The following is a 142,512-nucleotide window of genomic DNA, read 5'->3' as shown; positions in this document are numbered from 1 at the left end:
ATTTTCACGTTCTGTCGCACGAAGCTCGAGCTGCGCACATTTCGCATCAAGTGCGTGCCCTACATGGGCTTGGACAAGAGCCGCGATCCGGAGAAGTACAACAGCTTCTGGACGAACGTGTACTGCTGCGAGGGCCAGTACGACAATGCGGATGATTATGTGGAGCTCACGGCTGCCATGGCGCGGCAGGAGGGCAGGCACGATATGCTGGTAGCCAATCGGATATTCTACCTGGCGCTGCCGCCCATTGTCTTCGACCAGGTGACGCTCAACATTGCGCGCAAGTGCCTCTCGAGCACCGGCTGGAATCGTGTGGTGGTGGAGAAGCCCTTCGGGCGCAGTGACGTTGCCTACAAGGTGTACCAGACGCAGCTGTGCCAGACCTTCAAGGAGTCGCAGATCTACATGATCGATCACTACCTGAGCCGGCAGGTCATCCACAACTTCTTCGTGCTGCGCTTCACCAATCTGATCTGGTCGGAGACCTGGAACAACAAGCACATCGCAGCGATCATGATCAGCGTAAAGTGCGAGAAGCCGGTGCAGGCACGCGCCGACTACTTCAATCAATACGGCATCATACGCGACATTATGACCAACCACATGATGCAGCTGCTGGCGATGCTCGCCCTGGAGCAGCCGTACAGCAACGAGGTGGAGGACCTGCGCGACGAGAGGCTGAAGGTGCTGAAGCAGGTGCTCACTGTTGACTTCAGTGACGTGCTGCTGGGTCAGTATGTCAACAATGGCCGGGAGCTGGACCCCGTCAAGGTGGGCTACACCCAGCACTCGTACATACCCAAGGACTCGATGACGCCCACCTATGCGATGGCAGTGCTGCGCATCAATAGCAAGCGCTGGACCAGCGTGCCCTTCATTCTGCGCGTGGGCAAGGCCCTCAACGAGACGAAGACCGAGGTGCGGGTGCAGTACAAGCCGACGCAGTGCAACCACAGCGGCAACTCTCTGAGCATACCCAATGAGCTGGTGCTGCGCCTGGCGCCGCGCGAACAGCTCTTCATGCGCATGATGCAGAAGCGGCCGGGCCCGCGCATGGCGCTCCGGGAGACGGAGCTGGATCTGATCCTGCGCGATCGGGCGGTGCCGGCCAACTATCAGGCTCTGCTGCTCGACATCTTTGCCGGCAACCAGATGATGTTCATGCGCACCGACGAGCAGTGCGAAATCTGGCGCATCTTCTCGCCCGTTCTGGCCGAGATCGACTACGAGCGCCCGAGGCCCTTCTACTACGAATTTGGCTCGTGCGGGCCCATGGCCGCCTACGAAATGGCCGCTCGGCACGGCTTTAAGTTTTACGAGTCCGACGAATGGCACGCCAGCCTGGGCAATCCAAGTGCCACTGCCGATGTCAGCAAGGCAACTCTCAGTCGAGCCCAGCAGGCGACGCCCACCTGGATGAATCCCCTGGCGTAGGTCAGCGAGCAGCTCAGGTTTTGTTTAAAGTCAGTTTTAGTTTTAGTACCCTTCGGGAAATATATATATATATATATGTATATGTATATAGCTGATGCATATATGTCATAAATTGGTCCAACGCAAATTTAATAAAATATACCAAGCAAAAGTTTTTTAATTAACCCAGTCCAGGAGTTGCAACAGTTGCAGCTGCACCTGCAGCAGCAGCAGTTGCACCTCAACTTTTCAACTTTTGACTTGGGAACTTGTGAACTTATCAACGCTGCTTCTTCATTCTTCATTCGCAAAAATAACACGCATGATTTGGCCATTGTCCTTTGGCCAGCTTATAAACTACATATATACAGTAGATGTAGTTCGTGTGCCAAAAGGGTTGGGCAGCAAATTTATGATGCTCTGGAAATTAAAAGTCTTTGAGATTGCGCCCAGATATGAAAACTTAAATTGGAATAATAAATTGTCAAGAGATAGCAAATTTATTGCTTTTGTCTTGCTTAAATTATACAATTTTATCAAACTGGACCTTGAATATAAATCAAAGTATTAAAACTACGTAGATCATGTATATAAAAAAAATAATTTAAATGGAGAACTAAAAAAATGATATGCAGAAAATGAAATGTATGTAGACCAATAATTAAAAAAAAAAAATAAATAAATAAAAATAATAATAATAATAATAATAATAATAATAATAATAATAATAAAAATAATAATAATAGATAAAAAATAAAAAACTAATAAATTTTATACAAATTAAAAATATAATTTAATATAACAGTTATATAAAAAGGCATATCCTTTTTTAAAGAAAAAAAATTATATAATCAAATTATAGTATATGTAAATAAAATAAACTAAATAAATTATAAAATAATAATAAATTATATTTAAAAAAAAAAAAAAAATTAAATTAAAAAATATACAAGCGAGCTGATTTACCTATTTAAATATAATATAAATATAATGCAAAATATTTAAAAATAATGTTAAATTAAAATGAAATGCAAACCTAAAATTTAAATTTAAATAATAACACAAAACATTTTTTATACAAATTAAAAGTGTTAGAAAATATTGTGGCATATAATGAAAAAATATATATGTAACAATAATATAATAATAAAGATTTATATTTAATATAATATTAGTAGATAACTAAATTAAATAATTGTTCTTTATTAATTATATGCAATTCATCAAATTTATGTTAATTTAACTTTGAATAACTGAATAAAAATGTCTTAATCTCAATCTTGCTCCAATTATAAATTTCGTAGAGCAAAGATTGAGCCTTACAAATTTCGCATATTAATCTCAACACTCGCACACAGACGTTGATAGTAAACAATCTAGTTTTATCTAAAGTCAACAATCTTGGAGTAGTGCAAGAGAAACTGTTCTTAGTTGGTTGGGCTACCCTCTGATTAAATTTATTGTTTTACAGAGTATTGAATATAAATTTATCCTGGTCAGGCAGCAAACTTGGCGCTAGTCCACTGGCACTGGCAAAAGTTTGCAATAAGTGAAAAGCAGTTGATGAAGCAAAAAGTACAAGCAGCGAGAGAGGGAGGGAGAGAAAGAGAGAAAGAGAGAGAGAGTGCGGCGTGTGGATAGCCAAGCCAAGAAAGTTACTTTGATTTCTTAACGCAACTTTGGCTGAACTCGTATAGCTCACACGCCACACTTTGGTTTGTTTTTTATCTTATATGTGTATGTGTGTGTGTGTGTGTGAGAGAGTGTTTGTGGTTTTTTGTTGGCTTTATTTACTCGTTAAGTTTTTGTGGCCATTTCGTGTTGATGATGCTCAGCTATCGAGCTCTCTGCATATAAATAAGCTGAATCTGGCTAATATATCCGCAGCTAATTAGCTTCTCGAATAATGCAAGCTGGAGAGATTCCATTTTTAGCTCGTTAGATTTTAGTTTTAGTTTAATTAGCAGATGCATTAAGATATCCCAAACGCTGTACTACAATGAGCTCTTAGCCTGATTATAAATTGCATTGTAAACTTGCCAGCCATTTAGTTTATAGGTCATTCGCAGCATTTGCCCAGTCTCAAGCGCTGCTTTCGCAGCTTCTCCGCTTTTCAGCTTTTCCTTTTAGCCGTCTGTGTGTCGCCCCGTCGTCTGCTGCATATCCTTTGCCTTTTCACATCCTTTGTTGTTATTTCGGCCGGCAATACGCACACGCATATGCTTTATAGTTTTGGCCATGCTGTTGCCTTTGGCTTTATTTGGCATACTTATTGTGATTGTGCGCAACAATATAAAAGGGAAAACCCATTTCATTGCCTTTTTCAGTCTGCCTTTGTTCTCTCTGTCCTCTCTCTCTCTCTCTCACTGTCTTTTAGTCTTTGTCTGTTTGATAAATTCCATGAGAAATCATTAAAAACAATATTGTCGCCCGCAATTGAGCTGGCGTCACGGATTGTTTATTTATTTTTATGCGTTCCTTCCCTCTTCTTTATCGACTTTTAAATTGGGTTGTCTTAAGTTAAAGTTAAAAAAAAGCTGCTATAATTTTATAAGGTATTTTTCTTATATAATATTCGAAAGCTGTTCTTTAAACGTCATGTAGTATAAGTTAATTATGGAATCATTAATTAGCTTTCACTTTTCCCAATTGCATTTTGAACTGGAGATCCTTACCACACTCTCCATCTCTATCTGTCTCTGACTGTTACAGTCTATCGTTGCACATCTCTGTCTGTTCCTGTCCGTTCAGGTCTGTCGCTGTCCGTTTCTGTCCATCTACATTCAGCTCTCTCCCTCTCTGTCTGACTCTCGTCGTTTCTGTTCGTCTCTGTTCGTCTCGATCAGTTTTTATCCGTCTATTTCCTCCTTCTGCCTCTGTCTGTCTGTCTGTCTCTGGCAGGGTCTGTCTCTCCATCTCTCTCTCTCTCTCTTTCTCTATCTCGTTCTATCTCATGCTATATTTCTCCATCTCTCTCTCTTTCTCTTTGTCTCTCTATCTCTCCCTCGCTCTCTCTCTCTCTCTCCATCTCGCTCTATCTCTCTTTGTCTCTCTATCTCTCCCTCGCTCTCTCTCTCTCTCCATCTCCCTCTATCTCTCTTTCTCTCTCCCTCTCTCTCTCTCTCTCTCTCACTCTCTGTCTCTTTCTTTGCCTCACTTTAAGTGTGTCTCTATTTAACTTCACATTTCAGTTTTAATAGCACAAACCGAAACGCAAACAACACTCATCCTCGAACAAATAGACAACGGCGATAAAATAGGAGACCTGGTTACACCTGGTTGGCCATACCCCTACCTCCTCCCTCCCACTCTCTCTCACACACTCTGTCTTGCGCTTGGCCATAGTCAAGTGAGTGTTTGTGTTGTGTAGTGGCAAAAGGATTTTGTGTTTGAAAACCGTAAAGTGAAATTAAAATGGCTCTGACTGCGGCAGCCTTGCGGACTGACCAACTGAAGCAAATGGCCGGCGCGCAGTACAGGTAATCAAGAAACAAGGTAGACAAAAAAGCGTGTATGCACACGTATATATGTGTATGTGGATGGGCAGGGCTCAGCTTAGGGGCCATCGACTTCAACATACCTCTTAGTTATCTGTGCAGCGCTCGCTGTCGTTATTGCTGTTGTTTCTCTTCGAGTTACAACCAGCTACAACAGCGATTAAAGCAGTGACACTCCCACACACACAGGTTGTGGGCGAACACTTTGTGGTTTCTCCTTCAAGTGGGAGGCGAGACAGCAAGTAGAGACAGAGACAGAAGGAGAGAGGGAGAGGTGTGAGTTTTTGGGTAACTGCGGCCAACATTTCAAATTGCTTAATTTACAAGCGAGTTGCAGAAGCAAAAGCCAACACGATTGCGGCGGCAAGCTGCAAACACAAAAAAAAAAAAAAAAAAATAGTTAGCAAAATGTTGACTCTCAGTAGTTGCTGTGCGGAGGCTGAGGCTGCGGCTGCGACTGAGGCTGAGGCTGAGTTGTCGCCGCCTTCGGGCTGGCGGTTCAACAAAAAGCTCGTAACGTAACCAACGAATTGGCCAGACTCTCAACGCCAGTTGCTATTAGACTTGGCCAATACGAGGGCGGCGTTAGAGCAAATTTCGAAATTGGAAGAGACTTCAGAGGAGGCTGTATAATGTATTTGGCATTTGTTTATTATAAATACATTATGTAGAGAAAAAACATCAAATGAAATTAAAAACTTGATTGTACCAACTAAGTTAAGGTGCATTTAATAAAAATTTGCTAAGAAGCAATGATATTGAATAAGGTTCATAACTACTAGACCGAACAAAATATTGCTGTCATTAGAATCCTTCGAAACGAACAGCTGTTATTATAATATTTATGCTCAGTTGATGGATGATTGATGAAGTTTATGAAGAGCTTGGAGTGCGTTGGGTATAGCAACAGATCTCTAGACTAACCAAAATTAGCAATAACACCCACTAGACCTTCCAAATCACTGTTATGGAACTCTAATGTCTCTCTAGTTATTAAATTTATAAATGTAAACATCAATGTCCCAACAAACCTTTAAGCAATATGAAAAAAATTGAGGGCAAAATTACCTTGCATGGTTTTAATTAACAGAGGGGATTTATTTTTTTTTTTTCAATCTGCTTACATTCGATTTATATTCAATGCTGTTCTATATAAACATGAGCTGAGCTTTATTAGACTCAATGAAAGCATTCAACAAATAATTTTCAATAGAAAAACTTTGTACATTTCTCCCATCAAACTATCTTTCATATCTCTAATTGAGCCAAACTGAATCTTTAATCAAAGACCTCTCCATCTCCTTGTGCGAACCTGAGTTGATTAATAATCGAATCAGTCTTGCAATTTGTACTGATTCATAGTTTGCGTATGTTATGCCAAACCTATGGGCTAACCTCGGGGTTTAGCTACGTTTTTTTTTCTTTCTTCCTCTTTATTTCTTTTTTACCCATCTATCGTGTGATGTTTCTCATGCATTTTGCAGCATTTCCTTTTCGGTTTACATTTGCTTTCCTGTTGCCGTTGGCCACAAAACTGACACTCGTTTCATTGATAACGTTTCATTTCTTTTTCTTTTTTTTATCAGCTTCTCCTTCTGTTTCTTTTACCCTCGTCAGTAGCTACGGCAGCTGCCCAGGTAATCAAGTTAGACGGGAAGGGGTTTGTTAATTTCCAAGATATTGCAAAATAATTGCTTGCTTGTTCCGGCCAGCCCAATTGACAGTTCTCTTGTAATCTGCCTGCATCTTTGAAATGATGTCGGAGCAGCTTTAAGGAAATTCAACTCACTGCCAATGGCACTGCACTCTTATTCTCAGTGACATGAACATGGCAGAGACACACACGCTGCACGTAAAACTGCGGCTTATGGTTCATATGCACTCGAGCCATATTCTCAACGACCCCCACACACACTCACACGCACACAGACACAGACATGGACACGGACTTGGACTCAGACTCCTTAACCGCTTGGCTGCACAAGCTACTTCCAGTTTATACACACTCTCTCTCTCTCTCTCCCTGTCTATCTTTCGACAATGCAGCTCCAATTTCAGCTCGCTGTTTGCATGCCCTCCCTCTCTCTCCCTCTTTCTCTCCGTGTGAAAGTGTTAAAACGTGTCATTTGATACGCTGAACTGGCGTAACATCAGCTAGCTGCTGGCTCCCCAGTGCCGCTTTTATGTACTCCAGCCCGATGTTGGCATTTTTCTATGCAAATAATGCGGCGGTCTGTATTCATTTATTTAGCATAAATATTTATATTTATATGCGCGCATTGCCATTTTTATAACAATCGCTATAAAGCATATACATATATGTACATTTATATATGTACATTTATATGTGTCCATAGGTATCTATGGAACTCATGAGATGAGCTGCGCAGCTATTTAACACAAATGTGAATTTCCGCACTATTAACATTTTTTACGGTTTATTTTCATAGACAGGTTTCATCTGCTCATATACAGTTTATAAAATATTAATATTTTTTATTTTTTTTTACTTTTAGATAAAATGGAATATAAACAAAACAGATTCTGCTCTGCCTTATAGAGCTTTCTAAATGTGTGAAATTGTATTAAAATATATTTTAAAATATATGTAAAGCTAATTAAAATTTTATTTTTATTTTTTTTTGTATTTTTTTTATTATTAAATTATTTATTTTATTATTATTATTATTATTACTATTTTTTATTTTTTGCTATTTATGATAAAAGAAAAAGAGATAAAAAATAAAAAATTATAGTATGAGTAGTGGCTGCTGACCATAAGATGCGTTATATTCAATATTATTTTACGGTTAGGCTACGTCTATGCCATTAGGTAAATAGAGAAGAGTTCATTCAATTCGCTACGTTTGACTTTTAGCTTGAGGCCCGCTTAGCTAAAAAGGCTTCAAAAGGAAGTTTCCAAAACAGTTGACTTGGTTCTCTTTATGCTAACATTTTTCTACGGCATCTTCAATTATGGCTACAGCGATTATTTTCTGTATAGCTTAAGAGCTTAAGGACAAGTGGGACTGCTTTAGTTTATACAAATTTGAATAAGTCATATTAGATATTTCGCTGTACATAATTTATTAATTTATTGTAATTTTATAAATTATTTATTTATTTTATTAATAGTATCACTATTGTCTGCTCAGCTTCTCCTTTGCACTTTAGCTTAAATTTTTTTTGGAAATCATCATCAAATTTAACTGCATAAACTTTTGCTTATCTTTGACTTTGCATTCTTCTTTTTTGAGCACATTAAAATTATATTTATGTATATATTGTTAGCAGTGAGTTTTTATGTGCTCTAAAAGCGTTTGATATTCAGCTTTTCCGCTGAGTGACTCGTTATCGCTTTGTGCATTTTATTGTGAGTTTTTAACGTCAATCTGGCTGAGCACGACGAAAGGGCGACATTCTGCACTGAAATGAATGACAATTGTTTGTCTGTTCGTGCAAACTTTTGGCCAAAAGTCAACTCGAAAATTTGCACATTTAACTTTTAAGCGTCAGCATCCTCATGACCCTACATACATACATACATACATGTGTACATATATACGTATATATCTTTCTGTCTAAGCTGAGTGGAGTAAATGCTTTAATTTTGTTTGTCGCTCTGGCTCGGCTTGTTGTGTCATCTGCGCCAATTTGCCATTGGCTCGTAAATATATTTATGCTCGCATTTTATTTGCGCACTCAAATCAAATTTATCGCCCCCATTTTGTTCATTCGAAAACAACAAGTTGAGAGATATTAAGTATTATGATGAAGTGTTTGCAGCGCCATCTGGACTAAATACATGTCGCATGATGTGCTAAAGGGTTCTAATGCTGCCCTGATTGGGTTTCTTTCGTCTCGGTCTATGAATATATGATTCAGATTTAAGGCGAATAATCCCAACAGCAGCAGCAGCAGCACGATTGTCTTGCTTATTATTCTTATCGGCTTCCCTTGGCTGCTGGCCTTGCTCTGTGCCATTTTTTATGTCCCACACTGCGTATACGTATTCGCACTCGCAGTCGCCACAGTTCGTCGCGCGTTTTACTTAAGAGCCGCGAATAATGGCAATTTTCGTTTGCAAATGTGCAACCGGGTGCCGCCCCTACCTCCCCCACCTCTACCGCTGCAGTTATGCAGTTATGCGTTGCTTATAAATTTCGAATGCAAATGCTAAACCAGCTCCAAGTTGCCGGTTCGCTGCTGGGCCAGCCACTGAGACATTTGTCAGCGTTATATGCGCACGTTGTGGTTACATATACACATACATACACACATATACATACACATATCTATACTATATGCACACGACAATCTCTGCGGCTTCTCCCTGAGACGCGGCTCAACCTGCTGCGACATTCGCGGCTGCATTACGCTAATAACCTGAGCTGTTTGAGTTATGTGCGACGGCCAGGAAATTTCACAAATTTCTGAATGGCTTCGCAGATAAAACGCAGCGCTTTAGGACAATTTGTGAGCATGTCTTACAAACTTGAGCTCAACTATTAATTAACCCAATAACGTCTAGCGGGAGCTCAGCTCAATTTCGAAAGTTTTTGGTGAGCTGGGAGTTGAGTGTGTGTGGAGTAATCTATACACATAAATGTGTGGATGGAGCTGGCTAAAGCATCAGAAAAGTCCACAAGGTAATTTTAGCTTGATGGAGATAGCGGCGGCTCACAAGGCTTCAAAGGCGAACAGTTTTCTTTGCAGCACATCGTGCCTGAATATTTGAATATGCAAAAGCCAAGTGGGTGCGGCCTGAGCTGCCAATCAGAATATTGACTTGATGAGAATCGCCTAAAAGGGCTGTTTCGATAGTATACATAAAGCTGCCTACAGTTGTCTTTGGCTTCTTTTTAGTTTTTTTTATATTGATTCTACGAAACATTAAAAGTCATTCAGACTTGCCGTCACATAAAACACTTTGCTACCTAAACTATCCATGCAGCGTGTGAACGGCGCCAATGCTTGACGGCCTCTAAGTGCAGCCTTTGTGCGTATTTCCGGCACAAACTCGGACCCCCCTCTGACTACACCTGTGTGCGTACACAAGCGGAAGTTGACCAGGCGCTGCTCCCAAAGCGTCGAGCCCCTAGATGGGTGCGTGTCTCCCCCTCTCTCTCTCCCCTCCCTCCCTCACTCTCTCTCTCTCTCTCTCTCTGTGTGTGTGTGAAAGGAACTTCCGTGGCGTGTCCCGGCGAACACTTCCGCCTGCCTGGCCCCTTTGACTTGTCATTGTCAGGTGCTAGCCGCATTGTAAGCACAACGCTCGTCCTTGGCATATTTGCATTTGAGTGCGCGCCTGCATATCAATGGCTGCTCCACAGTGGAGCCAATCTTCAGCAGCGATGCCACTCAATTTTCGTTACGTTCAGCGTTTCACCTTAGCCAGCCGCATAAAACTAACTCGCCAGCATTTTTTTTGCGCCACTCTGCAAAACTTTTCCCATCGCAGAGCAAAAAGTTGATAATTATCTCATACATTCTGCTGGCTTAATTAGCGGGCAGCTTGTGGCCCCTTTTTATAGAGTTTTTCGTAGCTTCGACACTGTAAATATTTCACAGCTGTGACAAGCAAAAGCTTTCTGCAATCATATATATTTTAATAAAAAATGGTGAGAGGGTGAAATGTATTTTACATACATTTTGCAGATTTTATAATTAAATTTGTAATAACTTTTTAATGTGCATCAAAATTAGTTTACAGTTTGAAATTAAATTTAACACTTTTTCATGGTTCTATTAGAAGTTTAGCAGGATTCTATCCATTATTGAATAATTTAATAAACTAATCCCTGAGCTATTCTAAAATATAGATATATATATAAAATGAATATTTTGCTAGTAAATTTAAGTATGAGTTTTTATGCTTGACTTCTTTCGCTCTCTCTCTCTCTCTTGCTCTATTTTACTGTTCATCTTGTTCCTAACTGTTTCTCCCTCAGGCTCTCTCTCTCTCTCTCTCTGTCTCTCTCTCTCGCACACTCATACACTTTTACTTTCTTTCTTTCTTTCTCTCTCCCTCACACACATTGATTTCGTTTCTATCTCTCTCTTTCTTTTTCTTTCACGCTCTCCTTCATACTCTACTTGTCTTGCCTCCATCGATTTCTTATTCTTACTCTCTATTTATCTCCTTCTCACTCTATGACTTTATCACTCCCGCTCTCTCTCTTTCGCATTCTCTTCCTCCCACTCTCTCTCTCCCACACTGTCTGTCTGTATCTCTCCTCTTCTAATACTCTTTCTCAACATAATTTCATTTTGAATGTAATTTTCGGTCATTGTCAAAATGATTTGTTTTGCGACTTATGGCTAGACAACATAATAGCATCAAAAAGTGCTCAGTCTTAATCTACGTCAAGCAACTCATAGAATATGACAGTTGCACGACAGATACTGCAGGGTATATGATGAGATGACTAAGATATTTCTAGCAGACTTTCTTTGGTTATTAAAGCTACATACATAAATATTTGCTACTCTTTGTGGGCATATGCTCATACGTAAGTAACTTTCAAGACTCTACTATTCCAAAATTTTCTCCTTCTCTCACAAATTTTAATACTCTCTGTAGCTGCTTAGTAATTCGGCCGCATTTCAAAGATCCGCCACGGCAGCCATAAGCAATTTAATGAATACATTTTTGATTTGAATATTTTAAGCCACAAAGTGCAACCACACGCTGGCAAAACTATTTTCATTTTTATAAGATTTTATCTTATTTAATTTAAGCATAGTTCTTGTGCCTCTTATCCCCGCCCCCAGCCGCCTACGCTTGCAGTCGACTGTCGTCGACATCTTTGCGCAATTTTGTCCTTTGCGCTGCGAACAATTTAAAGCGAAAGTTGCCAAAGTATTAAAACTTTTCTAGTTACTTGTTAGTTAAATAATAATGCGTAAAAGGAATCCCTACTCCTTGCCTTTGTCCTTTCACGCACTCTCTCTCTTTATCTACTACTCACACTCTCCCTCTCTGTCTCTCTCTTCCACTCTCTGTGAGTACAATAAAAATGCAGCTGCAAATTCAATTAAATTGTGACCACACCTGGAAAAAGCTTGTAAGAAGATTTATGTGACATCTGAAGCAGACATTCGCCAATATATATTGAGTTGTTGCCCCTCAACTCAGCCTCTGTATACATCGAACAACACATTCAAAGCATGCCCCAGTCCAATGTGTCAGCAGACACATATAAATGTGTATATATATGTCTCTGTGTGTGAGTTGGAATTAGTCAAGGTGCTGAGCTCGTTCCTCTTAAAGGCCTTGGATAAAAGGCAACTTGGCAATTACTTTAATTTCATTAATTTCTGCGACATTTTCGCAATGAAAAGCTGACCAGATGCTGAGCATATCAATTAGAGAGTCCTTTCAGCCGGATCTTTACCTAAGCCGGCTTAATGAATGGAGCTGGGATATGCGTGCTATCTACCTCAGTCATGAGTCTAAAAGGTATGAAAAGAATTTTAATTTCAATTAACATTTTCATTTAAAAGAATTTTAATTTAATAGCAGTTCAATCGGACTTAAATGTAGTCAGTTTTATATTAACTCTAACATCTATATAAATAAATGAATAAAATAAGCAGATGTCACATATATGTATATATAATTTTGAGATTTTATATATAATCTAGATATCTACCATATATATTTTTCCATCAATAATATATGCACGTAGATTTATAACAATTTTCTAGTCAACAATCAATATGCACAAAAGTATTCTACCTTCTTCACTTCCCTTATCTCATCTCTTGCCACACTCCCCCTTCTCTGTCATATGAAAACCCCATGTTTGTATAAGCCGAATTTTAATAATAATAAATGACAACAAATTGCAAATTTGCTTTTCTCCATATTTTTCTACGCTTCACATGTGGTTGATGAAAATAAATTTGCTGGGGCTGCTCAGCGCCGCCCATAAATGCAAAGTGAGCAAACCGAAAAAAAAGGAAAATAAATAAACACAGCTAAGTAAATTTATTTAAACAATTTTCAGCCGTTTTAGCCCATTTGCGCTGAGTTTTGTTAACGCTTAGCGCAAACGGGCCAATGTCCAGTGGCGACAAAACGGCGCCAGCCCTCGCCTCCTGCTGGCAAACAAAAGCCAAAGTCGAGAAGGCAACAGTCGTGGCTAGAGTGCGAGTGTGTGCGTGTGTGTGTGTGATTTCTATTTGCTCACCAACATATACATACATACATGTGTGTATGCCGACATATGTGAAACCTTTTGTCTGACTCTCTGTCTGGGCCTCTCTGGGGCTTTATTTGACTTGCCGTAAAAGCCTCGCGGCCACAGACTGACGCCAAGGCACGTGGCCCGATTATCTGTGCCAGTTGCTTCTTTTTCCTCCACCTCCACCTCCCCCTCCTCCACCTCCACCTCCTCTTCCTCTTCTTCGTCGGCTCCTACTGTTGCGCCCGTTGTTTCCTGCTTGTTGTCTAGTTTTGTTTTGCTTTCTTCTTGTTTCTTGTTTCCTTTTGTGTATCATCGTATTTGTACATCTTATTTAGTTTTCTATGCATGTTTTCTTCCTTAACATTTATGAGTGGCGGGCGCTTGTTAATATGCCAAGCAACATCTATTTGCTTGCCTTTAAAATGAGCGTGATTTATGCCCAGTCAAGCGTATGGGCCAAAACTCCGCTGCTGCTTAGCCAAACTTAATGCATATGTGGCTCACAGCATATGCTATAAATTATGTGATTTAAGTTTTTTATTGAAATGGAAATTGTTATCTCATCAGAATCAAAAGTTGTGTGTGTGTGGGTGTGTGTGTGTGTGTGTGTGTGTGGCCTCTATGCAGCATTTCCAATTAAATTACCGACTTATTCAATGGCTTTTAGACCTTTTATAGTTGAGCTTATCTGAAATGAATCCGTTTGCACAGCCAAAGAGCAATTAGAGGTAACACACACACACACACACACACACACACACACATAGTGGTAATTGTCGGCTGATTGCATTTCAATTAAAGTTGCATTACGCAGTATAAATTCAAACAAACGCCATCTAAAACAAATTGCCAGCCATTATAGCTGGGGGTGGAGTGAGAGAGAGGGGGGGAGCGTGGGGGAATTGAGGCTACGTAACAATGTCGTTATTTATGTGGCACAACACGGACTTACATAGTGGCCCAAATGCCAACAGAGAGAGAGAGAGAGAGAGAGAGAGAGAGAGAGAGAGGGGGGAGAGAGATGCCAGAGCCTGGATAAGCCGCAAACAATTTGCAATGCGAGCCGAGCTGAGGCGAGTCGAGCGAGTCGCGGGTAAATGTTCAAAACTAAATAGAAATGTGCAGGATATGTGACAATTTGCATTTTTATGCAAACTATTTTGAGCTCAATTATGGCGCCCACCTGGCAGTCTGGGCTGACAGGCACGTAAAAGCCTCTCGCTCTCTCTCTCTCTCTCTGGGGAGAATGGCGCCTAATGCAGTTGCAGTTGCTGCAGAGGTTGGGCAGGCATGCGAGAAACTCATTTTGTTTGTGCAATAAAACACGCGCGGCTGCTCATGCGATGATTTTTTCGAAATGCGCGTGGGCGTGGCCCAGGCAAATGCATAGGCGTAGCCATACAGACATATATAATATGCCCTGCGTATACACACACACACACACACATACACATATATTTATATTTTATGCCTAGGAATTTATGCATTAGTCGCAGGTAAACAGGCTGGGGCTGCCTGCCACGCCCACACAGCAGCGACCGCTGGTGAAGCTGCTTCGAGCCCATCAGACATGGAAATTAACATAAGCAGCATGAGCTGCACTTCAAGTGGCGCCGCCTGCAACGTCTTTTGAGCCCGAGACTCGCTTTGAAGGCTGCTCGAAGTGCGCTTATGCCTGCCAGGCTAAGCTGCCTCAAAATATGCAATGGTTTTTTCACTCACTCTCTCTCTATCTCTCTCTGTCTCTCTCTTTGAGTGTCTCCAGCTTTTTTGTGGAATAATTTAGATAATGTCTTCAAATTATGCTAAACTATGCGCATATGTTAAAGCTGGCGCTTGGCGACAGCCAAAGATTACAAATAGATTATGAGATAAAAGTTCTGCTCCACAGATTCTATGCATTCCGCTAGGCCATCCGAAATCCAAATTTTCAAAATCCACTTTAGTTTGCAATTTGCATACAATTGAGTTTGATCAATTTTAAATAGGGGAATAATAATGAATGTTTAAAATTATTGAGCATAGGCAACTCTTTTATCTCTATTTGTATTTTTGCATTTTTATTTTATTTTATTTTTATTTTTTTTTTTTTAATTTTTTTATATTTTACTATGCATTACTTATTATTTATTATAATTTTGTATAATTATTTTTGCATTTATTTTAGAATTTTGCTTATATTATTATGAATTTATGTATTATAATTATTATATTATTATTAAAATTTTTTTTTTTTTTAAATATGAAACAAATATTCAACTTTAGCCAGTTTTTCGTAATACTTTCTTTTGTTTCATCAAATCCGAAACTGAACCGTCGACAATTTTAATTGAATTTTCCATTCAGCTACTCGTTTGGCTCTTATTTCCGTAATTCTCGCCTTCAAATAATATCTCTCGCTTTAAGCTCCAGTTATCACTCTGTTAAGCCAATGCTTGCATAGCCGCACATTTGTTGTTGTTCACAGCAGCCGCAATGAAAAACTCTTACACCTTGTTTATACATTTTCAATGGACGAGAAAAACAAAAAAGTATGAGAGAAGTAGAGTATTAACCAGAGCGAGGACAGCAGCCTGTTAATTAATAGCCACTGCAGTGAAAGAGAAAGAGAAGGATAGAGCGAGAGGATGAGGGAGCGAGAAGAGCGAGCAAACTCTACAAAATCCCCAGTTTATGGCCGATGATAAGCGCTGTACACAAGCAAAAAATAAAAAACAACAGCAAAAAACTCAAAGTGTTACAAGTTAAGCTTGAAAAATAAGCAAAGATGATGTGCATAGGGCAAACACAGAAAAAAAATATATATAGTTCAGATCCGCTTTAAGCTTTAGCTTCAGGCTTTAAAGGACCTTGCTGCTGTTGCTGTTGCCGCTGCTGCTGTTGCTGCTGTTGTGCATGTTGCCGCAGCTTAAATATTTTTAATTGCATTTTGCGTAATCACCTACGCGCGCTGCCTGGGACAGAGCTGAACGGAGCCCGAACCGATGCCTGGCTACTGAAAGCAGTGCACATTTTTCCAATAGTTAATGGCAATTTGCTGTTTTGCTATTTACGCCAATTATCCTGCATTTACAGGCAACGGCAGCAGCAGCAGCAGCAGCAGCGCCAACATGAAAGCCAATGCAAGTCAAGGCACACCAACAATAGCCGCAACAACAACTTGGCCAACCAGCCATGGCAAAGTGCAAGTCGCGCACATTGCTGCGGCTGCACTGTATGGGTGTACGAGTGTGTGTGGCAGTGTGCCCTGTGCAAACACATCATAATTGAAGCCTTCAACAAGTTTCACATACAATTACGAACACCTGGCAGCCAGGTGCAAACGCACACAGCTCCCGGCTAAAGACCAGGCACAAGCACAAGCCGCAGCAACTTGAGAGACCCGGCCAAGCACGTGACACTTGGCCAACGAGTAGGCATTGTTGGAGACTTGCTCTAAGCAATCGAGTTAACTCAAAGCCAACATACAATGGCCGGGAAATGCCTAACAGGTAAAACTCGATTCTGTGTAGCTTATGGAAGCAAATTATTAAGGCGAGTTATTGCACGAGTGAAAGAAGGTTTTACTTCTTAATTTTGCTAGCTCTTAGCAAATTATAATTCAAATTTATTTTTAATAATTTTATTTCTGATTAATTTGATTAATATAAATATTTTTTCTTTAAATTATTAAGGTGAGTTCTTGCACGCGTAAAAGAATGTTTTACTCACTATTAGCAAATTTTAATTAAAATGTGTGCTTAATAATTTAATAGATTTTTTTATTAATTTTATTTTGGATTTATTTTATCTTTTTAAATTTCTAAAGTGAGCTATCGCACACGTGTAAGAATGTTCTATTCTTTAATGATTGCTGGCTCCTAGCATGTTTATTTTTATAAATTTAATTGCATTTTTTTATTGATTTTATTGATAATTATTCTTTATTATACTCGTTTATTAACTTGGCAAATTTTATTTCAGATTTGCTTTTAATATTTTAATATTATTTGTTATTTATTGTAAGCTTTTACCCAAATTTATTTATGTTGTTTTTTTAGTATTCTCTTTTTTTTATTTTATTTTTTTTTTTTTTTTTATTGGATTTATTTTATTATATTTTATTTTTTATGGACTTTTGGCTCTTTTCATACATTTTTAAATATTTTTACTTTACTTTTATATTGATTTTAAACTCTTTGCAAATTTTATTTGAGATTGAAATATTAAAATGTTTAGACTATTTACTGCATGCGTGAAAAACTGTTTTAGTTTTATTGTTAGTTTTTATTTTTAATAATTTTTTTACTTTTTTTTATTGACTTACCACATTATAGATATTTTCAATATTTTGATTTTATTTTTATTTATTTATTGATGGTTCTTATTTTATTTAATTTTATTACTGATTTGTATTATTTAATCATGATTTATATTTGTAGTTATTTTACATATCTTTACTTCATTATTTTATGTTTAAAAAATATACCTTAAAATAGTTATCTTTGAAACCTTTTTACTAAATTAAATACATTTTATGAATATTCTGAAATGAACATCAAAAGAGAGTCAATTCACTATTCGCTCAGTTTTTCCTTTTTTCTCTTTTCGCTAAGGAAAATACCTTTAAGCATTCCTATTTTTCAATTTGCTAGCATTTCTCTTTGAGCTAACGAATTGCATAAATTAAAGCAACGACATTTTACTCTTCAAGCTGAGTTTGTCCCAACCCCATCCCTATCCCCATGCCGGCCGTCTACACAATCCGCTTAGTTTGTGGGCAGCGCTTGAAGGCCATTACTCAATGGCGGTTTAAATAAGCGAAAGGTTGGTGTTGGTGTGTTTCATGCGTGCCAAGTGCCGTTCGGGCAGCTCGGACAGTTCGGTCTATATTACCATTGTATGCCATACATCAAGCATACGCACTGTGTGTGCGCAACTATTTGGCTTAGCTTTTGGCTTTTGTTTGCGAACGGCAGCAATAAAGCTGTGGCCCCATGACCAAAGACAAATTAACAACAAATGCCATAAATCGCATGGTTCCATATGCGTAGAGCCAATAATCTCTATCTCTAGCTACTCTCTCTCTCTCTTTCTCTCTCTGTCTCTCTGCACAGTGTCTGCTAATTGTCAATGACTATTTATGTCCATTGTCATGTTTGTGCATTTGCCGTGCTCATTTATCTCGCCGAGCTTTGGCAGACATTTGTCACGAGGGACTCACATTAAAGCGTGATGGAAAATCATGAATTAATTTTGAATGCATTCAAACGGCACAAAACATCAAAAACTGAAATTGTAAATAGTTTTTGCTAAATAGATGCTGCAGTCAAATATCCATAGATAATCGAAGCATATTTATTTTGGCTTTTAATGTGAAGTGACTTTCGGCGCTGCTGTTGTCCAGGCCAATGCATATTTCATGTAATTTATGTTTGCCAACAAACTGAAACAGCTCCAACTATTTAGTCAGGGCCCGCCACATGTAAAATCGATGCTTTAGCCGGACAGCAGTTGACATTTGCGGTTGAATAACTAAATGAAACTAATTAAATAACATAGAGCTGTCCGGCTGTATTCAATGCACCAGTTAAATGAGCTAATAAATAGCAGAAGAATATTCAATAATTCGAAATGACATAGGGATCGGTTTTGTTTTCGGTTTAAAGAGAAATTTAAATTATCGAGAATTTCGTTAATGCGGTTAGAATTTTTTCCATTTATCGATTTCGATTTTCGATTTTTTTATTATTACAGTTTGTATTAAAGTTTAGCTCTAGCAATTTTTCTATTCAATGACGTTTTCACAAAGCTGTCAATTGCAAACTACGCAATCAGTAAAATAAAAATTATTAAAAATCGGAATTCTTACATCAAGTAAATATAATTACTTACAACAACGACTACGATTCAAATTCATAAAATTAATGTATATTTAATAATAATATTTAATATTCCATCAGCCACAAACAAAAAGCATCTATGGATACTCCGAACTATATACGACTACGAAGTCGAGTTGTGCCACTAAGTCCGGCTAAGGAGACGCCTGCAAAATGGAAAATGCAGAAAAGCAAGAAGAGCAAAGCGTGCAAAGAATGTTTCAAAAAGAAGTTAGACGAAACAGTCTATGCGGATGTGGAAAGTGAAAATGACGAGGCTGTGATTTTTGTGTCCGACTCACGAGATCCATTAGAGTTTATCGACTTGACCGAACATGAGGACCAATATTAAAGTAAGTTACATTGCGCATTTCCTAAAGAAATAATTATTTAATTTAATTTTTTTTGTCCATTAAAGATTAAGATTAAGGTTATTTTGTTATTAAATTTTGTTGTTAATGGGAAATTACATTGTTTGTTGGAATTGTAATCTAATTATGTTTGATTACAAATTACTTGAGACTAATGAAGATTGAATTTAAGCTATCAGGATATTGGAGACGTCAGAGATGGAGTGAAACGCTTCAGTCGAACAATCTTATTAGCATTTGCATTGATTTGGGCAGAATGCTACGAAACTCAAGAGCCTCAAGATATAAGAACCTGTTAAGGTAAAGGCACCGAGTCACTAATCCAACTAGTCTAATTCAATAACCAGCAGGATTTTGTTATTGCAGCTTTTCATTATAGCAAACAAATGAAGTTTTATTCAAAAATCTAAAAGCAAATCGACTTGGGCTTTGAACCCAGAATTTTTTGCATAATAATATAACAAATTGTAATTTATATATTGTATAATTTTAACGAAATTTGTTATTAAAAATATAAGCTTTTTTTTATCTGACTATTCGTTTAGTATGTGGGCCTAGTTGGGCACACGATGGCGCCATCTGGCGGTTAGTGCTGCGTAAATTCCAATTGAATCTCGTTTAATTTGATAAAGCCAAATCAATTTCTGTCTGCTTAGCAGAAAAGCTAAAGCAATCCTCAGGTAATCCAATGCACGTAAGCCTCAATATTTTGTCATTTCAAATATGGCCAAATGAACTGTATTTTTTATTGGCCATTCCAGTTGCTTTGGCAGCAGCTCTAAGGCCCACAACTTTATAGCCTTGACTAGGGTGCGGCGAACCTTTGCCAATTTATCTGTGGCACGAGCTGCACAAATAGCTGTGACTAGTAAAAAGTGAAGATTCGTAAAGACTCTGATTTACTCAGGCTAATTGAGATGCTTCATATAACAGACGAGACTGCAATTCTTAAAATTTTCACTGCGTCTTGGCTATTTCTCCTGTTAGCAATTGAGATAATTGCAATGGGAGCCAGCACAGCGTAGAGGTCGATGCTAATGGAATTAATTGCTAATTCCAGCATTAGGGCCAAACAAGGTGAATCAACTGCGCAGCAAATTAGACAAAAGCTTGAATAATTTAATTAGATTCGCACTCGCTTTAATTGCGAGCAACCGCAAAAATCAACAAGAAGACGAAACAAAACACTCACAACGCTAAATTCAAAAAGCAACATTGGGGCTTATGCTGGGATTACGGTAAGCAAATGAGCTCGGACTGCGCTCGGTCATTGGGTATTAACGTGGCTAAAGAGCACATCATTGCTGCAAATCCCCTGCAAAGAGGGGGTATGAGGGCGTGAATGCCGAATGGAATTTACGCAGTTTAAATTGGCAATCATTAAAACAATATTAAAAAAAAAAACGATAAAAAATAAATTAACTTTAAACCTTTTTAATTCATGCTAAATATAAAAAAAAAAAAATACAGATTATTGATGAAAAGATTTTTTCTGACTTTTCTCTCTGTTTCCGCTGTGAGTTGCTTTCTATCATTCCCACTCTCTCTTGCTCCCACTCTACATGTGAGAACATGTATATCTCTCTGTCTCTTCTCTCTCTCTTTCTGTCTCTTTCCCTCTCTTTCTTCCAATTTATCTCTATAGTCAGCAATACTAATTTTTTTCTCCATCTCCCATGCCATCTGCCCATTTTATTGTTTCTCTCTCTTTCATTGAAACACTTTCCCTCTCCAAGCCTATATTATGATTAGGTTTTTGGTTTATGCTAACGAGCCCAAGTTTTTGCTTATACTATATGCACCTTAACTTTATTCGACCTGCTCTTACTTTCTATCATAAATCTAGCATGTTACTTTATGGGAATATTGCTTACAGATTCATGTTGCTCTGCCCAAAGTCAAGGCAATTTCATTCAATTGGCCATTTCGCTTTGACACAGCTGCTGCTCCACTGAATTTTATGCTTGACTGTATTGAGGTAGGCACTCGACTACTTCTCGAACAAAACTAACTTAACTGAAACGAAAGACGCGCCGTAATTGCATTGAACATTGATTTTCCAGGCAGCGCGCTCATCCGTTTACTGTGCGTGAGCAGCGCTCAAAGGGAGCCTGGAAATCGACTGGAAATTGATTTTCATCTGCAGCCAAAAGTCCTAAAGGCACAGCGCGAACGCTAACTGGCACTCGGAATTAGTTAGAGAAATTAAATAGTTTAAATGAATATTGCAATTAACGGACTGCAAAGGTAACGTGAAGTTTTCACTTGCGGCGCTCTAGACTTGCCACCTTTTCGCATTGTACGCTCGTTCGCTGTTGTTGCCTTATGTTTTTATACCCTGTACATGGCAAAGTAAGTTTTCAGAGAGGTTGTATGTGAATAGAGTTGAACGTATGTTTGTCTATCTCTTTTATTTCTTTTATTGATGTTTAGTTTTCGCTGTTTGCTACATTTATAATTCTTTTCGAATCCTCTTTCACTATTTAATTTTCTCTATTCTCTATTCATTTTCTTTATCCTTTTCATATACTTTCCTCATTCTTGTTTTTGCATTTTTTTTCAACCTCGTTCCTTTCCTTCCTTTTGTGTTATTAACTTTTCTTTTCTATAATCATTTTTCATATCTGTTCTTCACCTCTCTTTAGCATTATATGAGCTCTATAACTATTTTAAATATTTTTAAATATTTTTAAATTCGTACGTAAAGACCCCAATGCAGGGTATTACCCACGTCGACTACCTTGCATAAGTACGGTATGGTTTTTATTCCATATTGTTTTGCGCCATGTAAGTGTTGTTTGGCCTGTTGAAGGACTTAGCCTGAGTGGATGGCTGGCTGGCGCAGGATGTACAAAAATTGTGTGAGGAAAATGCTTTTCATGTTTATTGTTGGCATATGCAACAATTGCATTGTACGCAGCCGAGCAGCTGAGCAGTCGAGAAGAGCTAGAACAATACAGCACAAGTTTTTAACAAGACAAACATGTTGAACAACCCAGATGAGTTTTAATAGGCTAAATTATGTTGTTGCTCGAGAGTGATTATGGCTATTGTCTGGCATTGAAGTGTCTGTTCGTTATTATGAGAGTTATGTATAAATATTTGGGTGAACTCACCTGGCTCTGCTTGTAGTTGCCGTTGTTGTTGTTGTTGTTGTTGTTGTTATGTGTTGCATGTGCATTCATTTCCCTAACATTTCTACCCACATTTTTGCCATTTGCACGTCGTCGTTGGCTAAAGTTTAATATGTATGCCCTGGCTTGATATGTGGCTGCCGCATATGTATGTGTACGTACTCCCCTTGGCATTTCTGCTACGGCTACAGTCGGGCCACAGGAGATGCAACCTTTATTGGACACCTTAAATGGCAGCCACAACACAATTTCCATAGGAATTGCATGCGATTTCCCTGCTGCCCCACAAAAAGAAATGAAAAGATTTGCCTGCTGTCCTTGCTCAACCTATATTGATATACACTGGCAGTATATATATAGGTATATATATTTAAATCGAAAAGTGAATTGTGTGCTCTCTGGCACGCCCATATATCATACAGCTATGCAATTAAAACATTGTCAATTGCTGACTTTTATGGCGCTTGAGGCCCAAATAAATTGGCTGAGGCTGCCATTCGATTTGCAATATTTATAATATTTGTCTCTGCTCTGCTCCGAATTCCCCTTCAATTATCATATAAAAGAGCTCCACAATTTTCGATGTTTATTTTCGTGTTTTCATGTTTGTGTTTACCGTTGATCTTTAGCTCTAGATTTTATTCAAGCTGCGCTCATTTGTATGCTACGTTTTCTTTATTCTGCTGCAGCTGCCAAGCAGTTAAAGCACACAATGTGTCTGTGTGTGTGTTTGTATGTGTGTGTGTGCATGGCAAACAACACTGTGGCACATCGTGGCACAGCTACACATGTTGTTGTCAGTTGGCAAGAGTTCTGAAAGAATTTCCCATTCAGCTGCAGTTGGCAAAAACATTTTTCATAATTGCATGGAATATACTAACTCGACTCAGTGTGTGCTGCTTGGCTCTGAAACTAAAACTTTCAAAATATTTATTTCAAAGTCAAAAACAGCAAGAACTGAATGTGTTTATAGCACAAGTTTCTTAAGCTTAAGCCCTAAAGCCAAAGTCTGTTTGCTAGTTTATTGGTATTTGCATAAGAATTTATTTTCAGCAAATACATAAATGTGCTTAAGTCATAAAGTGTCTGAGCGAGCTGTGAACTGAAACTTGCAGTTAAATACTTTTTCAATTATTCTAGACTTATTGTCGAGCTGGTGCATTTAAGTGACTAGAAGATTGCACTTGTTTAAATGTGAATGCTTGTTTAATTTGGAAATGGCAAGCCACAGCATTCCTTGATAATCTCCCAACAGTTTCTTCAAGCCTGAACATTTGTCAATTGTAAAAATATGATATATGATTCAATATTAATTTTTAGCAATAAAGTTCTTTGAATGTTAATCAATAATGGCAAAGCAATGCAATTTTGTTTATTCGTAATCAAAAAAAAAAAAATAAATAAATAAATAAATCAAAAATAAAAATTAAAAATTTTAATGAAATAACAACTAATAAATTTAATGAATTAATTATTTATTTTAGTTGAAATATTTATTGTATTAAAAAATAAAATAAAATAAAATAAAAAAAAAACAAGGAAAACAAAAATTATAATGAAATAACAACTAATAAATTTAATGTATTGATTATTTATTTTAGTTGAAATATTTATTGTATTAATAAAATACTTTTAGTTTTACTTTTTTATTTATAATATGTCTTTCACTTGATGTTTATATGTATATGTTAAACTATGTATATTAAAATAAAAAAAAAAAAAAAAAAAAAACTAAATAAATAAATATTTTTGTTTTTATATATTGATATATTTTTTTATATGCAATTATATTTTTAGTTTTTACCTAATTTTGACTCACACTTTGTCAATACATCTTTAAATAAATAAATTTAAATAAATAAATATATAAATTTGTATTAAATTTAAAGAAATAAATTTATAAATTTATGTATTAAATTTAAATAAATATAAATTTAAAATATTTTTGCTTTCATGAGGGTTTCTATACCTCACAGTCTTATTATAGACATTCTCACAGAAACCAATACACCTTTATATATTTATCTTCAATCAATCCTTCATACTTCACCTCGACAGCTTGGCTTAAGCAGCTTCAATCATCTGACACTTAATTCTAGCTAAAATAATTATTCAATACAATATATTATAACATGTAGCCTCACAGCATCTCTATATTTATTTATTTATTTAGAGGTTAGAGATAATACGAAATTAAAACCAGCTTATAGAGCAAAGTCCTGGCTACAGAGCGCTTCGACTAGCTCTATAGAAAAACCGCAAATCACCCAGCCACATATTTAATTTAAATTTATTGAGTGTGCTTCACAAATATTAATTACGCCTTTGGGGCTATTTGCATTTCATTAACAAACAGCAAACACACACTAAATAAAAAATAAAAAATAAACATTTTTGGCATTGGTGACAATTTAATTAACGACTTTGGCTAATTAATGCCAAATAGCAAAAGTGCAACAATTGGCTATTTGTATTTTGTAAATAATAATGTAAATTAGACTGTAAGTGTAAGTAATTTAGTGCCGTATATGTATGTGTGTATTTGCCATTTGCTCTGAGCGCGTTTGCATGTTCATGTGAACTGTTTTAATGGAGAGCTCACAATAATTTACGAGCAGCCTGGCACAGGCTTCAGCACGCCAACAAATGCTTAAATAACATTTTGCTCGAATGGCAGGAAAAAAGAAAGTGAGTTTAGCAATGTTTGTGCAGCCGCAAAATGGAATCGTTGAAATACATATGAAAGCCTTGATGTGAGCTCAGCTGTGCGTGATTTCTGTGCAACTTTTCAGGCACACACCACATACAACACACAACATGCACAACCCATTGAAATTCCGGAAGTTTGATGGCAGAGCAAAAAAAAAAAAAAAAAAAAAAAAAAATAATAATTAAATAAATAAAAATAAAATAAAATAAAATAATAATATATGGGAAACCTCTCAAATATAGTGCTTAACAGTCGCTGGGGAGCAAAAGTTTTCACTCTTTTCCATTGTGTAGCTGTACGTGTTAATGAAGTGTTTTAATTGAGCTCGCATGTATGTGTGTGAGTGACTGTGTATGTGTGTGTGTTGGCATGGCAAACTATTTTACCACGCATTTATCAAGCCATTACATTTTATTGCATAGATAGCAGCTATATCGAGCCTACATCGTAATTGACATCAAATACATATATAAGCTATAATATATAGCTTTATGCATATAAAAATATTTAGTTAATGAAAAAATTTTGATATACGCGAGGGAATTTATTTTCTGTGTTGCCATAAAAAATATAGGCGGAATACAAACGAGAGATTGGAAGTACATACATTTTTTTGATAGTATATATTTTATGGAGAGGCTGAGTGGGAAGAGAGGGCGGGGGCAGGAGAGTGAAAGTGGGAGAGTGAGAGATAGAGAGAGGGAGATAGATAAAGGGAGAGTGAGAGGAAGGAATTATAATATTAATAATAATATATAATATAATATTAATGCGATTTAAAATTGAAAATCTAAATTAGGATTTTTTTGGAATATTCAGTTGAATAATTAAGTTCAATTTGTTTCATGCGACTCTATTCAGAAATATTATGGGGCATAAATCATGAGATGAAAAGAGATAATATTTATTTAATTATTTATTTATTTGTTAACTTAAACTAAAATTAAGTCAACGTTAAGCATTGGCTGTTAAGGGCTACGGCTTTTAGATAATATAATTTTATTGATAATATAATTTTATTTTATTATTTTTTATCACAAGCGGCGCTACGTCAGCAATTTTACTCAAGAGCGACAGCTAGCTTGATAGATTTAGTATGAGACTTATATACTGCAAAGAGATTGCGTTCCATTGTGATGTTTTACTCTCTATGCACATCGGCTCGATCGTATGAAGCCGACGCTCGTACTCCAACAGCTCGTGCGTCGGCAGCTCTGAGAGATATCCGAGATGAGTATAAATATAACAGCTACATATGTAAGGGCTGGTCTTAGTTGACGATGCATTGCCAGCGAGAGTAGACACGATGTAGTTCGGCTAAATAATTCAATAGAGAGTGAAAGTATAAAATGAGAGAAATGTCTGATAGACTGGCAGAGCTAAAGCGACTTCAGTTTGATAATTTAGTCTGTGAAATGTGATTGCACTTCATTAATAATTATCATCATCTGCATCATATGAATATATGCATTGCACAATTTAAATAATTTATAAACTTTGAGCTTTTAATTAAGTGCTTAAAATCCTATTCAATTTCCATATCTTGCCAAGTCAACCTTTCCCTTTCTCATTTCCATTCCCTTACCCATTCTCTCATAGAGAAAGCAAGGCTGAATTTCAACAATAGCTAGCAATTTGGGTTTGTTCACATTTAGTATTACGGATATCTATTCATCAGTGAACTCGGTCCCATGTATTATGAATATTAATTTAAAGCCCAGTGAAGCGTAAGAGAAATGTCATTTAAATGCCAACTAAATATAAAGACTGCAAAATGCAACTTTTTGACAGGAGTTTATTAAAACGGTATTGTCTGCTCGTTGGGATTCAGCTAGAGCTTCAGCTCCATGACAATCTAAATGAGAATGTTGTTTTATTTAAATATTTATTTTTATTTTGATATTGATTTTGTTGTGGCTGTGGCTGTGGCTGTCGCTGCCGCTGTTGTTATCCTTGTTATCCTTGATGTCTGCGAACAAGCAGCGCACGTCATTTGCAGTTGTTGTTTGTTGTTTGCTGTTCGCTGTTTGTTGTACCTTTTGTGTGTGTTCCGCCACGAACGAAGGACGTTTGCGGTCGAGCACTGGAAATGTAAATGGAGATGATTATGAATGTCGAGGTTACGAATAAGCAAGCACAGCACTTAATTGAATTGAGTTCATGTCTCGCGAATTTATATAAATTTAATTTCAGTTCCCTCTTTGCCGCTGCCAGACAGCACAAAAAGCGCAAAGATTATTAAAAAAGTTTGCTCCCCCCCAATAAGGAATCCGTCTGCGATTTTGATGTAATTTCACAATTATTTTTGCTTCATATTTTGCATTTGGATCTCAGATAAAAATGTATGTAGAAAATGTATTACAACAATGATTATATGACCTGATGTTATCTTTGAGTATTTATTAAACTGAATATGATGGATCGCTCTCTCTCTCTCTCTTCGTCTCTCCCTCTTTCTCTTTGAGTGATGTGCGTGTCAATGATTTGTCTAACTAAATGATTGATTTGCTTTAATAATTTAACAAATAACTTGTGAAATGTTTCATCTAATGTTTGCACAACAAAGAAATTTTCATCTATGGATTTGAATTGAGTGATTGATGGCGCTGCTAGAACTAGTGTACATCTTGCTCTAATGCAGGGAGACATCTAAATTACTCTCAACTAACTAGCTGGCATCGCTGGCCAGGCTAATTGCATGCAAAGAGGCTAAACAACGGCAACGGACTTCATCAACTTGTTAGTCAACACAAAAAATATATAGAGCTCGCAATTTAATGGCCGAAATGCTCGCAAATTAGTTGAATTCGCTGCGTCGTGGAAAAGCAAACACTGTCTGCAGGTTGCAGCTACAAGTTGCAAGTTGCAAGTTGCCAGGCAGCCAGCAGGAGGCAGCAGGCAGCAGCAGCCAGCAGGAGGCAGCAGGAGTCAGGAGTCTCAGTCCGGATGCCGGAAATGGGGCCGCGTCGAGTCGAGTCGACAATAAACGGCGCAAAGTTTTCACGACGCTGACATCCGTTGGCGGCGCATTTTATTGCGCATTTTGTTAGTTTGTGACTTTAATTTGACTGCACCGTGGCTCAGCACACCTGGGCAGCATTTAGTGCAACTGCCGTGTTAGTTAAACGTCGCGCCACGGCTTCCATTGCAATTAGCAGTCGCCGTTAGACGTGGCGTATGCGCAATGGCCGCATTAGCTGCCTCCATGGCCGAATGCGCTTCTTAAGCGTGAAATATGTATGTGACCAAGGCTGAGGCCAGGAAGTTGAGAGTGTATATAATGAAATTAGCTATATCTATATGAACGATTTGATTAGATGTTCCTGTTGAATAGACTGCAGTGATATACATACAATATATATACATACATATATGTAAGAAATATATATACAAAACAATAAAAAGAAATTGGTATATATATAATATAAATATAAGTAAAAAAAGAAGCAATATAGTAGTAAATGAAAATAAAGGCAATGGTATATATATAATATAAATATTAAGTAAAGAAAAAAAAAAACAATATCGTAGTAAATCATTACTAAAAATATTTACATATTTTTATTTTTATTTATTTATTTATTTTTATTTTTTCTAATTTAATTGTTAGCAATTAATGTTATTAACTTAGATTCCTTCTCCTGTCTTTTCTGTATTTTATTAAGTTTTGTATAGGAAAATAAAATGGCATAAAACATAATAAACTATGAAGCTTTTGACATTTTACATATATTACAAATTACAAAATAAAATTAAAATAAAAAAAAAAAATAAATAAATAAAATAAAATATTAAATTAATAAACTAAAAATTATAAATATATTATTAAAAAAATAAAAATAAAAATAAATAAATAAAAAAATAAAAATTTTTAATAATAATAATATACAAATTTCCTTCATTACGTTTCTGATTTTATGAACTCACGAAGCAAGAAAAGTATGTATTATTTATATGTGTGTGTGTTAACAATATTTACTCTTCTTTTAACTAATCAGCGGTGCTATAAAATATTAAATATGCATATATTATTTATAATTTAAAATTTACAGCTATTCATTAAGTTTGGCTGTTGGACAACAAAAAGCAAGCTCTCCTAATGATAGAAGCGAAAGTAGAGAGCTTCAGATTCCTTTACATATCTATGAATTATCCAATTCTCATAGCTTCAGCTATTTCATACAAGTCTCAGTTGCATTTCTGGTCTAAGTGACATATTAAATAAATTCATAATAGTAGCGCGAGTAACTTGAACATTTCTGGGAGTTTTTTCCCAGACTCCTTTAGATATCTATTTATTACCTTAAAGTTGGCATTGCCTGAGCAATTCCATCTGTCTCAGTTGCATTTCTAGTCTAAGTGACATATTAAATACAGTCAAATTCAATTTGTCATGTTGGTTTTGACATATTCTCGACGCTGCACTTCTGTCAGCCAAAAAAAAAAAAAAAAATCTGCTCGAGCGTATCCAATCAACACATCGCCCACGCCTGACAACAGCCCAGTCATGTGTGTATTATCATCATTACACACACGCACACACACCCACACACGCGCACGCACACTCTCACGCCTTCGCAATGCTGTTCCACCTCCGGCACCGCCTCCTCGCCTATGCGACCGCCTCATCATCACACTTTGTTTGCCTGCTTGTTGCCACACTCTCATTGAGCGCTGAGTTTGTTTTGTAATTGCTTTCTATTGTTAAACTGAAAATTGCAAAATGTTTCCGCCGGTGGGTTGGGCTCGAGCTTCATGCCAGGATACCCACACCCCGCCAGCCGAGGGAAGCCTGGCAACAGTGTGGGTGGAGCACAGCTGCCTTGACTAACGGCGCACATAATTGGAGACTTGGCAACACTAAACGGCAATTGTTGACAGCGCAGCGAAGCGTTCGGCGCGACTTTCAACTCCGGCAAGTACCGTTAATAAGGCACCTTGTGGCGCCCACGAAAATGTTTATTAATAAGGCAACCGCCGCGTTCGACAGCCACAAAGGGCAGCAGCAGCGGCAGCAGCAGCAGTCGCTAAAGTGGAGCACAAAAAACAGTTGCCAAATTATGGACAAAAGGTGCTTTATAATTAATTTCTATTCAAGCTCGAATCAGTCAATGACACTCGGAGTGGCCAAAGGCAAAAACTGCTTTTCACTCCTTTTTTGTCCCCCATTTCGCCTGTTCGCCCGGCTCAATAAACCGAATTCTGGGCAACTGTCGAACGCAGCGCTCAACTCTCGGTTCGCAGTTCTTTCTGTCCCATTGAGGTTCGTCGGCCTTATTTGTTTATGAGTGCTTAGCACCTTAATTAATTGTTTATTGTGCGGCTCATTGGGCAAGCACTCGTCGCCTTCGTCCTCGTCCTCGTCTCAGGGGCTATCGAGCGGGGGGACGCCTAATAAAGTTAATGACCCACGTAGCCACGAGTTAAAGGTCAGCTTTGTGTACTTGCCAAATATGATGAAAGTCCTTCGAACATTAAGCGAATCGCCGTCAAAGGACATTCTGATGGCAGCTAATGGCAAATTAATCTTTCATACGACACTAAAGCCCAATCTATTCAAATTAAGTTGACCAAAAGTTGTTAAATACGAATCATAATAACTTAATATAATTTGAATATGTTAACACGCAATCGCTTAATTTATATAATTACTATACGAATTGAAATTATTCCATATAATAAACCAATTGGAGAGCTTTAAGGCGCTCAACGTTTGCTCTGCCCACAAATTAAATACAATTTATGAATAAATTAACAATTATTTTATATTGTTTGTTTTCTCTCGACTTTCGCAAAAAAGCTCTGTGTATACAATAAATAATATTTGATAGTGAATTGTATGCCTTCTTAATTAACTTAGTTCATTAAAACTATTTATTCTTCCAGCTCAGTCTCACATCGAATGTTGGCAGTTGCAGCGAAATTTATTAATTGATTTACCTAAAGCCATTGAAAATGGTCCAAAAAGAGATTAAAGGCGAGGTCCGAATACCCTTAAATTATAAACAATTACACAATTAATTTTTAACTAATTATTAATTTTGTAAAACTTTATTGAATCTTTAAACAATTTTAGAGAATTGTTATATAAATATAGATTTTTATTTATTATTTTTTTTTTTTTATTTTCAAAGATAAGTCCAATATTTATTATTATCAAATATTTTCAATAAGTCAGCAAATGTTAAAAAAAAAAAAAAATTGAAATTAAAAATTCAGTTAAAGTCCGAACACATTTATTTTTATTTTATTATATTTATTATATATATTTCCATATATTTATAGCTTATTAGTTTTTATAAAACCAATAATAATTTTCAAATGAATTTAAATAAATAATTCTATTATTTATCACTTAAAAAAAAAATTTTATCCATATAATAATTTTTATAAATTTTTATACAAATTTGTATGTCATTTTCAATAAATTGTTCGCTCTTTCTCATAGTTAAATAAATACTAAATTTAATTAATAATAAATTCTGCTGCTTCATACAGTCTTTAATTCTTTCTATAATATGTATAAAAATGTTGAAGAGCTTTGCAAACGGCTTTCACATATGTTAATTTGCAGAATTTCCCTAGTCAAATAAACATTTTCATAGACTTAATCAACTTCTTCATAAGGTCGACGATGCTTTAAGTTTTCTGTCACTCTCCTAATTGCTGCCACACATGCAACCGCAACAACCTTGAGGAAGGGCGCCTTTGAATGTCTTTCAACAGAGCCCGAAGAATACAAAGAGGATTACACATACGTCACGTGGCACGAGCTCGAGGCAGTTCGACCAGCTCACACCTTAAGGAATGTTCATTAAAGCTGACACACCTCTGCGGACACGAGACACAGAGTGGAAGGCAGAAAGAGAGGAAGGGAAGGCGTGCTGGCAAGCCAAAGGCTGCTTACAGCTGAAATAATCAAAATAAATATTGAATTCAAAAGGCAAGAAAAACAGAAACCGTTTGGCGCTGAAAGCTAAATCATTTGGCAACCAGACAGGCACTTAAAGCATATATATGTAAATATATATATTGTATATATATGTGTATATGTGTATATGTATTTTTAGACAGCCACCACATCAAACCGAAACCGAAATCCAAGCCAAAAGCAAACCACCGCAGCACCACACCACCACTGACGCATACGTCTAACTGCATATGGAAATCATGGAACATCCATTCCGTTCAATCATAAATAAACAAATAACCGCGCGCGCGACAATGCGGCCACAGCAATAAAAATTAACACGCGATTCGCATAAATTACAAATACAGACAATGAAAGAGAGAGAGAGAGAGAGAGAGAGAGAGTGAGAGAGGGAGAGATAGATAGAGAGAGAGGGAGTGAGATATAGTCATACTCTTAAAATGCTCATAAATATTGCAGTTAACCAATTAGAAAGCAGATATCTATATACACACACACACACACACACACATAGATATGACTGTAAGTGTGCATTGGTCTGAGAATTGCATTGATAAAAACAATTATGAAAAGTGCAAATGGATTTTCAATTTTACAATATTTTTAATGTTTATTTAAGTGGAAGGAAAAACAAAACCCGAAGAGTCGTAAAAAACGAACAAACTATGCAAATAAAATGTGCCAACATATCAAAACATATTTCAAATAAATAAAAAGGTGAAACAGTTTAATAAAAAATAAACATGTAAAAATGCTAATACAAATGCGGATAGCAACTAAGGAATGTTCGACTATGAGATACCCCTTCCCACAGAATTAATTTCATTTGCCGACTCACACTTTCCGAATTAAATTGACAAATTAAATAGAAAATCTAAAATTTAATCAGAATTGTTATGCATGCGCATGTATGTATACATGAATGTACACATGTATTTTTGTATGTGTGTGTGTGCGTGGCATAGCTCGTTTCTCAACTCTTGCAAATAAATGCCGTTCCCTCCCAGATTGAATAAATTCTCATATAAATATTCATTATTCATTATTGTATGTATTCATTCAACTTCATCTACTACCCCTGCCTCTGCGTGTAACATATATTTTAACAAACCCAATAGGCACTCATTTTCCATTTTCAACATAGTTTAGTGTGTAAATGAATAACGGAAAGGAGATTGAAAAAAAAATAAAAATAAAATAAATAAATCAAAAATAAATGTCAGAGCTTGCAGTTTATGAGCTGAACTTTTCAACATATTTAAGCACTGGCAGCGCAGATAAAAATAAAATAAATCAAGAGCTGCTTAGACGCATGTAGAAATGGAAAACTATGAATAAAAGTCACGTTTACTCTGATGAGCTTCCATTCAGCTGGTTTTCGTATAATTGCTGAACGTGCCGCACCAAATTGTCCCGACTCGTGACGTATATGCAAATTGCAAGAGGAAGAAGGAAAAAAAAAAATTTAATACAAAAACCAAATACTTTCGAGTCTATAAATATATGAGAAATAAATAATAATAAATTCGAGGGAACGTGGCCAAAAATGATTACATATATGTAAATAAATATTTCTAAATATTTATGCAGCGCGCAAACAATTTAGACGCACTGTTTACAAATTGCTGCGGATTTGCTATTCGCATTGCCACTGTCATCCCTGACCAATACAAATGGGCGACGGCGGCGACGCTGGAGACGTCAGCGGCATGCCAACGAATGAAAGAGTCGAAAGATTGATTGTGCAGGCGATGAATTATGAGCCATTTACGAGTAAATATGGAAGACGCCTCGCCTATGGCTCGACTAGACGCGACTCGGCTCGGTTTGATGAAGCTGCTGCCACGTGCCGCAGAGCCACGTGTGCACAAGCTAATGAACTTTGTCGGCGACTGCCAGTGTCGTTTATTAATTGCCGCCAGAGCTGACGAGCTCAGCGCCAAAAAATGCTACAAATAGAGGTAAAGCAGGCAATGCACAACGTATCACACATACGCCCCATGGCACGGAAGCAGGTCGAACCTATCATCGACTCAGCTGGCTGGCTAACCGAACTCCCTATTGCCTTTTTATGATCGTAAGAGGAAAACGATAAACGAAAGCCTAGCAAATGTTTGCCAAACACATGCGTAAAAGCTGACGGCGTGCATTGCGCATACGCCCCGTGTGCGTGCGTGCTCAACGGCAGCTCTGCCTGCATAAGTCTGCGTGTGTTTATTGCAGAATTTATGAGCAGCTCAGTTCGCTCTGCTCTGCTTCCTATAAATAAGCCACACACAATTCGCAGCAACAAAAATGGCAACTGGAGGCCATAACTCAAGCAGCACGGTAATTCGAGCAACGTCCTCTTGACTCAACGGACTTGACTTGAGCGCCTGCTCGCTCGCACTGCTCAGCTGCAGTTGTCGTGTTCATTGTGGGCATCATCGTGGCAGGCTTTGCATATTCTCTTGTTTAAAACTTTAGCCAACTTGTCTTGTGGCTTAATTGGCTAGCCAATAAGCCGCAAGTAAGCTGCAACAAAAATTTAAACGCCAGCCGGCATTAAAGTTGGGCCTACGCGCTGGCAGTTTAAGGCCGCATTTATTTTATTTTCAGTGGGCAAATTTAATGCATGATTTATGCCTGTCTAACATTATTTTTGGCAACCGAAAATATTTTCATTAATTAAAAATAGCCAAGAGGGCAACCCTTTTTTATTTTCTGTTGCCCAAGCGCCAAAATATTTTTACCGAATTTATGCAAAACTTTAAGAGTGCCCGAAAAATTGTGAATTGTGCGAGGTGTAGAGCAAAATGAAAGAAAAAACGGAGAAAAAATGCCCCAGAGAATGGCAGGAAAGGGGCAAAAGGAGTGCAAAGGCAAATAGTAATAAGAGAGAATATTAGGTGGGCCAAAATTTGTGGCTTATTAATTGGCTGCTGTTAATAATCATTATTAAGCCCAAAAGGTGAAACTCAAATAACACTCAGAGGCGGATAACAATGAATTAATAGCGGGCGAAGGGTGCCCCGAATCAGTCTAACTCAGCCTAAGCTCAGCACAAATTCTATTTAATTAAAATGATGCTCTAAATATAGTTTATGCAGAGTCTGGGAGCTCTAATCATAGAGCATTAAATGGTTGCTTACACCACTTAAGCCCAACCTGACGATGCTGAAATGCAGCATAAGCCCGAGACTTATCAACAAAAGCAACTAAGTAGCTGGGCAATGAGGCGACGACTCTGAGGTCTGTCCTGCATTAAAGAAGGATTTGGCATGCGGCATATTGTTGCCTGCAAGCCGAATACAAATATAAATACACGAACACACACACACACACACAGATACACTCACATGAAACGTGACATACTGAGAGCAGGGCCAACATGGGACCCAATCAGTCCATCAAGGCAAAGTCCTTGAAACGGCGCGCAGCGTTGCTTGAGCGGACAGGCGAGCCATAATTTGTTGCTGCCAAAAGCAGGGGCTACAGAGCACTAACCCCAAGTAGTAGTAGCCGACACTATGGAGCTCACTCTCTTTCTCTCTCTGTCTCTGTCTCGCTCTCTTGGTCGCTGCTCGTTCGCAGCTTTGATTGATTAAGTGCCTGCATTTGACGCCCCAGTTGACGTGGCTTGTTTAGTGCGCTGGGACCTTGGCTCGGCCCTTAATCAAGTTGTAAAAAATCTGCACTTTACGCTGCGAGCCTGCCAGCCGATCCTACACGGCGCAGCAGCACATTGTAAACATTTGTTTATACGCGAGAGAGGGAGTGAGAGGTAGAGGGGGTGAGAGTCCACGTGCCAGGCCGTCTGCGACACTTTTATGCACATTACATTTATTACTAATACGCCACGTAAACACTTAAAGGCCGCAAACGTAAAAGCGCCGGCAAACAAGGGACTTCCGTTCCGTCGCTACGCAAGCAAACAAACAAACGAGTGACAAGCCACGCGGCGCAGGACTTCACGCAGCAAGAAGTCCTTCGGGCGACAATGATAACTTTCGCATGCCGTTCGCGGCGTCAAAGTGTGTTTTATGTTAAGCATAACACGAGATATTTGCGTGGGATGTTGACTTCTTTTTCCTTTTTTTTTTTTTTTTTTTTTTGTCGCTATGATTTTCTCAAATCAAACAATTATTAACAAGTTATTTTGAATACACTGTATGGCTTGAGCTGTGCAGTGTATCTGCGTCTTCATACGTAAATGCCAAGTCGTCTTTGTATTATATTTATCCGAAATTTATATGCCCAGCCGCTGCTCGCTCAATGTTATTTATTTATGCAAATAGCACGACGTGACAGTGCCAAATGTGTCAGGGCGTAAGCGGAAATGGAACGTAGTCTCATCTACTGAGACACACACACGCACACACACACATATACATATGCGCATGCCAGCCAGGCAGTTGAGCTATGAAAAACAGTTCATAAACCTGCTGTGCTCCCCCTGTTTTTTGTTTTTTTTTTTTTATTTTTATATGCAGCCAAAATAATAACAAGCCCCAGCTGTGTGTGGCAAAACTGACTGACAAATGGCAGCAGGTGGCATCTAAAAAGCGTAACGGAAATCCACGCTAAGCAACAACAACAAAGAATAACATGAAACGAGCTTAAAGCAAGCGCCGCCCAAAAGTAGGCAACAGCAAAAAGTTCGCAATCTGCCTAAACGAAGTTGCATACAGCCCGTTAGATGTTGTTGTTGCTGTTGCTGCTGTTGTCTGGGTTGTTCTTGTCGTTGTTGTTGTTGTTGTTGCTGGCGTTGTCTGTTGGTCCTTTAGTTGGTTTGTTGGTTTGTAGTCTGTCAGGCAGTCTGTCAGCCAGTCGCTGCTCTGCCGGCAGTACATCAGCCCGACCGCTGACAGTGAAGGCAACGCGTTGCTCGTAGGCTGCATTCGCCAACAGCCTCTAGTTTTTTCGTCCCATGCATTCCAATAAGCAAATCCTCTGCTATTTCGCTAAAGTGGCAGGCAGTCAATATAATTCAAGCTGTATTTGAATTAGTAAAAAATATTAATACAAATGTTTTAGGTTTTTGTAAGTATTTGTATAATATACATACAATTTGCAGCAGGAGACATAAAGTTAAATCTATGTATTAAAATTTAATAAAAAAAATTTTAAAAAATTGTAATTCATGAAAAGATACAAAATTTATAAATTTAAAATATAATTTTAATAATTATAATAAATTTTATAAATATGTTCACATTTTTTTTTTCAATTTATTTCACTTAATGATATATATAATATTTAACCATATTAATTTATTAATTTATTTATTATATATACATTTTTTTTTATTCGCCAGAGGAACACATTAAAATTGAATAAATTTATTAAAATTTTAATAATTAATTTTATATATATTAAAATTTTTTATTATAATATTTGAATATTTGAATAAATAAATATTAAATACAGATGAAAAAAAAAAAAGTTTTTATACATTGATTTTCTCTGAATAATATTATTTTATTATATCAATTAGTGAAATTTTAAAATAAAAATTAATAAAACTAACTTTTATAATTAATTATATAATATATTTTTATTAAATAAATAAACAGAAAAGAAAATAAAAAAAAATTTCTTAAGTTTATATATTTATAAAAATGAATAAAATATTTTAAAAGTAATAACATATATTTTTGATTTTTTTAAACTTTTTCAGTTCATACATATCTATTTTATTTTATAAATATTTTATTTTTATTCAAGCATAAATTTGTGAAAATTTACTTTCGGAACATTACCGTTTTGCTTTTCACTCATTTCTCGGCCATTTGCTGCATAGCTAAGGTTTTTCTGCTGCTCCTGCGTTGCTGTTGCTGCTGTCAGCTACTGGGCCTGTCTCGAATAACTGTGTGTTAATTTTACGCCTCTACCAGAGGAAGTGTAATGTGTTACTGACTGAGAGGCAGAGACTGCGAGAGAGGGAGAGTGAGAGTGAGAGGAACAGAGGCAGCCCCTAGAAGGGCAGTCCCTACATGTCCGTGCGTGTGTTTGGGCTGCGCACATGTTGAGGTTAAGTTTTTGCAATTTGAATTAAGTGCACGTCGTTTCATTGTGGGCATGGTTGGGGGCTGGCCGTCCGCTTGGTCCTCAGCCATGTGCCGGGCCATTGAGTGTTAGTTGATGCCGGCGCTCTGATGTTTTTATTACGACTAATTGCTCATTTACAGCTACAGCTACAGCTTCAGCTTCAGCTCCAGCTCCAACTCAAAATCCGACTGCCTGGCCACAGTCGGACCCTCGTTTGGGCTCTGTTTATTTTTCGAGTGAGTGCCGCCTCAAATCAGAGCAGCTTAAAGCCTCAGCTCCTAGCCCGTGCACTAATTATTGGCATCAGGAATTGCAAAATTTATGCTGCTCGGACGCTATCAAATGGCCACGCGTGAGCGCCTCTTTGAGTAGCAGCAACTAAATTTAATGCGTTTTTCATTTGCAGCTCCTTTTTATGGTTTTATGACTCGAAAGGCGCAAAAAAGGGGCCAAAATCGCTGACTCCGTGCTGCTGCTATAAAGCACTTAATGTTCAGGTCGCAACTATGTGGGGCAGAGCAGTGTAGCAAAAGGGATCGCAAAGTTAGTAGATGAGAGAGAAATTAACAGAATAAAATATGTTAGTACTAATGTTAATAACGTGAGCTATATTGCCAGAGAAGTTGTGCTTAATCTATGAAGCAGAAGAGATCTGCGTGGTATATAAATATATATATAGACCTATCTGACTGTAGATGAAATAGAATGTAAAACAAATTAAAACAACTCATTAACAGAATTGAAAATGTTAGTATCAATGTTAATAACTTAAGCAAATGTCTACAGAATCGTGAGATGAATCTATGATGCATAAAAGAGATCTCTATGCTATATATATTTAACATGTAAAAATATATATGCCATTGAGCATTTAATATTGCTTAAAAATCTTAATGATAAACTCAATATCATCAACTAAATTAATAATAATATTTCTTATTCTTTTAAAATTGTTTTCAATATATTAAATTTATCCCCCAGTCGCACTGCTATGTATTTTAGTGATCATAGCTGTATATTCATATATATATATGTATATGTATATGTATGCACATATATCGATCTGTTCAGTTGTTGCATCGTTTGCCTTTTTGCTCTATATTTGTCTTCATATATTTGCTGTCATATTTCATTTGTTTAATCTCCTTTTAATCAACGCCTCTGTTCTCGTCGCCCGCTGAGGACTGCCCTCGCGTTTCCTGCGCATTTTGTTGTACTTTTTTTTTTTTGGTCGCATAAAAGCGCTACAACAATAACAAGGACAACGTTTATGTAAAATAGGCGACATTTGTTTTATTGTCATGGGTTGCGGCATGGCTGTTGCTGTTGCTGTTGCTGCTGTTGTTGCTGCTGTTGTTTCACTTCTGCCCCGGACAATGTTGCTCTGCCGCTAGCTGCCCCTGTTACAGTCACAGATAGAGAGAGAAATGGAGAGAGAGAGAGAGAGAGAGAGAGAGAGAGAGAGAGAGAGAGAGAGCGAGAGAGCGAGAGAGAGAGAGAGAACAACACTGGAGGCACGCTTTCATTTTAATTGCACACATGCTTATCATTTCAACAACAGCCCCAACAGCAGACACACACACACACACACACACACACAGAGAGACGCACTCTTGAGCCTGCAGCCATTTGCCGCTCTTCAGCTCGTTAGCTGTGAGTAAAGCGGTTGGGGCCAGGCCAACATTGTTGCCTGGCTATTTTTGCTATCCAATTCACTTTTTGGCCTTGCCAACATGCGCTGAATTTGCAAACACTTATGAGGGCAGACAACAACTGTTGAATACGATTTTATGCGATCATATATATACGTTTATATTTATATATGTATGCCATGTATATATTATACAGTCGGAGCCATAAAAATCAGCTACTTAAAGGCAATTTAACTTTAATACAAGGGCGACTAAGCCAAGGCAAATAAACATCGTCCACGACCCAAAACAGATTTGCACTGGGCTCATTCGGCCCGCCCATGTCGAGCTGGAAAAAGATTTACCAGCTGAAATTTATGAGCTCTGCCTGTGGCTGGGCGGTCTAATGCTCAAGCTCTAAGTAAATTTCCGGACTGTGGCTGGCATTTCATTGTAAATCTCAATTAAATCTATTTTTCAAGTGGTTTCTATTGGCTCTGGAATCTGCCCTGGCTGGCATGCACACGATGTCCGAGACGGGACGGCACAGAGAGCTGAAATGTAAACGAGCCAAGACAAGTCCTCAACTGCTAATAAACAAAACATTTCGATATGCTTTGCATACATATTGAAAGTGTTGCACTTCACAAACAGTCAGTCAATAAATAACTAGCCCTTCTATTTACCATGTAGATAAAGTGAAATATTTAAATCATTTACTGGCAGAATATGCTGCTTGAATAGGAGTTGATAAAGGTATTTTTGAAATATTTCATATTTAATAAAAGGTTTCTACTTTTTCTTTTATTTGTTAGTAATTTGCTAGTCAATAACTGGATTGCTTGAATTAAATTATTTTTTTCGTCTGCTTTCCTATTATTTTTTAATTTTATATATATGTTTGTTACTCTATGAAAACAGATTAATTTAAAAATGTTTTATTCAATATTTTTTATTTGAAAGTACATTATTTATTCAATAGAATTTTCGAAATTATAATAGTGATTTTATTTATTTATTTCTTAAAGATAATGACTAAAACGGGAGTCAAAATAAAATAAAAAGGCCTAAACAAAGCACAGAAAATAATAATACAATTTTGATATAAATTAATTAATTTTTATTTAAAGTTTTAGTTTTTATTCCTTTATTATTATTATTTTTTTGGTAAAATTTTTATTTTTATTTAAAATTTTTATTTTTATAAAAAAAATTGTTTTTAATTTAAAATTAGTTTTTTTTTAATAATTAATTTAATTTGATTAATTTAATTTAATCACAATCAACAGAAGCCACACGAATCTCTCCTATTATTTTTATATTTAATGCGATTAATTCTTTTATTTATTATCTAAAAATTAGCTGAACAATTTACTATTTTAAGCACCCGAAGCATCTAGACATGAACAACTGCATAACTTCTTTGCAGCTCAACTCCTTTGTAAAATTGCCTTAAGAAGTGTTCTCTGAAAACAACTCCCGGCAGCAATTGTTGCAGCTCCTATTGCATTTCGAGCTCTGCGTTTGCTCAGCATTTCGTGCCAGTTTTTTGGCCTCGGGACTTGACTTGATTCAGCTGCAAATCGTTTTAATTTCTTACACGTTTTACACGCAACTCATTTTACAAAGGAAAAGAGAGAGAGAGAGGGACAGACAGAGAGAGAGCAGAAGAACAAACCAGTTGAGCAGCATTGCAGGAGCAAAGTTGAAGTGCTGCAGCAACCTTTAAAAATCCACACAGCAAAATCAGATAACATCGGAGCAACAACAACAACAACAACAACATCGGCTGTGCAGGAGCTGAGATTGTGTTGGCTCTTGGGCAGGCTGCTTAAATGAGGAAAGGGAGCAAAGTGCTTGGCACTTGGTGGGTGTGTCCGTATCCGTGTCCGTGTCCGTGTCAACGTAACTTTTATTTCCCCTGACGAGTGGCTAGAAGAAAAAATCCGAAGCCTCCTCCTCCTCCTCCTGCTGCTGCTGCTGCTGCTGTGGCTGATGCCATTGTTGTCGGATTTTTTATGACAAAAGGCAGGCTGAAAAAAAAAAAAAAAAAAAAAAAACAATAATAAAACCAAAATTCAAATAGAGAAAAGCACAACGCGAATCGAGAGCCATGAAAATGGTAACAACTCGAGAAGGTCCGCTCAACCCAATGGAATAAGCACGAAAAAATTGTTTACTAAAAACGGAACTAGCTATAGGTGCATATGTGTATGTGTGTGTGTGTGGGAGGTGAGATATGCGCGAGTTATATAGTATATATACCCACGAAACCAAATTTATGTCGTTATTTACATGGCATAAACTTTTGTTGTCTACCTCTGCCAGCCGCCAGCTGCAAATAGATTTTATGCTTTGTTTTACTTTCAACCGCACTGCAATTGCTCTGGTCCTGCACCTTTTTTTTATGTCCTTAACAGGGCAGCGATAGGGTATGCGAGTGGGTCTACTGGCAAAGCTGAGGGAGCTGAGAAGAGGTGTGGGCTTGCTTGGCTTGGCGCTAGGGAGCGATTAAACATTGATGAGCGAGACAGAGGCTTGGCGACTTTACACCTGCTCAGCGATTCTCTTCATTCATGACTTTTTATACGATTTTGTTTTGATTGTATACATCATAAAAGTTATACTTGAATAACGAAAGCATGATATATGCTTTTTATTTGCTAGCTCCTTCTCTTTAGTCTGCGATTTGATCTTTCGCAGGGCATTTGCTAGTCTCATATTTAGATGCTCCTGCTACCTCTTCGTTTTTTTGTATAACTTCTACGCTATTTTAATTGGATTTTATCTTGCTGCTGCCATTTTACAACGAGCTCGCTGCTTGGCGTTTGCTGCCCGCCTCCTGCTGCCTGCTGCCCGCAGCCTGTTGTTGTCATTTTCATGCAACGCTGATTTAAGCTGGGGGAAAATTGGTAAATGAAATGCTTTGAGTAAATAACTGACAGTCGCCAGTAGCCAAACCAACAGCCGCAACCAATAAAAGTAGTTAAGGCAGTTGGCCCGACTCCTGCCCTGCTCTGTGTGCGCCCCATTGCTTTGACATGTTGAGGCATGCCGCGGCCACAGTTGCCTCAAAGGGCGTGGGCTCCCAAGGCTATTGAATGGCTCTGGTGTTAAACCACAAACACGCACGAAGCACACACACACACACACACACAAAGACAGACAATGTGATAGGAAATGTGAAGCGCTGTCAAAGAGAAAGGCATTCGGGCCAAACATATTAACTTGAACGCAGCCAATACAAATTCAATTGGCCAAATTACGCCCAAAAAGTGAACACAAAACTTTTCTTGCCCCCAACAATTTGCAAGTTATGCTGCGCGTCCAACTTTTTGCGGCTGTCACATGGCTAAGCTAAGCTGTTATGGCCATGTTATGACAATTTCGTTAGCAAATTGCGTGTCACATTGTTATGTGTGTATATAAATAGTATATGTGAATGTATATTGTATATAATAAAATATATGTGAGCACACACGTTAGTCTCTTTAATGGGGAGTGAAGGACAGACAGCAACTTTAATTCTATCAAAGTGTTTAGTTGTCCATGTTGTTACCCATAAGTCTTGCAGAGTTAACAGCAATATGTCGCTTGAATTTGTGTATTATATTAAATATATATTAGTATGTTATGCACATATGTTCCTCTGGACTTGACTTAACTAAGCTTGATATAGACAACCCCCTGCTGACGCCGTCAAGTGGTCTGGGGTAGAGCCTTGAGGCACTTACGACTAGCTTCAATGTCAAATCGATCGACGTGCTCAAATCACACGCCATTAGAGTCCATGGCAGCAGACATGAGATTTCTCATAAGATTTTTTATTATTTTCTCTTAAAACCTTAGTCTTGTTTCAGCTCATTCATCTACTACTTCGTGGCGCTCTGGCAGCACTGGAAACACACTTAGAGAATGGGAATAGCTCAGCGTAAAGTATAGTAACTCATATACATAGGCTCAGTCGGGATTGTTGGCTGTACATGTCTGTCTTCGCATAGATCTATTTTCTCCCTCACACTATTATTGAGTTCAGCTCTTTGATTACAGTTTTAATTTTAGAGCAGCAGCAAAGGGTCTCTAATAGTCTATTTTAGTTAATTTTAGAGAGTAGAGAGCAAAAGTGAAAGAAAGATTAAAGATAAATGTGTGAAAAAGAAGCCTGTGAATAAAGATTCTATACTCTGTTCTTCTCGGGCTTCTTTTAGTCTCTCACAACGAATAGATTGTGATCCTGTTAAGCCGAAGGTCAAGAATTACTTCATCGTTTGTATAGAGCAGCTGCTCGTGTTTTGAGCGCACTGAACTAACTATGAGATTTCATATATGTATTTGTGGAGGGCATGTTTTGTAATACAGCAAGCAGAATATTGCTGAAATATTGCCCTTGCTTGAGTTGCGACTGTAAGAGCCTGAGTGGCGCTGTACGAACTTCACATACATTTTATGTAAATTTAAATTTTTGTATGCTATATAATATTAAAAAAAAAAAAAAAAAAATATATATATATATATATATATATATATATATATAATACATATTTGATTTAAAAAAATACTTTTTTGTATTAATTAAATTAAACATCCTATTATTTAGACTTCATAAATGATGATAGTCATTTATTTATTATTAAATTTATTTATTAATTATTTCAATTTTTTTGCTTTTCATTGCTTAAATTTTATTTGTCATATGTCTCAGATTTGTTTACATTTTTTTCATATTTCTATAGAGCCTTAAATTGATATAAATTCAAAGCTTTTTCAGAGCTTGCAAGCCTCTTAAAGCAATAAAATGCCGTCAACCACAAACAAGTATATATATATGTATATATATGGGTATGTATATATGTATATCGCATTTCGTCCATTGTCCACACCTGTGATTTTCTGCTGTTAAATGCCGTTTTTTTCTTTTTTTCTGTTTTTTCTTTGGTGTGCTGCCACACAATCGGTGTCAGGTGACAAAGTCAAAGAGCTGACCACAACAGGCCATCCAATAGCCAACAAATATGTCACAGAGCCATCACAGACGTCTGAGTGGCCATACATTTTGCATATGACATATGCGTTGTCAGAGAGGGTGTGAGGGAGGGCGAGAGTGGCAGAGGGGCAGAGCAGATGGGCGTTATAGCCACATCAATATCAACAGCAGTTATTCCAGGCGAATTCCAGGGGGAGCTGCGTCAGCGACATTTGCCTTAAGCGTGGCTTTGATTTTAATGGCGCCCACATGTGTTGCAAGCGACACCAATTAAGTTTATATTAAGCACATCAAGTGCTGCTGGCCAGAGGCGTGGCCTGTCCACGTCCAAGACGTGCCCAAGCGCCGTTAATGCTTTAAAATTGAACGACTGCTCGCATTAAGTAACAAATGACATTCCGATTGAGGCGCACCAATAAACAAATGGATACGAAGTCATTTGCAAGCGAAATGAAGAGACACGCACAGGCAATAAATAGGCGAGAGTGTGTGAGAGCTAGAGAGCGACACTTGAATTTCCACAATTTATTTCGTTTCGATATATAAAAATTGTTGCTGCCCCAGCGCCAGGCAAGACAAATGTCTCTTTGGGCTCGAGGGCGTGCGCCTTTTTCTAAAACGAAATGGTAATGACAACGCACAGGGCACGATTAATGAGCCGGGCGCCCTGCTGCCAGATGGGCAGATGTGAAAATGTACTGCGCTCCTCAGCATGGCCAAAACAGCCAACCAAGCCAAATGGACTACAGCAACAACAACAATAACAACAACAACATAAGACGAAGGTCTTGCCTTATGGCCAACAACGAGTTTTTTGTCTGGCTTTGGCTGCGTTTATTATTTTTGCCTTAGCATTTCAAATTGGCAGCTTGAGATGCTTTTCGCCAATATGACTTTAAAAAGTTTACGTTTTGTTGGTGCTAAAGCCTAAAGTAAGCTTTGGGGCTTTTAATGTGAGCGCAATGAAATTTGCAAAAGTCTTTTGGTAATCAATTTAATTGGCTAATGGCTGATGATGTTCAATTTTAAATATGATAATGTGATTTATAATAAAATAAATACAGTTTTTTATGATATAGAAATAATGTAAAAACACAAAGTGAAATCAAAAGGATAATATAATTTATTATAAATACATTTAATTAAAATCCATCTTTTATGATTATCTGCAGATATTGAATGAATTTCTATTAGGTTTTTTTTTCACATATCATTTATTATAAATTTATTTTAGATAAATACATTTTTATGACTATGTGGTAAGGTAATAATATATTTAATATTTCAAATATTATTATAAATATAGGTATGAAAATTTTTTCTATTTTATATATACATATTTTACATGTAATAATTTTATTCTTTATAAATACATATCACACATACATATAAATATATATAAATATTTCAGATAAATTTATTTCAATGCTTCCGTGGAAATATTGTATATGAAGAAATATTTTAAATATTATTTTTTTTTTATACGTATATATATATATATATATATATATATATATATATATATATATATATATATATATTTTTTTTTTTTTTTTTTTGTATTGCGAAGTCTGTTAGTGTATATATGTCATGGTATTAGAATTTATTTATTCAACTTAAATGCATTTTTTATATGAAAATATTTAAAAAACTTAAATTAGATAATATTTTAAAATAGAATATATATTAAATCATATATTGGAATTTTTTATACATTTATTTAAGTTAATAAGTTCCTCTTTGTATTCCAGTAATTTTATGGAAGTATAGTCAAAATTCCAATTGAGTTGCCGTTGCCTTGAGAACGAATAAATTTTTCAAACTTCGTCTAATATCAAAAATGCCTGACTGAACCTTAATATCTTTGAAATTCTCTTGAACTTAGACTTAGACTAGCCAAGAACTCCACTATATTAGTTATATTACATATCTGCCTCTTAAAGCTCTCCTGCAGCTGCTGTCGTCCGGCTTTGTTTGCACTGTGCCTTTAATCTTTCTGTTGCGCATACGCCGCGTTGGCATTTCATTAAAAGGGATTACAAGCCACAGAAGGCGAGCAACTGAGCAGCTGAACAGCTGAATATCATGCATACACATGTGGGCAACAGTGCATAATATTATGTAAAATCTACTGAACTGAAAAATAAGAAAGCAGAGCGACAGAGAGGGAAACAGTGTGTGTGAGAGCGAGAGAGAGAGAGAGAAACTTCGGAATAAATCACGTTTGACAGAGCGACGAGCTCAGATCAACTGCAGGGCAAACAAAAGGCAACAAAAGTCACCTGCATCCCCCCTCCCCCTACCCGCACTCACCTCATTGTTAGCTGTGTTAATGAGCAGCACTTTAATTAATACCCTGTCACATTCCAGTTGAGCTGCATTAAATATTTGTCTTCGACTCCAGGCACGGCTGCTCCTGCTTAAATATAATGAATTCAGTGAAGAGAGCTCTTCGCATACTTCGCATACATATTTTCCTGCCTCTGCCGATGCCTCTGCCGCTGCCTCTGCCGCTGCTGTTGCCACTGTTGCTGCCGCTGCCACAGCCAGTTGAGCTGCGGCAAATTCGTATTTGTATTCGTATTTCCTTTTGCCATAACGTATATGCATGAAATATACACAGACATTAATTTGCACGTATTTTAACGGTATACATAATTAATACTTTTATTCATACATTGTTTCACTTGCCGCGCAATTGGCGAGCGTTGCCACAGAAGTTTGTGTTTGACGCTTGGAAAAAGTTGCGTGAAGTGAAACGAATTAATGGAGCTATCAAGCGGCTAAAGGGGTTGGGCAAATTTCCAAAAATATATTATTTAATTATAACACAAATTGCTATTGATATAGAGATGTTGGTAAATATAATGTATATGAAAAAAATATTTGTATATAAATTTATATATAATTAGCTAAGAGTAACTTTTATTTAAAAAAAGTTTGTGCTTAACTGTCAAAAGTTCTGCGAAGTGAAACAAATTAAAAAGTTTTTAAAGTGTTTAAGACATTAAGAAAATTTTTAAAAATATTATAAATTGCTGGGTCTTGAGATGCGAGCTACAAAATATTCAATCCATTTTTATGTATAAATAAGGAAGAGTTCGGCACGCAAAGTGCAACCAAATCATTTTTATTTATTTCGATGTTTCGCATGTGTGAAAAAAACCCAATCTTTATATTTTAGAAATAAATAATTTATATAAGTATATAAATATATTTTTTAATGCTTGGCATGTGTGAAAAATTCGTAAATTCTATATATACTAAATATATTTAGAAATTATGATTATATACAATATTAATTGTTACACACTACATTTTATTTATTTATTATATACATATATATATTCTTATGTAAAATTACATTAGTGTTTTTATTCAAATATATAATATATATTATATACTTATATCAGTATATATACAATCAGTTTAAAAGCGACGCCTTTTTTATGTTTTCCATACATAAATAATGTACACAAAAATATAAAAATCTTTTTTATTTATTTATTAAATTTTTTTTACACTTGTAAATGTATATGATATATACAAATAAAAGTTGTACTTTTTATTCAAATATTTAATATATACCATATATTTATATCAGCATATACAAGTTCAGTTAACAAGCAAAACCTTTCTTTGTTTTCCATATCAATAATGCAGACGAAAATATCAAAATCTTTGTTATTTATTTTTTTGTTTTCTTTCAGAATTGTCAATTTGCCCCTAGCTGCTTTCTGCATGTAAACATGAATATAATTCTGCCCTGTACTTGAGTTGCAAGTTGCGAGGGTGCTGCCAGTGCATTCCTTTGCCTTATCATCCCTTGGCAACCGAAGAACAGAAGAGAAAAAACAAATGAAACGCTGATTGATGCTTGTGCGTATAATGCCAATGATTAAACTGTTACAGCAAACAAAATTACGCCAAAAGACACTGACGAAGTGCGCGCACTGCTGAGCGAGTGAGCAGGAGTCGGCTCACATGAGCATGTGGCTGAGGAGTAAGTTGTTGAGCTGCAGCGATTCCCTGCTCAGATCTGCTGCATGTTGTATGAGTTAATGTTGTATTTCTGGCAATTGCACAAAAACGAGGGCCATGAAATATGCAAAGCCACATTTCATGGCAGCTGCTTGACGATGAACCGGCAGCAGGAGCCGCAGCAGCAGCAGCAGCAATCCATTCACATTCACATTCGTATTCACATTCACTTGTTCAGTTATTCAGATATTCAGATGCATAGCTCTGTTCATCTGGCTGTGCAGTGCATTTGTTTTGAGAATTTTCTGAAGATTTCATATTTTTGTTTGGCTCTGCTTCGTCTGCTTCTATTTGGGGCTCTTTCTGGATTCAAGCATAAGTTATTATTGCCAGAGCTGCGCTTTGCTTGGGTAAACGCTTCACTTTTGTCGCCTGCTGTTGCCGTTCGCTTGTAGTTTTGCATTTTATTTTCACTTTTATTTTTTTATTTTTGTTTCTGTGTTGTTGCCTTGACTGCGTTCCACTTGAATGAAATTTCCGGCGACAGCACTAAACAATCATAATAACAGAGATACTTTTTTCACGATGTTTTGCTATCTGTCCGTTTCCTTGTTTCTCGCCCGTTTGACAGCGAGCCAGAATAACAAAAAAAGAATAATAATAATAATAAGAACAACAAAAAAAAGCACTCAATGTCAGTCAACCAGCCAGGCAGCTGCCTGTCTATCTGTCCGACTCTGACTCTCTGCCCAACTGTCTGTCAAATGTAACAATAGCAACAGCAACAAAGTGCAGCTCGCATATATTAAATCCTAATGCCAGCAATTAGAGCCCGCTAAGCCCGACTCTGCGCCATTGCGCTGAGTTGTCCCGCAATCGATACCCAAATGCGCTTCATTATGTGACAAACAGTCCGCATTGTGCCTGATGGACACCGAAAATACTGCAATTAGCATTGAGTAGTTGCCCATCAATTGACAACCTCAGCGCGGACAGCGCCGACTGCCGGCAAATGGAAATCATTTCCCAAACAGCCCGCAGTCGAGTGAGGGGTCGAGGGAACAGACAACAGACAACAGAATTAATGGCCGCATTTTCCCAATTTAAATAAACATTCTTTCCATGCGCTTGACTCGATCTGAATGGGCGTGGAGCAAGGGAGTTCAACTGGCAGCAGCAGCAGCAACTCTTCACATAAAGTAGATGGAATATCTGTCCATATATCTAGCTATCGAAAGTGTGGGCTTCTGTTTGCTGCCATCAATGGTTTTAATGGGTGATTCTATCAATTATTCTAAGACTTGTAAAAAAGAAAACTATTTTCAAGTTTTGCAAAATTTAATAAATGAATATAATGATTTTTCTTTTAATTAATATCTTTAGGAATATTTTTAAATTTAATATTTTTGATCTCGTTGGAGTTCAAACCATCCGGTTATTCATAGTTATAGTTTAAAGATTTGCTTATTGTTTCATACAGATTGTTTTATAAAGATTGTAAATAAAATTTAAAAAAATAAATAAAATAAAAATAAAAAATATGAGAATAAAATTAGATGAATAAAAAAAAATTAGATTAAAAACAAAAAAATTTCAATAAATCAATTATTCCAAATTTTTGTATATATTATTAATATATAACTCATAACTCATAACTCATTTTACGACATTATTAAGATACAATTAAAAATAAAATTTGTTTTCCGACATTAATAATAATAATAAACCTAAAATAATAAATAATAGAAAAAAATTAAATAAATAAATGTAAAAAATGTATCATCAAAATATATTTAACTGTTCACTACTCTGGTGGATCAGCGAATCGACAACGATTTGAGGTGGAAATGAATACCTATTGATAATAAATATACTTGTCTCTGGCACTTGTCACTTATACCTACATCTCTCCTACATAATCTATCTAGCAGAATTTGTTAGACTAGAGCTCGTCTATTTTACGTGTTCACACATGCCGTATAGAGCATGTTTCAATTCTTTGTATATTTGCATGTACATGCCTGAACAAATACTATCGATGTTGCCATCAATAGTTTTATAGCCCCTGATCTGACTGCCTCAGTATCTCTCTATCTCTCCCCCTCTCTGGCTATCTTCCAATTCAATGTACTTGCTTATATACAAATCAAAACAACGACAAACTTTATTATCGTTTATATTTAAACTATTTCCTTCTATTTTTATGCCCTCGAGCATCTGAAATATCTTGATTGACTAGAGTCATTAGCTCAGATGCTAACTGTAATCAACTAGAAAAATTCGCCTAAGATTTTCCTAGAACTCAATTGAGTTAGTATCTTGACCTACTCAACAAATGATATCGTTGCTTTGTTTTAATAGGAAATACATGAAACAGAGAAAGAGTGAGACAGAGAGAGAGGGAGACACGGAGAGTGAGGGAGATGGTGAGAGTAAGAGAGACGCACAACTTAGCTAAAGAGCACTCGTTGAATTTCAATAGAGTCGATAAAGCAGTGCAAGCGTGAAATTTAAGAGAAACTTTCTTTCTGGCAGTTGCAAAGATTGATTTGCTTATGAATGCTGATTATAATTATTCTTTCTAAGAAATCTCAAAAACCAAGAAGTAGAGAGAAAAAAAAACAACAAGGCAACAGCGAAACAACACAAAAAATACTTAGTTTGAGTGCCGCAAAAAGCCGCAACAGCACAAAAACACCAATTAAACTTGCGACTTGCGGTAAACTTGACGGCTACTTAGGTGGTGCAGGTGCTGCTGTTGCTGTTGCTGTTGCTGCTGCCACTTGACCTACTGCTGCAAGTTTGTTTTGCAAACACAATAATCCGCTTGGCTGGCCTCCCATAAACACCTGGAATTAATTGCTTGGCGCAAGGCGTCGCTGCCGGGGCCAAAAGGTAAATTTGTTAGCAGTTTTTCGGCCGGCCAGCGGGCAAATGTGGCAATAAATGTCAACGCAGCTGGTTTATAAAATGTATGCAGCAGCAGCAGCAGCCGCAGCCCCCCGTCCCAGCCCACTCCCGGAGCTAGGTGCATTGCACTTGGCGTGCAACGGGGCGTATGCGTTATATTGCGCATACGCCACGCCACGCTGGCCCTTTACATTTTTATGCTTGTCCGCTGCCGTTGCTGCTCTGATTGTTATTGGTGTGTGTGTGAGGGGGGCAGTGGGGCGTAGCGACATTTTTCGCAATTTCATAAAACAATTAAAAGCCATTAGGGCTAACAAAAAGTCGTGGCAAGCGCTCGCATCTCAGCGTCATCTTTGCAGCGAAAACTTTTGTTGTAGCTGCTGCCATTGGATATATTCCTGTCCTCTATGTCCCCCACAGCAGCTGCAGTTGCTGTCGTAGTGAGCATTATGGCATGCCATTTGCATGTCGTCTGGCCGCAGCACGTGCAACGCCCAGCGCCCAGCCCGAGCTGTCCCCAAATATAGTTGGGGGTGGAGTAAAGCTGCTTACCTTTACGCAAACGGAGCATTAATGAGGCAAATGGAGATGGTCAAGCAGCTGCACATAGAAGCCACGCCTCAAATTTAATTAAAAATAATTTAATGTTATTTCTGCTCGTAAATAACTAATGAAATGCAGTCAAGTCTCCAAGTCCAATTGCAATTAAAATTCATTGAGCAATTATTATTGCAATCGTATTAAAATCATATCAACTGGCTAATTGACATTTTGAGCTTAAATTTATTTGGCAATAAAGCGATTTATTTTAAAATTAGTTTTCCGATTTGCGGCTCATTTGCCCAGCCACTTAACGAAATATCAATTTCGATTAAATCTGTGCATTTATATTAAAAGCCATCGCATTTCTAACTAGTTGCCATTCACAAATAGTGTTTGCATTTAATTATGGGCCACGTTGACATTGGAGCGCACTCAAAACTGTAAATTGCAATCGACGCGCTGCCACTTCGATAGCCATCAAATATAACTGTACATCCCATCTGGTAGTGCCATATTAAAAACGTGCAAAGAATGCTCAAAGCGAGTATCAAATGGATGGCCATTACGTTTCACCTGATTTGATGGCCACAAAATAAACGAAACGAGAAGAAAAAATAAACCACAATTGAATTAAAGAAGAGAAACGCTAAAAATTGGTTTTTGGGTTTTTGGTTTTTTTTATTTTTTTATTTGTTTTGCCCGCCGTTCTGTGTGCATGTGCATGTGTGTGTGTGTGTGTGTGTGTGTGGATGTGTTGAATGCTTCTGTTTCCGACAAGTGCGGCCAGTGTTTACGTCTGTTACGTTGGCCACACATCCACACACACGCACACAGGCACTCACACACATGCACTCACCCACACACAGCCGCACGGACCGAATGCATTTTGAAATTACACAATTTATGGCCAAACAGTGTTTGGGCCAAGGCCCGCAGTCCACGAAAATTATTAATCAAATTTTTCGCAACAAATTAATTGCGTTTCATGTGCATTTATTTCCGCTGCGTAACCAGCTAAAACTCCATGACATTCCAATTAGTGTTTGCAACAAAAAACAAAAACAAAAACAACAGAAATAAAAGTAGAGTGAAATAAATGGAAAACATCGCCAGTATGAAACGGATTTCCGATATTATATGCCACTCGGTGGTTAATCAACTCGCAACTCTTGAGGGCCACTCGCAATCGTGTGCAATCCACTGTGCGATTGTTCTACATTTAATTGGCTGTTCTGCTTAAAGGGGCGTCACTAATTAAAATTTAATGCCATTTGTGCCACGGCAGGTTGATTACAGCATTGATAAATGTATTCAGGCTTGATTAACTTGTCTACGTCAGGATGCAATTCGTTTACTGAAGAGCGGAAGATGTTTGAGAACTGTGAGAAAGCATTGGTAGAGAAGAAAATTATCTGTTGAAAGTGATTAGAAAATTATCTGTTATTTTATATATTATAAATATTTAAGCTTATCATATCTGTACGTAAAGTGTTCAACAAGGAAGCCTTGTACTTCGATTCCAATATAAGAAATTGAATTGCAAAAAACCCTTAAATAAATAATTTAAGATTTGATATAGAAGAAATTTGAGAGAATATATGTATTTATATATCTCTAGTGAAAAATATCAGAGTAAAACATGAGCTCTGTTTCGAGTTACTCTTTCAGCAATTTCAGGTTTTTATATTTGTATCGGAAAATTGAAATGGATTATCCGATTATATATTCCTTATATCTGTGTCTGCGTTTACAGCAATAGTTTTATTTTATTTTTTAGTTCGAATCTGAATATGCAATCTACCATTTGATTTATTTATTTATTTTTTTTTTTTAATATTATTATTTTTTTTTATTATTTGCGTAAATATTTTTATTATTCTTATATAAAATATTATTTTTACAGCAACAACAAAACAAAAGAGAAAATAGAGAGCTCTAGACAGAGATAATGCCATAAATATGCAGGATATATAAATAAATAAATTCATTCATGTACTATTACTTAGGAGTGGCTGAATATATATGTAAGGAAGATTATATATATATACATGTTTATACATTTATTTAGTTATCCTTCATATTTATGGCGTTATCTCTGCAGTTCTACAGCTGCTTTCTTGTATATATCTATATATATCCAGCCACCCCTAAGTAAGGGGTTCATTAAATAAAATCCTTCTGAATCCTAAACAAATACATTAGTACATAAAATTGAAATTAATTTCAATCGCGCAGAAGGTGTAAAGAGAGAAACTTGAAAAACTCTCAGTAAATAACAAAAGAGAGGAATCAAGACAAAGACTTAAAAACAGATTAATGTCATCCATTAAACTCTGGTTAATTTCATTTTAACACACATTCTCTCTCTCTCTTTTTTTTTTCTCTCTCTCTCTCCCATTCCCTCTACTTTGCTTTAATTTTTGATATTTTGCTTTTCTCTCTTTATTCTTGCAATTATTCTGCTATTAAGTATTGTATTACAATTCGATTAAAAATTAAATGAGTTTGATTCTCAAACTTGTCTCCAGCTGCCCTAAGCAAACAGAGGAATGCTCAAAAAGTCTCAGCCTTCGCTGATATGAAATTCGCATTAATTCTCTGTGGCTCTGTTTGTTGCAGTTGCTTTAGACGCTTTTCATTTGACTCCTTGATGAGTTTACCCAGCTGCTTGGCTTTTTTCCTTTGCAGCTTCTTATTGTTCATTCGTAATTTGCTTTGGCGAACATAAATCACGACCGCAGCGCGCGCATTACCAACTCGCTTAGCCAGGCTAAGCTGAGGCCCGAGCACAATAACTGTTGCCGCATGCCACGCCCCCATCGGCCCTTGCCGAGCGCCCGCTTGCCACGTGCCCGAGTTGTGAATATTGTTAAATATTATGAGAAAGCCAAAGGCACAAACTGAAGAGAGACGGAGAGCGAGAGAGAGAGAGAGAGACTTTGCATGGAATTTATGTAATTTGAATATATTGAATATTATATTTAGGAATATTATTAAAACCGCGCTGCAAAAATTGTATTAAATGCCAACAAAACCTAATGCAAATATATTAAAAATAAGTTGAAACGCGGAGTTGAGCAGATGAGAAGAAGCAGCAGCTGAGAAATGTTCAACGAATATAACAAACGGCTATCAACCCACGCATTCTCTGGTTATTTGCCTGATTGGATTTGGTCAACAATAAAAAAGATTTTCTGCTTCTTGCCTGTTGCCTTTGCGTGGCGCAATTAAATGTAACCGGGAAAACTGTGAAGAACCGTTACGTAAACACTTTCCACTTGAAAAATAAAAGAAATTGTTTTCGCAATTAAATTTTGAAAAGGCAACCGCAATGAAATCAAAGCGAAACCCCGTCAAAATGCAATTCGCTATTCGCTTTTATTTTTATTTTATGTTGATTTTCATTTTGATTTTCATTTTGAACACAGTTTTGTCGAAAATTGTTTTTAAATAGTTCGTGCAGCTCTTTGCGCCTTCAATTGGATTCAATTGAATTTAGTTTGATTGGTCAATATGCAGCGAATCACCGAGAAAGTTTTCAACTTTTCTGCGGCTTTAGTCTCAACAGCTCGAAAGTTTTTATTGGGCATTGCACGCATTGACTTGACCCCCAAACAAAAAAAAAAATACTCGACTAGTTTGCGGCTGCGGCTGTGGCTTTGTTCGACTTGCAAATGAAAATAGTTTCGCCCAGAGCAATGGCAATACCCACTGCAAATGTTGTGCGGCATGTTGTGCAAGCCAAATTAAAGGCATTCGACAGTCGAAGCCAGCCAGCCAGTGCATTCTAAGTCCCAAAAGTTTGCCATTTTTCCACTTCATATAGCAATATGACAGTGCCGAAGGAAATGCATGAGTGAAGAAAAAGGCAAGCCAACAGCCACCAGACAACAGCCAGCCAGAAGGGCACAACAAACATAGCAAATTATATATGCAACAACTGTGCGGGCGAGTCTGTGCCACGACGTCGAGGAGCTGCAAAGCCAAATTGAGCAACATAAGCGGGCCGTAGAGTGGGAACACGCCCACTCTTAGCCTGGCCAGGAGCCAATGCCAGTCAATTTTCAAGTGGCCAGCAAAGCCGGCAAAGACCGTCGCGTCGCACGAGTCGGGCTAGAATAGTTTACTTGCAATATTTGTGTCAGCGCGGACTTAAGATGGATGCCAAATAGAAGAGCTTTAAATGCAATTCGAAAACTGAGCTTAAAGTCGAAGCAAATAAACGGAATCAGCTGTGATACGGGGAGCATTAAATGTGTACGAAAACTGAAGTAAATGAATGCAGAAATAAACAAAGCTCCTGCGGAAGGCAACATTTGATTTCCCAAGGAAGACTTTAACGGAGATTTTATGTGGGCAGATATAATGCAAATATTTTATTTATATAAAGCTAACTGCAAGTGGACTTTGAGATGCATTTATGTATTTTCTGTTAGGGTTATTAATTAAATAAGCACATGTTGAATAAACGTTTGCCTAAGTGACAAACTGTTAATCAATGTATTACAAATCTAAGTTAGAAAATACCAAGTAAAGATGGAAATAAGTAATGAAATATAAAATAACTGATAAATTTAAATTTTTTACTATAAATATATGTATATATTTAAAGTCTCTATTTGTCGGTTTATAAGGTACTGTATAATAAAAAAATAATTTAAATTCAAGATTATTAAATTATTGATATTAAATAAATAAATAAATATAACAAATATTATAAAATTATTATAAAATATTTTTAAGCAAATAATAGTACACAAAATTATAATAATAATAAATAAATTGAAATATTATATGTTTCTATTTAAAGTCTGTATTATTTGGTTTGTAAGGCACTGTATAATAAAAAAATAATTAAAATTATATATTATTAAATTATTGATATTAAATAAATGAATAAATATAACAAAAATTATGAAATTATTATAAAATATTTTAAAACAAATAATAGTACAAAAAATTATAATAATAATAAATAAATTGAAATTTTAAGTTTACTTTATCTATCCAAGCATTCAGTAACCCGCAAATCTTAAATTTTACTGGAAATTCACATTATGATAAGATATGTAGCTTGACTGGACAATTCATCATTTATAATAATATCTATCTAAGCCTATTGCTCCTTCCAAAAGCATAAAAAAAGTCGCAATTGTAGAAGCCAATAGCAATTTGAGATGGAGAACCGCCGATAGATGATATATTAATTAATAATTATTTAATAACTATAAATTGGGACAGCAACTATTAAGGACAATTCGCTAGAATGAAAGATCGACCTAAAGTCAACGAGAGTGCTACGACAGTCTCAAGAGTGAAAGCGAAGAGAATAGATGCAATATTTCATCTATTGAGTTTAATTCCTTATAAATTAATTTGCATTTCTATTCACGTTTATCTCTGGGAATCCCCACTTACCTTACATTATCAAAACAAAAATTCGCTGTGTGCCTTAGCCTTGCAATGGCTCAAGCTGACTCACATTATTCTTCTCCTTCTGCTTCTGTTTGCATCGGCTCAAAAGAATCGCTACTTTGTCTAAAGATACCTCATGCTCTTATGGTTTATTTATTCATGCTTAGAGTACTTTTCAATACACCCTCTTTGAATGGAAAGGCTTTTATTGTATTAGATGCAGCGGCACCCGCAACATCCTGTAGTCGAGTTGATATCTCGCTCGCTCTCTTTCGGCCTCTCTATCTCTATCTCTGTCTCTTTCTCCGTCGCTTTCTCAGTGTGTGTTTTTGTCTCTTCAGCTTGCGAATATTGCAATCACATAAATGGCGTTTGCCTAAAGCAAATTCACATCGATATGCGAGTGGGGCAAGCGCGGAAGAGTTTAAGCTGCCGCTGCTGCTGCTGCTGCTGCTGCTACTGTGTGTGTGTGTGTCTGTGTGTGTGTGTTTCTATCCTCTACCTTGTTGCGTTTCTGTTGCCACGGCCACAACGTCTTATGTAAATCGAGGTGGCTTTAAGCGCCAGCTGCGCACATTCAACAGCCTGTCTGGCGATTTAATCCGGCCTCCATTTGGGGCTCGTAGCTGTATTGACTGATGCGACACTTTATTTTTATACGTCAGCCGGTGTTTGCATAAATTTCAGCAAACTCTAAATTAAATATGTTAATTAAAAGTCGAGGCAAAGAAAAATGTCAAATGGCCCAACAAATGTTGCACAAGAAATGCGAAATTCAAGTAGAATTTATTGATTCCAATTCAAAGGCAAATGAAATGTAAAAGAAACTCAACATGCATAATTTCCATATATATTGTAACGATAGCTAAATATACTTTCCCAATAGATGACTAATCATTGTAACACGACTTCATTGGGCCTCGCATACATTTCCAAAAGAACTTCCCCTATATGCTGAAGGCCTTTATAAAAACCTAATCAAAGAGCGAGCAGGCAAACGATAATAGGTGTGTGGGATAAGGAATAAAAATAAATACATAAATAAACAGGAAAAGATTCAAAACAAAACCAAAGCCGAATGAAGTGTGGCAGAGCTTCTGCAGTCAAGCGTGGCGGCAATGCGAGCTATAATAGATGAACGAATGAATGAGTGAATGAGTGAATGAATGAGTGAAATACCTGAGCAGCTGAATGGGAAATTTGGGGGCAACAGTTTTTACAACTTCACTCGTGGATAAGCTCTAATGTGCAGAAATTCGCTAACATTTTTCAGCACGCATCGAGCTGCGAGCTGTGAACTGAGAGCTGCCTTTACACACACACACACACACACACACACACACACACAGCGGCTGCATTGCCTGCTTTAAGGCTTATGGCTTGAATGAAGCGATTATCGCATCTCTGTCAATGTTGGCGCAGCCAGTGAAGTGTAACGAGCCACGGCAAACAACAACCCAACAAAAATCCCGCACGGCAAGCCCAACTGGCTGCCCAGCCATGCAGTCTCTCTCTCTCTCTCTCTCATCTGACTGTATCCCTCTCTCTGTTTCTCTTTCACCTGCTACTATCTTATTTATTAAGGTAAAACGTAGCGGCTGCTGCTGTGTGTGGGTGTATGCTTGCTTGTGTGTGTATGTGTGTGTGTGTGTGTGTGTGTGTGTTTGTGTGTGTGTGTTTGTGTGTGTGTGTTTGTGTGTGGTTGGCTTCATAAAGTTTCCGCCTTGGCGGCCCACTGAAACGCTGCCATATCCCAGGCAATATGCGTTCGACGAGCTGTGGGAGTAGGTTGACAACATTAACGGTATTTCGCCTTTCACGTTTAGTTAGCTCTCTCTTTAACTCTCTCTCTCTCTGACTTTCTCTTTGCTGTGTGCATTTTTAATTCCATTAATGAGTGCAGTGATTATTGAAAGAAAAAAATGCACAATAAATTGAAGAGCTTGAAAAGCTAAGCAAAATTCCCTACAGACACACACACACACACATAGAGACAAGCACACACATAGACCCACACAGAGAGGGATATAAACACCCACACACACACGCACACACACACAGTGAAATGCTCAAATCGAGCTGAATGTGTTGTTGGCTGAGATGGAAAAGGCTTAACGCTAATGCGGCTGATTCAATGATGAGCATGATGATGCTGATGATGATGTATATGATTCCGATGATGATAATGGTAATGATAATGTGCTAAGTTCATATGACAATTGCATAATAAATGGTTTATGGTTTAGCTACAGAGCTTAGCTGGATCTAGGCCAAAGGCAAAGGCAGGCGCTGCTTAAGCTAAGCAGGCATAAATTTAAATGCATATACGGTATATATGTATATGTATATATATGTATATATAGGTATTTAGTTTCAGCTGAGTGTGTCTGCTATTTGGGTAAATGAATTTAAATGAAAATTGTATGGAAATGATGTTGATGACGGCGACGCTGATGGCATCGAGATGATGTCAAATTGAAAGTCTGTTATGGTCAGCTCAGTGGATGAGTTGGAGCAGGAGTCGGGGCAGTCACTGGAGTCGCTGGCGCTCGTGTAGCTGTGGCCCTTTTATTTATTAATTTCCTGTTTGCATGTGGTGCACCTCAAGCCGGAAAAACAATTTGTTAGCTTGTCAGAAGCAACGACAGCTGAGCAGAGCTCAACTCGTGCCCACGCTCCACAATTGCGGCCGGTCTCCCCGTCCATGTCCGAGTCAGTGGCCAGTTCCGCCTCAGTTTCGATACTTCCTGTGCCGGCAACTCGTTAACTTGGCTTTAATGTCAATATTTGTGCGCTTGCCCTGGCCCCGCCTGGCCCGGCCAATGCAAAATTTACATAATGAGAATGGCAAATATTGCTATGCGTTTGCTTTTCGCATTAGCTGCAAATTATATTGATATCAATGGCACGGGCAGGAGGCGAGCAGCAGCAGCAGCAGCAGCAGCAGATTTTGCTGCTCCAATTGAGCAAGTGCATTAAATTAGCATAAAATCAACAAGGCTGCAAACTAAATTGCCACCCGCTTCTATAACAGTTGCAAAATACAAAACAATTCTCGCAAAATGGGCATGGCAAACAAGCAGAACAAACATCACCGCACGGCAGGGCAAAGCCTGCCACGAGTCTCGAGCCGGACGACAGCTGCAATTAAATTCAATTTAATGTCCATACAAAAGTGTTAAACAACAACACGTTCGCGTGAAAGCTGAGAATGTGGTCAGACTAGACAGATATCCTGGAAACGCAGGAAAGAGAAATTTTATGAAAAGAATAAGTCTAGCAGAAAGAGAGAGAGATAAAGAGAGGTAGAGATATAGATTTTAAAGACCAAGTATTCAATTTTTGTTTTATGTAATTTTATGCTAAATAGAAGTTTCACTAAAGAAATTCTATAATAGAAATTCATACAAAATTGAGAATTATACATCTAAATTATATAAAATATGCAGACCTACAGATCCACTCATAAATTAAGGCTAAGTATGCTGTGGACTCCTTGACAATGAGCTGAAGAAACTGCAGTCGGTATATCTTGTCCCTCAATAAAATTATTATTGTTAATGATATATAGAAATTGCTGGCATAAAAAATATATTTCTTCGCAAAAATTCCATAAATTTTGATTCCATAATTAAATTAAAATAACTTTTTTAGACAAATAAAATTTATATTTTTCGTTTGCTTAGAAATTCTTTTTCTATAAGGTCAAGAAATCAAAAGTCCATATAAAAACACTGTGGCTCAGTCTCTTTGCGTATAAATACGAAAGCTTGAAATAGTAAGAGACTATTTGTAAAAAAAAGAAAACTAGTCTCCTACTATGGCAAACTGGCGTATTTATGTAAATAGATTGAGCCACAGAATTTTTATACAGATAAAAATATAAATATATAAAAGAGTTATTTAATTTGAAAATATGTAATATTTTGGAAGATTGTAGCAACTGAGAGTTGCTTCATAAGTAATGTTAAAAAACTCAGAGCGTTCCCATCATCATTGAATATTTAATTATGAATATTTCACAGAAAGTGTTGACAAAACAAGCATTAACCCTTCCCATTACCCTCTCTGTAATGGCAGTTGAGTACTTTATCAATAAGATCAATGAGAGCAACATTTGTATTTGTGTGAATGCTGAACTTGACCGAGCATATTAGCACTCTTTTCACTCTTATCAAGCTCTACAGTTATGTGATAAGTGAACAGAGTTGAAACACCTCGGAGTTGAAGCTAAGTACGCTTGGTCGTATTTGCCAAAGAGGGAGAGAGAGAGAGAGGGAGATAGAGAGACGGTGTGTGAAGGAGATAGAGGGAGATAGAAATCAAAACTTTGCAAAGTTAAGACGATCGATCGTGTTTTACTCGTGTTGCTGAGAGCAGAAGTTGGAGCCAGAGAAGTCAACTACAAGAGATTTGCTTGGGCACACACACACATAATCTCTCCCTCTCTCTCTCTCTCTCTCACTCTCTCTCTCCTCACACCTCTTTCCCACGATCAACACATTCGGATCATTCCAATACACAAGGCTGCCTGCTATCCTGATGTTGGCCTTCATAGCCGACTCAAAAGAATTCTCGCCATCATTCCATGAATGCCTTCAGCTATGGCATGCCAAACTTTCAATTAATTTTATGCATAGGGCATAGCAATGCACAACATTTAGGGCCAACTAGAGGCCGCGTGGGCGTGGGCGTGGGCGAAGGGCCAGTAAACAGCCAAAGGCCAACGAACAACAAACAGACAAATGCAAACCGACTGTCTGCTTAGCTGGGAGCTGTGTGCGATTTTATTAAATGCGGCACACAATGCAAAACAAATTTCATATGCAAACGCCTGACATTTTGTTGATAGTCTAAAATGTTGAATGTGCCACGCCCCCTCCCGCACTCGCCGCCCTCAGCACTGTTTGATTGAGCGAGGCCAGTGACCGGCAGAGGCCGAAAGCCTCTCAATATGACCCAATTGTTGGCCTTAATTTCAGTGATACCGCATTGGCTAAATACCACCACAACTGTGGGGCCATTCGAGCTCGAGTTGACCACAGTGACACACACGAATGACAATAATCAAACACACAACCGCACACGCAGCAAATGACTGACAGTCATATGCCAACTCTCTGGGCACACGCTGCGTATGCGTCATTTGATATCTATACAAATTGTGCATTCAGCTGACATTTCAGCTGTCTTCCCGCTGCTACTGCTCCTCCTGCTCCTGCTACTGCCTCTGCCCCTCTGACATTCATGTTGAAGTTCCGAGAGCGAAATTTGTTAGAATATATCCATTCACTTTTGATTGAGCGGAATGTTTTTGTATCCGCCAACTGCTGCAGTCGGATAACGGCAACACATTTGTTCGAAGTTTATTATCGTCAGAGTTTTAACATGGCTGCAATAAATGTGGATTTATGAGTCTCACTTGGATATGATCTTTTCTGACTGCCAAGACTTAAGCAGGCGAACCATTGCGACAGATATGAGGTCATCAGCTGCAAGTGAATTTAAAATCAACTTTGATGCTCACTTTTAGTTTTTGGAAATTTATTAATCTCTATAAAAATAAATTGCTTTATCAGGCCAAAGTAGAGTGGTATGTGCTTAGATAAAATAAGTCGCATATATGTATATGCTTGTCTACAAATGATTTTTTAATTTTATTTTTTATTTTAATTTAAATTTTAAATATAATTTTTAATTTATTTATTTATGCTCAAAGTCGCATTTTTTATTTATTTAATACAATTTAAGTGCTTTAAATTAAATTTGTATATAAAAATTGATCTGTAATAATTATTTTTTATTTTTATCATATACAAATTTTTTATAATACCTAAAATATTTTTTTTTTTAATTAATCAAACAAAAAAAATATATATATATTTTTTTTTTTTTTTAATTTTACTATACAAATTTTAATCGTTACGGTCCCTGCCTTTAATACAATTTATTTCTATATGAATAATATTATTAATAATGTAGGAATATAAAAAAGCAAGAAAACAAGAAGATTAATTGAACATACATATATGCTGTAATAGAATGACAGACGAAAACAGTTCTGATATATATAATAATGATATATAATTTTAATTTACATATATATTCGTATAATTGTAATTCTTTATGGGAACAACGAGAATATTCTCTAATATAACAAACAGTTCAAAATATTTAATTTAATTTATTCCTATTAAATAAGTACATTTTTATTTCATTTAATTTATGCTTATTCAATTGGAAAATTTGAAATAAATATTAAATTAAATCATCCACTAATATAACAAAATTACTATAAATAAGTCATGCATTATTATGAATGCATACAATACTCTCATAAGCAATGTTTCAATAATTAGAGCTGCCGGCTCCTGCTCTGCATCAAGTTCCAAGTCACGAACTACCAAACAGAGAGACGGTGCCATAACACAGCAATTAGCTAATAAACTTAGTTTCTTGTTCGGTTCTCTTTTCTCTATTTTTTAGTTTTTGGCCAAAGCACTCTAATGCTGTGGCTATTAAAAATTACACTAGTAAAAAGTTGTGCAAGTGATTTTTGCACCTGGCCAAATGTTCAGCTGGCAGCCATAAAAGTTTGCGTGTGGCCAAGAGTGACAGCTCTACGGCACGTTTCTGACCAGCTTGATGTGTTGCTGGCCAGGACTGTCTTTGGCTGTTGTTGTTTCAAAGTGAGTGCAAAGTTTACTTGCACTTTGGACAACTTGCAAATATATCACACGAGCGCGCAGCTAACTACATACACATACAAAGTTTATATATCTATGCAGTATATTGATAGAAGACAGCAGCGGCAGCATAACGAGCATTAAGTTGCACTGCGCAGCTGAGACACATGACACAGCAGAAGACATATGTACACGGTCATATAGTCACTCAGTTCGAGCATAAATCAAGACTAACAATACAAGCACAAGACACCGACACACACACGCACACACACACGTACACAGCCATCCGTCTAAGTTGAGCAACTTCCGTGCGAGATGCGACGAAGCTGGGCCGTACGATTTTTGACAGCCAAGCAAACTGCGTGAACAACTTGCAGATACAAAAGTTATAGATACAGATACAGCTAGCTGGCTAAGATACAGATACATCTACAGCTACAGCAACGGACAGTTGGAAAGTTTCACAAATTGCTGATTGACGTTTTGTGATAGGATCGCCCGGCTGCCCCTGGGTTAGCGTAATTAAAAAAGTTTGCCCAGCCCATCGAACAGACAGCGAACTGAGTAGGCAACTGTTTGATGGCATTTCAAAGTTTTCTTGATGTGTGAGCAAACACATCACATATATACACATAATATATACACATTTATACCTTGTTTCATTGTACATCCGATTGTCTTTTCTTTATTGAGTTCTTTTGTGCTCTTTTTTTTTGTCAGCTCCGTAACTTGGAAACAAATCAAAAAAAAAAAAAAATATATCCAAATCGTAACTAAATATAAAATATGCTCTACCTACTCGATTTTTGCTTGTCTTTTCTGTTTGTTTTCTTTTCTCTTTTCATGTGGGGGTGTCTCTTGTCCTCTATGTTTGCTTCTACTACTTCCTCCGCCTCTTTTCAACTAAATGTAATTTTGAAGATACTTTTTGTGTTTGTTGTTGTTGTTGTTGTTGTTTTGTGCATGCAGCGCCGCTTGGGCGCCCAGATGCAGCTAGCCTGGCCATAGCTAAACATATACCCAATGTCAGATATAAGATATGCGTGTCAGATCTTCTCATATAGGCTATATATAAACGCCACTTGTTCTTGTTGTTGTTGGTGTCTCTAGTTGTTGTTGTTTTTCTTGCTGTTTGATGTTGTTGTTGTTGTTGGTTGCTGCTGCTATTGTTGTTGTTATGCATTCGCTGCTTAGAAGCACTTGCGATGCACAATGCCGGGACCAGACTCATCGTACTCCTGCTTGGAGATCCACATCTGCTGGAAGGTGGACAGAGAGGCCAGAATGGAGCCACCGATCCACACAGAGTATTTGCGCTCAGGTGGTGCAATGATCTTGATCTTAATGGTGGACGGAGCGAGGGCGGTGATTTCCTTTTGCATGCGATCAGCGATACCTAAAATGAAATTAGAGTTTCAATATGGGCCTAAGAGAGATATTTCAAAAAGTCTTCAATGAGTCTTCGCTCCCTTACCAGGATACATGGTGGTGCCGCCGGACAGCACATTGTTGGCATACAAGTCCTTGCGGATGTCCACGTCGCACTTCATGATCGACTGGTAGACGGTTTCGTGAATGCCACACGACTCCATGCCCAGGAACGAGGGCTGGAAGAGAGCCTCGGGTGTGCGGAAGCGCTCGTTGCCAATGGTGATGACCTGGCCATCGGGCAGCTCGTAGGACTTCTCCAGCGAGGTGGAGGCGGCGGCTGTGGCCATTTCCTGCTCAAAGTCGAGAGCCACGTAGCACAGCTTCTCCTTGATGTCGCGCACGATTTCACGCTCAGCGGTGGTGGTGAACGAGTAGCCGCGCTCGGTGAGGATCTTCATCAGGTAGTCGGTCAAGTCGCGACCGGCCAGATCCAGACGGAGGATGGCATGTGGCAGGGCGTAGCCCTCATAGATGGGCACAGTGTGGGAAACACCGTCGCCGGAATCGAGAACAATGCCAGTGGTACGGCCGGAGGCATAGAGCGAGAGCACCGCCTGGATGGCCACGTACATGGCTGGGGAGTTGAAGGTCTCGAACATGATCTGTGTCATCTTCTCGCGATTGGCCTTTGGATTGAGTGGGGCCTCGGTGAGCAGGACGGGATGCTCCTCGGGAGCCACGCGCAGCTCATTGTAGAAGGTGTGATGCCAGACCTTCTCCATGTCGTCCCAGTTGGTGATGATGCCATGCTCGATGGGATACTTGAGCGAGAGAATACCACGCTTGCTCTGCGCCTCATCGCCCACATAGCAATCCTTCTGACCCATGCCCACCATCACGCCCTGATGGCGAGGACGGCCCACAATCGATGGGAAGACAGCGCGTGGCGCATCGTCGCCGGCGAAGCCAGCCTTGCACATGCCGGATCCATTGTCCACGACCAGAGCTGATGCCTCCTCGTCACACATTTTGGCAGAAGATTAAGTTGAAAGCTGCAAAGAGACAGCCAGACGTTAGATCCTTACGATCAGCGATTAGCGATGGCACAGGCGCCACTCACGACGTGTATATAGCACAGCGACAGCAATCAGAGTGATTCGCTATATGGCCGACATCTGCATTTAAATAAGTTCTGTCCGTCATCTTGCCAGAACAATGGATATTTGTTTTGGTTTTCTTCTTTTCTTTTTTCTTTTCTTTTGCACCCTAGTAACATGTTGACGAATTCTGAGTTCTGCATGCTAAGAGCGCGGGCATGGGCAAGGGGCGCAGCGGGGCAGGAGTCGAGGAATGTGACAACACAGAATTTATTTTGGCAGTCTATGCAACAATGGGGTACATTAACTATGGTGAGTGTGTTGAAATCATGAATGGGAATGAATTTGCTTGCTTGAATGAAAGAAATTCAGCTAAAAATTGTATTAAATGTTGATGAATTAATATTCATATATTTATATTTATATATATGTATATTTGTATGTGATTATTTTGATATATATGTACATTTATATATGAATTTCTTATTTTTTTATAAGTTCAACTTTAATTCTAATATGCATTTGGCAAGGCTTTTCTAGTCCTTGAACTTCAATTTCATAAGCTCTTCAGAAAGAAGGCGCGTATGGGGAGAGCGAGAAATCACATTTATTAGAGCAACATTTAAATTTGGGGCTGTAAAAGTGGGAGCGCCACGAGTTGCTTTGACAGAGACCCAAAATATTTATAGATAATATTTAATTACTTAAAAATATGAATAAAATGGTTTAAAAAATTTACAAAGAAAACTTTATTAAATCAAGAATAAATTTAGCCTCAAAAAAATAATAAAATGTTATATTTGTTTTAAAAAATATGTTTATGTATATAAATAAATTTATGTATATATATTTATATAAATAAATATATGTATATATATTTAAATATAAAAGACCAGTATGCATTAAACAATTTTTTTATTTTTATTATGATATCATGATTATATATAAGAAAATCTATTGGGAATTTAAAATCCTAAATTTTTATATTTTATAATTAAATTTTTTTTTGTTATTCATTTATTATTAATTTTTCGTAACTGCTAACAAAAGTCTAAGCTCTTTTATTAATAATGTATTTTATTTTCATTAATCGATTTTCAATTCATAAAAATCTATTCTCAATCATTAACATCATTTTTTATAAATATTCTTTTCATTAATTTGTTTTCATTAATATTGATTCATTATATTTTATTTTCACAAACTTCCTTGTGGTCTATAAAAATCTAAGAATTGTTATTATATATATTATATGTAAAATATATTTCATATTTACTTTCAGCTCTATCCACTTTCATATTTTTCCCCTAGAAATTTCCCAGCCAGTCGCATGCCACTTGGAAATAGATACTCAGTTAGGGTATCTCCGAGATTATGAAATAGTCGATTGCCAATTTTCAACTTGTATCATTTCATGTTCATCAAATTATGCCTGTGTGTGCCACTGCCTGGCAGTGGTTGCCAGCTACGTTGCATGAGGGAGATGAGATGCGCCAGGACTTGTATAGGCATATGCGGTACGTACGTACGTTGTTGTTATATTTTTAAGTTTTTATATAAATAAATGCGTTGCACTGAACAATGCATGCTTGCACCACATACTTTGGCCCCAGCGTGCGGCGCGAGCAGCCTTCTTCTGCTTCTTCTTCTTCTTCTGCTTCTCTGTATATCACGAAGATTTGTGCCAATGATGTGACAAAATGATTTGACTGCCTGCACTCGCTCGGTCCATAGATGGTGCGGCCCAAGATGCCCCAAACGACACAAAAAGAAAAATGAAATACATTTAAAACCAAAAAAAAAAAAAAAAAAAAAAACTAAATAATTTAAATATACATATATATAAATTGCACTTTCTAACATTGTGAGTGTGCAGACAATTTCTCGGTTGGCAGTGCACTCGCATATCGCTCGATCTTAACGTAATATTAGCTACGAGATTTATATGCGTGCTGTTTATTATTTTAATTGAGTGTAGCGTAAAATTCTAGCTGGCAGTGAATTATTAGACAAAACATGCCACAGATATGCTAGAGTTTCTGAATGTCTTTCCTTTTCTTTTTCTCTATATTTTTGCAAGTTGGATAACTGCTATGCAGCGCCCCACTGCAGTAGTTATAACTGCTGTTCGCACTACCCATCCACACACACACATACATACAGACAGTTGGGAAGTTTCTCAAGTGCTTGGTAAAACTATCTGAAAACTACGTGACTATTGCCAACGGCAGGTACAGCCACTATATACATATATATGTGTATATGTATGTATGTATATAGAGGTATCATTGTCTGCTTGCTCGTTGCCTTTGAGTTGAACGCCAGTTGAAATATCTAGCCTGTTATCTAGACACGAGAGCGCCTAGAAACTGGGAGGGATTATGGGTCAATTGAAAAGTTTTCAACACGTTTTCCACTTTTTAATACGAATTTGCGTTCTCTGCTATTTGCGTTTTGATGGCGAGAATTTTGCATTGAAAGGAAATATGATCTAGAATAGAGCACGAGGAAAGTTGCAGTTAAAGTTAGTGTTGGTTAAGGAATCGAAATATTTGTCAACTATTGTCAACTCTAAAAACTAGGCTGGTATATTTTTAGCTGCAGCATAAATTTATAAAGAGTTTGCATCTCATATGGAAGATAATATATTAGACTGTGTATGGATAGAATATAATTTAAATAGTCTTAGTGATTCGAAGGGAATAATTATAGATTATATTCATAAAGAAGTAAGAGTACTTTATTTATACATATACAACAAAATTATAGAGAATTTATTATTTTTCATGTATTTAATTAACTAAATTAAATTATAATGAAGTTTCATGACTAAAAATGTATATGTTTTTATTTATTTAGTTTCGAGATTTTATAAACATAAACATAAATCTCTTCAACAAAAACTCCGATTTGAATTTAATTTAAAATAAAAAATAAAAAAATAAAAACTAATTAACTAACGAGTTTTAATGCAGAAAAGCTTTAGGTCTGCGAAAATATATTAAATATGATTTGTATTCATTTTGTATAGAGAGTTTGTCATATACATAAACAAATATTTAAAATTTCATCTTTTGATTTAGATTTGAGTGAACAAAACTTTTTTTGTGGTATAATAAAATTTTTTAGTTATGATGAAGAAAAGTTGTAGGTCTGCAAATGCTTGCTTAATATGATTTTTCATTTTATTATTTATATCTATAGACGTATATATGTACACATTGATCAAATTGATTTATATGCAAAATATGATCAGCTATGGCGAAGAAGAGCTTTGCGATGAGTTATATATATTTCTTATTTATTTTGTATATAAAGAGAAGTACAAAAGACAGAAGTAGAAGTATGTGTAATCAATCTCTAGATCACTCAACTTTATAGGAGTATGATATAATCTCTTCTACATTCCATCTCTCCACATTTATTAGCCTAATCTCCAGGCGCAAACTCTTCGCCTAGCCCCGGCAATTATTTGCTACTGTGAATGAAAATGGCGGTTTGGTACTACAAATGGCTGAAATGGGCGCAAACTGACCCAGCTCGCAACTTCCAAAATGTTGGTGGAGTGCCAGCCAGAGTCTGGAGTCGTGATGCGTTGACAGGGCACAGCACACGGAGCGCACGTTAAATCGCGTTCCGGCTGTTGGGGCCACGTTGGCCCTTTGGCACGCAATGCGGCGTGCGGCACTAAAATAAACTTGGCCCAGGCTTCAGACAGCGAAAACTGAGAGCTGAACACTGAAAACTGAAAGCTGAAAACTGAAAACTGAAAACTTAGCGCTGAAAACTTGCTTCAATGCACATAAAAATAAAAATACCCGACGACGCGTGCATACCAAGCGACTCCCTCTCACTCTAATCCTCCCGCCCACTCTCTTTCGCTCTCGCTCAGAAAATTGTTCACGTTTTATGGCTAATTTATGATTTTGTTTTCTACACTTTCTTTCCTTTTTTTTTTATGTGTTTGCTGTATTTATGAAAAATTGCAAGTTTAATCAGCGCTTGCGCTTGCTGCTTGAGTCATTTTAATTTAATTTTCACTGTCAACAATGTTGCTGTTGGTGGTGCTGCTGCAGCAGCCTCTGCTTCAGTTGCAGCCACAGCAGCGTTGGCGTGCAACTGTGGTGGGCGTGGCCATGGCGTGCGCTAAACTTTGCACACAAAGTTTGCGCCGAAGACACACGCTCTGACAGTTTTCCCTTTGGCTCTACACATTTTATTAATTAAACAAGTTGCCCGCTCAAATAATTTCCACTTGAATTAATTTCTCCCATGTGGCCGGAGACTGGCAGCTGTCAACGGGCCAAGCAGCCTTAATTACCCATCCGTTACGATGTAACATCATAACACGCTGCAGTCGTTTGCCAGTAGAAAATGGAAACAGAAATATTTACTCATCGAATATTTACAGAGAATTTACATAGATCATATCAGAAGTCATCTTAAGTCATTTAGGAAACTAATCGATGGGCAGCTGCTGGTGCAGCCAGGTGCGTGTGCCGCCCTCGACAAAGTCAGCAGCCGCATGATCCTGGCCGTTGAGTATCCATTTGGTGGTCAGCAGACCCTCGACGCCCACCGGGCCGCGCGCATGAATCCGGGCCGTGGAGATGCCCACCTCGGCGCCGAGGCCGAAGCGGAAGCCGTCCGCGAAACGCGAGCTCGCATTGTGGAACACACAGGCGCTGTCCACGGTGTTGAGGAAACGCTGTGCCGTGGCATCTGCACGAAATGGAAAATGGAAAATGGGAAATGTTAAATTGAAAACAAAATAGAAAACTGAGAGAAAATTGAGAACACACACACTCACTCACATTCACACTCACAAACTCTAATATGCAATGTGCACGTGTGCATACGTGCATGCTGAATGCTGAATAAAATTAATTTCCCAAATGATTTAAATTTGTTTTGGCAGCGAGCAAACCAAAAAAAACCAAAACCAAAACTAAAACTAAAACTAAAACCTGATCCCTGAACCTTTGGCAAGGTCCTGTCACATATGCCAAATGCATGCAACTAACGACTCGACATATGACGACTGCACTGCACTGCACTTGCCCTGACATTGGGTTTTTCCATTTAATTCAATTAGCTCACAGCTCAGCGAACAACATGGCTGAGTTAAGCTCGAATAGTCGAAAGTTGATACGAATCCAAGAGCAAATGCCCAGTGGATGGCAGCAAATGAGTTGAATGCATCAAGCGAAATTCAATCTTCCTTAATTTAAGTCTTGTTGGATAGAATAAAAAATAATCAAAAATATAAAAATGAATAAATAAGGAAGGAATACATATAAAATATATTAGAATGTAAAATTTATAATATGCATAAGTAAAGCCATTTTTAGGCAAGGCAATTAAGCTAGACTCACAGAGCTCTAAAAAAAAATATATACTCTAAAAATATTTTATAACCCTTTTTCTAGTCCCACATTTAATTCTTGGTAAGTAAAATATAAATTGTTTGGTAGGCTGGTGTTACCAAGCTATACAATCTATCTAATCTACCCGCTGCTTCTATCTATATTACTTTTAGCGCCTTCTGATAGCACCGTGGGCAATTGTACTCAATAAACTTGTTTGTTTGTTCTTTTAAGTTTATATATCTTGAGAACTTATTAAAGTCTATTTATTTATTTTTTTTTTTTAGGTTTAGGAACAGCACTTCTGAAAGTTTCTATAAAAATAAATAATAAATAAATATTAGCTTGGCATTTTAAGATCATCAACTTGATTTGTATTGTATTGATTTGTCTTGATAACATACAAAATCTACCCAAGCTATACAATATACGACATCTATTAATCATTTGATCTTTCTATATATAATATGTATAAGAAATATGATCTAGCACCTACTCTTTCAAGGTATCTATCAGAATAATATATTATAAGCTTTAGCAACATTTTTTAGGGATTTTTTTTTTCGTAATTCTGCTGATAAATAAATCAAAATACTAAAAACTTAATAGACAAATATATGGACTGCAAATAAAATTATAAATAGCCTAAGAGACAAATATAGGTATTCTAAATAAATAATAACTTTATGCAAATATATAGATTGCCAATAGAGCATCCATCTATATATTCATCAATATATCTATTAAGCCATTCAGCCCTGTTTATCAATTACTTCCACATCTATCACATTGCACCTATTCAAATAAGCATTTGCATCCATTTCAACTGTTACACGTTGGCATTGCAAATACTTTTATCTAGCCATATCTATCCATTATTGTCCCGAATGCCTGCTCACTACACATCTATAAATCTAGCCAGAGCTGTTGCTGCCCATGGCATAAACCCACCATAGATCGCATAGTGGGCAACACAAAGCACTGGCAAAACTAATTTATAGCCCGCACATTGAATTGTCATTAGCTATAGGTATTTAGGACCCGTTGCCCCCTGCCCCCTGCCCCCCGGCCCTATCCGGCTTTACTGCTAAAATCATTTTTCAGCTTCGATTGCGAGCAATTGAAAATTAATTTTCAATTTTCATACCATTTTCGGTAACAATGACATCCGTGTGACCGCTGCCGTATGTATGTATGTGATTAATGGCTTCCTCCAGACTGGGCACAATCTCAATGCAGCACTCCAGGGCACCGTATTCGTGGCGCAGACTCTTCGCAGCGGGCGGGCCGAATGTCAGTTGCTGATTCAGACGCGGTCCCGCATAGATTTTGACGCCCTCACGTTTCAGCATGTTGCAGACATCGTTGAAAATCTGTCCACTCATTAGATCCTCGTGTATGAGCAGCGTTTCCATTGCATTGCAGGCTAAAGCGAAGTGAAACAAAAATGCAATTAATTTGTCCCAAAACAAAGTGTGACGGTGTGGTAGATTTTATAATTAAAATAAAATGAGAAACGCATTAACCTGTCAGCCAAGCTTTTGTGGCTGATGGAAACTATGAAAACTTTTAGGTAAAAAGATTACGCTAGACAAGCACTGCTCAACTAGAAGATATCCTGTCTGTCAAGAGCGAAGCCTTAGGCTTAAGCCTTAGAAGTCTGCATGATGAGGTTTTAATTTTATACGTCTAATATAACTGAGCTAAGGATGAGCATGATTGTATATGTATACATGTATGTTATGGAAAATATATCATATATAAATAGAGTACATTAGACATGGACTGACTGACTACAAGATATCCGGTCTATAAATATTGAAAATATATGCCTCTACCTTAGGCTTATGCCTTAGAAGTACGCATGATGATTTACATCTAATAAAACTTAGGGGCATGACTGTATTTCGATATATCTTTATATCTTATAATATAAAAATATAGAACATAAAACAAAGACTGACCGACTAGAAGATATCCTGTCTTTATTATAAAGATATGCCTTAGGTAGAGTTATGGATCTTAGGAATGACTGTTAGCACAATCGAGTCATAAGAATACATACAGATGAGGAGTGACCGACTAAAATATATCCTGTCTGTCAAGAATGAAAATATATGAATCTACCTTAGACTTAAGGAAAGGTAAGCGATGATTATGAACGACTCAGAAGAGGTGCTTAATGAACATAGAGACGGTCGTACATGAGTCAGCTTGAAGCTGCTCCAAGTCTAGATCTAAAATATATAGATCAAGTTTCAGTCAATCAATGCAATGCTTTACCTGCTGGATAGTCGCACTTGGCATCGCGAGCAATGTGCAAGGCCTTGCTCAAGTCGGCATCCTTGTCCACGTAGACGTGGCACACGCCTTCGGCATGGCCCAGCACTGGGATGTGCAGTGATTGCTCCTGGATGTTGCGCACCAGCTCCGAGCTGCCGCGTGGTATGATCAGGTCAATGTGATTCTCCATAGCCAGCAAATCGCTGATTTCCTCGCGTGTGGAAACCTGTTGAAATAAACAAAAACTCAGACCAAGCCAAAGGCATCTCTCAACAGCTAGTTGACTGTCGTGGCTCACCAGGGAAACTGCATGCTCGGCGCCCACGCTGCCGAGCGCCTCCTTGACCAGCTCCATCAACGCCTTGTTGCTGTGCGCCGCCTCCTTGCCGCCCTTGAGCAGCAGCCCGTTGGCGGACGCCATGGCCAGGGCGGCCACTTGGGGCAGCGAGTCCGGGCGCGACTCGAAGATAACGAGCAGCACGCCAATGGGCACAGTCACCTGCTTCAGCTCGAGTCCGTCGGCCAGGCGGGTGCGGCGCAGCACGCGACCCACATTCTGCGAGCAAATAAAACGCCATGTGACAACTCAGCAGCTAATACATTACACATACGCCATGTGGTGCGCCCCAATAAGAAAAATAATCGACTATTTATAGGGCCGATTCTAATCCCAAGCGTCCATTTTGAGGCGTTGCTGTGGCTCAGTTTTACATAAATCAAAGCACTCAGCTCATCGTAATCTTTATTTATTTTTAATGCTCTGCCCCACACGGAGTGCCTCGTGCCTCTGCTGGAAATATTGCTGGGCCACGCCCCGCACCAGCTGCCTGCCCCCGCCCTCCACTCGTCGCACTCAACTTGTGCGCTGGGTAAATTTGATTATATGGTCATTATTATTGACTCTGGCCTGGCAGGGCGAAACTTTAAATTATATTTGCAGAGGACAATTGGATAAGTCATGGCTAGCTGGAGACGAAGTCAATTTCCTCAAAATGCTCTTATTATGCACCCATCACGTGAGGCGTATAATAACTTTGTTGCCTGTCAAGAGTTTCCAGTGGAGCCCTGATTCGATTCCCAAATTTATATTAACATTTTCGTCGAGTCATTAAATCTTGATATGACTTGTTGCAACAGCTCCGCCACTTGCTTAAGTGCAATTCAAAGTTCCGCTAAGCGAAACATCACAAAGAACAAAAAGGAAAGGAAAAAACCATCAGATCTTTATTCACATCATTTTGCTGATTGCCTCAGGCAGTGCGAAGACAAAAAAGCAAAGTGCGCGGCATTTGTTTGTCGCCTGCGAATACCTTTTCCCCCTGCCATTCTCAGCCAGTTATGCGGTTTTTCTCTCGCCCTATTTTATGATTTTTGGTTTTGCCACACATGTAAGTGAGTGTATGTGGCCGGAAAAAAGTTTTCTTGCCGGCAAGCGGGAAAAAGTTCGGCGCTTCCGCACAATCACATCCAATAAAATGCCTGGCTGCGAAAGGATAGCAGCAGCGCTCACTCTCTCAATGCCCCATCAACTGTGGCCGCCACACATGAGTGTGTGTGTGTGTGTGTGTGTGTTTGTCTTGGCTGTGACATTAACTCGCACACATACACACACACACACACACACACTAGATGCAGCAGCTAAGCTGTCTTTTATCTTCCACTTGCTTAGGTCCTCAGCCACCCGACCATCCGCCCGCCCGACCGCCTTCAGCTCCATTTGGGTGTCAATTTTTGTTGAAGTGTAAAATTGCTTAGAGATTTCATAATATTGTTAAAGCATGAAAACTGTCGCTGCACAGACGCACAGCTGGGGCCATTGTTGTGGGTCACAGAATGACCACTTAGCCGGCCCGAGAGAGTGGCCCGGGCTAACTCAATTTTTTGTGGCAGTCAACAGCATTTTGAACGCTTTTCAACACTTTTCAACAGTTTGCAACAACAGCCAAAACTAATGCAATTTGTGTAAACTTTTTGCCCAGATTTCTTGCTGTTCCTCACTCACCTTGTGACTGTCATCGGCGATTTGCCTGAGGCCAATCGACAGGTTCTTCAACTTGGCCGAGTTGAGTGATAGGCGCGACAGCAGCGGCTTCGCCAGGCCGCTCTTCTGGGCCTCCTCCAGGTCCTTGGCATTCGCCTCCAATATGAACTTCTCGCGGCTCACCAGCAGATCAGCCAAATTGTTGACGGCCAACGCGCGCTCGGCCGGGGACAGCGCCTGCATCTGACGACTGCCAGTTCGAGCTGTCAAAAAAGTTGCAGTTGGAGTTCGAATTAGAGTTTGAGCTGATAAGCTGCCAACTAATTGCTGGCCACTTGAATAAATATAGCGAAAGCTGCTTTTCATCAACTAGTATTCCGCTGCGAGCAGTTTGTAAAGCTTTTAAAAGGTTTTCACTTTAGTTTGCGCCATCTCTATCTCCATCTCTATCTCCATCTCTATCTCCATCTCTATCTCTCCTTATTTTGCAGTAAACAGATCAAGAGTGATACAATTAGCTAGTGCTGGCACAATAACCATTTACAGCTGTCCCAAAATACGATTCAACAAGTTGCAACTGGCTAATTAAGAAGCACTTCTCAAGCTCTTTGCCCACGCCTGTCCCAAATAACTACAATTAAATTAAACTCGCTAACTAAAAATTGCAGCACAACATGCCAGATGTCAGAATGCCGGACTTGGATAACGAGCATCTTGGCGCCGTTGGGGCCAACGACTGCCACTTGGAGCAACTAAGCAGAGCGCAGCAGAACGACGAAGGTAAACCTCAACTGGCAGCCATTGTGACCTCGTTTCGCCGCCCTCACTAAATGGCCACTGTGTCAGTCAGGCACTTGGCAAGTGTTGCCCACGGCGGCTACTCCCGCCACCCCTACCCGCCCCACTCTCTAGGCCACTTAACACTTAGCTAACCCAACTACATAGTTGAGAGTTGGCCAAGCAAATGCTCGTCAAGTGTCCACAAACCGACTGTGTTGCACTTCCAAGAAACCCACACTCGAGAGCCTTGCCCAAATCTTTATACAACTACTTAGCATTAGCTATTTGTGTGTATTCTAATTTGTCTTTAACAATGGCAGACAATATAGCCAAAGCGAGAGCAACTATCCTGCTTTATTCACTTATTGCAAACTCTTGGCAAACATTCCCGCATTGCATTGTTCTCTGCGATTCCTGTGAAGTGAATCTCTTTTGTTGGCTGCAACACTTACCGTTCTCGGCCATCACCTCGACGGGTATGGTGTTGGCGCTCTCGGTGGCTTCGGTGAAGAATGTGCCAACTTTTCTGCCGCCCACAATTGTCTTGATGGCCTTCTCCTGCATGCCGTTGCATATAACAACGCTGACGCCGCGGTCTAGAGCCCAAGTAGCTGCCTTCACCTTCGAGTCCATGCCGCCGGTGCCCACCTGCAAGTATTCGTGAAAGTATTATAAATAGTTAGCCAAAGTGTGAAGCATGCAATAAACAAACTCCCATAATAAACGCCATTAACTTGCAATGCGGGACAACTGCAGCTGTAATGGCTTTCCACTTCCACCTACTCTCGACACCTTGGCTACCCCACCTCTCCTAGCGCCTTGTCAAGTAGCCAAGAAATTATTGCGCAGGAAGAGCAAAAGTTTCTGCACGATGTCAACGCGTTTTGCCTTTTAAATATTTAACGAGATTCTCGCTAATGCAAGCACCTTGCAAAACAGACAACTCGCTGAGCAATAGCAACTGTCACTTAACAGTGCCCATAAATAACAAATGGAATGGTCCACACCAACAGAAATACACATACATATATTAGTGACTGTCGACGTACTATTCGCGCACACTTCAAACTGTTTTGAAAATAGAGCTAGACTATTTACCAAATATTGTTAGGCTTCCTTCTTTAACAATTATGTTTTGACAAAAATAGAGAGAAAGCAACTTACAAAATATAGAGAAAGCAACTTAAACTGCTTGAAAGTAATTTACTAAAAATTCTTAAGTTTTTCTTTTAATAATTTTAATTCAAATTGCATTTTTGAAAAATAAGTCTACATTTATTTATTTAATATTCTAGGTCACCATTTATCAAGAATGTATTTAATTTTTCTCCGAAAGGCCTACAAATTTTTAGACCTCTCAACTCAAGCTTCTTGGAAATAACATTTTAATTTGTTACTAAGCCTTTCCTGTGAATATCAATTCTAATTAAATTAAACAGCATATAAACAAATTTGCAAGGATAAAATAAAATAAATCTTTCCAACTTGAAGCACGTTTAAAATAAATGAGGTTAAGTACTCTTAAAATTTCTCAAGAATTTATTTTTCCTAGAATATCATAAAAAAGAATTAATGGGAAAATATGTGAAAATGCACACGTGTGTTAACAGTTCTTAACCCGAATTGATGGGAAAAATATTTATTTTTTTTTGAAATTTACAATACTTAAGCAGCATAAAAAATATTTTTTTAAATGCATAGTGCCGACAACTTAAGATATTTTAAGCTTATTTAAAAATTTGTCTACAATTTTTCTTAACCTTTATTTATCTATAAATGGCCAGGCGTTTGCCTAAAAGCAGTCAAAAATATAAAACAAATAATATCTAAGGCTTTCACCAAATATTTTTTATAATTTATGAATGACTTTTAATTCAATCTAAAAATTCGAAGTTTGCAACCCAAACTTAAAAAGTTAAAGTTTTTGGATTACATGAAATTAAATATTCTTCAGCTTAATTTTGTGTTTTATCAAGCAAATTTACTTTGTTTCATGAATTTTTTAGAATTTATCATGAAAAAATTCTTTTCATTGCAGTTCGTTTTAATTTTCAGCCGTTTAAATGGCTAAGAATTCGAACGCCTTCTGCAAATTAAATTTCTCTTCAATGTAATTTACTAGTAATTTGATAAGCTTGAAAAATTATAAATATTTTATATCATTTTCCAGGTAGAATTAGTCAGAAAGTCTGTGTTAATTGAATGACTTTCATTCTTGGTCCTTAGACTGAATTTTAAGAAATTTTTTTTTTAATTTGCTGCCAAGATATTGGGAATTATGAATATATGACAAAAAGGAAATAATAATTGTTGATTAAACATCAAATTAATTTAATAAGTGGGCAATTTTTTAAGAATGTCTGTTACAAATTAAATGTCTAACTGAAAAAATCAATAAAATAATTTAAAAGCCAAGCTAGTTGAATGTTTAATATCTTAAAAAAATGAAATATCAGACATAAAAAATCTATAAATATTTTATAGAAGGCAAAATTTGTCAATTTGTATAGAATTTCTTTTACATTTTAAATGGCGAACAAAAAAGTTAAATCAATATTTTATAGAATCTAAGCTAGTCAAATAAGTCTGAAGCATCAGGCGAAGTTAGTCTTAAAATAAACCTGCAGCCTCCGCACTTACCTTGGACTTCTTGCCAAACTCAATGCTGTTGATGTCGTCGCTGGTGTAGGTGTGCATCAGCTTGGCGCCATCCTCCCAGGGTGGCTTATTATAAATGCCATCGACGTCAGACATGAGGATTAGCAGATCAGCCTGCACCTCAGCGGCTAGCATGGCCGACAAGCTGTCGTTGTCCTTAATGGGTATGCCCTGTAGAAGACAACAGAGATAGAGAGAGAGAGAGAGAGAGAGGAGTGAGAGAGAGTGCTGTTTAGCCACGTGACTTTGTGGTGTGTTCGAGTACCCACCTTTCTGGCACCGCCAGCCGGCTCGTCGTCACGTATAAACATCGGCGGAGAGACGGCATCGTTCGTGTTGATGATTGGCACGATATTTAGGCTAATTAATTCGGAGAGCGTGGAGAAGAGATTGTTGCGTGTTTCCTCGTTGTAGAAGTCCGGCTTGGTAACTAGCACCTAAATCAATATAGCAGACACACACACGCACACACACACAGTTAGTAGCAGTAGTGATGAACGCTCTACAGTGCGCTTAACCGACCTGTGCAATCTTGACGCCGTACTGGGCAAACATCGCATCGTAGAGTGACATAAGACCCGACTGACCCACCGCAGCAGCTGCACGTGGCTCCAGTGTGGCGCCATCGAACTATTGAATAGCCACAACCTTAGTGCTAAACTCTAAATAGCAGTTATCTTGTGTGTATATATGTGTGTATCACCTCTTTGGTGTCCTTTGGATTCAACGTCTCACGCATCGACAGCGACATGAGCAGCTCCTGGGCCAGTTTCTGCTTGCCAAAGGCCACAGCTCCGCTGGTCACCATGATGACCTCTCGACCCTCCAAATGGCACTCGGCGACCTACATATGGGCAAATAGTGAGTAAGTGAATTAAATATGATATTTAAAATTCATTTGCGATTTCAATTTAATCACCTGCTCCACAATGGAAGCCAGACGACCCAGAGCCAGGCCATGATTATCCTCGCGCGTGATGACAGCACTGCCCAGTTTAACGACCAGGCGACGGGCATATTTGAGCTGGCTTCGTTCCGTGAACTGTGGATGGGCTTTCTCCAGGCGCTTCTCTATGGACGGCAGCTACAGCGAATCAAGACATTAAACAAATATTAGCACAAGTCATAAACAGAGACAGTGAGAGTGAGAGAGAGAGGAAGAGCAATGAAACACAGACTGTCTCTCTCTGTGTGTGTGGGTGAGTGCCTTATCAGTTACAATCGGCAAACACATAATGAGGTCGTAAATTGGGAGAGCAAAGAGCTTGAAAATAAAATCAACTGAGCGTAGTCCAAATGGCAATCCAATTAATTATGCCACACTCTAATCACTAATCATCGAACTTAATCAGAGTTCTGTGCGTGCGTGTGGCCCTAATCATAATTACTAAATTGCCGTTAAGCCAGAGCTGTAAATATGGCTGTGTGCATAATAAACAGTTGGCAACAACTAAAACAGCTAATAATTGGGCACCGAATGCGATAATCAATTCGAGTCTCTCGACTGAAAATTGCATTAACTAAATTACGCCCAATCGAATTTTGTTCAGATGTGATGCCATGAAATGCTTGAACACGTTAAATTCTATTCCAATAAAATATGATAGATTGCAACATATATGGAATTTGATGTGCTGCCTTCCGGGTAATAAAAGCCAGAGCCGGAGACCGACTGCTGTCTGGCAAACGGAAATTTCAGCCGAGCAGATGCTTCCGTCAACAATCACATAGACACCTCGGATCAAAAACAAAACACTGACAGAAATATATATACATATTTATACATATATGGATTGGAATAAACGTATAGCCGGAATTGGTGCGGCAATCGAATATATTAATTTATATATTTGAGCCTTGGCTAAATTGATAAAAAAAAATATATTGAGTTGGTTGGGGGCATAGAACTAGGAAATGCATGCAGGTATGAAATTAATATATGTTATATATGAAATAAAATATAATTAGTTAACATATATGTATGTATATATAATATATAAAAAGTCATATATATTTTATATAACATGTACTATTATATTCTGATTTAATATATACTATAGACTGTAAGTAATCAGCATCAATACTAGTAATAAGTATATGTATTTTTATTAAATTTTAATGTAATTTACTTGTTGAGGATTGATCTCGAAAAACTCATCATCAAGTGAGCATTTGAGCTAACGGTAAACACAGTCGTCGGCTGATCGCACATTTGTCTCTAGAATAAGAAACCGAATGTTCTGGATTATGAAATAGACGCAAACATAGAAGCATAAGGAGACATCCAGAACATTCGATATGCAGTAGAAGTAGGTATATAAGCGCGCTGTAAGTCGAGCCAAAGTTCATTCAGTAAGTTCATTGTGTAAGATCAATGTCAGTGTGTCGGCTCGGTTAGCTAAGTTCAAATCGTCGCGGTACGTGAAGAAGTGTACTTGTTACTGAATATTGTGTTAAATAAACTTTTTGTGTTGCGCCTACATATACCGTGTTTCATTTAAGAAAAACCTTCAACAGGTTATGGGCCCAGACAGTGCTAAACGTGTAATGTAGTGTGAAATCGAGTGCAAGTACAAAAGTGAATTAGTGGCAAATTTGTAACTAAATAAAGACAATGAAAATGGAGCCATTAAATATGAGAATTGAACGATTACGCGACAAAGACAATTGGCATTTGTGGTGTTTTATGATTCGTACGCTATTGGAAGAAGACGACGATGTTCTTGCCGTTTGTGAAGGTAGTTTGACGTGTCCGACACAGGAGTCTGCAACATACGAGAGAGACTCGAAAAGGTTCTTGAAAGCTGATAAGACTGCAAGGAAAATAATTATTCATTCTATCGAGAGAAGACCGATGGAATTGATTGTGAGCTGCAAAACAGCAAGAGAAATGTGGATAAAATTGAACTCAGTGTATGATATGAAATCAGAAGAAAATTTATCGGCTATTCAGAAACAGTTTTTTGATTTCAAATGGATTGAAAGTGAGAGTGTGGACTACAATATTTCAAAGTTAGAAGTTTTGTGGAGCAAGATGAAAAATCTTGGAAGTGCTGTGCCTGAAACAATGTTAATGTCGCGAATCCTGTCATCTTTGCCTCAAAAGTTTAACTATTTTCATAGTGCGTGGGATTCGGTCGAAGACAGCAAAAGAACATTGAACAATTTGACGACTCGTTTAATGACAGAAGAAATGCGGTCAAAAGAACAAGAAGTGGTACCTGAAGAGTCAACAGCGTTAGTCGCCGGCAACGGAAAAAATAAAAGAGAACATGAAAATAAGAAGAAAATTATGAAGTGCTATAACTGCGGCGTGATGGGACATCTGAAGAAGGACTGCTACAGGTGTTATATATGCAAGAAGAAAGGCCACAAGAGCAACACCTGTCACCAAAGGAGAAATGCAGGAAGTCAAGCGGAAAATAATCAAGGAGAATTGGGTGAATCATCGAGGAAAGGATTGATTGCGAGCAGGGACGGCAGAGAAGATGACGTGTGGGTGATCGACTCAGGAGCTTCTGATCACATGTCAAGGCGTCGAGATTGGTATTCTACTTATGAAGAATTTTTGGAGCCCCTGAGGATAGGCGTAGGTAACGGTAAATATATCACGGCGCACGGAAAAGGTAATATTGATATTGAAACTTATGTCAATAATAATAAAAGGGCGACGACAATGTTTAATGTTTTGTATGTTCCGGAAATAGTTTACAATTTATTTTCTATTATGTCAGCTGCAAAAAGGGGTGTTGATTGTCTTATTAAAAATAAAGGAACACAGTGTTTGTTGAGACGTGATAATAAAATAATTGCAACGGGTTCTAGGTTCGGAAACTTATTAAAATTAGATGCGAATGTTTTGATGCCAAAATTGTGTAATTTAACAAGAAAAATAGAATCGAAAGAAAGTGATTCTTTACAAGTATGGCACGAGAGGTTTTGTCATCAAAACGTTCGACATGTTCGCGATTATTTGAAAAATAAGAATATTGATTTTCTAGAAAATGATTTCTTTTGTGAAGGATGTGCTTATGGGAAGCAGCATCGGCTAACATTTCACAAAAATATTGACCGTGCAACAAAGACACGAGAGATAATTCATACTGATGTTTGCGGTCCGATAGAGGTAGAGTCTATTGGTAAAAAGTTGTATTTTGTTAGCTTTAAAGATGATTATTCAAGTTATCGGGAAGTTTATTTTATACGTCATAAGTCAGAAGTATTTGAAAAACTCCAAATTTTTATTCAGGCAATTCAGAATCAATTTCATGAAAACATTAAAGAAATTCACAGCGATGGGGGTAGAGAATATATTAATAAAGAAGTTAAATTGTTCTTTAATAAGAAGGGAATAAAACATATTGTTAATGCTCCTTATACACCTGAACAGAATGGAGTTGCGGAACGTGAGAATAGAACTATTATTGAAGCTGCACGATCAATGTTGCATTCTAATTCTGAGTTACCATTATTTCTATGGGCAGAAGCAGTAAACACTGCAGTTTATGTAATTAACCGCACAGGTCCAACAAAACATGGGAATAAAACTCCATATGAGTTGTGGTTCAAGAAAGAGCCAGATATCGGAAATCTTAAAATTTTCGGGACTGAATGTTTTGTACATGTACGAAAAGAAAAAAGGGAGAAAATTAGATAAAAAGTCTATTAAAGGATTTATAGTAGGATACGTTGAAAATTGCAAAGGATATCGTGTATATGTTCCAAATATGAGAGATGTAATTATAAGTAGAGATGTATGTTTTAAGCCAGAAAACTTTACAGCTCAGTTTAAAAAACCTGAAATTTTAGTTGACAATTCTGAAAGTGAGACTAATGAAAGTGAATACGAAAATAATAAAATTGAAGATGAATCAACTGAACATAATAATAGTGAAATGGGTCGGCGATTGCGAGATAGATCACAGATTCGTATGCCAGATTTTTATGGTTGCCCTGTTACATTTATTACACAAAGCTTGCCTTTAAATTATAATGAAGCGTTAAAGTCTGATGAAAATGTATCTGAACAAAATAATTGTAATGCACCTTACAGCGAAGCAATAGGAAATTTAATGTTTTTACAAGTTGTTTCAAGGCCAGATATAAGTTTTTCTGTTAATGTAGTTTCCCGAGAGCTAGAAAACCCGAAGCAGCATCACTGGACGTTAGTTAAGAGAATATTTCGTTATTTGAAAGGAACGATGGATTTGGGAATTTTATACAGTAAAATTAATAATATTTTTGAGACATATAGTGATGCTGATTATGCAGGTGATAAGAAAACTCGGAAATCTACATCTGGAATTTTGTGTAAATATGCGAATGCTGCAATAACGTGGCAAAGTAAAAAACAACAATGTGTAGCTTTATCAACAACAGAAGCCGAATATGTAAGTGCAGCTCTAGCAAGTAAGGAAATGATATGGCTAAAGAAATTGTTTTTTGATTGTAACATTAATTTAAGTAACTACATCTTGTTTATAGATAATATAAGTGCGATTAAGCTAATCAAAAATCCTGAATTTCATCAACGAAGCAAACATATAGATGTTAAATATCATTTTGTACGCGATTTATTTGAGAAAGATGAGATAGATGTAAGGTATGTAAAGAGTGAAGAGCAGATCGCTGACATTTTTACTAAAGCTTTGCCAAAGCCCAGATTTTTGTATCTAAGAGAGAAATTGGGAATGAAGAATAAGGGACAAATTTGTTATAGAGATGTTGAGTTTTAGGGAGGGTGTTGAGGATTGATCTCGAAAAACTCATCATCAAGTGAGCATTTGAGCTAACGGTAAACACAGTCGTCGGCTGATCGCACATTTGTCTCTAGAATAAGAAACCGAATGTTCTGGATTATGAAATAGACGCAAACATAGAAGCATAAGGAGACATCCAGAACATTCGATATGCAGTAGAAGTAGGTATATAAGCGCGCTGTAAGTCGAGCCAAAGTTCATTCAGTAAGTTCATTGTGTAAGATCAATGTCAGTGTGTCGGCTCGGTTAGCTAAGTTCAAATCGTCGCGGTACGTGAAGAAGTGTACTTGTTACTGAATATTGTGTTAAATAAACTTTTTGTGTTGCGCCTACATATACCGTGTTTCATTTAAGAAAAACCTTCAACATTACTCAAATATTTTATATATTTAATACTGATTAAAATAGAAATATTTTGAATTTATATTATTTGTTAGCAGAAATAAACTTTATATAATAAATATAATTTATATTAATAATATAAATCAATTTATATAAATAATATAACTTAGAATAAAAATATAAATTATATAATTAATAAATGTATTATTATTATTTTTTTTTTAATTCTTATCAATTTTAGTAAATAAAATAAAATCAATTTTTTAAACCAACAGCTGATTAAGCGGAACAACAGGCTTGACTCGATATAGTGGAAGCAGCATACCAAAATGCAGCTCAGCTCTTGAGCTGATGTCTTCAGGCTGCCTGAATAATAATAAATTTAATCATAATATGATTTATCTATATAATATAAGAGATAGACCAACAGATAGACAGACAAGAGAATATATCTAAATTGATTTCAGCAATATCTTTATATTTGTACTCCACAAACATAAACAATATGATCATTATTATTATATTAGTTGTCCTATGCTCCCACTCCACGTCTTGGGAAATAGTCAATAGTCAATAATTACTATATAATAATTACTATATAAGTACTTTAACTAAAATGCATCGTCATTACTTAATGCATTCATATTTCCATAGAAATTCATTCTATAACCAGGTTTAAAATTTTATAATACTCTTAGCATTTTTCAGCCAATTCATTTGTTACTTTTCTCCACATCTTGAGGCAATTGAAAAACGTAAACAACATCTTGACTCATCTAGTCCTAAGTGCTTTCTATTTACTTAAGGCTAGGAGGGGACGGCCATTTGCTCTAGATTTGCAGGTTTTCAACACATCAATCATCCGCCCCATTGGCCTGGGCACACTTCAGTGATTCAACAATATTTTGTTGGGCTGTCCGTATTGATTGGCTTTGGCTATTGGCTCAGGCGCAATAAAAAAGCGAAACGCGCCGCAAATTATTTATGTTCACATATTTTATAACGAAATCAAAGGCAATAGAAATGGCAAAGGCAATGGCAACAGCTACGGCACTTTCAAAGGCAAAAGCCAGAGCCAAAGGCGAAGGCGAAGGCGAAGGCGAAGGCGAAGGCGTATTCAATGCCAATTATTGTACAATTTAACTGTAAATTAAATTGGGGCGTAAATATTTTTATTTTCTTACATCGAACTGTCTGCTTTATAAAGCTCTCAGCGGGCTACGCTGTAAATACAGTTCATAAAAAATGTTGAGGCGATCAAAAGGTGTCATTTTTGTTTGCCTATTTATGTTTCTTCTTCTGCTTGTTACTTCTGCATTTACTTGGCTGTTGCCACTTGGTCTGCTTCTAATCATCTGCTCATTTTATTTTCTTATCATTATATTTAGTCTCTGAAGCGATAAATGGCAGCAATAAAAGCTCAGGCAATCAATTGACTGGCTAGAATCGATTTGTCTCATATTCATAGAAACTCAATTGTTTTTATACTAACAATCTTTCACGCACTAGAGTTTCGGCTCTTTCAATTTGATAAGAGCCAAAATGAAAACAATTGTTAAATAAAGCACGCTGCCATATCGAAACAGAGCTAACCTTGAGCCATTGTTTGGTCAGCAATTTGTTAATTGTTTGTTATCAAAGTGTTGAGCATGGCATGTTTTGCTTTCGCATTTGATAACAGTTGCTCCAGCTAGGCCAGACGAAGAGAGTCTTGCCGCTTGCCGCTCTCACGAATCTAATTATCAAGCAATTAAATTGTTGACTGCCCAAAAAGTTGGCTTTGCTCGCATAATTTATGACCCTGCGTAGACGAAGCCCATAAAACGGGCTATAAAAATGGGAGGAGGAGCAGCACGGTTATGGCCAATGCATGCGAATGGCGAAAAGTGTGTGTCGCATAGTTTAACGAGCAATAAAATGTACAAATCTACTGTGGAATCGTGGAGAGAATCAGGATTTAAAATATAAAAAAGTTACGGAACTTTTATGAACTATTTAAAAAAAAATATTATTGATCTCAGAATGCCAAAAATGGGCGACTAAAGCCCAGAGATGGAAAGAAAAGAGCCTCGAATAACTTGATTCTCAAGCAAATAAGCAGTTTAGGTTTAAAAAATAAATTTGCTAGAGCTAGGAGACAATCATTATATTCAGAACTTAATGAACCGACATAAAATACGTCTATGAAATATAATAAAATATTTAATATCACCTTAAACCTTATCTGTAATTAATTCCATTGCTTTAATAAATATTTATAAAATATAAGAAACTTATAAATATTTAAAAATATATATATATAAATATTAAATATATATTTCAAATATAATTCATTAATGCCTGTTTAAATTAACTTGCATAAAATGTAATCACATTAATTTGTTAATAATTCATTTAATAAATATTAAAGCATGTATACAAAAATGTTTCTCAAAACTCTTTGAAAACTCAAGAGCCTTGCTCTAAAATTTATTTATTTATCTGCAACTCTAAAGACTATATCTACAACATGTTTTTCGTAAAATAATATAGAAGCCAATTTTAATCCATTTTATATTTTTAGCACAGCTCCATGCAATGTCATGGAGAAACCTATAAAAAATCCATTCAGATGTCCCATATTTGCTTGAAGGGTCATCGTTTAGCGAGCTCATGCGGCAACTATTATGGAATGTTAAAGTTCTATTAGAGAACGTTTCCCAGCGGCTTCAATACACAACGGAAAACAAAAAAAAGAAAATAACAACAGCTGTTTGATTCTCGTGCTCTACACAATTTTCTACGCTGCTTGGACGCTTGTTATATTTATTTTTATTCTCATTTCATTTTTTTTTTTCTTGTTTTTTTTGCGATGTTTTACGCTTGTTACGCTACGCCATGTTTTCATTCACCCCACTGTGTCGCTTTTTTATGATGTACCGCACACGCACACACACACACACACACACACATGCAGACACATAGCCAACTAGCTGCCCCATAACTGCCAACACGTGTCAAAGTGGGGCGACGATGACGCCGGCGTGCTTCAGTCGAGGCTAGGCATCAAGGGAGGTGACGAAGCGGCGACCCTGACCTAGCCAAATCGTTTTGAGTGTCAAAGGCAACGCTGGACTCTATGGACAGGGGACAGTGGACTGCGGACTGGGGACGGGGGACTGCGGACTTTAGACATATGCAAATGCAGCTGTCGACCCTTGCCCGTGGGCCAGGGCTGGTGGATGCATATTTAAAAGGGTTTTAAGTTTATTGCAAAAGACGAACGGCAAATGGCATTGAATTTCCACAGGCCAAACAAAAACCGCCTGCCAGCTCTCTCTCACACTTTCCCACTCTCTCCCACTCCCATCGTCTCTCTCATTCCTTTCCGGAGAGTACGTGCGTCAGTCTTGAAATACAATATTTACACTTTACAATTTATTTTAACACGTATACGCCGCACTGTACCAGCAGCTGTCGTGCTGTGTCAATGCTTTTTGTGACATTTTATCAGTTTGTCATGCTCACAATATGTTCCTGTTCCCGTTGTTGTTGTTGTGCTTGGACCCCCTCAACCGTTTTTGGCATTTGTATGTTTTGCATGTCCTTCAATCCGTACCCAAAACTGCAAATGATTTACAGCATTCGCCACTAACCCAAAAACATAAATCGATTTTAGCTGTCCTTTCAATTAGCCCAACCCAACGCAACCCCAAGGCATCCTTATTGCCAATGCCAAGCTGTTGCCACTTCGATTAGTCATAAAGAAGAGCGAAAAAACATCAAGCTGAAATTCTCTCAACTACATTTTCACTCCGATTGTTATTGTTGCTGACGCTTTTATGGCGCTGATTGAGTGCTGATTAAATTTTAGTGCCAAGGAAAATTTTACGCCTAATCTGAAAGCGTGTGCGGCATATTCCTCAATCAACTCGATGCTCCAAAGGGGCAGAGAAGCCACTCAAGGCTCCATTGATCATTCAGCCAGGCTCTGTCATCAGCTTCAATGATCCCAGTAATTTTCCCTCCTATTTAAATCGTTTTTTTTACTTTTTATGGAGCTTATCAGCAATTCATTTTAATCATAATTAAAATATGACAGCCGCTAACTGTTTAAAGTGTTTATTTTTTCTTTCATTCTTTCTTGTAGATATTGCTCTTGTCTGGGGCAGTAGGCAACTGACCTACGTTGCGTCGTTATTCTGATCTATTTCTGTACAGTTTTGATGGGCCTTTGCATTAGGTTTGCCAGTGGAAATCAAAGTCCAATTTATTGCTGAGCTGCACTTGATAAGAGCGAACGAAAGACAACTGCCCAGAGGCTGAGCAAAGGCTATTGTTGGCTGATGAGTCGATTAGTCGCTGACTAAATAAGAGTGAAGTGATTTTCGACAGCTCTATGTCAGCAGTTGCTAGAGCTATCGATAACAGCGAGACTTTTGGATATTAAAAATTGCAATTTCATAAAGAAGGCTAAAAAATAGGTATATGTACATATATCTATATACCTGTTTATATCTGTATTTAGAAAATCTTTTTACTCTAATCGGTCTTATCAGCTCACCCTGCATACTCAACAGAAATATGAAGATAAATTCCTTGAAATAACTTTATAAATCTATAAAAATCTAAATATGTATGCCTGTCTGTATATATATATATATTTATATTTATATGTATTTATTTTCACATTTGTTTATTGAAAATTCTATTTAATCTCCTCTTATCAGGTCACCCTGTATAGGCTCTTGACTGCTCAAGTCCAGTATTATGAGGCAAGCAAACAAATTTGTTAGACCATAGCATAAGACAAAAGAGCTTTCTCGTTGAGCTTATAGAGCTGCGCCATTCTCAGTTCATAGTCTAATAGGCTCAGTGAGTTCATAAGTAGCTCATCCGGTCATTAGAACAGAAACTCGAATGAAAATCAGGCCATGAGGCAATCAGATTATGGGAAAATCAAAACATAAACAGCCTGAATGCATGCAAACAGCAGTTCATAATATAACTTTATACATATATATATGTATATATAATATATGATCTACTAATAACTGCTGTTTGTGAACTTAGTATACATTTATGCAATATCTTATATGTAGACCAAACACTTTACAGCTAATGATTATTTATTTTTTATTTTTTTATTTTTAATTTATTGTTATATTATTTATTTTATTATTTTTTTATTTTATTTATTTTTTATTATATTATTTATTTTTTTATTTATTATAGCAAATAATTTGCTTTTCTGTCCACTTAAATTTCATGCACTCACTGGCTGCCTGGGTCCGTGGGTGCTGGCCGCTCTCCAGGTGTTGCTTGAAAAGCTGTTGCGCAGTGCCTTGCAGCTATTACGCAGCATTTTGTCAGTTTATATATGTATGTAGGTGTTACTAAAAATTAATTAATTTGTTAATGATAATGGACTTCGACGAACACGCGTTAACTATTTGGTTACATGTGATCCTGGACAGGATCGAAATATCACAGAATGGAAACGAAGTGAAGGAAGAACGCGCTGCTAACGTGGAGCTCAGCGTAGCCAACCGTACCGCAAAACCCAACGATTTCTACTGATTCTGAATTGTTTTGGCACCGTGCACGCCCCGGCCTTGTGACGGACTGCTCCGGCTACGGCTCTGACGGCTTTGCTGATAATGAAGCGCAAACATATGTAATTGTAAGTGTTCATTGCGATTGCGATTAAAATTGGTTGGGGCCAGCCCCTGGGCCCGCTCTCCACCGTGCCCTCCCATCTCTCACTCTCTCTCTCTCTCTCTCGCTCTCCCTCTCTCTTTGTGTGTTAAGCCTCTTGTAGCTCTTGTTGTGATTCAATTAGAAATGTTATCAATCACAGGCACAACAACACATCAATACACTCACACACACACAGTCACACACACACAATCGCACTCTGCTCAGTTTTAGATTATGGCAAACATTTACACTTTGAACACACGGAGCAGCTCGTCGTCAGCTTATCATATGCTACATGGGAGGAGAACTGGCCACTTATCAGAGCATTCAGTGTTTGCCTAGAGCAGTTGTTGTTGCTGCCTTATTGCATGCGTGTGTGCTGCATAATATTGAATAATTGAAGCCAGCAAATTATGTTTCAATTAGGCGAGAAATACGAGCAGCAGCAGGGCCACTGCCAAATAGTTGCCAACTTGGCTGCTCGAATGTTGTGTGTGGCAGATAAACATATTATAAGATACTTAATGTTTATTTAAGGAGATTAGTTCGGATAGAATATGTAGATAACTGGCTGAAAGTATTTGATTTTATTAGAGACTTAGAAAGGCTTAAAACTATATGTTCATAAGTACATAAATGCTTTTACAGCAAATTTGTTTGCATATTCGAGGCATGCTTATCTCTATAATCTGAATTTAATGTTAAATCACTTCATAAATTTTGATTAAATGAATATTAACAAATTAATGTGCGCACTCCACCCAAAGTGACCTTATTAGCTGATATACCAAATATGTATGTGTGTATTAATATATATTATTAATAAAATCAAATTCAATTAGTAAATCGAAAACTTTTATTCTGATATTGGACAACATAAATGAAAGGCGGAATGGGAGACCATGAAAATAAATATGTATTATTCATAATATATTTTTGAAGAAAAGGACTATTAATTTGTAGGAATGTCTCCTTGAGATAGTTGAGAGTTCAAGGAGAGCTCATCATAGCACACGAAAACTCTTGAAACGAAGTCCAATACTTATTAATTCTTATTTATTTATTTATAAATATTTATTATTAATATATATAAACAAATCTGCAAAGCAACTCAAAACCAAATTAATTTTACTTATTCAATGATTAAATACCATAATTCAGGGAAAAAAATTGGCTGCTCATTTATTAAGCTTTCATTGCAGATATTAACAACTGCAGCAGCCCATTCAAAGCTCTTAAGCTCCGTGAATTTCAGGCTCAGGTATGCTTAGAGTTTAAACTTTACCATTTCATGAATTTAGTTTGAACATAAATAGGTTCGGTTGACTGATCAAAAAGACCTTAAAGGCTTTTTATTAAAAGCAATAGCTCCTTACTTTACATAATACTGATTTCAAGTCTCTAGCATCAAATATTACCATAAATTATGGCAGTTATATGTAAGAGCTAAAGCAATTCTCAATTTTCCTGAGCGAAGCAAAGAAATGTAAAGAAATTGTATTCCTCAAGACGAACGAAAAAGCATTTGCCAAATTGCAAGTCTCAATGCTTAGGACTGACAGAAGGACAGACGAGCTATAACATATCTCCCTCTATCTCTTTTTCTCTTCCTCTCTCTTCAGTGCGTGAACTTGATACGTGATTAGGAACAAACGAATGCTATGAAAACTACATGGCTCGGCATTCCAGAGAATTTTATTTATTTTATTTACTAGTTATATCACACACAAACAGTAAAGAATTCTATCCAAAGATGTATGAGATACTTTAACATATTCCTACATAAACAAATTTATGCACAAATAAAAAATACCCTTTGAGTTTCACATGGAGAAAAAAGGCCGAAAAACTTTAATTGTAAAATAAAATATAAAATTTTACTATATTATAAATAATAAATTGTGAAATTTAAGCGACATCAACAAGAGAAGCGCCCAATTTTGTGTTTGTTTTTTGTCAGTGAAAAACGAAAGCTTAATTAAGTCACAAAAATGCGAGAGTTGTTTATTCACAGTGAGAGGGAGGCGTGAGGAGGGCGGTCAGATAGGCAATGCAGCACAACAGGATAACGGGGCAACAAAAAGGCGAGCAATTGCTTGGACAACAGGACACCGTGGATAATCAGGGCACATTGTGCACAAATATCCTGCAGCTTTCATTTAATTATTTTTGCAAACAACAAAAGTTGGAGCAGACGCTGCTGGCCAGCAACAATTGCCAACTCTGAGTTATTATTTTCATAATTAAATGACATTTAAAATATAAAATATATAGTATGAGAATTGTTTTGCTCTTGTTGCTGTTGCTGTTGCTGTCGTTGTCGTTTCCTTGTTGGCAATTGCAAATGCACAGGAAACCCATAAAATACAATAACAACACCAACAACCCAACCAGAGCCGAGCCGGGGTGACTGCCTGAGGTCAGATAAGTGCAAAATTATGTAGCCGCCTGCCGGTTGCATAGTTGTTAGCTCTACTGTAGCAGCACCGCCAGCAAAATAATAGAAAGCAAAGTTTTTTGTATCGAATTTTATATTTTACGGCCCGATGCCATTTCCGTGCTACTTTGTTTTATGTTCACGTTTTTTTCTGCACCAGAAAGTGGGCTACATAAATCTGGTGAAAAACATGGATTTATATGCCAGTGGCTATAGAAACCAATATTAAGCATACGCCGTGTGGACCAAGCCACAAGTAAAAGCCAACTCTTTGGGCTTTTCTTTGCCAGCAAACAATGGCCAAGAGTCGAAACGTTTTTTGGCATCCGGCCAATAATTCACATTTGACGATTCTTTACAACAATTGCGCTCATTTCGTGTTCGCTCGACAAGGGTAAAAACTCATCGAAGTTTGAAATTGTTTGCATTTTATGAATGCCAAATGCTAGCCTCACTGCAACTGACTGGACTTTGTGTGGACTTTCCGGGCAGGCCAGGTAATTGGTGCAGCCCAAGGCTCATCAATATTCCATGTTTTCTGCATATATTGCCAGATTCGTAGCTGCTCGCAAGCGCAGCGATCCAATTCGATTCGATATTCTCATATTTTTTGCTCGTGCTAAAAACTTTTGGTAAGCATCAAATTTATTTCTTCATTTAGTTTATTGCACAAATTTATACTGTTGGAAATTGTTTTTAATTGCATTCGAATCTCTCTTGTTATTGTTTCTCAGTTAGAGTTTTAATTACTTTAGCAGAAAGTGCTTAAGACTCTCTCAAGTTCGGCGGAGAGCATGAAAAATGTCTCTGCACAGTTTGGTGCAGAGTGTCTAGAGTTTTTGCTTTAGCTATGATTTTTTAAGGATGATATATAAAAATATATTTAAATATATTTACAAATTTATTTTGACTTTTACTTTTTTTTATTTATTTTTTTTTTTTTATTAACTTCTTTTAAAAATGTAAATGAATTTTTTATTATTTATATGTCTTTTTTTTTTAGGCCAAGTAAGGCATATATTTATCTTTATTTTTATTTTATTTTTTATTTATTTTATTAATTCATAAATTTTTTATTTTTATTTATTTATTTTTTATTTATATACATTAACATATAACATTAATTATTGTTTTATTTAATATTTTACTTCTTCAATTTTTTATTATTTTTTATTTTTTTAATGAAGAGTATCCCTAGCTCAGTCAGCTTTCAACTCTCACCTTATCATCTTCTCTTCAGCCTAATCCGTTCCACTCCCTTATTCGGTCAACTTATGCAATTTTATCAGCAGCATTTCCTTGCCAACCTCTCATCGACTTTTAAGTAACCTGCACAACTGCTTTGCCTCTGCCACAATCCAATCTCCTCTTTGGTAAAGTAGAATTTAACTTTCTTTTCCTTTTGCGCGCATAGAAAAAGGTAGAATATTCACTTATAAAACACTTAGGCCAACACCTAAATGCAACACCCACACACACACCCACATACACACACACACACCCACATACACTCAAACTCTCTCGCATATGCAGAAGGTAGTAAAAAGTTGCGCATTGCAGCAGAAACTTCATCAAATCCGAGCTAATCACACTTTGATTTGCATTTTACAGCCAGAGGGGCGAACTGAACAGAAAGCGCAGCCATGGAGCACTTAACTCTAAGCATCGCCGCGACATTGATGAATGACGCCAGTCACCCAACCAAACCAGTACCACCCACCACCCACCGCCCACCTAGTCTTGTAATTATGCTAATGAGTCGTAAGACGTTCTGGAAGTAAGCTTCGCTGACTGCCATTCGGATTAAATGCAATTAATTATATTTTTTTCATTTGCTGCCGCAAGGACTTTTCGTTTTAGGCTACATATAGATAGATATACATATACTGGTAAATGGTTTATATAGTTTGCAGATTCAGTTTTGGTAATACTTGGGGTATTCAGAACTCGGAGTGCTCAAGCGCGGCATTGTCATAGACCTGCATGCTCGCATTGCTGAAGCTCACCTTTTTCGCATTCACCACCAGCGGCGGTCGCTTGCCCGTTTTCGGCGTGGGCGTGCCCCCGGGCGTGGCAGCTGCATTCACCTTGGCCACGGAGCGCCGCTCCTGGAAGAGCTTAATGGACTTGCGACTCAGTGGCAGATTCTTCATGTTCAGCTCATCCTCGCCGAAGAAGCGCTTCTCGAAGTTGCGCACCAAATCGCTGTAGTCGCTGTGCTGCTTGTTGCGCGTCTCGTGCAGCCTGAAGATAGTCTGGCGACGTGCGAAGCTCTCGCGATGGCCGTCGTCCTGGCCCAGCTCCAGCTCATCGTAGTGATGCGCATCCACGTCGTCGTCATCGTCCAGCCGCTTGGGGCGCTGCAGCCTGCGCGCAATGTGCACGGCGCTGCCATTCAGCTCGAGGGCAGCATCCTCGTCGCTCAGCTGGCCATTGGAGCGGAACCAGTCGAGCTGCGTCGTCGCCAGCAGCTGCGACATGGTGGCAAAGCGATGGAAGAACATGGCTATGAATTGAATGATCAAAATGAAGCCGAAGAAGATGACGAAGCACAGGCCAATGGGGTCCAGTTCCTTGTACTGGCGATAGATGCCCACCTGGTGGTTGTCCCGGTCGAAGGAGACATAGTCTGTCGGATCAATGGGCCACTTCAGGTGCAGATAGTCCTTCTTCAGCTGCAGCAGAAACACGATCAGCACGAAAATGGCATTGACCATGACAAAGGCGAAGGCGATCATGTTGCGCAGCTCCTTCAGGTCATCGGCCATGGCCTGCTTCTGCTCCTTGCTCAGCTCCAGCGGCTTCAGGTATTGCCTGATCACATCCTTCCAGAAGCGCTGCTCCAGCAGCGACACCTCACCCAGCTCCGAGTCAATCAGCAGCGGATCATTCAGCCAACCAGGCAGGCAATTGTCCGGATCATCGGGCGAGCTGTCGTCGTCGTCCCGCAGCACAGGCGCCTCTCGAGTGCCCCAGCTAACATCGTTCATATTGAACACCGAGTAGATCATGAGCAGCATGTACATCGAGGGTATTGTGATGTAGTAGATGACGCCACACAGCAGCGCCCAGAACTCCTGCGGATGCATGAGGCCTGCCGAGGGAAGAGACGAGCTTTGAGTAAAGGAAAAAGCAAGACGAGGCTGCCACGCCTCCTTCTGCCTGTCACATACCTGCAATGGTAATTTGTACCGCAACGAGAAGGAAGAAGAGCGAAGCTGGCGCCAGTGGACCGTCCTCCAGCATTTGCACGATGATGCCAATGAGCACGGCCATCATGACCAGGCAGTAGATGGAGCTGATCACGAATGCAATGAGCAGCTGGAACTTCTGCTTCAAGTAGACGCAGCTCAGCACAAATATCAGTATGGGAAAGAAGTTCCACAGGAAGGCCGTCCAGATGTTGATGGTGAAGACAGCAACCAGAGCGCCGACCATCATCAGGAATATGGTGCCGGGACCGAGAACAGTGCCAATCATGAGCATGGCCTGGTACATGATGTACAGCGTCGATATGGAGTTGTTCTTCTTGACCACCGTGCTGGCATCGGCGAGTATATCGAAGATATTGGCTATGGTCGAGGGCACCCAGCGTCGGCGCTGATTGTAGAACTCGTTGAAGTACTCCGGCGAGTGGGTGAACGCATCGGAGGCGGCGCAGTACTCGACGCGTGAGCCCTGCTTCAGCAGCAGAGTGCAGAGCCAGCGGTCCTCGCCCTGATCGTATTGCACCATCTTCATGGGCTCCGAGCTAACCAGCGTATAGCGCTTCATCACACTGTTCTCCATTAGGGCGCTCGCCCGAAACAGGCTGAAGCAGCCCGGACTGCACAGCACACAGCCAATTACATGCTCGGTGGCCTTCTGCAGCCAGTGTCCGATGGCGTACTCGAATTTCTGATACCACACCATCGGACCACGGCCCACCGGATGAATGCGTCCGCAGGCGGCGCCCAGCTCGTCGATTGCCTTCATACGGTCAATGAGCAGCTGCACGGCCCGTGGTTGAAAATCGATATCGCCGTCCAGCGCCAGCAGGAACGTGTTCTCCGCTATGACGGCCTTGCGACGCGCCGACAGCTTCTCCGTTTCCATGATGCGAAAGCCCAGCAGGTAGTACATGTACATGACCTGCGACCAGCGCTTCTTGTGCCTTATCTTGTCCTTGTTCTTCAGGTGCGCCACCATCTTGGTGCGGCCGGGCAGTGTCCACACCAGACGTCCGCCGTACGGCGTCTCGATCTTCAGCGGCGGCTTGATTCTGATGTTCACGCCGTAGATCTCGAAGGCCGCCTTGTCGATGGTGCGCATCAGAGTCTTCACGTACTCATTCAGTGGCGGATTCCGCTTGTTCTGGCATTGCTTATCGTCCAGCACGAAGGCGTCATCGAAGAAAATATTGGCTACCGGCGAGAGTTAGAGCGTGTTAATAGCCGTAAGTCAACCGAATTTATATCCGGGCATATACTACACTACTATACCCCCTCTTGGCTGGGCGCCATTTTGGCTGGCGTAGTCGGAAATGAAGTCGCCAAATGCTATAAATATCAACAAATATGCACAGCTGCCGCCTGCCGCCTGCCGCCTGCCGCCTGCCGTTCCAGCTGTATTTGACTTGCTGCAAGCTCAAATTTTGGCAGGGCAAAGCCAATGCAAATAGATTCGCCGTATGCATATCAATGCATGGCAGCACTGTCAGCCAGCCTGCCAGCGACAGCCGAGCACTCCCGCTGCTGATTCGTTTTACTTATGCAAATAAATTGTTTCTTTTTATACCCTGCCATGCCAGTGAGTGGAGTATATTGGTTTTCGTCTTGCTGCCCTTTCGTCAGTCCCTGTGGTAGAGACTTGCAATTTTAAATATATATACATATATACTAAATATATATATCATGGGTATCCTGGTCTGTTAAGGTTTCATAATATTCCTGATACGCCCACTGAAACTGTTGTAAATCGGAAAATGCGTTTTCCAGTATATCAGACACTGCCCCATTATTTAAAGCTCTAAAAGTTGATATTCACTTTGAAAGATCTAGATCAAAAATATTTTGGAATAATTTATAGAAATGAAAGACCACAATAAAACCTAATATCTTCTAATGCCTATGAGCTGTTATTGAAAAAAATTAGATTATTCAGTTAATTTACTGTTGAGCTCATTTATAAATGAGGCGGTGCGGCAATTTGTAAAATACCCTGAAATTTACGAACTTTTGCCGCTTAAGCTAAACAATTATACGATTTAGTTATTATAGATTCCTTCTACGAACCGGTTAAAAATAATATATCTAAGCCCATAAGGAGCATTGCCAACCTTAATGCTCTTTAATGCTCTGCACAGATTCTATTAACCTGTTACCATTAATGGAAGGGAAATTATCAATTTGAAAGACCCTTAAAATATAGTAGATCTCCACTGTGAGCAAGGCGAATGCAATTATATATAAATAGATAAATAAATAAATCGTGAATGAGTATTCAGCAGTCAGTATCACCCGACTGCCATGCTCTTGCTTGTTTTTGGTAAGAATAGAGCGCGCTGCACTTGACACTTGACGCATTTACATACTTTCCAATTCATAGTATTCGTCATCCGCTTTGCCGCCGTTTAGATGCGTTTTCGCCATTCGCCTGGCGCATTGATCCTCATCCAAGCGTACAATTGATTTCAGGAATTCCATCATCTCCTCCTCGGTCTCGTGCCACATTGTGGCGCAGACAATCAGTTGCGGTATTTTGTCCTGCTCCTGTATATCGCGGCTGGCATTGATGTCGGCAGCCAATGCCACAATTGGATCTCTGGGCGTTGTCAAATCGCTCTGCAATGGAAACATATATGAGAATATTTATAGGGCTGCCAGAGAGAAGTTGACTTAACGCATTTGCCGGCTTCCAATTTAGCTGGCTGTCGAAATTATAATCTTGAAAATCAACATCTACGCTTTGGCTTTTAATTAGTTTTGCGTATTTCTGTTATGCTTTTTGGGGCACCGCACGCCAGACCAAAATTTGTAGCACATTTAATTAAGTTTACAACTACGAAAATTTTTACTACAAATGCATATGTTTACATGTGCGTGAATGTATGTGTGTATGTGTCGTGTGTGTTGTGAAAGGGAAAGGTACACACACACACACACACAGACACATGCAGACATACACACAGAACTTTACAGTTTCCCCGTCATTTAACTTAATTACATTGCCTAACAGTTGAAGCGCAAACACGACACAGTCAAAAAGTCCTGCTACATACATATATACACATAGTATACATATGTATATACATATATAAATATTTATGTATATACATGCAAGTTGGCAAGGGCCAAAGGTTAAAGTCAAGCAAGCCTGTCAACGCCTACGGCTCGACTAAGTGATTGATGCTCGCGCCTGATTAAAAGAATTCATTAGCACAAAAATGCAAATCACATTTGAATGCGTTAAGCTCAATTAGTTGGAATATTATTATTATTATTATTCTATATGTAAATACCCAAGAGCTCATCAATTATGCTGCATGTGATTAAATATTAAGCGAGTGTAAGTGTAGCAGCTACCTACCCGTATGGTCAGATACTCGTCGCTCCAGTCGAGTATGCGACGATTCATCATGGAGCACTGATCCACCAGGAGGCCGCAGTACCAGGGGCACACGTACAGCTTCTCGGTGGGCGCGTTCTTGTCATTTCTGGGCTGCCATATGTGCAGACATGTCCAGATTTGCGCCAGCCACCAGAGGGGCCACAGCCAGAGGGCATACTCGAGGCACAGTGCGCCCAGCTGGCCCAGCTCCGGGCCCAGTGGCTGCAGCGTCAGGTAATCCGGCATCAGGCCGTGCAGCGAACACAAATCGCTGGCGCGCATCTGGGCCAGCCAGGTGGCCGCAGCGACGGTCACCGGGGCAGCCAGGTTGAGCGGCAGCGCATAGCTGAACTGCTGAATCTTAATCTTGCAGGCGAACTTCCCGAAAATGTGGCACAAATAGGCGGCGGCCACCTGCAGCAGCAATGCATAGAGCACGGCTCGGCTATTCGACTGCAGCTTGTACTGGGCGAGTCGCGTGGGCGTGATGGATGTGCTGCCGTTGGCCAAATGTACCGTATCCAGCAAGCCATCCGTGTACTGGAATGGAATGTCAACAAGGGGGCAAGGAGTCACACTCTAGCTGAACGCCAGCGTATCTGCTGCCTAATGAGCTGCACCTACCGTCACGGTTATGGAATGCGGCTGCCACGCCTCGAGGAACAGCGTGAAATACTCGACAAAGCTCTCGCCGTGCAATAGAAAACCCATCAGGCCGAAAACCACAATTTTCAGTGGTGCCAAATAGAGGTAGATGTGATAGCGCGAGCGAGTGCAGCGTATGTTCCGAATAATGTAGGCTAGAAAATAATATAAATAATGAACTAGTAGGTGGAGTAAAATACATAAATATAAAAAATATATAAAATAATTACTTTATACAAATAAACATTAATACAAATATTATATTTGTGTGAGTAGAAAAAAATAAGAATAAATAATAATAATAATTTAAGTTCAATGACTATAAATTTGTGTAAGTAAAAAAAAAAATAAAAATAAATAATAATAATAATAATTTAAGTTCAATGACTATAAATTTCATTATTATAAATATATTATAACTAACATATTTTCGAAATAAATAAAATAATTATATATGTACATTAACATTACTCCCCTAAAGAATATAAAAAAAATAAAAGAAAATTGAGTTAAAAAATTATTAGTACAGTTATGAAATGAATATTAGATAAATTGTATAAATAAATAGTAATATGACATGCATTAAATATATATTTTTTGACAATATACAAAATAATATACGTATACGTAATACGTATTACATAATATTTAGATATTCATATAGTTCATATGTAAAATATATATTATAAAAAAATAATAAAATTTAAAAATATTATTATAAAATAAATTTAAGCGCAACAAAAACAGAAAATTAATAAAAATATTGTATATAATATATATATATACAATGGAGGACAAAAGTATTTTGACAACACATTGTAAAAACTATAACCGCTTATTTCTGCGTGCTGAGAGAAGTAACGGTACCCATTATATTTTTTAGAGAGAGCAAACATACTAGGCTTCAAGTGACCAAAATATTGCATTGATGACATGACTCATTATTTTTCTATAATTATTTGCATGGCGGGTTATCATTATTTGGATGGACAAAAGTATTTTGACATTCCCTTTCAAATTCATTTTCGGTAATTTGCTTGATTTAAAAATACATATTTTTTTTTTTTAAGTTATTTTTTGTGTCCTCTTTAATAATAGCCATTAGTTGATCATAGTTTTCGGTAAATTATGGGCAAACAACGTGGTTAAGTGAAATCTTTAAAAAATCAATCGGTCACAAAGAATAATGCAGGTATTTCCGTGGAAATGCTTACAAGCATATAAAATGCACCTCTATGATCAATTTACTATCAAATTAGCAAAAAATAGAAAACTGATTCACTCAAACAAAAAGGCCAGATCGGGAAAATCATTCCAAAAAACCTGTAGAAGGCCGCATCATAATGACAAATCTTAAAGAAAATGTGCGGATTTTCCTAAAAGTCATGTCGATCATACTCAAAAATAATCATAAATTATCAATAAGCAGAAAAACTATCACAAGTCGGCGAAAGAAGGCCAATTTTTCTACGTTATAGATCTTCCAATACCCTTAATATCACTATAAAATAAACTAAAAAGGTAACTATTTGCTAAAAACTTCTTAGCCAGGCCGCAATTATTCTGGGGAAAAGTATTATGGATGGACGATAGTGCCTTTGTGTATCATGGATAAAAAAAAAGCGATTTATAGCAGGTTGCCAAAAAATATTCGCAAAAAAAGAGTGCTATGTACGAACGGGTGTCACATGGTGAAGAATCGGTAATGCTCTGCGGGCTCACATGTGTCAATAGCCTCTCCAATTTGATATTAATTAATTGAAAAATGAACAAGGATAATTATTTACGTGTCCTGAATGACCACTCATCGAATTCCGGTTACCACCTCATTGGAAAATCATGTATACTGCAGCAGGACAATGATCCATGCCACAAGGTCTATATTATAATTCAATTTTCGGGGAATATTGAAGTCAATACATTAGATTGGCCACCTCAGGGTCCTGATCTCAATATTATAGAGAATGTGTGGGCTTATGCAAATGTAAAACGTAGCTTAGACTTATCAAATCCGCCCAAGGAGAGGGATTACTGAGGTTTGAGGACTTTAGCAGGATTTTTCAATAGAAACATTACAAAATTTGGTTAAATCGATCCCTAAACGCTTGCAGATGTTTAAGGAGGGTTTAATTCTTATACATATTTTTCTTACTATCATCATTGTTAAGTTTTTGTCTCACTTTATTTAATAAATATTAATGTCAAAATACTTTTGTCCACCCAAATAATGATAATCCGCCATGCAAATAATTATAGAAAAATAATACGTCATGTCATCAATGCAATATTTTTGTCACTTAAAGCCTAGTATGTTTGCTCTCTCTAAAAAATATAATGGGTACCGTTACTTCTCTCAGCACGCAGAAATAAGAGGTTATAGTTTTTACAATGTGTTGTCAAAATACTTTTGTCCTCCATTGTATATATATTATTATATTATATTTTTTTTTTAAATATATATAAATATCGTTAAAATGTAGTATCTAAATGTGTATATAGTAAAAAAATAAATAATAAAATATATAAATAAAATGCCTAAAATTAAATAAATAAAAATAATTAAGTAAAATATAATAAATTAAAAAACAGCGCTAATTTAAAAATATTTCTATAAAAGCAATAATTTAATTGATATATTAAACATTATATAAATACAAAATATATCAATCGCAAGCACTTCCCTCATATCTTGCCCCACTGTGCGCTGACTCAGTTAGCGAGTTCACTCACCTATTGCCTCGTGTGTATTGGCAAAGTTCTCCCACCAGCGGAACGAAACCAATAGCAGTGGAATGGCCAGCAGCTGGACCTCCAGCTGAGTGGACATGGCCGGCCAGATGAGGAAGGCGCTGCCCAGGGCCACAATGGCCAATATGGAGACGCCGTAGACAAGCATATCCGCAGATTTCCATTGCAAACGTGTGCCCGTCAACAGGTCTGAGACAAAATGTTAAGCAAAGCACGAATGGCAATCAATTTAATTGCTGTCAGGCAATCAGATAAGATGCTAGATGCGAGATGGAAGATGCGAGCTGGAAGATGGTAGTCATTAGATGTGTTAGCACTCACTGAGCAGCGCCGGTATGAAGCACACACAGCAGCCGAGCATCGCTCCACGCGTCACATCCAGGTGCGGCAGCACGGTAAAAGTGAACAGGGCCAGGCCGATGACGTGCAGCAGTTCAAACAGAGTGACCTGATTAGCGGCAACAACAACAACAACAGCAACAATTGTAGCACTTACTTTACGCTTGTCAGTGTTTAGACTAGAATAGATTACTCACGAGCGCCACTTCCAGGCCGCTGGGTCGCTTCTCACGCTTGAACATGGAGATGCGCAGAGCGCGCAGAAAGGTGAACAGCTCGGGGGCAGCAAAGGCAAAGATCAGGGCCCAGACCCAAGCAATTTGTTCCAGCTTGCTGCGCACAGCCAGCACCTGGCCATCGAGCAGAACTGCATGCAGAGGCACAGAGACAGAGATAAAGGGCTTATTCCATAGAGCTTCCTCTAGCCTTTACTTACGGTATTTCGTGCACACTCGCACCACTGTATCGCCATTCGTATTGCCGGCCATGTAGAGATAAATCAGATTGGCCGTCACACTGGAGGCCAGGATCACGGCAAACACCAGCAGATAGACGAAGAGCTTGAAGAGCTTGAGGAAGAACTGCAACTTCTTCCAGTAGGCATCGGAGCCGCTTGTGCGCTTCGCTGGCGGATCTTGGAATGAATCCCACAACGGTGGCTTATCGCGCACTTTGCTGCGAATAAAAGTCGATTTTATTAGCAATTATCGTATTAATTGCCTCATTTTTGTTTTTGCTTTTCTGTTTGTCTGTTTTGCCCGAATTGCAACGAACCGACTGCGCATAAAGTAGTTGCTCTCGTAGTCCGCACTCATGTCCGCCAGCGATCGTTCACGTTCTCCAACTGACTCGCAAGCGCAACCTGAACAGGTTACAAGTCGTCGATATCATCGATGTGCGTAAGTTGACAGCATGTCAACAAGCCGCGTCCGATAAGGCCCATTGGCACGAAGACCTCTGGCTGCCTCTGCCACGTTCTCATCGAATTCGCCCATTAAATGGCACTCTATGAACTCTGCAAATACCTGGGCAATCTTGTAAAGCCCCAGCCGACATTTGAGGTGTGTTCGGCCAAGGTTACTTCATCTAGTTTATGATCTTCGATAATTCAATTGACGCACCTCGTGCAAATTTTGTAAAGGCCGCAGCTCCAGCTCTATCAATGATAACAGTGCTCAGCGGAAGTAGCTGGCCTCTGCTTGAGAGTTATCTATGAAATCAATTCGCTAATAGAAAATTACAAGTGTAGTCAAATCAATCTAATGATTAGGCAGTTAAGAGTGTGTCTATATACTATAGGCAATCGATTTACTTGAAGCTTCACTAATTATTAACAATGAAAATGCATTGAGTTAATTAACATTGACCCATTCCTCGTGGCGCAGATTGGAAGGTTTAGCAATAACAACCAAAAACAATTGAAGTTTTGTTTGTGGTTTTTGTTTATAAGTACACATATATTATTTTTACATTTTTAATTTTATTTCGTTTTATTTTTAAAACGATGAATTTTTACAATTTGGTGTCGTATTATTTTGTAAATTAATTTCATAAATTTTATTAAATTAGAACAAGCTCAGAGATATATTATTTAATTTTAGAATTATTACAGTTCTCTAGCAGCACTCAAACTGATTTAATTTAATAATTTTTTTTTTTTTTTTATGTTAATAAATCAAAATATCAACAAGTAAGAACGTTGCAGTCGGGCGTTACCGACTGCGGAATACTCATTCACATCCCATCAACAATTTAGTAGTTAAGTTTTGCTCTAATACTGTAGATTATACAGGTTTTTCCGATTTGCCACGCCCCAACTGGGCGTAGACACCTCATTTTTGATCAGTTTTTAGAAAGAGATAACGGTACCCTAACTGCAAAGTTTGAATGCTTAACCTCATAAAATGTGAAAATTACAGGGTATTTTTCGATATGCCACGCCTCTCAGGAGGCGTAAAAATTATTTTTGGGGAATCGATAGAGGAGGCTACCAATAACTCAACTATCCGAATTTGAAGCTTCTAGCTATTATACTTTAGGAGATATAAACTTTTGTGGTTTGCCACGCCCCCTGTGGGCGGACATATATCCGACAAAACTTTTTGGTCTTGGGTGATCAGTCCGAGTATATATACAAAATTTGAGGTCTCTGCCATCAGTAGTGTCCAAAATATAGGAGAATTTAAAAAATCACTATATCTTCAGGTCCGATTTGCCACGCCCCCAATGGGCATAGACTTATAATTTTATCTTTAGACTTTATAGAGTCATACCATTAGCTGACGTGCAAAATTTCAGCATTCTAGGTTTACAACTTTAGGAGATACAGTTTTATCCGATTTGCCACGCCCCCAATGGGCGTAGATATATCCGCCTTAGCTCGTGATCTTGGGTGGTCAACGCAGACCTACATACCAAATTTCAGCTTTCTAGCTTTTTAACTAACATGATTTCTGGTATATTGGAAAATTTTAACACTTTATAAATCGGAGATATACACGAGTATGTGTTCCAAATTTCAAGTCTCTAGCTTCAATAGCGCCGAAATAGATTGCGTTCATACGGACAGACGGACAGACGGACGGACAGCAAGACGGACATTGCACAAAACCAATATACTGATTCACTTTCGTGAATGAGTATAAAAATGATTTTTTTTATTGAAACGCACTTAAAGGCTCAGCAAATCGATGAAAAACTATAGCATACTTTCGGCAGCTGCAAAATGGTTTGTAGACCGGCTAATCCAACTCAACTACCTCACTAGCCAATAGATGGCGCTGCACTGTGTTCTCACTTTTAGCAGCAAACTCGTCAATTTCAATGAAATATTTATAAAACCACACATGTAAATATTGTACAATTCTAGAGCTGAAGGCCTCTGCCGCCATAGCCATAGTACTAAGCCAGTCTATAATTTTATTATTAATAAGTTAGCTCTTAAATAAATATATAAAATACATTTATAAAACCCAGACTCATTAAATACAAACCAGATCGAAATCAGTGCCAGCTTATTTTTATTACTTAATAATTATTGTAAAATAAAAATAAACATTATTTAAATACAATAACAATACAAATAACAATCAGACTGCTTAAAATTAACAATTTAAATATTAATTACATTATAAATTCACAAAAATTATAGAAACAATAATTACTTAAACTGACTCAAAATAACATACATTCTATTTATACTTAACCTAATCAATTTACTTTAACGTTTTGATTTAGTTTGTGTTTTATACATAATTAAAAAAAGAAACGAAATACTACACAAGAATAGTCGACACTTTCACTTAATACTACGGGCAGTACAAACATATTAAAAACTCAACAAGAAATGCAATTCGCATGGACAAAACATGTAAAGTCTTTGATTAACACATTTTACTGGGCGCCACCTGCTCCTCGCTGTCCTCCGGCAAATCCGAATGCTGACGCGGTGCATCCAAGTCCCGCGCATCCTCCATTGTGGTGGGCAGCACCTTGTCGGCCGTCTCGGGAAAGCCAAGGGTCAGAAAGCCGCTGACCAGGGCGAAGGTGGCAAAGAGTATAGACGGCGCATGCTTATAGTATTTGGCCTAAAGCAAAGAGTTAGCTGAATATATTCCACCTAGAAAGCGAGCATTAGCCTTACCAGCAAAGGAGTTTGCGGCGCCAGCATAGAGCCAATGCGTCCAATCATAGAGCAAAACGAGAGCAGGCTGTTGCGCACATTTGTGGGAAAGATTTCCGAGGTAAAGAAGTACAAGATCTGAAAGCTGCACGTAATCGCCAGCTTTCCGATGAGGAACAGCGTCAAGGAGCCCGCGTAGTCATCTGAAAGAGCCAAAGGTAAGTAAGTATTTAATAAATATTTATCATATAGATATATCGATAAACTAACCCGGTCCGACTGCAGCGGAGGCGGCCATGCAGATGGCGCAGATCAGCATGGAGACGCACAGCGAATACCTGCGGCCAATGCGGTCCATGATGACCAGAGGTAGAATCAGACCGGGAATCTGCACGAAGCCGTTGAACATGAAGTTATTGTACTTGTTGCCGCCCAGATTCACCGAGTTCAGGCTCAAGCCGAGCGCAATCAGCGTGTGGGTGAACCAGCAGAAGCAGCAGTTGGCGATGCGCCAGGCGAAGAGGCGAGCAGCCTGGCTGATGGGATACTGGCTCTCGTTGGCCTGCTGCAGCTTTTGCCGGTTGCTGTTGAGCAGCTCATCCACCTGCGTCTCGGGCAGCGGCCGTTTATTGATTTCGGCCGCTCGCCTCAGCACTGCCGCGGCACGTTTCTCCTCGCCCTGGCAGAGCAGCCAGCGCACGCTCTCCGGCAGGATCCAGAGCAGGAGCACATGCAAGATGGCTGGCGCATAGAGCACTCGCAGCAGCCAGCGCCAATCCTGCACGTAGGCCGCCAAGACGCCCAGCATCGCCTCGCCGATGGAGTAGAAAATTGTGATGATCGTTGCTGCGGCGACGCGACGCTTCGGTCCGACCAGTTCGATGGCCAGCAAAAAGGCTGTGGGAAACAGCGTGCTGCCCACAGCCATGTCCAGGAACTCGAAGCACAGAAACATGGAATAGTTCGTAGACAAAGAACGTATGATGCCCATTAGCGCGCTCAGACTTCCAGCAATGGCCAGCATTGTGCGACGACCATAGCTGCAAACGTGCAAAATATATTATTTATTTGCATGGATTAGAATTATTATACATACTATATACTCTACTTACCGATCTGCGAAATAGCCACCCAGAGGTATGCCCACGAATTGACCCACATTATTTATGGTGCCCACCAGGGAGAGCTTCCACTCGTCTTGGCAAAAGATGTTGAACTGTGTAGATCAATAATGAAAGGAAAACAATCGAAATATGTAAATTAATAACTTTAAAAAAATTAAATAATATATAAATAAATAAATAAAAAATAAAAAAAAAAATTAAAAAAATAAATAAAATAATAATAATAAATAAATAAAATAACAAGAATATTCTATTTATTAAAAATAATAATAAATAGTATATTTAAAAATAAAAGATAACCAAATAATAGAACTTTTTAATTAATAAAACAATGAAAAGAAAATAATGGAAATATGTAAATTAATAACTTAAAAAAAAAAAAAACATAAAAATAAATCAAAAATAAACAAGTATAAAAAAAAATAATAATAATAAATTAACAAGAATATTCTATTTATTAAAAAATAATAGAACTTTTTGATTAATAATATAAAAATCATAATACTACTTCTATTATGAATAATCTATTAATTTCAGAAAACTATATATAATACCTTCTCATTTACTTAACAGAAAAATAAATACAAATATATTTGTTTTGTTTATTTAAATACATCAAATTAATAAGCAATAAACAAGAAATAGCAGTGCTAAATAAACTTTTAAAGAAGAGCTAAAAATACATTCAATTTTTAATCACGAATAAGCAAGAGAACTACATAGCTCAAGTCGCAGCGAAATCCCTGATTCACAGCACAAGATTAACACATAATCTATTCTATAAACACCCAAATATGATTAGATATAGTTACGAGCAAAAAATTGCTTGTCATTTGCTTTCAATTACAATTCACATATAGTAGAAGGAAACAAGGCATAAAGCACGATTCGAATACGAACAAATAGTTTTAAAAGGGAAAATAAAGGTTGATATATGCGCAAGTGATTATAAATTTAAATTTTAGGGAATTTGCTTCTAAAGTCAGGTACGCAAATTCGTCGTAGCGATATGTATATAAATTAACAATTTAAAACGATTTAAAATAAAAACAACTAACAAATTATTTTCATTCTTTCACACAGACAACACGGAAAATATAGGTATATACATATTTTACATATATTTTCAATAAAAAATATTTAAAGAGATTTTATATCTATTTGACTATAACATATAATATAATTATTGTACTTAAATGCTTTACCTCTGTGGATATGGTTCTCTCTTCATCACGGAATTTGAAATCTGTGCCGCAACTCTCCGTCTTGTTGCCAAAATATTCCTCTGAGCAAAACTCGGTTGAGGGCAAGCTAGAAGACAGAGACTGTGACTCCGGTACGCTCACATAACGACTACATGAATCCCAAGCGGAGTTCTTATACGGCACCGTAAAGTTCAGCCACGGCGCCTCATATAAACTGTCCGGACTATCACATTGTGTGATATTACACCTAAATATAATTTGAGTGTAGATAAAACAGATGTAGACAGATAAAGAGAGAAAGAGAGAGAGAGAGAGAGGGTGTTCGTGAGTGAGAGCAACATGTGGTCGGAGAGCACCGCTTTACCTCTGCACCACAGTGCTGGCGGTGAAGACGTAAGAGATCGAGAAGAAAGCGTTGAACACCATGGGCACACACAGTAAAGCATAATTTATCAACTGAAAGCGCCCGAATTGCCCAATTCGCACCAGAATGGCATCCAGTGAGTTATCTTCCTCGGCCGCCTCCACTCTCCCAGCCTCCGTCACCGACGTCGTCGGGCACTCGTTCTCGACGACAGCTGAGGCCGCGCCATTTATACTCTGCTTTTCGTCCGACATGTGCTCGATAGCGATAATCCACTTGATTTCCGTTATTTTAATCAAACATGAATAAGACGTTCACTCAGACTACTTCCGATCTACGTGGTTGAATGCACCTTTTATCTACTCGACGATTGCTAACGTTTTATTAATATGCCCTGAAGAGGAACGTGAGCTTTTTATAGCCCAAAGTTCGTATGAGAACTCCTATACTTTTGTATTCGATGGGCACACGCGTCTCGTCGCCTGGAGTGTCCGACGCTGAGCATTGCCGATCAATGACTGATCTGATGGCGTGCGACCACCACATCAACCAGTTTTTATTTTAGGCAAAACTCATTATGCACTACCCAGAGAGTTGAGCGCCTGTCGCATGTGATATGTGACACAATATAATTTTCATCAATTTTGTCTTTGTTGATAATCTAATATATATAGGTAATACATAATACATATTTAAAAAAAAAAAAAAGTGTTAAAAAGAAAATCATTTTAATCCAATATACATTATAAAAAATTATTACAAATATTTTCACAAATTTAGGCTTGAATTTTTTATTTTCTATTAATATTATCATAATAAAAATTAAAATTGTTTATAATAGAATAATATAATTTAGTATATGCTATTAATTAAAAACGGATTTTTTAATTTCTTCAAACCTATTTTTATTTGTCAAAAATAAACCACAAGTACTTAGAATATTTTATTTTTCGATTATATCATTCTGGCATATATCAAAATAAATATATATCACAATATATGTAGATATAAATATATAAATACCAATATTTACAAAAAAAATAAAATAAAAGAAAATTCATATAAATTAAACATTATTTTTAACCATACGAAAAAGCGTTCCAAAAAGTATTTTTCTTTCGGTCTTGTCCTTTGCTCTTTCGCTCTCAGTCTCTCGCTCTATCTCTCTGTCTCTCGCCATCCATCGCTAGTTGTGTGCTCTGTTTTGTTTCGCTTCTGCCTGATTACGAAACTTTACGGCATGCTTGCTACAGATACGATATTCGGCACCCGCTCTCCGTCACTTTTACTACATGCACTGCTTCAATGGGCTGCTCTTATCATAACGTTATCAGCTCGTCTGGCCGATTATATAGTTGATTGTTGTTGTTTTTGGGTTATATGCATCAAAGACTCATAAATGGCTTCAGCACCACTTGATTGATACCGTCTATACATCGTCAAATTACAATTGTTAGCAATGTGTTGTCGCCCCGCCAAAATGTCTGCTACGCAACGCAGCGCCTGCCATGATATGTAATTAAATTGCTATTTTTGCATGTACTATCATCAATAACATTAACAATTGGATTCTATAGATTCCATTACTGCTTTCAGATTTTAGATATGAAGATATGAACTAAATCACCACAATTAATCAATCAAAAATAATTTACAGTTCTCATATTGTGTATATATATTATAGTATATGATTATCAGCAGATTATGTATTTCGTTTTTATTATTTTTTTTTTTTAATATTAAATGATATATGCATGTATGATAAATCAGTGCATCAGTTTATTGATATACAAATCTGGTTCGATTGGGGAAACAGTAAACTTCGCTTCCAGTTTCTATATTAAATGATTTTTATTTACGAATATTAAATGATAAGATTAGCTAGTAATTGAATATGTATTTGGTAAGTGTATATTTATTCTAGATGGAGGGATTGTCTGACTAAAAATATAAATGGAATACCATATGGCAATTAAAAAATAAAAAATACACATTCAACTTGTGCTCGTTAATAACTCAAGTGATTTTCCCGTTTGAGCCACTTAACAAGTTTTCGACTGGTTCTATACGGCCTGCCATGCCTGATTAGTGTAAAAAAAAAACTATTTCTAATAAACAAGATACAAACGTTAGACGTAAAACATTTCTGTAGCCCATTATTATAAATAATGTTCAAGCTATCGCATTTCTGTGTTTAAAGGGTCTACTCTCAAATATATGTACCCACATATTCCTATAATTATATCTTAAATTAGACATCTCTGAATTTAGTTTTGTCTGTTTCCAACAGAAAATATTCATATTAGATGTATTACAATAGAAAAATTTGCTAACCAGTTAAGAGAAGAATGCACCAGCCAATGCGGAGCAATAAACATTTTTTTCATGGCGCCATTTACCAAAAAATATCTTGTTACAAAATTTAACTAAAATAAAAATATAAAAAAAATTTCAATTCGTCATTCTCTGACACGTTATAAAAATATAAAACAAATATTTATTGAGCCCAAACATAGCCTAGCATTGCCTCACTAACTGATTAACCAGTACTGTGTGAAGCAGATGATTTCCTCGATGAATGAATGTCTAGGGCGCAGGCCTGCTCCATGGTCGTCGGCAGAGTCTCGTTAGAGGTTTCAGGCAAGAGCATGCTTAGCACCGAGCTGGGTATGCCGAGGGCAGCGAACAGCAAGTGGGGCGTATATTTGTAATAGGATATCTAAAATAGATCCAGTTAGTAAGGCGGCAATATAGCAACGGTATGAGCTTACCAAGAGTTGAGCACTGGGCGCTAACATTGCTCCGATCCTACCGATTATGTAACAGAGGGCAAGAAGACTGCTGCGGCAGCTGGTGGGAAACAATTCGGCCGTAAAGAAAATGAGTACCATGTGGCTGCCAATGTTGGCCATTTGAGCCAGAAAGAAGAGATGCCACGACACTGTTGGATACTCTAAGAGAAACGTGGTAAGGGACTTAGAATACTATAATAATAGATTGATCATCGCAGCTCTCACCATTGATCAGTGCCACCATTAATAAAAGCGATATGGAGCAAGTGCCCAGGCACAGATTCAATGTCCAGCGGCGGCCAAGGCGATTCATCAGCAGCATGGCAAACACTACGCCGGGAAGCTTCACTAGACCCGACAAGCCGAAGTTACGATACTTATCGCCATACAATTCCATGGAGTTCATGGTCAGACCCATGGATATAAATACAATGATCAGCCAAAGCCCGCAGCACGTGGCCGTGCGATGACCGAGTGCATTGTAGATCTGACGGGCGGTGTAATGACCCCCAGCTGCACGCGTCTGGGATATCACCTTGCGGTTGTGGCGCACCATATCGCTGAGCTCCCTTTCGTTCACCTGCCGCTGATTTACGACTGCCACGTCGCGTAGAATCTCGGCCGCCTCCAGCTCCCTAGACTGGCTCAACAGCCAGCGCACACTCTCGGACATATAGCAGATGAAAAGCAGATGCAGCAGCGCCGGCGTGTAGATGACGCGCAGCAGCACGCGCCAGTTCCGTATTAGGCTGGCCAAATAGCCCAGTGCCGCCTCGGCTACGGCGTAGGTCAACGAGATGATCATGCCAAACAACACACGCTGCTTAAAGCCTACCAGCTCAACAGCCAGCAGCAGGGCAATGTAAAAGAGCGGGCTGCCCACAAACATCGACAGAAACTCAAGCAACAGAAAGCTATAGTAGCCAACGGTATGCGAGCGAGCCAGTCCTGTAATTGCGCTCAAAACACCTGCCACCACGAGCGTTGCCTTGCGTCCGTAGCTGCAAGTAGAAGATCAGATTTGATAAAAGATCAAGTTTAGATAATTAAAAAAAAATTTTTTTTTGAAAACTTTGTAAGCAAATTGTATAAATTTTATATTTAAATAATAAAAAAAAAAATTTTAAAAATATATTTTTATTTATTTAATTTTATGATTTTATATTTTTGTTTTTTATTTAATTTAATTTATTTATTTTATTTTAATTTAGTTATTTATTTTTCATTTTTATGTTTCATTTTAATTATTTTATTTTTGTTAGTTATTTTAATTTTTTTTTTTTTTTTTATTCATTTATTTGATTATTTATTTAATTTTTTTTTTTTTTTTTTCATTATTTATTTATTTAATGTGCATTCTATTAAAGAACTTAAATACAGTTATTTTTCACATTTCATATCAATTTATGATAAGGCTTTATGAAACCTACCGATCTGAAAAATAGCCGCCCATGGGCATGCCTACGATATGTGCAATGAAGCTGACTGTTCCCACCATCGAAAGCTGCCATTGATTGGAGCAGTAAATGCCAAACTGTGGGTGAAAGTTTTGAAAAACTAAAATTGTACATAAGTCACATTTTTATTATTTCACACTAATAAATATATATTATTTTATTAAATGGTTTGAATTTCAAAGTTTTGTATATTTTAATATAAACTGTTTATTATTATTTTATTAAATGATCTTTATTTCTTAGCGACTTATCGACCTACTCACCTCTGTGGCTATGCTTCCATCATCGTCCATCAATTTGTAACCCGATTCGCAGCTGACTATTTGACTGCTATTAAAAGTATCTTCATCACAGCCAACTCCAATCGATTGATATTGATTGCACTGATCCCAGTCGTCGTCGCTCCTAGGTATCGTAAAATTCAGCCAAGGCTCTATGAAGCTACTGTTTTCAGTGTCGCAGTCGCCAATGTAGCATCTGCAGTGGATTCCACGTTAATTTCATCTCAACAGGCCACGTTCTACATACCTGTGATTCGCGGTACTGGCTGTAAATATAAAGGACAATGAGTGGAAGGTGCTGCAAATGATGGGCAGGCAGAGCAGCACATAGTTGCGCATCTGAAAGCGTCCAAAGTCTCCAATCCTAACGATTATTGCTTCCAGTTGGCTGTCCTGTGTAGCAGTTGCATCTTCCTTTATTTCTCCAACTTCTGCCTCATATGCCAAGTTATCCATGCTTCGCTCGCAAGCGACTCCAGTCAACTGAATCGTTCAGCGCCTCGCTGAGCATCTCAGCCCAATATTTGAGCCGGCCTGAAGGTGGGCATCTCATAACTGATAGCTGACAGCTAATTACAATTATTTTTAATTATTTTCGGACACTCCTGCTGAGAATATAATACTGATGCAATATACTTGCCAGCATTATAAAAGTATAATAATGCAAAAACTCTTTCATTTTACAATTCATATTTATTGTTAAACTTTATGCAAGAATTTAAAAAATATCACTTGATGTTGGAGTGTGTTTGTTTGTATTATATGTGTGTGTGTGTCTTATATATGAGATAGAGAGACCGTTTAGCTAAGAATACAAATATCATATTTAAGATTACTAAAGCGTACTCAAACTGAGTTCTTAGAGTGTATATAAAGCAAGTGCCGGAAAACAAACAATCAACTCAAGAGTTTCTTCTCAATAACAGCTTAAATGAATTTATATTAATTTTATTTATTTTTTTTTCTAAGCACTTAACAGGCTTTTAACTGGTTTCATATGGCGTGCCACTAGCGAATACTGCATAAGAGTGCCTACTTTCAATATACAACCTACAAAAGTTAGTCGTAAATCAATTCTTATATCCACAGATTTAAATACCGTCCGAAATGTTGCATTTGTGTCAAACAAAATGTGAACTAATTATAATATCTCGTTAGAGGTTCTACAAAAACTATTCTCATATGTGTATATGTTATATAGTGCTATATATATGAATATATATATAAAATGATACAGTATAAATATGCAGCTCTCGGCCGCAACTACAACGTTGTTTGCTTCTCTATGTTCCTAGTTATATATCAATCAATCTTATAAATTTGCAAGTATCATAATTTTCCAACTAGTTAAAAGGGGAATGCTCCGACACATCCAGACTAAATCTAGACTGTTTATAGATTATACATAGGATTACTAGTAGCATCGAACAGCTGAGTGCCCGTCGACTCAATCATCGAGCGCAACGCGATGCTGCGTTGCTTGGCCACGGCTTTGCGCAGCGTCAGCTCGAATACATTATCCTCATCGATGTTATCCATGGGCAAGTGATCCCTGCTGTCCGCCGACTTCTCAGGCCTCTGAAATACCAATTGCTCGTGCTCATACAAAACGCAAGTTTCAGCAAATTCCTTGGCAAAGTATTGTGCAGTATTCCGGCTCTTGATGACCTCGCTGGGAAAACATTGCAGCAGCTCCTCAAAGCTCAGCTCTGCTACGAGATTATTTAGTATTTCTGTAGATCAAGTCAAAAATATTAGTAATTACACTTAGACAATAATAGGGGCAACAAATACCTGCAATATGTGACTTCCAATTGGGCAGCGATTCTTGTTTACTAAGAATCTTACGCAGCAGCGACTCCCAATGCTTAGGCGTAAATCCACACGACTGTGGGCGAAAGAACAAATTAACAATTGACTAACATTTGTATATACTTTTGCACATTTCTTACCTTGCCATATTGCCACAAGTAGGCGGGACAGAAGCTCAGCATATAATTGATAGCCAGATTCTTCGGCAATATTATAACCAAGAAGCTATCGATGCCTATCAGATTCGGCGATTTCTGTATGAATGCCAAGAACTCGGATATGATTTCCCGATCCACCTTGCTGGAGGCCAGCAGACTCTGAATCTTGAGAGTCAGAGTCAGGAGCTCATTGTGCCAGCCCGTAAAGCGCACCTCGAACTCGCCCTCATCCTTCTTGGGATAGCTAAAGTCGCTGCGCTCAAAGGGCGGCAAGCGATTCAAGTACTGCGGACGCTCCAACAAGCACGGAATGGGTCGAATGTAGGATTTGATGTGCTGCTCGAACTCCTCGCCCTCTGGCAGCTTGTAATCGGGTATATAGGGCACAAATATCAGCTTGTTCGATAGTGGTTCATTGGCTGGCCGTACGCTTGGCTTGCTGCAATAGTTCGGGGCCATGCCGACCATATATGCAATGCATTCCATGCGCAGATTTAAGAAATCCTCGCGGCTGCTCTGCTGCTCCACATCAGCAGACTGCAGGTCAGTAATGAGATCACTCAGAGCCTTCAAGCGGCCCATGAACATGCGAAAGAGTATTTTAAGACCTTTCAGATTAGTGGCAGCCGCATCGCCGTCTGGCTGCAGCTGAGACAACGAAGCATTCGAGCTGCGCTTTTGAAATGGGGACCCGCCCTGCTGATCCTGCAGCTGATCGTATACAATGCGCTGCTGTCGGCCGCTGATCGAGCGCTCATCGGGCGCCGAGCTGGCACACGAACTGGACAGCGATTGCACATCGGCCTCGCTGTGCAGAGAGGGCGCTCTCGAGCTGCTGCACTCATCATCATAGTCGTCGTCCAGCTGAGGCGGCGTCTGCGAGCGCACTTCGTGCGGCTGGAGCGACGAGCTCACATCGTAAAGATCATAGTAATACACTTGCAAGATGTTCACGAGCACCTTCTGCGAAGTCTGATAGCCCTTCTGACCAATGTGCGAGGCGATGTAGTTGAGAAACAGCTGCAGCACCACGTCCAGCGTTAGGCTGTGCTCCATGCACAGAGCATGTATGAAGGCATCGCTAATGGCCTCAATCAGAGCGGGCTGCTCGGTCGCCAGCAGAATGGTCTCACAGAAATCCGAAAAGGAAATTATGGCACTGGGCGTCGGCGTCGATGCGCAGCCACCCGAAGACTTGCCCTTCGTTGTTGCGCCCCGACGAGAGCGCTGACGAGCGGCATTCAGCGACTGCGACTGCGACTGGGGCTCCGGCTGCTGCCAACGCTGATAAAGCACAGTGCTGTCATCAAAGAGCACATTCTTATGCTTGATCAGTGCCACAGCTAGCGTGCGACGCGTTGACTTGGCAATCACTTCCTGGGCGAGCAGATAGTTCGACATGCGACAAGCTGTGACAGCCAGCAACAGATTCTCGTCGGGTGTGCTGCAAATTCAATTCAATTAAATTCCAACTTGAATTACTTGTGCATATGCCCACTTACAGCGTCGTCAAGTACTTGAGATAATTGATCAGCTCGCCGCTCATGGCATCGGCCACCACTGGGGAGCTGAGCATTATCGCCGGTATATCAGCGGGCGCATGTTTGATGAACATATTGAGAAATTCCAAGGAGAGGGGAACTTGTTTGTAGCCCTGCTGCAGCACGCGAGCAGGCGTGAAATATGGCGATACAGTTTGATGCAGAAACGAAGACCTCAGCCGATCCGTGCCCAGGCTCAGCAGAAACAGTTTTACGGTATAGATGAGGCCAGCCAACTGCGATGTCTCCACCGCCTGCTCGTTGTCCATGAACTCGGCTATGTAGTTGTTGTAGATATCCACCAATTGCAGTTGACACATCTTGTAGAAGCCCGTGGCTTGCAAGTAGACTTCCTGCTTATTGGAGCTGCAGTTGAGCATTAAGGAAACATTAATATGGCTCTATATATATGCAATTCTATATTACCGTATGGAAAAGTCAGCCAACTTTCTGCAATTAGCCATAAACATCTTACGCAGCTCCTGTTCCCTCTCCACACTCAAGCGCTCGCCCTGCAGTGTCAAGCTCAATCTGAGCATAATATGCGCCTCTTCCATTAGATCGTAGAAATTCGAGCTGCTTGCGCTCCGATACGACTCGGCTATGCCCTCGAGATCCTCTATAATGTGCTCCACCTTGGGCACCTCCAGATTGTAGAGCGTCCACTCGTTCACCACCGAGGACTGGGCGGCGGTGCTGCTGCTCCTCAGCAAGCTGTTGTGCTTGGCCTTGGCCTCTGCCAGGAATCTAGCTGCAATGTTCCGTTTGACAGCCACCGGGACAACCTCGCCGGTGCTGCGACGCTTGTGCTGCTCCAGCGCAGTATTTGTGATCAGCACCAACTGCTCTCGATTGACGCACACGAATTGCACATGCATAAAGGCGGCCAGGCCGATAACAGCAATGGGTGAGCTGACGTCCGGCGAGGACTCCTCGGGAAAGAGTCCGCCGATGCTCGGATACTCGAAACGATTGTGAAAGAGCTTGTGGCCGATGCGCGAGGTATGCGTTTCCACAGACTCCGAGGTGACGGCAAAGATAACATAGTCGTTCACATGCACCTGCAGCACAGGCGCCGTAAAGCTGTAGCTGGCCACCGGCTTCTCGTTCTCGCTGTACCACTTGCCCTGCGCACAGAACTGATACAGATAGCCGTCCACGCTGCTGGCCACGAGCAGCGCATGGCCCACACAGCGCTGGTGCTGCGAGGACTTGAGAGTCCGGCGATTGGCATGCTTGAATGTGGTCACGGCACTGGGCACCTGCTGGTTGCCCATGTCGTATTCGTCGTCCTCATCCGGCTGCTGTTCGTTGTTGCGCTGATAGATGGCCTTCAGGTCCATGCATCTCAGTATATCCAAGACGCGTGACTGCGGATCCGATGTCCTCATGCATATCTGCAGCAGTTTCCGTATATCATACTGCACCGACACGTCCTCCGTCACACTGTTGCCGCCCGCGCCGATGCCTCTCACATTCATGGCCTTCGCCTCGTTGATAAGCTTGATTTTAATGTCCGAGGCGCGCTGTGGCGTTATGGTTATCTCTTGCGTGTTATCTTCCGTGCCGCCGCAGCGATTGTTGCCATTCTCGCACTGATCCCACTGAGAGCGCAGCTCAGGCTCGAATTCGCGTCCATAGGCCGTGTTCACCAGTCGCGCCACATTGAAATCGAGAGGCGTGCGCCCAACCAAGCCCGGCCCGCTTATCCGTACTGGCTTGGCGCTGCTGGACGACTGCAAGGAATCGCTCTCGCAGCTCTGCTGGCTGTGCGTGCTGCTCACCGCCGCTGCGCTCGCCTTGCTGCCCAAGCTGAGCGACTCGGACAGGGGCTCGTCGCCCGCATAATCATTGTCCAGGCAGCTGTGCTCATGCCCAGCAGCGCCAGCAGCTGTGGCCGCCTTGTTGGCCAGTGCATCGACCACTTTGAAGGCCACACAATAGCGATGATTCAGACAGGCGATGACATTCTCGGCCAGGCACAGGCGCAACGGCACAAAGTTCAGCTGTACGAAGAACTTGAAGGGCAGAAAATCGATGAACGAGAACCTCGGCTGGGTATTCTCGTGCACACACTGCGTATACTCATACAGATAGATGCGATCCTTGCTGCTCACGATTATGTTGCCGGACGTCTGACAGCTCTGCACCAAATCTGGCGGACTGCGCAGCGGCAGCTCAATCACATCGATGCTCTCGATCAGCGGCGTCTTGGGCGTTGTCATCGAAGCGATGCGTATTGTGATGGGCAGCTCATTCAGCTTGGCGTCTGGGAACTTCCAGAAGTTCGCATAGATGCGCACAAACATTTTCGTATCGTCCTCAGAGCAAACCGTGTTGCTATTGCTGCTCGATGTGCAGCTTATGCTGGTGCTATTTGAGTGCACCGGACTGCCAGCTTGCTCCTTCTCCAGGGTGAGCAGGTACTTGCCTAGAATGGAAGGGAATATGTGAGATAAATGGATGATATATATTATAAAAGGCCTCGCTTACCAGCCTCACAATAGATAAGCTGCACCACCTCGCCAACTGTGGCCAAGGTATACCTAAATGGCATACGTTCATCAATCACCGGCGGGGGAGAAGTTGCATCTCCCACTGTTGTTTGGTCCTCTTGCGTGCCATATTCCTGCTGCTCTGACTGCTGCTGTTGTTGCTGTTGCTGCTGCTGCTTACCACCAATGTCATAGATCTCGATAAACTGCTCGGCACTGCTGATGGCTATGCGATTGTTGCCAATTAAGGTGGCTGCCAGAATGTCGCCGTTTAGGGCATATGTCTGCTGCTTGGCAAAGTTGTAGGCCTGCAAAATCTTCACCATGGCGACGCTGTCCTCACTGCAAGCGGCACAAAAGTAAACGAACCACTTAAAAGCAATCAAATCAAATGGAGCACTGCAATGCGATATAACGCCCCAATGACTTCATCGTCCGCCGTCCAACAGAGACTGAGCTGCTTCGCTGCCTCGCAGCTCGAAGCCCCCTGAAAAGTGACGCTGATGATGTCGACCGGCTGAGTGTCTGAGTCTGAGTCTGAGTGGGTTGACTCTGCCACTGGCTACTCTCTATTAGCAGGGGGCTCGCTCGAGCAGTAGTTGTTATCGTTCTCGTGGGCAGCAGCCATTAGCATAATTGCGCGTTTATGCGGGGAGGCAGAGCGCAGAGCTGAAGCGTAATTCTAGCAGCTCTATTTGTATATGTTTGTGCGTTTGCCGCTGAGGGTTTGTCATCTTGGATTACCACAGTTTAATTTAAATTAATTTTAATAATATGTACATTGGACATAAATAGTCGAATTATTCTCACACTCTCTCTTTCTCTATCTCTCATATACATATTTATGTAGTCATAAGTACTATTTGAGATAATTGGGTTTTCATTTAACTATTTAGAATAATTATAAAGTAATTTTAGAAAAATGATTTACAGCATAGTTTTGCAAAAAGTGTATATAGAAAATCTAAAAAATAATAATATATAAATAAACAAAATGTACATATGTACATTAATTTTAACAAGTAAACAATTTTTTTTTAATTACTGATAAAAACATTAAAATTCATTTGATTAAGTTTAGAATTTAATTTAATATGTATAAATATAATTTTATTATGGCTATAATTTCTTATAATTTCATTTTAATAATTTATTTTTATTTATATAATTTTAAGTGATGAAATATTTAGAGTATTTCCTCAAATTAATTTAATTTGCAAAACGTTTGTAATTATTTTAAAGACTGAAATATTTGCCATTGAAACTGAAATTTAAAGTCCTTAATAAGCGATTTTACAATAATACGAAACTATAAAATATTTTAAAATAATCTATTAAATTATTAAACTATTATTTCAACTTTATTCGTCTATGTTTTCAGTTTCTTTCAGTATACTAGTTCTGAATAGCATACTATTTTATAAATAGAACTTGCTGCTCCCTTAAACAACAGTTAACAACTGACACGAATTCGTAAGTGATTTTTGATGGGCACGACATGAGATATTACAACAGGTCAGTGCTGCACCTGCCACTTCCTTTTAACATTCCTTCTCTTTATCCATTAATAATGCGAAATTAGGTCACAATTATACACACACAATACCTGGCCACGCATACCCGACCCACTAGCCAACCCACCCATCGAGCCAAGTCAAATCGCTGTCACAGTATTTGGTCAAGCAATAAATATAAATGCCACTTGACTGGGGCTGAGTAGTTTCTACGTGCGCTTACCTAATTAAGCCATAGTTGGACACACATATATCAAAATATATATGTATATTATAACTAGAGGTAAATCAAGGGGAAGATAAGAAACGAAACTTTTGAATATGACGCACCCATGACTCGAAATATACACCGGAAATAGATTCAAACACGACACGAAATATTCTATTTTTGACCACACGGAGTGCCGGACTCTCGCAGGTCAAATGCCGATCAATAATTGCTCTGATAATTATCTCCAATGCGTGTGCATTAAGCTAAATGAGTAAATCTGTACGTGCGTGTGCGTGTGTGTATGGGAGTGGGCGTGTATATGTGTGTGTATTGTATATGCGCTGCATTTGGCAAGCGGTATTTCGAAAAAAATCAATAGCTCTGCGGTTTGCCAAAAATTTTATGTAATAAGCCGGAGCTAAAAATATTCACCCATAAATATTTAAGAATCAAATAATAGTCGTATTAACAGCAACCAAATTTAAAAACACTTTCATTTTAATACTTATTCCACTTCATTAATTATTCAAACAATTGAGCTCGTACATTCAAAAAGTAGCGGAATAGCGTCGATTGGCTGCACGCCCTTTGCCTCTTTATTCAGTTGATTTATACTGAATTTAGAAACATTTTAAGCCATTTTCAATGCACTTTTACACATTTTTATTTGTTTACTTAAAGTTTTCATTGGCAAAACATAATTGGATAAAACTAATTCGCCTGTTTACATTTTTCGATAGCGTTGCCACTTGGGCAGCTGAAGTGAATGCTAAGAAGACAGCTGTTCGGATGAACGTACCATATGGCAGCACTGAAGTACGCTACGGTGCTATATGCTTGTCCCGCTCGCACGCCCGCTCAGCTGATGCCGACCGCTTGTTGCTTTCAAAATCAAAGTCGCAATTTCGCAAAAGTGATGGAAAGAAAATATTGAAGACTATAGATTATGAGTAACTCCACGCGTGCCTTTGTGGGCATGCAAAACAAATATGACCGTGTGGTCTTGTTGGTGGACATGGACTGCTTTTTCTGCCAAGTAGAGGAGAAACAGCATCCCGAGTATCAAGGCAAGCCGCTAGCTGTGGTGCAATACAATCCTTGGCGCGGAGGCGGCATCATAGCTGTAAACTATGCGGCGCGTGCAAAGGGTGTGACACGGCATATGCGAGGCGATGAGGCCAAGGAACTGTGCCACGACATCATCCTGTGCAAAGTGCCCAACATAAGAGAAAAGGCAGATACGAGTAAATATCGAGATGCCGGCAAAGAGGTGGCAAATGTGCTGCAGCGCTTTACCCAGCTGCTGGAGCGCGCATCTGTCGATGAGGCCTATCTGGACATAACAGAGACAGTTAATCAACGTGTTGAGCAGCTGCAAACGGTGAGAATTGAATATAGTAAATATTTAAATCTAATAGAATATCTTGCAGGGCTCCTTTGCACTGAAGCCCGAAGAGCTGGTCAATTGCCATGCCGTTGGCTATGATAATATTGGCGAATATGTGAATAAGATCACCAATCGCTTTTCCAATCCCTATGTGGATGATGAACGCTATGTGCTTGCCTACGATCCCAACGACCTTCCGGCAGTGCGTCAAAGCGATTTGCGTCTATTGATTGGCGCCTGCATTGCGGGTGAAGTGCGTGCCGCAGTCAAGGCAGAAACGGGCTACGAATGCTCGGCAGGCATTGCACACAATAAAATACTTGCGAAGCTGGCGGCGGGCATGAACAAGCCGAATAAACAGACAATACTGCCGCTAGCGCAGATACCACCGCTCTTTGACCAGCTGCCGGTAGGTAAAATCAAGGGAATGGGCGGCAAATTCGGAGAAACAGTGTGCGAAACACTCGGCGTTAAGTTCTTGGGCCAGGTGCTCAAATACAGCGAGAAGGACTTGCAGCGCAAGTTGGACGAGAAGAGTGGGTGAGCTGAGGAAAACTCACCTATCTACGTTCCTCTTGATTAACTAACTTTCCATTCCCCACAGCACCTGGTTGCATAACATAGCCCGTGGTATTGATCTGGAAGCAGTGACGCCACGTTTTTACTCCAAAAGCATTGGCTGCTGCAAAAAATTCCCTGGTCGCAATAATATAACTGGCCTGAAGACACTGCAGCACTGGCTGGGGGAGCTAGCGAGCGAAATAAATGATCGCCTGGAGAAGGATTTCATAGAAAACAACCGCAAGGCAAAGCAAATGGTTGTGCAGTATGTGCAGGACATTGATGGCCAAGAGGTGGCCAGTTCCCGTTCCATGCCACTCAATCAATGCGATCAGGAGACGCTCGTCAAGCAGTCTCTGGAGCTGATCAAGGCCAACACAAAGACGTTTTTGCGTCCTGGCAGCGAGGCTGCCCTCAACAATGCCATCAAATTTCTGGGCATCAGTGTGGGCAAGTTCGAATCGGCATCCAGTGCGCAGAACAGCCTGCAGACTATGTTTGCCAATCAGGCTGCCAAGAAACGTCGCATCAGTGTGGAGGAGGGCGTGGAAAAGCCAGTTGTAGTTGTGGAGCAAACGAAGCCGAAGCAAACCGAGGAGGGTAAAATGAAAAGCTTCTTTGCGAATTACTTGCAAGCACGCAAAGAGGAACATAATGGAACGGATAAAGTGGATGAAAAGCCCTCGGAAGAGGGATTGTCGAAAGAGGAAACCAAAATCGATAAGCTGGCAGAGGAGACAGCCACGCCTCTCAATGCAACAGAAGCACGGAAGAAAAGTTTTTTTGAGTCATTTAAAAGGAAATTGATGGATGCGTCTGTTCCAAGGGATGCCAGCGACGACAAGGCAACGCCTACTTCGACGCCTCCTGAATTTCGAGAGAGCTTTTTTGTCAAGTATCTGAAGCAGCAAAGAGAAGTCAAGAAAGAAGCGGAGCAATCAAATGAGACTACGTCTAAGGCCGACAATTCGTCTGAAATGCAAGATTTGGCCGCAGAACTGGATGAGATTGAATCAAGCAATAATGAGCCGCAGCAAACATTTGAATCTGTGCCACCAGAGCAGTCAATCAATTATAATCCACAACAAGAAGTTGTGGCTCTGCCGTCACCAGAACAGCCTTCCACATCAAAACGTAAATTGGAGCAGCAAAATTCCAGTGAAACAGGGACTTTAACAGACTTTACGAACACGTACGTGGAGTACGCACGGCCCGAGCTGCGCCCAGGTCTGATCAGCTTTGTCAAGTGCGAGGAGTGTGGCGCCCAAATACCCGACGATGTGAGAGCACTGCAAACCCATCGCGATCATCACTTTGCCCAGCAGCTGAATCGACAGCTGCGCTCGGAGCAGCGCGAGGAAGCGCAGCGTAGTCGATTGAATGCCACAAAGACAACAGCTGCCTCACCCCCAACAAAGCCTGTGCCTGCAAAGAAAGCTAAAAAGGCTAGCGGAGCAACAGCAGCGACAACAACAACTCCTAAGCCTGCCAATAGCATTACGAAGTTCTTGGCACCCAAGCAACCACTGGAGCCACCTCCCAGCTGCAGCAATGCGCCCATGGAGCTCTGCGCTGAATGCAAAACATATGTCAAATCCGTCGATATGCCGGAACATTTGGATTTCCATATGGCCAAAAAGCTACAGCGCGAACTCAATCAACTGGAGGTGCGCACGATAATCACCGCAACGAACAAAAAGTCAACGCCGCCGCCTGCCAACAAGAAGCTAAATAGTACCTTAAACGCTACCTCGGCTAATCATTCGATTACCAAGTTCTTTACGCAGAGCAACTAAGAAATACAATACTTTACCACAATTTCAAATTATGCTTGCAAGCAGTTAGTTCCTCCGTCATTAAAGTATTATTCAAATATTTATTTGCACAGCTAAGGCAGCTAGGCTAACTCACAGTGGAAACTTGAAATGTTACTAGTTGACTATTAAGGTCATATTGAGAACTGCCGTATATATTGTATCATTCCGATCTGTGTGCCATTATGAACCAGTTATGCTACCAGTTATAATAAGCAATTTTTTTTCTTAGTTATAAGTTGAAGATTTTTTATAGTATACGATATATTTCAAATAAATCAAGTTTCATTAAAACTTTATTTAATGAAATTGAATTAATATTCTCTTTTGCATTTTTGTGTTGAAAATTGTTTAGTACAAAATATATTTGAAATATACAACACTATAAAGTTCCAATAATATTTTTATAAAATACTTGCATTGCATATTAAAATCAGAATAATTTTTTTTTTTTTTTTACGTAAATGGTAAACAAATCAAAATAATTAGTAAGTGTTCCACTATATACATATAGGCATATAAACATAACTTTACAATCTGAAAATGGATGTTAAATTAATAATACTCACACTCCATTGTGAAATTTAAACTGGATTCCACTCAATAGATTCCATTGGATCGACTTTTGGATATTTCGCAGCTTTCTGACAGAATAATAGATTTAAATATATTTGGCTCTGAGTGGAGCAGCGAATGTAGTCTATTTTAATTAATATCTCGAATTACTTAAGACAAAGTAATGACAAATAGAGATATAGAAATATATTGTCAATAAGTATATATAGGTACATATGATATATAATGCAAAGTTGTCTTTGAACTGTCTCGTGGTTGGCTTAGAACTATGAAGTGCTTATAGACTAGAGTAAGGCTGTTATGCGGCTTGGTTGATGTTCTGATCCTTTGGCGGTTTCTTGACACCGATGGCGTGCGCCTCCTTGACCGTGGTGGGCAGCACAAGGTTCGTGGTCTCGGGGAAGAAGAGCGTGAGGCAGCCACTGAAGATGGCGGCGCAGGCAAAGAGAATGGCGGGAGCGTTTGCATAATACTTGGCCTAAATCAGAAAACCGAAATTGAGTTGAAATAGAATTTGGGAAATGTGAGCTATGCCTTGACATACCAGCAGCGGCGTCTGCGGCGCCAGCATGGAGCCAAATCTGCCCATCATCGAGCAGAAGCTGAGCAGGCTGTTCCTCAGGTTGGTGGGAAAGATCTCCGAGGCAAAGAAGTAGAGCACCTGGAAGCTGGCCGTGATGGTCAGCTTGCCCACCAGGAACAGCACCAGCTGCAGTGCCTGCTGATCGCCTCCAGCGAAAATGGTGCCGATGCAGCAGATGCCACTGAAGATCATCAGGCCGCACAGCGAGTAGCGTCTGCCAAAGCGATCCATGATGAGCAGCGGCATGAAGAAGCCCGGAATCTCCACAAGCGCAATGTACGCAAAGTTATTATACTTATCGCCATCCAGGAGCACAACATTCAGGCTCAGCCCATAGTAGACCAGCACATTGACAATCCAGCAGAGCGAGCAGTTGGCAATGCGCCATTTGAAGTTGCGGAAAGCCTCGCGAATGGGAAACTTGCTCTCCTCCGACTGCTGCAGCTTGTCCTTGTTGGCGATGACCAGCTTGTCCAGCACACTCTCCGACAGCTTGCGCTTGTTCACCTTGGCCGCGCGGCGCAAGATGGCGCGGGCACGCTCCTCCTTGCCGACGCTGAGCAGCCAGCGCACACTCTCGGGCAGTATCCAGAAGTAGGCCAGCAGGATCAGCGACGGCCCGTAGGTGATGCGCAGCAGATTGCGCCAGTTCTGGAAGCCCTTGGCGAACATAGCCAGCGCCACCTCGCCCACGGCATAGAACACGGTGATCACGCTGCAGGCGAGCACCCGCCGCTTCGGCCCGACCAGCTCAATGCCGATGATGAAGCACGTGGAGTAGAGCGTGCTGCTGGTCAGATTGTCCAAGAACTCAAAGATCAGAAACCAAACATAATTGGGCGAATACGAGCGCACAATACCCAGCACCGCCCCAAAGATGCCGCCCAGCGCAATGGAAAAGCTGCGGCCATAGCTGCAAATTAAACAAATTAATCGAATGTTTATGGAAAATTTCCAGATTTAGTGGTTTTCATTCTCACCGATCAGCCACAACGCCTCCCAGAGGTATGCCAAAGAATTGCCCCAGATTATTGATGGTGCCGACCAGCGATAATTTCCACTCATCGTCGCAGTAAATTCCAAACTACAAAAGATCATTTAGAATAACTTAATACTCTCTCTGATCCATCTCGAGGAATTCTTAATGAAAAAGTTGCAATCATTTATAATAATAAATTGGCACTACAATGGTTCCATTTCGCAGGTCGTTATTCACTTAAGTCGTTTGTTCATCTGTTTATCAGCTCTTTATGTGATTTGGCTCCATTTGCATATCTAATCTAGACTCGTTATTTACATATGTATGCTGCAAATTGCCATTAAAATTGCCCCTGAAAATCCGAGCTTCTGCTTTGCGGCTTGTGGCACATTTATCTTGCATTTGTCAAGGCCAATCAGTCGAGTGATAAAACTATGAGCTTATCACAAGAACTATTCCTGGTAAACAACATTAGGTACTACCTTCACAATAATATTATTAAGTGTTTACAATTGAAGAAGAAATTAATAGGCCTATGCTGACTTCCTAATGCCCACTGTCTCAAAAAAAATTGTATTGTGTTTTTTACTGATTCATATATTCCTTATAAACTATCTCTATAATGCATGTATATAATTATTTATTTCTGTTGCCAGCTCTACAACTATGGCAGATATAATACTATTGCGATTCCTCGCAATTCCAAGAATCTATAGAGTAGCTTTCAAGCAATTTCGACTTTATCATGCCCCCACTCAGCGTGGCTATAATAGATATGAGCATATACATATTTCATATTCCTCTAGTTTTAATAGCGCCATAAATATTAATATAACGTTAAACAAATAGTGTTAAATCGCATTAGGGTATGTACGAGAATATATTTGATATTTACGAACGTGTCTAGAAATGATTCAATGTAAGCTTCATGCTTTTTTTTACTTAAAAATCTAAAAAATATATATTATAAAACCTAAATGATTTTATTTTGAGCAAAATGAAGAAAAAAGCTTAGAAAATAATTTCAAGCCTAAATTATAAAATATAGTTAAAAGTAGTAAAAAGTAATTACTTGTTAAACAATTAAACAATTAAAATAATTTATATATTTAAATATATAGAATAATATATATCCAAATTTATAGGCTATAAAATATTTATTTAAAAAAATTAAAAATAATAAAAAATAAAATAAATAATAATAAATTATATTATGTGGAAATTTATCTATGTAATTAATAATAATTATTTAATTATATCTTATGCGTTCCTCAATTATGATAGAAATCTGTTCTGTTCAGGTTCTTGTCATGCTTATAAAAAAATGAAAATTAATTAAAAACCAGACATATCAAAAATTGAGAAAACTTGCTTTTGTGGCATAGGAAAATGTGAAGAGAGCAACTCAGATTTGTACTTGTAGAGCTTGTAGAGCTAAAATAGATAGTGATAGGGCCATTCAGACTATACGAACTTGATTATATTTGAACAAGTGTTTAATGAGCAGTGAAAGGCTTACAGCTAGCCGTCTGGCCCATGCTTATCGGCGATGAAAATTTACAATTACTACAGTTTTGTAGGCCCCTCTGCCAGGGTATGCGATCAAAGGTGACAGCAAGCATATAGAGAGGCCGGGCTAGTCATTGAACTTGTGATAAGGTAGCCAAATAGTTGCCAGAAAACTAGCCAACCTGACTCAAGTCTTGCTTGGATCACTGACATGTGCAGAAAATCGGATGACTTATTATCAAAGTCCATGCCTGGCGAGAGTCTGGTGTTTATTGTGGGCCCTGGCCTGATAACTGTCGGAGCCCCCAACATCGTCGTCTCGCTGACGTGGTTAATCGCACAGCAGAACTTTGATACTCACGTCATTGGAAATGGTTAATTCTTGATCGCGGAATACGAAATCATTGTCGGCGCATCGCTCGGCATTATCCCTGTTGTAATTACTCGCCACGCAAATGTCCGCAGTTTGATTCCAGCTGGACAGCTCTTTGTTCTCATAGCGTCTGCACTTGTCCAAATCCTTGCCATTCTTTGGTATGCTATACTCTGTCCAGGGCTCCTCGTAACGGCTGTTCGGCCCGTCGCACTCTGTAATGTTACATCTGTTGATTTGAAGAGTTTCGTTTGAGACTCGTCTCACCGACCAACTGACTAAGCTCAACTATAGTTCACCTGTGCATCAAAGTTCCGGCCGTGAAGACGTAAGTCACCGAGAACATGGCATGGAACATCATCGGCAAGCAGATCAGCAGGAAGATGAACAGCTGAAAGCGACCGAACTGCCCAATGTGCTTCAGTATGGCATCGAGGGTTATGTCCTCGGGATCGGGGCCATTTGCTTGGGTGGCCACCTCCATTTGGGGAATGGTCGCAGGTGGCGACTCCTCGGTGACCGGCATTGATCCCAAGTTCTCTTCACAAATTTGTGCACAATTAATGAACTATTCCGTGTTTATTTATACGCGTGTGTTTTGAATGATTTCGCTTTCTTCTTATTTTTGCCAAGTTTATTTTTAACTGCGAACAACTCTTACGTTGTTCACGGCACGAAAACACGAGACACACTGCGAGCGTCGGATCGCAACTACAGGGCGAACGCCCAACTGTTGAGTCAATCTATGGTGTTTCGCCCTCTCTCGCTCTGTCTGTTTCTCTCTCATGATCTCGGCAGAGCGCCGCCTCGGGCGAATTGCTTAAGTTGGCTCTCATTAGGCCCTGTCCTGACAGATTAACTACGCGAATCTAGACATTGGCATTCTCTGCTTTGATTAGATTGCTCAATTTTATATAGATGTTAAGCCTATTCAGACTGCAATCAAAGATAAACGACTGATTTCTTTTCATGTACATACGCGTGATAAGCTGAAATGTGTAATTAATGACGTGTTCTACTAAATTAATTAATCAATTCTGAAAATACTCTATTATCAGTCGTATAAAGTATTTATTATGCTTTTTTTTATGCCGATATTTTTAAATGTTTCTGCCATTAAATAAAAATATTTTCATGTTTTTAGAACATTTTTAGATATAAAAAATATGTATACATCACAATATGTATATGTATAATATATACAATATTTGTTCTATTTTTTATTTTTTTATTTATTTATTTATTTATTTTTTTTTTACATTTTGCTGAGCTGCAAACTTTAAGGTAAAAGTAAATTTTTATTATGAAGTAATATAAATGAATAAATAAGTCTCTTAAAATTCATTGCTCTGTTTATGTGCAGAATTAATTAACAAGTATTTTATTGCACTTAAATATTTTGTGTAATTGTTTGTTCTTTAATTATAACTTTTTTTTTTATAAAAAATTTGCAAAGTAGAAATAATTGTAAGCGTAAAGTTTGTTTTGAATTAATATTTTTTTAATTTATAGTAACAGCCAAATTATGAGGTACTACAATTTATTTGTTATGTAAATAAGTATTTTACTACATTAAAATCATATATTAATTTGTAGCTGGGGTGAAAATTATGATTTATAATTAGAATTTTAGTAAATATTTACATAAATAAATATATATTTAATATATAATTCTATATCAATCGCACTGAAATCATTTACAGCATTTCAATATTATTTATGTGTTCCGCTGCTCAGACTGACATTTTTTCCTTTCATGTGAAACATATTTTATATTCTGTTCACGTGTTATCCGCGTGTTGTTTCCAAAACAAAAATGTGATCTATTTTTATCAAGCTTTTAAGAGAAATATATATAAACTATCTGAGCATTGCAACTTTTAAGCATTTTATGAGCTCCAACTAATTGCTAATTGCACTGACACTTCCCAGAGATAGTTATACGGAACCGGTTTGGAGCCGGATATTTATTTAATCACTTTCATATCTGACAAGTCATTAGAATAACAATGCGATGGAAATTGGATTTTCCTCATGGGGAGCCGCAGCTTGGGGTTTTTAGCCTTCTCCCGAATCGTTTGCGCTTCACATTGTAGCTCGACACGTGCTTTTGGCATAGTGTACGATAGTCATGCTCGCCGCCCGCCTTATCGACGCAATCAGCTGTGTTAACAAATCGCAGACCCCAACGACTATCACATATTTCAATCAAAAATGCTAATAGTACATTATCAAATGTTATAGTAGTGCAAACTGTTTATAAATGCAAACAATGCTCCCGCTCTGCCTCTCTTTCTGTCTCACTCTGTATGTGTGCCTACCTCAGTGATGCCAGCTGCGAAGTAAGTTAGATTGTGGATAAAAAAAGGCTAAAATGTAGCATTAAAAATGCTGGACTTACGGCTAGATGAAAAATACATGAAACATACAAAATATATTTGACAATAGTAAATAAAAAATCAAACAATGGCACAAAATATGTATACACGGCTATGTATTTATTTACTTACCTTTTTTATAGTTGCCCCATCTAGTATTTCCTCCAAGTATTTCCGCTGTCTTTCCTCTGAGTGGTTAATGGGCGACTGAAGAAATGCTGCAGCTGCAGCCCTTTATATAGGGCGACTTCCACTCAAACACTAATTCGCTCTCAAATGTTGAGCCCGACGCCAGGTAAGAGTCGCTCCCGTCGGCCTTTAAGTGACCAATCGGAACACCCTCGGCTACTGCATGCATTCTAACTTCGTTTTACTTAAATAGAAACACGAAATGAATGATCTTCGGTAGTTGTTCTTCGGTCCCTGCTATTGTTAGGCAGACAGACAAACAGACATAATTCTGTGAGATAGACAGAGGACATAGAAGCAGTTATATTGGCTAATATATATGTATGATTGATAAAGCTATATGTTGATATACTTCATATCTCAGGTACACTATAACATAACATAACATAACATAAAGCTATTGGCTAGATCTAGCCTGAAATAGGCGAAGCTGGCAACACTGGTCTGTCTACCTTTCTCTCCCAATTTTCTCTCTCTCTCTCTCTCTCTCTCTCTCTCTTCCTCTATTCATTCTCTTAACGTTTTGTTTATGAATGAAACAAAGCTTTTTGTTTTTTTGGCACATTTTATATTTATTGTTGTTATTTTATGAATGGTTCATGACTAAAAAAAATATGAACTTGAAATATGAATAGAAAATATGTTAGTTTTTTTGTTTCCAAAAATATTGTCAAGGCCTAGCGTACGAAATGGACATAGTTATAGGGCAATTAAATGGCTTAACATACTCGATTAACCACGTCAAGTGCCAATTCAATTATCAAATTGGCATGAAAAGTATTTATACCATGGCGCAATATTAAAGTTTTACAAAAACTGGTTTCATTTCAATTTGAATAACATTGCAGCAGTAAAAAAAAAATTATTGGAATTCAAATGAACTGAAATTGCAAAATGTCAACCGCAGCTCAAAACGGAAAATTCAGCAGAGTGCATATACGAGTTCTTAAGAATGAGCTAGATTGCAAAACGTGCATCGACTAGCGGATACCCTGTCGCGTGCTGCTACTGATTATTAATGAAAAATATATGTTCGTTTCACTTCAAATGTAGGACCTAGCATTAATTGTCTTTATCTTAGCTTGATAAATATTCCATATTTGATATTAAAGTGCTAAGGACTCAAAGACCTATAGTAGATTAGAGATTTTATATCGATTTAGCTGTTCGCCTGGATTTAAATATTTTAGTTTGATCTACAATACTACGATAGAGCAAAACAAGGTCTGTTACGACTTCTGCTATTTGTTACCCCTCAGCGAAACCATAATTGCTTCAATAATTTCCATAATTTTCAATGGCTTCTAGGTACAGGGTATTGTAGGTCTCAAAGACTCTGGCACTTGCCTTGCCGATGCTGATCCACTTTCAAAAATAAAACATCTGTTTGCATTTTGTTTTGAATATATCTAAACACATACCTTTATTTAATGAATTCAAAAATTGTGTTTAATTCTGTTTTACTTTTTGTTTTGTTTTCATGTTTCCATGTTGTTTCACACCCAATACATATATAGAAAGTATCCCCAAATATTTTCAGTGTTTCTTTTTGTTTTGCTATTTACTGCTTGGTTTTTTATTTTATAATATTTTTTTGTTTTTTTGTTTTTGTTGGTTTTTTCTTGTATTTGAAGTAAAAATTTGACTCAAAACACATTTAGTTCGAGAACGCAATACATTTAGCTTTGTATTTGGTTTTCTTTAAAATTTTCATTCTGACTTGGCTAAATTTGCAATATACGTGTATTTGTGTGTGTATAAGAGTTTGAGAGTGTGTGAGTGGGGGTGTATATAGATGATGATATGATATATGCAGTGTAACTGACTGATACGTAGTTGAATCTCAACGAAATAAACTTGCAGTATATATATTTTCCTTTTATATATATTATGATGTTTATATGATTAGTGAATAAATACATATGCACTGTGTTAGATTACTCATTATAATAATAATAATAATCGGTTTAAATTCTTCTTAAAATCTATAAATTCAATTATAATGCACTTAACTTTGTGTCTCGCTTTTTATTGCACATGTATGTAAGTGTGAATGTGTGTATGAGTGTGTGTTTGTGTGGGTGTGTAAAACGATGTTAATGTGTGTATGTGTGTATGCTTAATGATTTGTATTTGTCCATATACATACATAGTATATATGTATATACGTTATATGTAAATATTTTTAAATATAATTTTTTATAGAATTGTAAATATATTGTAAATAATGTTTGCTTTTTTTTGTATTATTTTCATTTTTTTGTTTGGTTTCTTTTTTTTTACCATTTTGTTGTACATTTCGCAATGATTTTTCTTTTATTAATATCGCTTTTTTACCGTTGCTTATTGTATGTAGTTTTTTTTTTAAATTATTATTATTATTTATTTAAATGGTTGTTTAAACTTTGTTGTGATTATGTTTTTGTTTTTGGTTTTTGGTATGTTGAGTGCTTAACAAATATGTTTGTAAGTATTCTTGTATGTGAGTGTGTTTGTGTGTGTGTGAGCCCTCTTCTATGGGCAGCTCAGCAGCAGCTTTCATTAACACTTTGCCGACTTAATCAATTCACAACTGATTATAACTACATTTAACAGCTTTTTATCAGCATGCTGAGCCCACAGATCGGCTCAAGCTAGTCCTGTATCTATGCAATGCATTTTTGTTTTGTTTTTGGTTTTATCTGGTTTTACTTTTGTATAGACTGATAGTACACATTTAAGAAGTATTTTTAAATATTATTGTTGTACACAGATAAACAAGTTTTAATTCAATAATCATTCTCTCGAATACCATTACCGTTTACAATCTTTCATTCATTATCGTAGTCTAAAAAATGTATCAGTGCTGCTCTCAAATATTTCAATTTATTCTACAGATTCTACGATCATTTCATATCCAGTTTTCTGTCTCTGTCTGTCCCTGTTTGCCACATACAAAAAGAAGAGTGGGTCTATAAAGAGTTACTTTGTATTCTTTTACTATTTTCTGTGTGTTTGTCTGTGCAATAATCAGAAAAAAACATTGACTTGAGCTCTATCAACTCTGTAACTACTTTTTGTGGGCTAGTATTTTTTCAGTATTTTCCTCAATTGAATTAAATTCTCATTGCGTTTTGGTTTTCTTTTCTATACACATAAAAAAACGAAGCGGTGCTGTTCTCTAAATAGTTTCTTTTACTTTCCTTGTTTTTTTATTATCTATTAATGTTTCAAAATACTTTTGAAAAATTCCCAAAAATTGGTGGTTCTGAAACCAACTGTTTTTTTGTTTTCGTGTGTGTACTTTTCGAATACAGTTCCAAACAAAAACGTAAAAAATCGTCTCAACCCAAAGTCGGCAAACAAAAATTTGCACTACAAATTGGCACTAACTTTTAGTTTAGTTTTTGTCTTTTTACTTGTTTTGCTTTTGTCATATATTTCACCACAATAATAACGCAAATATTTTCATATATATTTGTCCAAAAACATTCAACTATTTATTTGTATTTTGCTTTTCCTCTAGCCGTACATACAAATATTTGAAAATTGTTTCCAATCTCATATTATGTCATTTGTTCATATTTTTTTATTTATTATTGAAGCTCTAGTTTTATGATTGCCTTGCAGTTTTCTACAACTTGTAAATATGGTAATTTTTAGTTTTCATTTAATTACATATATTTGTTCAAATATTTTCTCACTTTAGTATTATAGGACTGTATATTAAGAAAATTAAAATAGAAAACAACATATTTGCAATGAAAAATGAATTATTTAAATATTTGCCTCAAAAGTATGCAACAATTAGTATTTTTTTAATATACCAAATGAAAAGTAAAACTATTAAAATTAACTAGAATTCGTTAACTCGTTCACAAAGCGAATAAAATAATTTGGGTTCGCTCAAAGCATAAAATGGGGAATACATGCTAAGTGATCTTACCAAAGTATCGCATGTATTTCAATTTAGTATTTTGTGTAAACTTTGAACGAGTATTACGCAGTCAGCTACGCTCGACTGCAACATTCTCAATTGCTTAAGAATGAAGTTTGGCACGCATTTCGAAATTAATAAATAGTTTAACTAAAAGTACAGCCGCATCGTAAATATTATTAAAAACTGAAGCCAGTTTTCATTATCTTTTTTTTTAGCTTCTCTCTGATTGTATTTTTCAAAATGTTTTTTTTTTATACATAGTATTTTGTTATATTAGTTGCATGTTTGTGTTGTTGTTGTTGCTGTTTGTTTTTGTATTTATTTTTTTTTTAAATAAGCTCCTTTTAGCGCAATATGAACGTTTAAATAGCTGTCAATGTTATTGGCTTTCAAATGAATTCACATAAATTTGCGTTTTGTTGAAATTCGTATAATTCCTTTGTGTTGTTCCCCCAAAAATAAGCAAAAATTTCACATTGTTTTCTTGTTCTTGTTCTGCTTGTTGTTGTTGCTTAAAGAAAAACATTTTGGCCAGTTGTTTGTTTTCTTATTAGTGGTTGAAGAGTTGTTGTTTTTGTTGTTGTTGTAGTTGTTTTAGTTGTTGTCGTCTTTTGGCACAATTATGCAATACATAAGTAGTACTTAAATGGTTGTCAGCAACTAGTTAAGATATAGATAGCAACAACTAACGCTGGTATTTGTATTTTGTTTCTTTTTGTTTAGTTTTTTGTTTTTGTTTTTTATTTTATTATAATTTAATCTTATATTTTAAATATAAGTTGATCCCAATTGTTCAGTTTTATCAATTTTTACTCTGCATTTTCATTCTTTTTCAAATAAAAGACAGATTGAGAGAGACTTATGAACTAATTATCCCATTTTCTATTTATTTTATTTTATTTTTTATTTTATTTTATTTTTTTACGAATACTTCAAATTGTTTCATTGGAAATGCAATTGTCTTTATATAGTGAATTGCTATTATTTATTTTTAATAATTTTTACACATATACAAGTACAATAATAAACAGTTTGTAAGTCGCATATATGTGCAAAGTGCATTAACTATTTCCTTTTGGTTTTTGTTGTTTTGTTTTCGCCAATTACAATTCCAATTCCAATTCTCTAGAGATATTGTCTGTCCAATGATCATGTTGGAGAGTGCATTCTATGTATTTCAACTTTGTTTATGTATGTGTCTGTGTGTGTATATATATTTGTATATATGTATGTAAAGTATGTATGTAGTTAATCGTTTGATCTATATAATTTATTGGTTAAATGTTCTTTTTGGTTTTCATTTTTATTATTATTTAATTTCAGAGAAACCTTAGCTGTTTCGTATATGTATGTATTTACTGGCAATACGGAAATCGCCCTCTATTTTCCCTTTTCAATTGCTTTGATGAATTGGAATACACGTAGTTACTTTTTCTATCTGGCATTGAACCATTCAATATAATGCTGCAACAAAACGGTATACGAATAATATTATACATACACATATATAGATACATATAAACATGTAGAAACTGACAGCTGGGAATCGAGAAAATGCTCGATTCACCAATATTCTCTATAGACAAATCCGTTCATTCCCACTCATTAATATGTATGTACATACGTATATATATATTCATTTGAAAAACACAAAACTTTGCTCATATGATATCCCTATCATCTAGTCACGTTTAAAGGCTAAGCATATGTGACAATGACACTAGCTGAAAAATGGGAGGAAACCAATTCGAAATTTAGTTTAGTTTAGTTTAGTATTTAAATAATAATAGCAATAAAAATAATATATTTTCAAATTTCAACTCTCGCCTGAGGCCAATTTCTTTTCGATAAATGTAAATATAATTTGTATTTTTTGAAGCCATTTTCAGCTAATGTCATTGCGTATGATTTCTGTATTACACATGAGTTATATTTTTCAGTTATAGTATTCTTCTTTTTTTTTTTTTTTTGTTTTTTTTTTTTTTTTTTTTTGTATTTTTTACCTAACATTTTCTAACACCAATATTTAGTTAATAAATTTGCGTATTTCTTACTTCAACCCGATTATACCGCTGTGGTTCCTAACACGTTGCCGTTTCATATGTTGTCTAAATTAAAAATTCATCTCATATAATGGTTTTTGTTTTTGTCTTTTATCTGTTCACTTTTCTTTCATTTTGGATATTAAATAAGAATATCTAAAATACCTTAATAATAAGCTTCCATTCAATCTTCTTTTTTATGTATATGTATATAAATATGTTTTTGTTTTTCTTTCATTTTTTTTATCTTTTCCTATATTTGCCTTTTAACAATTATTTTATATATCCGTTCCGTTCCCACCCATTCAAGTGCCTTAAATGCTTTTTCTTCTACAAATGTAGAATTTTCTTCACTTTCATTTCTGTTTAATTTTTTTTTTTTTTTTTTTTTTTTTTTTTTTTTTTTGACACATATTGTAAAATTGTGAGCAAATACATTCAAGTGATTTGTAATTACACTGAGAGAAACATTTATATGTGTTTTTTGCTGGCTAATTGCTTATTCCGGATAATATTTCGGTTTTCGGTGTTTTAATGTTTTTGTTTTTATTCAAATACTACTTGCAGCTAAATTTATTACATAAATTTACCATGTAAATACATAATATATTTTCCGTTCCTTATTATTATTATTTTGTTTATTATTTTTCTCAAGTACTATAACGGGCAACTCTACACACATTGGATGTTGATCTTGTTCTGGATTTTGTCTTCTTCTTTTGGTTGTTGAAACTCGAATAGCTTTGAGCAATTGTGGGTCAAATGTCTCTAAAAGGGATAAGTTCTTTATGTCGAAAGGCTAATATGCATCATCTCACACAAGTAGTATATTTAACTAAAATATATTCATATACATACAAACAAATCACATTGCCCGGCTCTTTGTGGGGCAAGCTCATAACAATGCCGAAGCAGGGAAAATTCTGAGAGAGAGAGAGAGAGAAACTCTGTGGAAGTGTCGAAGGAATGAAAACTCTCATGCCATGTATATCATCATAATAATAATAAGAATAATACGCAGGCCACTCACTGTTTGCATGTTATCGGTTCTCAATCGAGTTCTGTTTGGGGCAAGAAGAAAATTTGCTTGGTTTGGTTTTTAAGGCACCATTAAAATTGCTTTTCTTACACGTATTTTTCCTTTTGCAAATTTACAAGTTTTCAACAAATTGTCATTAATAATTTTTTTACATACACATACACATTAATTAGTAAAAATTCATTTGAAATTGTTGTTAATGTTGTTGTTTTGAGCTATTTTTATACACACACATGCACATAATTAATTTATCCCTTATGTTACAAATAGTCCCATTTTCTATCCGCTGTTAACCCGTCAACGTGCGATCTCCTCATTCTTTATACTCATTCACGACAGTGAAGTGGGTATATTGAGTTTTAGTATTTTTTTTTTTTTTTTTTTTGTATTTTGTTTTTAGTTTTATTAATTTGTTGTAACTTGCGCAAAAAATTTACTAAATATTTCAAATACAATTAAATACAAGTGTACATAATAATTAATTTAATATATATGTATGTATATTTATATATAGATATATATATATATAATTTATTTATATATAGATATACGGGTTTGCTTTCATTTAACGTTCATTCTTTGTTCTTTGTTATTTGTTGTTGTTTCAAAAATGATTGCTTCAAATTGTCATCAGCGAAATATTTGTCTCTAAAATCACGAAATAGTTTCGCTTGATATTTTTTCTCTTTTGCCTGTGTTTGCACATTTTGCTTGATCCTCAATTTGTTTTTCTCTCTTCTTTTCCCTTTCTTGCAGTTTTTTAGTTAATTAAAAGTAGAGAGTGTATGTGTCTTAGTTAATAATGAATTGTTCATTATTATAATTGTTTCATTTTTTTTTTTGTTTTTAGTTTTTATGCTAATAACAATTTTTCCTGTAATCAAGTTATGCTTCATAAGTGTTTTTTTGTTTTTTTTATTAGTATTATTATAATGCAAGAATATATTGCTGGGAATATACGAGAAATACGTCTGCTGATCAATGTATTTCTTCTCACAAAAATAATTGAATGCTCGAAATGTTTTTTCTTTGTTGTTTGTTTAAATTTCAATTCCATTTTCCATTCCACCCTAAATAATTGTTCAAATAATGTATGTATGTATGTAGCTCTGGGATATGTTTTGCCTTTATATGTTTTTGTAGTATAGAATAATTTAATCTTTGCTGATGATTACATTAATTTTGCATTTAAATTGGTTTATTTTATAATGTGGATATGTATGGGTGTTATTAATATATTCCTCTTCTCTTTTTTCCTCTTTTGTTTATGTGTGTATGTATGTTGTTTTTCTTTCTTTTTTATGTATAATTAATTTGTATAATCAAAATTTGACACATTTTTGTTTGCCACAAATATTTTGCGACAAATGTTTAATATTTGTTTTCGAGTTCTTTTTTTTTTTTTTAGCTAACTTACGGTTTGAGTTCTCGGCTACAGTCTAAACCTAACACACATTTTAATTTGTATTTAATTATTATGCTTATGTGTATGTCGTGTGTGTGTGTTGGTATGTGTGTGTGTGTGCTTTGTAACTAAATTCTGTTATTATCGTAATTTGTTTAACAAGCTACAGCTTCAACTCATTCTCGTTTTTTGCTTCTTGCTGCCCAGCCTAAAAGTTAACTAAATCTAAAAAAAAAATAATAAGAAAAATAATAGTAATAATTAAAGTAAGTTTAACATTGAAAATCAGTTTATTTTTTGATGTTTTGTCGTTTTGCGTATAAATTTAACAGCTAATAATAATAAAATTATACTTTAATTGCAATATTAATAAGAATTAAATCCATTTTTCTCATTTTCCATGTAGCAGAAGTCTTTTTAATCGCCGCAAATGTGCTTAAGCATTATATGATTATAAATTTAAAATTTTGTCACCTAATTTTTATAGAAAATCCGAAAATAAAAAAAAAATAATAGTAATAATGTAAACAAATTACACACATTGCAATATGTTATCTAACGAATATATAAATTTGGCTTCAAATGTTACGATCAGTTTTCTTTTTTGTTTTCGTTCTCAATCAACAAATTATAACTAATTTCGAAAAGGCTTTTAAAAATTTAAGTTTAATTTAATTTAATTAGATAATAGTTTCATTTTGTTTTTCTCTTTCCTTTATAATATGTAGTTTAATCAATAAACAGAATTAATTTTGTCCTTCAGTCTAAACATATTCAAAAATCACAAATACAATTTCGATAACAATTACAATAATAA

General features: G+C 37.8%; 9 protein-coding genes and 2 long non-coding RNA genes across 15 annotated transcripts in view; 3 read left to right on the top strand and 8 right to left on the bottom strand.

The window, feature by feature from the left end:
• Positions 1-1,693, top strand: part of LOC6582888 (glucose-6-phosphate 1-dehydrogenase) — a 1,943-nt gene extending 250 nt beyond the window's left edge. Inside the window, exon 1 of the mRNA XM_002008535.4 lies at positions 1-1,693. This exon is cut by the window's left edge and continues 250 nt beyond it. Within this exon, the coding sequence (XP_002008571.1) occupies positions 1-1,434 (1,434 nt within the window). The 3' untranslated portion in view covers positions 1,435-1,693.
• A 17,176-nt stretch (positions 1,694-18,869) lies between these two features.
• Positions 18,870-19,809, top strand: LOC26527488. Of its 3 annotated transcripts, XR_001449147.3 has the most exons (4): positions 18,870-18,958; positions 19,045-19,316; positions 19,382-19,634; positions 19,701-19,809. It is a non-coding gene; the product is annotated as an uncharacterized LOC26527488 (long non-coding RNA). The 3 variants fall into 3 exon arrangements; XR_001449148.3 differs by lacking the exon at positions 18,870-18,958 and having other exon boundaries at positions 18,971-19,316; XR_004364330.2 differs by lacking the exon at positions 18,870-18,958 and having other exon boundaries at positions 18,971-19,316; positions 19,685-19,809.
• A 45,135-nt stretch (positions 19,810-64,944) lies between these two features.
• On the bottom strand, positions 64,945-66,889 carry LOC6582887 (actin, larval muscle). The gene is made up of 3 exons (XM_002008534.4): positions 66,784-66,889; positions 65,767-66,715; positions 64,945-65,688 (listed from the first exon to the last, which is right to left on the bottom strand). Exons 2-3 carry the CDS (start codon positions 66,689-66,691, stop codon positions 65,483-65,485), a joined length of 1,131 nt encoding a protein of 376 aa, XP_002008570.1. The 5' UTR covers positions 66,692-66,715; positions 66,784-66,889; the 3' UTR covers positions 64,945-65,482.
• A 4,231-nt stretch (positions 66,890-71,120) lies between these two features.
• LOC6582886 (delta-1-pyrroline-5-carboxylate synthase) lies at positions 71,121-91,498 on the bottom strand. Of its 2 annotated transcripts, XM_002008533.4 has the most exons (13): positions 91,370-91,498; positions 91,187-91,304; positions 80,748-80,912; positions 80,532-80,672; positions 80,351-80,458; positions 80,098-80,265; positions 79,811-79,999; positions 77,623-77,818; positions 76,412-76,653; positions 74,708-74,965; positions 74,410-74,635; positions 73,274-73,552; positions 71,121-71,482 (listed from the first exon to the last, which is right to left on the bottom strand). In XM_002008533.4, exons 2-13 carry the CDS (start codon positions 91,271-91,273, stop codon positions 71,220-71,222), a joined length of 2,322 nt encoding a protein of 773 aa, XP_002008569.1. In that variant the 5' UTR covers positions 91,274-91,304; positions 91,370-91,498; the 3' UTR covers positions 71,121-71,219. The 2 variants fall into 2 exon arrangements, with proteins under 2 accessions (XP_002008569.1, XP_032586873.1); XM_032730982.2 differs by having other exon boundaries at positions 91,187-91,498.
• A 4,323-nt stretch (positions 91,499-95,821) lies between these two features.
• Positions 95,822-105,202, bottom strand: LOC6582885 (chitin synthase chs-2). Its single transcript, XM_002008532.3, has 10 exons — positions 105,140-105,202; positions 104,802-105,040; positions 104,563-104,732; positions 104,348-104,474; positions 104,009-104,215; positions 101,258-101,433; positions 100,613-101,173; positions 99,618-99,867; positions 97,219-98,448; positions 95,822-97,139 (listed from the first exon to the last, which is right to left on the bottom strand). The coding sequence occupies exons 1-10, from the start codon at positions 105,178-105,180 to the stop codon at positions 95,986-95,988; spliced, it is 4,155 nt and encodes a 1,384-aa protein (XP_002008568.1). The 5' UTR covers positions 105,181-105,202; the 3' UTR covers positions 95,822-95,985.
• A 2,491-nt stretch (positions 105,203-107,693) lies between these two features.
• Positions 107,694-111,210, bottom strand: LOC6582884 (organic cation transporter protein). The gene is made up of 6 exons (XM_002008531.4): positions 110,681-111,210; positions 110,317-110,563; positions 109,100-109,203; positions 108,258-109,027; positions 108,009-108,190; positions 107,694-107,952 (listed from the first exon to the last, which is right to left on the bottom strand). The coding sequence occupies exons 1-6, from the start codon at positions 110,932-110,934 to the stop codon at positions 107,749-107,751; spliced, it is 1,761 nt and encodes a 586-aa protein (XP_002008567.1). The 5' UTR covers positions 110,935-111,210; the 3' UTR covers positions 107,694-107,748.
• A 1,925-nt stretch (positions 111,211-113,135) lies between these two features.
• On the bottom strand, positions 113,136-115,703 carry LOC6582883 (solute carrier family 22 member 7). Its single transcript, XM_002008530.3, has 6 exons — positions 115,458-115,703; positions 115,193-115,406; positions 114,903-115,006; positions 113,698-114,473; positions 113,452-113,633; positions 113,136-113,399 (listed from the first exon to the last, which is right to left on the bottom strand). The coding sequence occupies exons 1-6, from the start codon at positions 115,664-115,666 to the stop codon at positions 113,220-113,222; spliced, it is 1,665 nt and encodes a 554-aa protein (XP_002008566.1). The 5' UTR covers positions 115,667-115,703; the 3' UTR covers positions 113,136-113,219.
• A 294-nt stretch (positions 115,704-115,997) lies between these two features.
• Positions 115,998-123,692, bottom strand: LOC6582882. Of its 2 annotated transcripts, XM_015162640.3 has the most exons (7): positions 123,488-123,692; positions 121,215-121,558; positions 119,148-121,152; positions 118,683-119,087; positions 117,163-118,624; positions 117,005-117,098; positions 115,998-116,943 (listed from the first exon to the last, which is right to left on the bottom strand). In XM_015162640.3, the coding sequence occupies exons 2-7, from the start codon at positions 121,540-121,542 to the stop codon at positions 116,603-116,605; spliced, it is 4,635 nt and encodes a 1,544-aa protein (XP_015018126.1). In that variant the 5' UTR covers positions 121,543-121,558; positions 123,488-123,692; the 3' UTR covers positions 115,998-116,602. The 2 variants fall into 2 exon arrangements, with proteins under 2 accessions (XP_015018126.1, XP_043865486.1); XM_044009551.1 differs by lacking the exon at positions 123,488-123,692 and having other exon boundaries at positions 121,215-121,958.
• Positions 123,693-123,788: 96 nt separating this feature from the next.
• Positions 123,789-127,023, top strand: LOC6582881 (DNApol-eta). The gene is made up of 3 exons (XM_002008528.4): positions 123,789-124,322; positions 124,372-124,868; positions 124,933-127,023. The coding sequence occupies exons 1-3, from the start codon at positions 123,888-123,890 to the stop codon at positions 126,683-126,685; spliced, it is 2,685 nt and encodes an 894-aa protein (XP_002008564.1). The 5' UTR covers positions 123,789-123,887; the 3' UTR covers positions 126,686-127,023.
• A 346-nt stretch (positions 127,024-127,369) lies between these two features.
• Positions 127,370-131,427, bottom strand: LOC6582880 (organic cation transporter protein). Its single transcript, XM_002008527.4, has 5 exons — positions 131,023-131,427; positions 130,712-130,952; positions 128,843-128,946; positions 127,824-128,775; positions 127,370-127,757 (listed from the first exon to the last, which is right to left on the bottom strand). The coding sequence occupies exons 1-5, from the start codon at positions 131,247-131,249 to the stop codon at positions 127,578-127,580; spliced, it is 1,704 nt and encodes a 567-aa protein (XP_002008563.1). The 5' UTR covers positions 131,250-131,427; the 3' UTR covers positions 127,370-127,577.
• A 1,231-nt stretch (positions 131,428-132,658) lies between these two features.
• Positions 132,659-135,405, bottom strand: LOC116804346. The gene is made up of 2 exons (XR_004364320.2): positions 133,234-135,405; positions 132,659-133,058 (listed from the first exon to the last, which is right to left on the bottom strand). It is a non-coding gene; the product is annotated as an uncharacterized LOC116804346 (long non-coding RNA).
• Positions 135,406-142,512: the final 7,107 nt, after the last annotated feature.

This window comes from Drosophila mojavensis, unplaced genomic scaffold (genome assembly GCF_018153725.1).
Source record: "Drosophila mojavensis isolate 15081-1352.22 unplaced genomic scaffold, ASM1815372v1 contig_74, whole genome shotgun sequence".
NCBI lineage: Eukaryota > Metazoa > Arthropoda > Insecta > Diptera > Drosophilidae > Drosophila > Drosophila mojavensis.
Note: the sequence above shows the minus strand (reverse complement) of the source record. Positions and strands in the feature narration are given on the sequence as shown.

Excerpts from the sequence above, each read along its gene's own strand:
- LOC6582885 (XM_002008532.3), bottom strand. The coding sequence starts at position 105,180 with ATGAGTGCGGACTACGAGAGCAACTACTTTATGCGCAGTCG. Across the intron at positions 104,216-104,347 it reads CTTCATACCGGCGCTGCTCA|ACCTGTTGACGGGCACACGT; the intron begins GTGAGTGCTAAC and ends ATTTTGTCTCAG. Across the intron at positions 101,434-104,008 it reads CAATACACACGAGGCAATAG|CCTACATTATTCGGAACATA; the intron begins GTGAGTGAACTC and ends ATTATTTTCTAG.
- LOC6582887 (XM_002008534.4), bottom strand. The coding sequence starts at position 66,691 with ATGTGTGACGAGGAGGCATCAGCTCTGGTCGTGGACAATGGATCCGGC. Across the intron at positions 65,689-65,766 it reads CGGCACCACCATGTATCCTG|GTATCGCTGATCGCATGCAA; the intron begins GTAAGGGAGCGA and ends ATTTCATTTTAG.
- LOC6582883 (XM_002008530.3), bottom strand. The coding sequence starts at position 115,666 with ATGGATAACTTGGCATATGAGGCAGAAGTTGGAGAAATAAAGGAAGAT. Across the intron at positions 115,407-115,457 it reads GCCAGTACCGCGAATCACAG|ATGCTACATTGGCGACTGCG; the intron begins GTATGTAGAACG and ends AATCCACTGCAG. Across the intron at positions 113,400-113,451 it reads CGCCCAGTGCTCAACTCTTG|ATATCCTATTACAAATATAC; the intron begins GTAAGCTCATAC and ends GATCTATTTTAG.
- LOC6582884 (XM_002008531.4), bottom strand. The coding sequence starts at position 110,934 with ATGTCGGACGAAAAGCAGAGTATAAATGGCGCGGCCTCAGCTGTCGTC. Across the intron at positions 109,028-109,099 it reads GGTGGCTATTTCGCAGATCG|CTATGGTCGTCGCACAATGC; the intron begins GTAAGTAGAGTA and ends GCACGTTTGCAG. Across the intron at positions 107,953-108,008 it reads CGCCGCAAACTCCTTTGCTG|GCCAAATACTATAAGCATGC; the intron begins GTAAGGCTAATG and ends TCTTTGCTTTAG.
- LOC6582880 (XM_002008527.4), bottom strand. The coding sequence starts at position 131,249 with ATGCCGGTCACCGAGGAGTCGCCACCTGCGACCATTCCCCAAATGGAG. Across the intron at positions 128,947-130,711 it reads AATTAACCATTTCCAATGAC|TTTGGAATTTACTGCGACGA; the intron begins GTGAGTATCAAA and ends GATCTTTTGTAG. Across the intron at positions 128,776-128,842 it reads GGAGGCGTTGTGGCTGATCG|CTATGGCCGCAGCTTTTCCA; the intron begins GTGAGAATGAAA and ends TTTAATTTGCAG.
- LOC6582886 (XM_032730982.2), bottom strand. The coding sequence starts at position 91,273 with ATGCTGCGTAATAGCTGCAAGGCACTGCGCAACAGCTTTTCAAGCAAC. Across the intron at positions 76,654-77,622 it reads CGAGGTGATGGCCGAGAACG|CTCGAACTGGCAGTCGTCAG; the intron begins GTAAGTGTTGCA and ends CTTTTTTGACAG. Across the intron at positions 74,636-74,707 it reads CCGAGCATGCAGTTTCCCTG|GTTTCCACACGCGAGGAAAT; the intron begins GTGAGCCACGAC and ends TTATTTCAACAG.
- LOC6582882 (XM_015162640.3), bottom strand. The coding sequence starts at position 121,542 with ATGGTGAAGATTTTGCAGGCCTACAACTTTGCCAAGCAGCAGACATAT. Across the intron at positions 121,153-121,214 it reads GCTTATCTATTGTGAGGCTG|GCAAGTACCTGCTCACCCTG; the intron begins GTAAGCGAGGCC and ends CTTCCATTCTAG. Across the intron at positions 116,944-117,004 it reads TTGGAAGTCACATATTGCAG|AAATACTAAATAATCTCGTA; the intron begins GTATTTGTTGCC and ends CTTGATCTACAG.
- LOC6582881 (XM_002008528.4), top strand. The coding sequence starts at position 123,888 with ATGAGTAACTCCACGCGTGCCTTTGTGGGCATGCAAAACAAATATGAC. Across the intron at positions 124,323-124,371 it reads GTGTTGAGCAGCTGCAAACG|GGCTCCTTTGCACTGAAGCC; the intron begins GTGAGAATTGAA and ends AATATCTTGCAG. Across the intron at positions 124,869-124,932 it reads AAGTTGGACGAGAAGAGTGG|CACCTGGTTGCATAACATAG; the intron begins GTGAGCTGAGGA and ends CATTCCCCACAG.